Source organism: Microtus pennsylvanicus, chromosome 2, assembly GCF_037038515.1.
Source record: "Microtus pennsylvanicus isolate mMicPen1 chromosome 2, mMicPen1.hap1, whole genome shotgun sequence".
Taxonomy (NCBI): Eukaryota; Metazoa; Chordata; class Mammalia; order Rodentia; family Cricetidae; genus Microtus; species Microtus pennsylvanicus.
The window spans coordinates 50,328,569-50,472,747 of record NC_134580.1 but is presented as its reverse complement, the minus strand read 5'-3'; the positions used below and the strand labels follow the sequence as shown (position 1 = coordinate 50,472,747).

Sequence of the window (144,179 nt, the reverse complement as noted above, 5' to 3'; positions counted from 1 at the left end):
TCCCTGATCACTAAGGAAATTGAGCATGACCTTAAGTGTCTTTTGGCCATTTGAACTTCTTTTGTTGAGAATTCTCTGTTCAGTTCAGTGCCCCATTTTTTAATTGGGTTAATTAGCATTTTAAAGTCTAGTTTCTTGAGTTCTTTATATATTTTGGAGATCAGACCTTTGTCTGCTACGGGGTTGGTGAAGATCTTCTCCCAGTCAGTAGGTTGCCTTTTTGTCTTAGTGACAGTGTCCTTTGCTTTACAGAAGCTTCTCAGTTTCAGGAGGTCCCATTTATTCAATGTTGCCCTTATTGTCTGTGCTGCTGGGGTTATACCTAGGAAGCGATCGCCTGTGCCCATGTGTTGTAGAGTACTTCCCACTTTCTCTTCTATCAGGTTCAGTGTGTTCAGACTGATATTGAGGTCTTTGATCCATTTGGACTTGAGTTTTGTGCATGGTGATAGATATGGATCTATTTTCATTCTTCTACAGGTTGATATCAAGTTGTCAAATAGATCTTTCACTTCCTTGGTTAGAGTTACTCCAAGATATTTTATGCTGTTTGTGGCTATCGTGAAAGGTGATGCTTCTCTGATTTCCCTCTCTGCTTCCATATCCTTTGTTTAATTTGATGTTAGCTGTTGGTTTGCTGTAAATAGCTTTTATTATATTTAGGTATGACCCTTGTATCCCTAATCTTTCCAAGACTTTTATCATAAAGGGATGTTGAATTTTGTCAAATGCCTTTTCAGCATCTAATGAAATGGTCATATGGTTTTTTTTCTTTCAGTTTATTTATATGATGGATTATATTGATAGATTTTCGTATGTTGAACCAGCCCTGCATCTCTGGGATGAATCCTACTTGATCATAATGAATAATTTTTCTAATGTGTTCTTGGATTCAGTTTGCCAGTATTTTGTTGAGGATTTTTGCGTCGATGTTCATGAGTGAGATTGGCCTGTAATTCTCTTTTTTGGTTGAGTCTTTGTGTGGTTTTGGTATCAGAGTGATTGTAGCTTCATAAAAGGAATTTGGCAATGATTCTTCTGTTTCTATATTGTGAAATACATTAAGGAGTATAGGTATTTGGTCTTCTTGGAAGTTCTGGTAGAATTCTGCATCGAAACCATCTGGTCCTGGGCTTTTTTTGGTTGGGAGGTTTTTGATAACAGCTTCTAATTCTTTGCAACTAACAGGTCTATTTAGATTGTTCACCTGGTCCTGGTTTAACTTTGGTATATGGCACTTATCTAAAAAAGCGTCCATTTCTTTTACATTTTCCAGTTTTGTGGCATACAGGCTTTTGTAGTAAGATCTAATGATTCTCTGAATTTCCTCTGTGTCTGTGGTTATGTCCCCCTTTTTATTTCTGATCTTATTAATTTGCATATTCTCTCTCTGCCGTTTGATTAGTTTGAATAGGGGTTTATCAATCTTGTTGATTTTCTCCATGAACCAGCTTTTTGTTTCATTGATTCTTTGGATTGTTTTCTGTGTTTCTATTTTGTTGATTTCCGCCCTCAGTTTGATTATTTCCAGTCTTCTACCCCTCCTAGGTGAGTCTGCTTCTTTTTTTTCTAGAGCTTTAAAGTGGGCTGTTAAGTCTCCAATATGTGCTTTCTCTTTTTTCTTTAAGTGGGCACTTAGTGCTATGAACTTTTAGGACTGCTTTCACAGTGTCCCATAAGTTTGAATATGTTTTTTCTTTATTTTCATTGAATTCCAGGAAGACTTTAATTTCTTTCTTTATTTCTTCCTTGACCCAGGTGTGGTTCAGTAGTTGACTGTTCAGTTTCCATGAGTTTGTAGGCTTTCTGGGGGTAGCATTGTTGTTGATTTCTAACTTTAATCCATGGTGATCTGGGAAGACACAGGTGGTTACTAATATTTTTTTGTAACTGTGGAAGTTTGCTTTGTTACCGAGTATGTGGTCAATTTTCAAGAAGGTTCCATGAGCTGCAGAGAAAAAGGTATATTTTTTTCCTATTTGGGTGGAATGTTCTATAGATGTCTGTTAAGTCCATTTGATTCATTACCTCCATTAATTCTCTTATTTCTCTGTTAGGTTTCTGTCTGATTGACCTGTCCATTGGTGAGAGAAGAGTGTTGAAGTCTCCTACTATTAGTGTGTGTGGTTTGATGGCTGCCTTGAGTTTTAGTAATGTTTCTTTTACATATGTGGGTGCTTTTATATTAGGGGCATAGATATTCAGGATTGAGACTTCATCCTGATGAATTGTTCCTGTTATGAGTATAAAATGCCCCTCTCCATCTCTTCTGATTGATTTAAGTTTGAAGTCAACTTTGTTAGAAATTAGTATGGTCACACCTGCTTGTTTCTTAGGTCCATTTGCTTGATAAGCCTTTTCCCAGCCCTTTACTTTGAGTAGGTGCCAGTCTTTGTGGTTGAGGTGTATTTCTTGTAAACAGCAGAATGTTGGATCCTGTTTTCTTATCCAATCTCTTAGCCTGTGCCTTTTTATAGGTGAGTTGAGTCCATTGACATTAAGTTATATTAATGACCAGTGGTTGTTAACTCCGGTCACTTTTTTAGTAGTAGAGTTTGTGTGTTTCCCTTCTTTGAGTTGTGCTGGTGAAGCGTCTCTCGATATCTGAGTTATAGTGGTCATTGTTGGACTCCTTGGTTTGTGATTTTCCTTCTATTACTTTCTGTAAGACTGGATTTGTGGCTATGTATTGTTTAAATTTGTTTTTATCCTGGAAAATTTTGTTTTCTCCATTTATAGTGAACGAAAGCTTGGCTGGGTATAGTAGTCTGGGCTTGCATCCAAGATCTCTTAGTTTCTGCAGTACATCTATCCAGGACCTTCTGGCTTTCATGGTTCCCATAGAGAAGTCAGGTGTAAGTCTGATAGGTTTACCTTTGTAAGTAACTTGACCTTTTTCCTTTGCAGCTCTTAATATTCTTTCTTTATTTTGCATGTTTTGTGTTTTGATTATTATATGGCAAGGAGATTTTTTTTTTGGTCCATTCTATTCGGTGTTCTGTATGCTTCTTGAACCTTCAAAGGAATATCTTTCTTTAGGTTGGGAAAGTTTTCTTCTATAATTTTATTAAATATATTTTCTGGACCGTTGAGGTGTACTTCTTCTCCTTCTTCTATCCCAATTATTCTTAGGTTTGGTCTTTTTATTGTGTCCCAGATTTCCTGAATGTTTTGTGATGAGAATTTGTTGGTTTTGCTGTTTTCTTTGATCAATGTGTTTATTTTCTCTATGGTATCTTCAGTGTCTGACATTCTTTCTTCTATCTCTTGTAATCTGTTGGTAGTACTTGTCTCTGTAGTTCCTGGTTTGTTTACCCAGATTTTCCATTTCCATCCTTCCCTGAGTTTGTGTTTTCTTCATTACTTCCATTTCATTCTTCAAGTCTTGAACCGCTTCCCTTACCTGTTTGAATGCTTTTTCTTGTTTCTCTTGGTTTTCTTGGGTATCTTTGAGTGATTTATTCATTTCCTCTACCTTTTTGTTTGTAATCTCTAATTGTTTATGGCAGTTTTTCACCTCCTCTTTAAGGTCCTCTATTATTTTCATATAATTCATTTTTGAGTCGATTTCTTCTAATTCTTCTGGAGTAGGGTGTACAATTCTTCTTATTTCGGAATCCCTGGATTCTGGTGATGTCATGTTGCCTTTCAGGTTGTTGGAGGAATTCTTGCATTGGCGCCTTCTCATCTCTTCCTTCAAATGGGGCCAGGAGCGGCCTGCTGTCTTGGTCCAGTCTTTGCTGTGACTGACTCTCTGGGTGTATCTCTTCAGTGTAGAAGCAGGAACCGTTCCCGTCCAGATGAACTCCTCAGCACCCATCCAGATGGAACTCCTCAGTGCCTAAACAGGGACGCCTGGTAGCTCAATGAGCCGGGGACAAAAGGAAGAACGTGGCAGGCAGGGCAGGGTCCAGTAGAGCCCAGGAGACCCTGGAGCACAAGCTGAAGGTGCCCGGGCTCCTTTGCGGGGGAACTTGAGGCCTGCCCAGTAGGCAGGCACTCACCGCTCTGGGTGGGTAGCCTTAGTGTAGGAGCTTAAAACTGTTCTTGAGCACAGGTCCTAGCAGACAGCAGGGCAGGCTTGTGTGTGTGTGTGTGTGGGGGGGCTGGAGGGCTGGGCCATGTGTAAGAAAAAGCCTCACATGGTATTCTTTGATTTATTCCTCTCTTCATTTACTAAGCCTCAAGAGAATCTCTGCCTCGCAGAGTGCAATATCCTGGCTAAAGATCCTAACTCTCTTTATGAACTTAAATGTATGAAGAAATAGGGAAAAATTTTGTGCAATGGATTACAAAAGAGAAAAATTGTGTCAATCACAACGTGAAAGAAATGTGTGTCAGGTTACATTTTTCAATTTCTCTTTGCCAATCTTCTATATCAGCTTTCCTTGGAAGCTTGAGTAGAAACCTACATTTCAGTCTAACTTGAAAATTCAGTGTTAGAGACATAAAAACCAAAATGGTCTTCAAGGAAGCTTGGACACTTGTTTACTAATTGTTGGTTCCTAGCTTCCTCTATTTCCTATGCAGTCAGGCCCAGTCTATAACCCATTTCTCAAATGATCGTTCACCGTGTATTCCTAATGCCTGAATTTTGTCCTTCACTATGTTTTGTTAGTTTTACTGGAAAAGGTCCAAATGTTACTTTTACCATTGATCTTTATACTATAGTGGTAGCGGTAGCACCTTTCACGCTGCCTACAGACAGCCTAATTGTTAAGACACACAGGTGCAATCATGCTATTTCCATACTGAAAATCCTCCAATGAAACCTACTGAAGAAGGAATGCAAATCTCAAGCATTCTCCATCACATTTAAATGTCCTTGGGGTGACATCTCTGTCTAGGTTACAAACAGCTTTTTGTTCAATTCCTTTGCACACTGGATCTCACCTTTCTTCTGGATGAGGTCAAATGACAGCTCTGACTTCTTACTTCACTCATGTTCCTGTTGATATTAAACTGGTCTGTCAGGAAATGGGCTGGCACTGTCAGATGCCATCTAAATATGCCTCGGCTTGTTTTCATGCAAATCTTTCCTCCCCTGGGTCTCCTCAGCCATGAAAGCACAAGGCCCTGTGAAGAAACTTCTCACCTTCATGACTGATCCATCTAAAAGGGTGGAGCATTCCTATGTAGGGAGCCTCTTTTACATGTGGGAGATAAAATTTTATGGCAACAGTTCAGAGGTAGTTTACAAATCTATTGCAAGTAGTACCATCTTACCTACATGTCACCTATCCAAGTGGCCAACTCAACACATCATATGTATGTCCTCTCCCATTTCCTTTGTACCTTCCCCTATCCCTTCAATATTAGAAGGGGTGTTATTCTTTAGTTTTGAGACAGAATCTCAATATACAGCCAGACTGACCTTGAACTCATGATCTTCTTTCCTTAGCTTCCCAACTGCTGGGCTTTCAGGATAGCAACACACTCATATCTTCTTTCTATTAATTTTTTTATCCTGAATAAATTACCCTGGTATAAGCCTTAACCTAGTCTCTGATTTCGTATAAATGTAAAAGTCTCTAGTAGCTAGGAACATATATATAATTTTATGATTGGAATTCTTGGTCAATGGAAAGAAATAAAACTTCTGTTAATTTTCGGTATGCCATTCTACATGATATGGATTGTAACGAGCTGTTGGCAGAAGAAAGGCTGGGTGATTCACTATCTCAAACATTTGAATGACATGATATTTTGGGTTTTTTGTTTGTTGTTTATTTCTTTTATTGTTTTTATTGAGCTATATATTTTTCTCCACTCCCCTCCTTTTTTCACTCCCCTTTCTACACTCTTCCTTGGTTCCCATGCTCCCAATTTACTCAGGAGATTTTGTCTTTTTCTACTTCTATGATCACTAGGCAAATATGACAATCATGACCAGCCAAGAAAGAGCATAGTCCAAAGCCATTAGAATCAAAGGTCTCAGACCTTCTTCCTAGGCAGATAGCAAAACCATACACAGCAAAGCAACATAGATCACATGAAATGGATGGTGTATTAGTCTGCTGGGGCATGTGCATCAAATGTCATAGGTAAGGTGACTTGAACAACAGAAATTTAATGCATTCAGTTCTCAAGGATGTAAAGTGCTAACATATTCACTTCTAATGAGGACATCTTCCCGGTAGGAAGATGGCTGTTTTCTCACTGTGTGTTCATGTGGCCTCTTAGTTTGTGACTGGGGAGAAAAGCAGAATGAGGAGGACAGGCATACAGAGAAAAGGAGAGGAATAGAGAGAGATTATTTCTAGCATTTTTCTTATAAGAAATCTAATCTTATCTAATCCTGACCTTATTGCCTTATTTAAATTTAATAACTCCTATGAAATTATCTCTTAATGCAATCATATTTGGAGATTACTGTTTTAACACATGAGTTTTCAGGAATGCAATCAGATGTAGGTAGTCTAAAAGTGACAGGATCATTTTTAATATTTTCTTCAGAACTAGTTATAGCAGGAAGGACAGGGGCAGTTTCACTGGCCAGCTTTAACAACTGGCTTTGAAGGGTGCTCCATATTTCGGTCTGAACAGCTTGAGCAGTATAGGAGTTGGATGATAATATTTATCTTCCACATACAGATGTCCTTGGGTCAATTGTGAGAACCATTTCAGGAACTTCCAATGGTGACCTTCAGGGCCAGCCACAGTTGTCTGTATCAGTGAGCAATTTAATAATGCCACCTTGTACTGACTTAGCCTCATTCCCTGTTTCGTTCTCTCCTGTCTATCATTTCTGCTTTCCAGGCGCATCTTTAAATAAACAGTCCTGGCTGATGAATTTGTTTCTGAAGCTTTTGATGGGGAAGTTTTTGTTAAGACATCTGTTTTAATTATCATTTTCTGCAGGATCACATCAATTAGAAGAATGACTAACACATTGTGTAGGCCAACAATTATTCATGCTGTAAATATTGTTTTCGAGAAAGGCCATGTTATGTGGAATCCTTAGTTCTGCTGGAATTTTGTCTAGGGATTTTCTTCTGTCCCAAGAAGCATCAACAGATTTAACAGCTGTAAAATCTCTGCTCGTTTTCTCACTTATTTTTAACTCCACTGAGTAAGCTCCTCCATGTTCCTGAAGAGAACAATGAAATCCAAACAGCCAACAGTTTGATTTCTGTGACTACAGGAAGAATACATTTCTCAGTTACCATTTGATACAGTGAGGACAATAGCTGACTTCCAACTGACATATATGAACAGAGGTAACTTACATGAGCCTAGAAATAAAAATGTGAGCAGCTCCCCCTATCAATGTATACACAGCTCGAAGTGGATAATTTGAAGATGAATGCTGCTAAGATATCAAGTTTTATTTTCGCTTCAGCATGGCTTAGCTTCTATGACCAATATATCCCAGAACAGAACAGGATTCTTATATGTTTCTACTGGACTCTGGACATAACATGTTAAATTAATAAATACTTAATCCCAATGGCCTAATTTCCTTTTCACCTCTTTTATTATAACTTCTTTTGACACCATATAGTGATGGCACTACCTTAAACATAAACAGTACACTAGATTTTAGAGTAAAGTTAATGCCTTACCTAGGGTTACTACCAAATTATTTTCTGGAACTAGCAGTTTATTTTAAGGAGAGCCTGGGAATGATTGACAAGAGGCAATGAAACAGTAAAGACATGTAGCTTATGCTGTAAGGTTCTAGGACAATAATGCTTGAAATTTATTGGGTTGGTGCATTTTGATTGACTGGAGAAAAGGTTGTCCCTATGAAGTTTAACCATGGAAGAATGTCAGCTCCACTTTGGGAGCTGATAAATGGTTTATCACTACAGATGTGAGTTGGTCTCAGATTTAAAGACCATTTGTCCAAATTGTTTAATTAAGTAATCAAGTTCAAGGGAGTTGAAGGACTTGCCCAAAGCATATAAACAACAGGAATCCAATTGAAATCAAATATTCTGTCTCCGACGCCAGAATTTTATCACATAAGAATGTTAGGGGAGACTGGCAGCCAGCATACCAAATGTGTACTGGATCTCAATTCAAATCAGCTTACAATTTATAAGCTTTTTTATTAACTCCCTAATTGAGTTCAAGAAATTAGCGAGGTTTTCTGATTTTTATACAAACAAGATATAATATTTTCATGAGCTAGCAAAAATAATGTAAGTTAACACTATACCTTGTACAGTTATTATTATCACATCTGGTATGATTTCAATTAAATAAAAAATAATTTATTTTCCAATTTTACTCATATTTCCCATGTAATAAATTTTACAATTTAAAAGAGGTCTATAAATTCTATGAGAAAATGCAATTGAAGACACAACTGAATTTTAGGTAGCTGTGTAAATGTGTAACACTACACTGTGTTGTTTTTTTCAAACTGAGAACTTTCTGTAAAGGCATTTCTATGTGGGTGACACCAATTCGCTGTAAAGCAGTGGGTAGAGAGGTATGGGATAGTAGTTAATGCCGGAACCCAGCTTGTGAGGATGGAAAGTCCCAGCCACTATTCCCCTCCTTAAGTTCCTGACTCCCACAGATGCCTGGAGCAGGACTTTTCATTCATGACTCCCCTGAAAGTGAGGAATTTGGTAATTGCAATGCTGTGGGGACAAGGAAGTTCTATTTTACATAATTACTAACAAATTATAATATTTTCATCACCGGGATTAAAATTGACTCTAATTTGGGGTCTGTGATGGATCAGAGCTTTGCCTGCCCTTGGGGAGACTCACTTCTGGAAACGAGGAGGCAGGATGAAAAGCCTGAGCTTCTCGGAGTCCTAGTGAGCAACTCAAGGTTTCACTAAGGCAAGACGGGTTGACAATCAATATTGTGACACACCTACAAATAAATTCCTGATTATCAATTTTAATGCCCTTGTGCTCTTGATAAAGTTAGATAAAACTCCTATGTAAATTAAGACTAATGATTCTCCCACGCACACTGAATTGTGGCAATGATTGAGAATATATGACCGGGTGTGTAATACACCACAATTGCTGGCAGGTAATATGTACTCAGCTACAATTTCATTTCCTTCCCTCTCTCCCTTCATTGATTAGCAAATCAATGTGGAGAAATTTTTATGTTCTTACTTGGAATTCTTGAGATCAAATACATACACACTTTTAGTTTCCTCCAGTGGGCAGGAAGTGCCTTTCAAACCTACATCTATGCCTTTGCCAATAATTGTCCATGGAATTTCCTCTTTGACGTTCATGCTCATAAAACCCAACAAGTGCAGACAATCATGGTGGGAAGAAGGGATGCAGACCTTCTCATAATGTGAACCCACACCTGGAAAGATGTTTGGGGAACTTGAATGGGGCCTAGTGAAGGGGCAGATATATCAGGCACAGTGTAAGTGGGGCCTGTGTGTGTGTGTGTGTGTGTGTGTGTGTGTTTTCTGCTTCACTCCTTTGGTAAATGGGTAAATCACCTTTGATGTACTCAAAGACTAACACCACTATTAAAAAACAGTGTTTTATGCTCAATGATAAAAAGCAACTCTTAGCATTACTCAGAGAATCATCTTTTCACAATGAACAGCTGTGAATTCAGAGACTTGGCAGCTACACAAGCTACTGAAAGGAAGTAATAGTTGGGGGATGAACCCTAAATAGGATATTTATATCATCCCTAAAGCCCAGGGAACACTGAGGCAGAGGGAGAGGAAAAGGTCTAAGAAGTGGAAGCTAAGCTGAGGAACGTTATCTTCTAGACTGTTCTCCTCTAAAAAGAAAATCATTGCGATCATGAGCTCACAACTACAATTACCCATATTGAATGACAGAAGACTAGACTAAGTCAGAAATGGATGGAGGAGGGGGCTCATGGGGACCTACCCCTTACTGCTAACTATTGACTATTGACAGATTCTTAGAGAGAGGAAGTCATTTGCTTCAGATTTGTTTACCCACTGTTGACCGGACCAGACTCTAATGGATATCCCTGAATATCCATACAGATGGCTCTGCTTAAACTCAGTGTGTCACCAAAAGACAGAGCGAGAGAGGGGGTGAGAGAGATTTTTAGAGCAGCGAGAGCTCAGCAGACATGGGGAGAAAGGAGATGAGAGAGGGTCAGGCTGAAAATGGTCAGTATGCATTCTGCACATGCCCAAACGCCAAAGAACATTGTTTTACAATTTCTTTGCATTGATTTATTTATTATGTGCTTTAATTAGGATTCCTACCACAGTGATGGCACAGCATGACCAAAAGCAACTTGAGGAGGAAAGGGTTTACTTCACTCAAATTTTCACATAACAATTGCTCATCCACAGCTGTATGTCATGAGCTCTTATAGGGCAGGAACCTGGAGGCAGGAATTGAAGTTTCTTGGTGCAGTAGACCATGGTTAATGCAGAAACTCACAAGTAAGGAAAGTGCAGACAGTAAGAATCCCTCAGGTGATTAACCGTAAGCACACTTATATCACTTCTTTCCCAAAAGGTTCTGGGATATTGTGGAAAAGGGGCCACAAAGCTTGTAGGAGCCAGTCTCTCTGACTGAGATTATGTTGAAGGACTTGTTAGCTTATAGATTACTCTTCCCCAAAGAGCAGTGTCTCTTTAGAATATATACATTGTTATTTATGCCTTATTATTTTATATTAATAATTATATAAGACTCTAATAGCATTTCTTATTCTGATTTATTTGTTTGTTTGTTTGTTTAGAGATAGTGTCACCTATGTAACTCTGACTGTCCTGGAGATCCCTATGTAGACCAGTGTTGTAATAAAATTGGCGGGCTGGGCTGCGTCCTGCCACCCAGCTAGCTTTACCCGAAATAATTACATGGAAACTGTATTCTTTTAAACACTGCCTGGCCCATTAGTTCCAGCCTCTTATTGGCTAGCTCTTACATATTGACCTAACCCATTTCTAATAATCTGTGTAGCCCATGAGGTGGCTTACCAGGGACGATCTTAACCTGCGGCTGTGTCGGGAGTGAGAATCATGGTGACTCCTTGACTCAGCTTCTTTCTCCCAGCATTCTGTTCTGTTTACTCCGCCTACCTAATGTTATGTCCTATTAAAGGGCCAAGGCAGTCTCTTTATTTAACCAATGAAATTAACACAAAACAGAAGACTCTTTCCCATCAGACCAGCCTGACCTCAAACTCACAGAGACCTGCCTGGCTCTGCCTCCCAAAAGTTGGGAGTGCAGGGCTATGCCACCACAATTGGCTTTCCGATTCTTGAACACACAAACCCCATATGTTTGAGTGTCTCTGCGGGATGACACAAATTGCAATCCATAGGAGAACCATGACTAAATGTGTGCCCAAAGTAACTTTATGAGATAAGTGTCATTAACTTTCTACGATGGTTACGAGTTCTATGAAAACCACCTTAGAAGAGAGTAAAGTCAGAGATGGTGAGCTTCTCTCTGAGCTACTCCTTGTTCCTAAAATGCAAAATAGTTTGCTTCCTGGCCATAGGGATGTTTCAAAGCCATTAGTATTCCAGGAGGGGACAAACCATTTCAAAAGTTGCTTCTGATCTCTGACCTCCTGTACTTGGCTTGGAATGAAACTCAGCCTGGATTTCCAACAGACTTCCTCAATTCTCTACAGACACAGAAAGAAATTGCTTCCACTGAGCCATCTTGCTGAAAGACCTTGACGAAGGGTGTCCTGAAGAAGAAATTATTCTTCACCCCTGGGGTTACTTGCTAGCTAAAACAGTCTTACTTTTCATCTGTTCTAGTTCACTGGCTTCTTTTGTGTGTGTTCTTAAAGGTATTGCCTTATTTACTTTGATGGTTTCTCAACTAATTGAGTACAGCAGTGACTTCTCTCTTCCTTGACTCTTTTGAATGTTTTTCCTACCCCAGTGGGAAGGATCCCTATCAGACATCTCAGCTCAGAGAAACTTCTTTAAAAGTTACTACTTTCTATCGGGCTGGTAAAAGTTTGCAGAGTGGCCTCAAATTTACACAATAGAATCATAAGAGCTTTGACTTGCAGAAATGTTATTTTTTTATTTTTGGATAGGAGAATAACTCCTAATAGTAAAAGAATGGATTTATCTTGTGGTTTGAGTTATAAGTCTTTGTGTATAGTAATTGAAGGGTTAGACACTTTTTTTTTTAAATTTAAGGAGCTACCTGTATATAAAGTTAAGTAAAACCTATAAAATTCAAACCAGAAGGAAACATTACAGTGTAGAAAGTAATAACTGACTTAAAACCAAACCATTCCTTTGGACCTTGGAAAGATTTGTCTCTAGCCCCATGGTTAGGAGAAAAATTCCATCTCTTTCACAGGCCTGCCCATATGTATACTCATATAGCTCCTACTCCACTGATGGGGGAGGCCTTCCGTAACCAGTTTCATAATCAATGATCTTTCATCATTCTCTTTCACCACACACATACCAGCTCAAATATGTTTGGAAATACGCTCTTGAAATTCATTTTGCCCTAGAAAGATTTCATATGCAGATGCATGGTATTCTAGGGAAGTCTTCCTCATCTGCATCGGTATCCCTGCCACCAAGTTCCCAGAGCTCAGGATTGTCCAGGCTACTATGTTTAGAATGTTGTGTCGTGAGTCATCGTGTCCACCTGTAAGTGTCCTAAACAGACGCTAGAAATACGCCTGCATAAAGTGACTCAAAACACATCTCCAATTTTAGCTTTAGTTCAAACAATATTCACAGTTCCAAGAAACTTGTGGCTTGTAACATCAGGGTGAGTGGGAGGAGAATACTGGAAAACCTAAAGCCGGTGTTCTCTGTCTGTTGGTCCAGTCGTACTGAAGGAGCCTGTGAGAAGGTGAAGTGGAGGAGGGATGACAGGAAAACCTGTTTTCCATTTGCTCTTGAAGCTGATCGTTTTAAATACGCTCCCTCCAATTTGCGTTTGGATGCTATTGCAGTGGGTGGTTCCATTCAAGCTTTTTCCTCTTCCTGGAATGTTGTTCTGTCCGTCCACACCACTGTACTTCTCTGACTGTCTAGTCTCATTCATCAGGCATGAGCCCCAGAGTCCTTTCTGAAGAAAAAAAGCAAAACAAAACAAAAACCCTTCCAGATCTCAGACCAAAAGAGTTGTTCATTATGTGGATCTGACACAAGACTGTGCTACCCACTCCTTATCATAGTACCCCACTACTCTAGGGTTTGACATTCTGTGTGTCACTTTCCCATCCTGATGTGTGAATTCAATAAGGCAGGACATTTCACTAGACATAATGTTTGTTATTTAATGCACACTGTTCATTTGAATATCTGAAGAGACAAACAATTGAACCTCGGAATCAGTCTTTCTATGTAGCTAGCCCAGTTTTGCATTGAAAGGACATCCTCAAAGGAATCAAAGGGGGCACACAACAGGGACTTATAGTTATTGTAACCCTACCAGCAATAGCCACGTAGTGTGATCAGCCTACGTACCCATTAATGAACAATATATGGTCTATTCCCGGTAGAGTGTTATTCAGCAATAAAGAACAAAATCATGTCATTTGCAGGAAAATGGATGGGATCAGAGAGAGCCATGTTTGATGAAATAACTCAACTTGTAAAGAAGTGCTGTGTTCTTTCATGCACATACTCGTCATCTTCTGCCTCCTCTGGTTTCCTTAGGAAGCAGGCACAGGGAAAAACTCGTATTTTCTTTTCTTTTTTTTTACATTCTACTTTTTTATTTTAAAACAATCTTTTCTCATTATATATCAGTCCCATTTCTTACTCTCTCCCTTCCCCACTTTCGACCTTATCTACACCCCACCCCCATCCACATCTCAGAGAGGATAAGTCTACCCCCACAGGGAGTAGCAAAGTCTGGCATATCACTTTGAGGCAGGAACAAGTCCCTCCCCTCCATTTCTAGACTGAGCAAGGTATCCCTCCAAAGATAATGGGCTTCAAAAAGCCAGTTCAAGCACTAGCGATAAGTCCTGGTCCCACTGTCAGTGGCCTCACAGTCTGCCCCAGCCACTCAACTGTCACCCACATTCAGAGGGTGTAGTTTGATCCTATGCAGGTTCCCCCACTGCCAATCCAGAGTCAGTGAGCTCCCACTAGCTCAGGTCAGGTCTTAGGGAATTGCTTAATATCCTTCTCTGTAGTAAGGAGCTGTAGCCGCTTCCCACCACCCAGCTCCCGGCCACCGCTAGCTTTACTCAAAATAATTACATGGAAACTGTATTTTTTTAAACACTGCCTGGCCCATTAGTTCTAGCCTCTTATTGGCTAATTCTCACATCTTGATTAACCCATTTCTAATAATCTGTGTAGCACCACAAGGTGGTGGCTTACCGGGAAAGATTCTAGCCTACATCTGTCTCAGGTCAAAGAATCATGGCGTCTGACTCACTTCCCTTCTTCCCAGCTGTCTACTCCACCCTCCTATATTCTGACCTATCAGGCCAAGCAGTTTCTTTATTAATTAACTAATGAAAGCAACACATAGAAAGAAGACCCACCTACATCACTTATCTATCAGGGAAATGCAAATCAAAACCACTCTGAGATACCTTCTCACACCAGTCAAAAAGGATAAGATCAAAAAGCACCAATGATAGCTTATACTGGAGAGGATGTGAAGTATGAGGAACACTACTCTATTGCTGGTAGGATTGCAAACTTGTACAACCACTTTGGAAATCAGTATGGTGGTTTCTCAGAAAATTGGGCAACTATCTACCTCAGATCCAGCAATACCACTCTTGGGCATATGACCAAAGGATATTCAATCATACCACAAGCACATTTGCTCAGTTGTGTTCATAGAAACATTATTCATGATAGCCAGAACCTGGAAACAACCTAGATGACCCTCAACCAAAGAATGGATAAAGTAAATGTACATTTACACAATGGAGAACTACTCAGTGGTGAAAAAACAACAACAAACAAACAAACACCATCCTGAATGAGGTACCCCAGAACCAGTAAGACAAATATGGTATTTATCCACTCATAAGTGGATAATAGACATAAAATAAAGGATAATCAGTCTATAATCCATGACCCCAGAGAATCCAGGTAACAACAAGAACCCTAAGAGAGAGACTGGGAAATATTTAAAATCTCCTGAGAAAATTGGGAAAGTGGAGGAAGAGAGAAGGAAGGATAGAAGTAGGGAGAAGTGGAGGGGCCAAGATGGGAGAAGGACAGAGAAGGAGAACAAGAAAAGAGATATTTTGATTGAGGGAGCCATCATGGGGCTAACAAGCAACCTTGCACTAAAGAAATTCCCAGGAATCCACAAGGATGACCCCAGCTAAGACCCTAAGCAATAGAGGAAGGATGCCTGAACTGGCCTTGCCCTGTAGTCAGATTGATGACTCTTGTAACTGTCATCATAAAACCTTCATCCAGGAACTGATGGAAGCAGATGCTGAGATCCACAGCTAAGCTCTGGGCCGAGTTCCCAGAGTCCAGGGGAAGACAGGGAGGAGCAATAAAGGGATCAAGACCATGATTGGGACACCCACAGAGACACTCGTATTTTCTAAAGAATTGAAATGGTGGTGAAAAAATAGATCAGCTACTCATTCAAGAAAACAAGTGAGGAGAGCCCAGAGAGTGGAGAAGGAAATAAGTGAGGGTAATCAGGTGGATTTGATGAAACGCCATTGTGTGCACGTATAAAAATGTCATAAGGGAGCCTATTATTTTGTTCCATTAATAGCCAATAACTTCAGAATAAGAACTGACTTTTAGAAGAAAAAAAGCAAACTTTTGATTTAAGAGACTTTGTTCATTTCTAAGAGAGTCTCTTGTAAGAGTCAAATGATGCCGCCTCTCCTCTTAGGGGTCCTGTGTGATGTATCCAGGCAGGCAGTGGTCTTCTGGACTCCAACAGTGAAGTGCTCATTTGTAGCGTGCCTAGCTTGTAGCGTGCCTCGCGCCACTTCCTCCTTTGATCCCACCCCACCAGCAACTGAAGGTCACACACCAGGGCTCTTCATCTTCTGCCTCCTCTGCTTTTCTTAGGAAGCTGGCACAGTGCCTCAGCACAGGGGAAACACTCGTATTTTCTAAAGGATTGAAATGATGGTTAAAAAAAAAAAAAGAAAAGAAAAGCGGCTATTCATTCAAGCAACATCCAAAACATATTTATTGAAACCCCAACTATTTGTGAGGTACCGTTTTGGTGCTTAGCTTTCACCCATAAATTTTCCCTTTTTTAAACTAACATTTTAGAAGTTTTAACTTTTCCAAGAACTGCAGAAATGGCTTCCAGGTTTGTTCTGTAACTGTGGTTGCTTAAGAAATGTACAGAGCTGCCTAGTACACGCTGCTGAACACTATGGGTTCAATGTGAAGGTTGTGATTAAGAGTCCAGTTCTTCTCCTTAGGGACTGGATGACCTCGTGCCTGCAAAAGCATGTTCAGTAAGGAAAACACAGATTGTAACTAAGTGAGCAGATGATTTATTTGTTTGCCTAGGGTTACCATAGGCATAAATATTTGTGTAAAGGTTCTGGTTCCCTGTGCTTTCTCACTCTGCATACCCCTGATTGTCCCAAAGGCTAATGCCTTGGACCATATTGAATCAATTTTTAAATTGTATTAAATTAAACTTAATCCCCCACAAAGTACCTAGTTCTTTTTTTAAGAAAAAAACTCACTGTTTATTATATCTAAAATTTATCTACAATGGATTTTATGCGTGTTTGTTTTTAAGCTAGAATCATTAAAATCCTATGAATCCCATGCTGTGCCATCTCTATCTTTTTAATGATGCCACTTTAGTTGATGAGTGATTAAACAGCAAGGATTTGCTCATTACCCGTCATTTTGACTTTGGCATGTAGCAATAGATGTCAATTACTATTCCCTGGCAGACGTTAGTTGTGATCCGGGAAGCAAACTTTAAAGGAATAAACCTTCAGTGTTAGTTGAAAAACCAATAAAGTTCTGAGGGATGGAATTTTATGCCTTGTGCTTTTCCAATTTTGGAAGCTGCCTCGGTTAGAATCCACAACGTTCAGCCCATTTGTACTATTTTCTGAAAAGACAGGTGGCAACTTTTTATTCTTCCAGCCCATAGTGAGGACATGGATCAAATTATTTTCAGATTTATACTGATAGGGCTAAACACTCCTTAAAGGACTCTGAAGCACTGCCAACTTCATAAGCAGGTCTTCTCTCATTCATCATAGCACGTTCCTCCCTGAAGATGAACTACAACAGCAGTTATGTGCAAGACAAGACTCTCTAATGTAGTTTAGGGGCAGGGAATGAATGTCCTCTAAAGCAAAGTAATAAGAGTGTGACGGGATTAGTTCTGATGGAGCTGATCGAGGCTGAAGGCTTTCCTCGGGAGGAAAAAGATTGGTTAGAACTCTCTCTCTCTCTCTCTCTCTCTCTCTCTCTCTCTCTCTCTCTCTCTCTCTCTCTGTGTGTGTGTGTGTGTGTGTGTGTGTGTTGTGCGAGACAGAGGACAAACTCAAGTGTCATTTCTCAAACAATGCCTCAAGACTGGAAGCCGGGCCAGTGTACCCCATGGATTTCCTGTGGGCACCTTCCCAGAGCCATAATTTAAAGCATGTGCCACCACACCCACCTTTTCTGTGTGAGTTCTGAAGATGAACTGAGGTCCTGGTGTCTGCCCAGCAAGCACTCTACTGACTGAGACATCTCCCCAATGCTAGGCTAGGCAGAATTTAGTCCTGGATGAACATGCACTTTGGTTTAGGGTGACTACTGAGCAATACCACCTTTTAGTGACTTTCAGAGAGAACAATCTGTATCAACAGGATTAAGTAGAACAAAGCCCACTTATGAACCGTCATTGCTTTCCAAATGCAGCAACTACCATGAGAAGAAACATGCATAGCTTTCCTAGTAGCAAGGTGGCTAGAATGAAATTCTGCCACTAGTTTTGAGCCTGGCTCTGACATCTACAGGCAGTCTAGTGTAGGAATGTCATTTTAACCTCTAGAGACAATGTGTTTCTAGGATGTAGCCGCCAACACTCAATCCAGACAATTTTGTGAAGGTTATAGAGGTCAAGGCCTGTAAAACACTGTGGCCAACTGAAAGACAGTATCCATATGTATTAGATCGTGTCATCATTGCCTACAAAGTTGGCTGGGGGGCTGAAGTTACCAGACCATTTCCTGGTTGATAGCTCTTCCCTAGCAATCACTGAATTCAAAATACCAAGATCTCTCTCACCTCTTCCAGGAATATCTAAATAAAATATCTTAATATTTCATAAAAAAATAGAAGCTGTAACAGCCAGGACTGCCAGGACTGGGATGGAGCTGTCACAAATAAACTAAATGTGGTACATGGAGCTGTGATGTGAATTTAACCAAGTATCCAGAATGACCCTTTTTAAATATATAGGGTCATGTAATTCTTCTATAAAACCTTTCAGGGGCATATATCCCACTTGGATTAAGGGTCTAATCTTCACATGGTCCTCAGCATCCCACATCTCCTGCTCCTCTGAGATCACACCCTGGGCCATTGCTTCTTCCCATTTCCAAGAAGATACCACCTGCTTTAGGCATCTTCCCCTTCGGGTTACTCTGCTATAAAAGACACCAGGGATTTCTTCTAGGTAACACATAATCGATACTTTAATGTTTAAAGTCTTCATTTGCTTAAATTTAAGCACCGTTTAAAGGTTACCCTGGCTACCCTATTTTACATACAAATTGCCTACTAAGTCTGCTTACTAGTCTTGCTTGCCATGATAATTGACGTGAAATTCCTACCACCTGGTTACAGTGAGCTGGGAATGTATGTGGGACATCAGACTAACAAAAGACGCTGCTTTCTGGAAAAACATTCATTCGGTTCCGGCAATAAGTATTTGTGTCTAAACAGTGCCATTTCTTTCAGAGCTCCGGGCTCGAGCTTCAATCTGCAGCATCTATTCTTTGAAGAATGTGGAAACTGACTGCAAGGTCATGCATGTGATCTTTGCTTTCCAAAGTTAAATGGAGAGAAAGTGATACTGAAGTATCTGGCAATTCAATCTCCTGAGTGGAAAATCTAAAATGTTCCAGTGTTCACCATTTGATTTCAGCCTTAACCACAGAGAGCTTTTTTTTTTTTTTAAGTTTTAGCTGCTATAGCCTCTATTTCATAATGCCTGGTTACTACTCTCTGTTGAGAATAAATAAGCACAGAAGGACACCAACACCCCAAGCGTGGATTCTGTGCTCTGTGGGCTTGTGGGGAACATTGCTGTGGTTAATTCCATTGGGCCACCCACCCCTGTGGTCCTAGGTCAAAAACTTCTTACCTGAAGCAGTTCCTGGTGTTCTTCTGGTGTGAGGGCAAGCCAGGATTGAGGAAAAGTTAAGCTTTTCATAAACCCCAGAGTGTGGACTCTGGACACAAAGTGACTAAGCATAAACCTTGGCCACATCAAAGTGTGGGTTTTGAAATTTTGCTGTGTAACCCCTAGGTATTGGGGAGGAAGAAGAAAAACATGGCATGTTCAGATGATTGCTAAGATTTGTTACTAACCATATTACTAAGAATCTCTGTCTTCATGCAGTAAATACCATCCTGACTCAACTTTGACAGACGGCAATACTGTTAGCATTAAGACGCCATCATGATTCCCTTGAAAGTCAGACTGATGGGTAGCATGGTTGGCAGTTCCTCCTCTTCTCTGCATCCTCACTTTCTCTTTTCTCTGGGGCTATGACAACACTGTTTATACCTGCCAGGAAAAGTCACTTGAATATCTCTATCCATTCCTTGAAGCCCTTGAAGACTTCTTAGAACTTGTGCCATCTATTTTTTCCCTCACAATTTAATGTGGTTGACTGGATCTTGCTTCTTCAAACTACTCCTCCCTTGTTTTTGACATTATCTGGTTGGATATCTCAATCCTTCTCATTTTACATAAATTTTTATTAAATTATGGTAGCATGATTATCTTGAACAACTGCAAAAGATAGAGGCAATCATTTGTCCATTTGCGAATAACTTCTGCTGCACTGAACATTGCCCTGTGAAGAAGCAATATAGAAGAGTTTTATCATCATGACTACTACAAACAATTTATGTGGGTTTACCTGGTGCCTGTTCAGGAAGGGATCTTCAGAGAACAGTCTCTGAAATGAAGATTAAATTGTAAGGAGTTCATAATGGAATAGCCTTTTTTAAAAAGCATTTTATTTGTTATTTAAAAGTTACATTTGTGTTTTGATCATATTCAATTGCTCCCCCACTGCCTTCAGCTCATCATGACGAGGTTTAGGAAAGGAAGTCAGTTTGCACAAAACAGTTAGCTGTGTAAACTCTGAACCAAGCCAGTCTTACTGAGTTGTCTGTAACTGAGAAGAAGAGATGAACTTTTTGAACTTTGTGGACATTCTCATCTATCAGTCATTGGTTAGAAGGCTACTCTGGGAAGGGTGGAATGGGTTTGAGTAATACGTTGTTCCCTTAATGGTACTGAGAGCTGAGGTTGCCAGGGGCTAGTATTACCAGCTCTAAAGGAATGTTTCCTGGTCCTGAAGGAGAAGAAGAATGTAACATTGCCATTATACCAGCTCTATATTCTTGAGTCTTCATGTGTTTTACTTTGTACTTATAAAATAGGAACAGTGATAGCATACTTACCACAGAAACTAGAACAAGGAAGCCCATTGGGAAGGCCACAAGCAACTAGGCAATCATGGCTTCATTGTCTAAATCTGTACCTTCATCCACTAATTCTTTGTCTTTTGAAAGCTGCTTATTATGATTTATGAGAATAAGGACCACAGTATAGCTATAATGACTATACAAAGACTTAATAAGAAAAGGTCTTATGTGTAAAGGAGCCTAGAGAAGCCATCTTCTCTGTTTTTCTTCCTTCACGGTGGAAAAATTTTGACTCACAAAAGTGAATATCCCACTAAGTTCCAATCAGAGCGCAATTCATGTGCTTTAGATTGTACAGGTCCTGAGGGTAAAGAAATAGAAATGCTTTGTATTTCTCAGGAACTTTTAATCTAGCTAAAGAAAATAACTCCATGCAGAGTGATTGAAAGTGAAGAATAAAGACTGACTATAGGATTGTTGGGTTTCCATCCCTCTAATTAAACATTATTCATGTCCTTGTTGATAAATTGGAATTCTTTACTTTTTTCAAGACAGGGTTTTCCTGTGTAACAGTCCTAGCTGTCCTGGAACTCACTCTGTAGACCAGGCTGGTCTCAAACTCACTGAGATCCACCAGCCTCTTCTCCCTAAGTGCTGGGATTAAAGACATGCACTACCACCACCAACTAGACTGGAGCTCTTTATGGATTCTTTAGTTCCAAATAGACCTATGTAAGTACATATCCAGCAATAGGGGTTGACCATGGAGCCCACTAATACAGGGCCTAAAGAAACTTGAGAATTTCTTCCATCATTAAATGTGTATTTTACATGGTAGGAATATATGCACATTCATGTTCTTTTGGTCTATACCTTTGTGGAATATGAATCCCATTTAGACAATCAGTTACTTGAAGCCACTTACTTACCTCCTTATTATAGTATAGATAATAAGCTATAAAGTGTGGGGAAGAAGAAAACCTCATAGCTGAATTCTATGTAGGTATCTTACTTGTAGTCATTTGTAATAAGGCTTTAAAAGTATATTATGTATTTGGTTATTGAGCATAATATTTTTACATCAGAAGAAATGTGTTTATATAATACAGGTTATTACTAGCTTCAATGTGTCAGAAATGATCCAGTTATTAAAAGGCACCCTAAGTGTTTTAAAACTAAATGTGAGTGTATGTGTGTGTGTTACAATATAAAATTATTTTAGAAGTTTGCAATGTGGGGGGATAAGACTCTTTCCAAAGTGACATATTATTCCTCCCATCTTATTGCAAATGTTTATCTTACCCTAGTTGTCTAGAATTATTCTTTCTTACCTATGTTAGATGCCAACTGGGGAGAATGACAAACAAGGGAGAATTCTTAATCAGTTTCTATTATTTTACATAATTATAATTTACCTTTCCATGAAAATGGAAGATTCACAGAAGGTAAACAGCTTTTCAAGTTAATATATATATTGCTAGAGATTAAGACAATAATTGCAGATGGGGCTAGAGAGATTGCTAAGTAGTTAAGAGAACTGGCTACTCTTCCAGAAGTCCTGGTCCAATTCCCAGCACCCACATGACAGGTTACAAGGATCTATATCTTCAGTTCCCGGGCATTTGGTTCCTTCTTTTAGCCCACTTAGGTACTGCATGCATGCAGTGTACAGATGTAAATACATGCAGGCAAAATACTCATACACATAAAAAAATTTAAAAATGTAAGAAAAATTTTTGGGAAGACTCTATTACAAACAACTTAGATTAATTTGGTACTTGCTGTGTAACAGATATGTGGATAAGCTCCTCACAAGCAGTTTTCCATTTCAGCCTCACAGCATAATTTACAATGTAAATACTGTATTTAAACCTCCTCCCCCATTTTATACATATTGGAATAACAAATTGTGGAGGTTGGTTCCCCACTGTTTCGAGATTAACAAGGATTTGGCATAGAGGCCTGGCATACAGAAAGAACAGTGTTGTAAGTCCATAGATCTCGCTAACTCAGCTCTTCATTGGCAAGGCATCCCTTGTCTTCATCTGCAAGGTGCAAGCTGAGATGTGAGATCCTAGAACAGGAATCATTCAGAAGTTGACAGTGAAAACAGGGTTTATAGCCTTTCCAAGCTTCGATGTTTCCATTGTGTTGACTGTGTATGAGAGTGTTCACTCTGATCCCAATTCTCTAAGAAGAGATGTGGTGACTAATTCAGAGAAGATGCTGGAAAACCGGAAGCTACCAAAAGGAAGGTAGATAATACCGAACTGGTGTGGCAGCTGGTTTGGTGCACATTTATCACAGGGCTTCTCTGAGTTCTACTGCACTAACCTTCAGAATAGGGAGTAAGAAAAGTTTCATCGGAGAAGAAAGTTGTCCTTCAATAGCCAATGTTCCTCCTGCTATTGTATTGATTTTTAAATGTCTTGTACGTTGCAGTCTCTTTAACTTTGTGGCTTCTCTTTTGCACTGTAATTATGGCCTCAAACATTAAAAGGCAATGAGAGTCCTTCCAGCTTAAGGGTTGGAAGAAAGGATCTTCTCAAGCTGCAGATGATGAGTATTTCAAGGTCATGACAGCTTTCATTCTTCATCTTTCCACTGGGGTTTGAACTGCCAGCTTATTTTGGCCTCTAGAAAGTTGCCGGAGCTTTCTATTCATTTTTTAAAAATCTCCTTTGGAGATTTAGAAAAGGCAAAAATGGCCTCTATGCGTACTTAAGGCTGTATAAAATTAATCCTAAGCTTGAGGTTTAGAAGAGAAAAAAATTGATTCTAAAACATTGGCTGCACCACTTATTAACCGAGCAGATCTAGCAGGCCTGCATTTCCATTTCTCTCTTTTTATTATTATTGTTGAAAATACATTCTTCTCTCATAACAACACATCCCAACTACAGCTTTTATACCCCCACGACTCCCAGATCCCCCCACCTCTGTTCTTCCCCTACCCCATTCATTTATCCTTAGATTTTCAAAAGACAATCAAACACTAAAAAACAATATATAATAAGACAAGGCAAAAGCCCTCAATATCAAGACTGGACAAAGCAACCCAAAAGGCTCCGTGAGAATAAAATTATTTTTCTCATGAATGTGGCACCAATTTCAAATTTAATCATACACATGAGATACTAAAATATAAATATTTTTTAATCCCAGCACTCAAAAGGCACAGGCAAGTAGATCTTTGGATGTTCGAGAGTAGCCTTGTTTACAATGCGAGTCAGAGCTGTCACACAAAGAAACCCCGTCGCAAAATAAATAAATAATAAATAAAAAATATAAGAAGTAAGTACTTAGTCCAACAGCAGAATGAATTTTAATAAATGAAAACTAATTCTTTTTTTGTGAAACAGCAAAGATTATTCTGATAGCAGAAGTAAGGAGCACACTCTTCCGTCTCTTGCTCACTGAATAAGACCACGTGAAACCCTTTCTCTTATTTTGCTTAACTAGCTGTCTCAAAGCAGCAGACTCTGTCTCCACAAGAAAACAGACTGGAGAACAATTAGTGAATGTGTTTGCGTGCATGCATGGGATTATCAGAATTGACACGGCATATGATTTGAGTTCTTCTAGAAGGAAAGCTGAGCTTAGAGTTTCATAAGGGTATTAATCGTGTTTTAGTGTATCTTCAGGAAGATCATCAGCAACCTACGGTAGTTGTGATTAGTTCTAAAAAGCGCATATGAGAGGAAAAGCTGTGACATGCTGTTGGATTAATAAGATAACATCTTAGACATGAACAGAATATTAATATGCTTGACATAAAAATGGCTGAACCAGCTGAGCTCAGATATCAAGCACATCTGTATACATGCTAATTTGTAGTGAGCAGCCCTGGATGGCTGCCAGCATATTCTGGGAAGAGGAAGCAGAAGTGCACAGATCCCATTGCAGTGCCCTTTGATGTCCAAAGAACATCCCTTCCGGAAAGACAATGATTTTCTTCTTTGACTCATCTCTGAGGATTCTCCAGCGAGGTCGTTTTGTATCTGAAGACCGCCAGAAAGTTCACTGAGGATTGGAGGGGCCATCCTTTTATGTTCAGGGTAAAGCATTTGCATTTTCCGAACGTTAGTTGACAATTACATGGTTTGGGATTTGTAGTTATAACTGTATTGCAAAAATAATAAGAGAGGAAGCAAGCAGAGGTGGTGTTAAAAGGCCCCTGGTGGCTCTCATGGCTGTGCGGTTCAGCCTTTGAAGCCCGTTCCAGCAGATTTCCTTATGAAATAAATGAAATAAAATGCTCCCATTTTGGGTTTTGCAGTGATATTATTTAAAGTACTGATGCAATTTCTTATAACTTTATTTTAGAAAGATACATTTCCCTTCTGAATAACTTCTATTTTGGAAATCAGAATTTCTCCGCTAGGCTAAGCAAATAGATGGTTAATATTACATTTCTGGGCATTTTTATTTTGTATAATAAAATTAATTCATGTACATGATTTTCAAATAGAAACAATCATAGAAAGCTGAAAGAGCCAGGGTCACAGTTGTTTCTTCCCAATGGCAACCCTTTCAAGTTTTTTCTCTGTACCTAAAAACAAAGTATAAATTTTTATAAATAGATTCACTCATATACATAATAATTTTTGTTTTGTAAAAAATAGGTTCATGGCACATGCTGGTTACTTCATTTTTTATGTATATCATATCTTGGAAATTGTAATATTATTACACATATAGCTCCTACAGTTTCCTTACACTCCTGTACCATTGTTTAGATGGACCATAATGCATCTCACCAACTTCCTGCTTTTTCCATGATGATGTTCACAAGTGTAGTCAAACATGCAATACAGGTGTAAGCCAATGAAATTGGAGTTTCCCTGGTCGTCAACATTGCTCTTCCTTTTCCGGGGCTGTGCAGCCAGTATCCTAACTTCATCGAGTCTGGTACAGTCTCACTGAGCTTCTAGTGCCCACACATCACCCTCTTGCTTGACTTCTTTGAGTTCTCTGCCACTTTGCATGATTACCTAGCCCTTTATGCTGCTGAAAAAGAGGACATGTTCACTGTGTCACAATATAAATTATTACAGAATCATGGAAGCCTTATGAATGCACCATCAAAGTTTGTTTCCTTAGGACCAGAGCCCACAATCCATAGCATCTCCTTCTCTGTTCACACTCACACGCCTTTATTATTTCCCTTGGTTTCTCTTGAACCATCACTCCAGCTAAGCAAACCTTCCTAGATGCATTGAGATTTATTCTTCCTGCTATGTTGCCTGTGCTGAATCCCGTCCCTATTCATTCTTCCAGAGTTGGTTAATTTTTGCTTACCTTGAAATAATCAACTGTAAATTGTCATGTTCAGAAAAGCCACTACTCATCAAAATTTTAAAGATGCCTAGTGTGTATTAATTATTAGGTATTCAATAAATGTTATTAGATGACTCAGCAAAAATACATTCTGCTTTTATCCAGCAGCTCTGTACTGAGCACTTACCACATGGAAAATAATTAGACAAAGTAACTCCTGTGCTTGTGTAATACATCACTTAGTAGGAAGACAGAAAGGATCTCTAGGTTTGGATTGCCATACCTATTCTAACTTGTGAGTGTTGTCAAATGCTGAGGTTAGGCAGCAATGGATGGGTTATGTGGCAGGGAGTAGGAAGCAAAGGCACTAGATGAATGATGTCTGCAGAATTTTTGATTAATACAGCCATTGTGCTTTGTTTAGGGGTGATGATTCTTATAAGCTTTGATTATGCTCCACATGATGACTTGAAGAAGTTTTGAAATGTAAAAGTTCAGATGGTCAATGTAAAAATATAAAGGACCCCCCCACAATTGTGCCTGAGATGTATGCAGAAAGCAGATAAGCTTATCACTTTCAATTCAAAAGAAAGGGTTTATTAAAGCAGATATGAATCTGGAATGTATGATGAATTTCGTTCCTGATTCTTAGCCAACCACTGTTATATTTTAATATTTCACACCTCTGAAGTTACATGGGCTTTGTAATTTCCTTTTGTCTTTCAGTCATTCTTTTCAGATGACACAGAAGAATTGAAAGAACTTCCAAAAGTCAGAAACAATAGCAAGAAACTAGAGAATGTGGCTATAAACTTCAGGTGAATCAAACATGAAATAACTAAGAGCAACCAGACAACCTCTCTTAGGGTTTCTATTGTTGTGAAGAAGTACTATGCCCACAGCAACTGTCAATAATGAAATCATTTGATTGGAGCTGGCTTACTTACATGTTCAGAGATTTAGTCCATTATCATCATGCCAGGGAACATGGAGGCATACAGGCAGAAATGATGCTTATGAGGTTGCTGAGAGTGCTACATCCAGATCAGCAGGCAGCAGGAAGAGATGGTAAACCACTGGACCTGGCTTGAGCTTCTGAAACCTCAAAGCCTGTTCCCAGTGACACACTTCCTCTATCAAGGCTACCACTCTCAACAGTGCTATTTCCTATGAACTTATGATAGCCATCGTCATTCAACTCATCACAGTATCTAACGTGACCTTTCCATATCAGAGATGCTGTTACATCATCAGTATCCACAATAAAAACACTTCTCCAAAGACAAATTAAAAGGAAAGCTTTTCTTGTCTTGTCACTAACTGCCAAGTTTATATGACATTATGTCCCTAGGTGTGCCTTTTAATATAGCTAAGCCATTTTGCTTTCTTTCCTAAGGCATTACTGCCAACAGTAATCCAGCCTCAATATCTTACTGCTTTCATATTTGATATTTATATAATATTAGTATTTTCATAATTGCCCTGTAGATTTAATATGCATGTGTGGATATGTATTTATAGCTATATATATGCATACACAAATATTCGGATACTGGATATATGGATAGCATAGAAATTCTAAATATTAATAGACAAAGTTTGATGGTTATTGTATATACACTCAATAAAGGATTCAAACACTGAAAACAGCAGAGAAAAATGATATTAAAGACTTCACAGTTAAAATTCAAATTTGATCCTTCTCTTCCCATTTCTTTTTGTGTAAGTATATGCAAAATATAAAAAATAACTATCAAAAGTATGTATTAAAATCTCACAAAAAAGTAAATACATAAATGAAAAAAATTAATTTTTCCATTTTAGAACCTAGAAACTCTGAAGGTATGGAGATACCTTTCTGAGTGTGAGAGATATGGCCCACCCTTCACCACAGATATGGGAGAGATGGCCCTGAAGCATGAATCTGAGAGAGCTGGCTCTGTCCCTTGCCTGCAGGGGGTGGTTCCAGTACTGGAGACCAACCAACTCAGCTAACACCCAGACCCACATGCGTGGCCTTGGTTTGGCCCACCCTAAAATCTACCCCATCTATGACCTGCTGGAGTGTATGAAGGGACTGGTCCTGTGGAATAATAACTGTAGGATCTCCCTGATTCAGGGCAACAGCAGGATATCTGAGAGGGCTTTGGGTGAGGGTCCAGTGATGATGATAGTGTGTCAGAGGCCTTGAACATTGCAATGGATATTTTGTAGGTAGGACTGATTGGGCAAAAGGGTATACGTTGTGACACATGGCAGCCTCTGTTGCCACAAGGATAAATGAAGAGGTATTGGAAAAATAGAGGAACAAGGTGGGAGGTTTTTGTGGATTTCTTTTTTTGCTGTTTTGTTTTGCTTCATTTTGAATTAATTTGGGAGAGGGCATGCCAGAGGGGTGATATGGAGGGACTGGGAAATGAGTGGAATTGAGGTGAATGTTCTGAAATTCCCAAAGAATCAATAAAGTATTATGATTTTTTTTAAAAATGTATTTTTTAAACAATAGTAATCCAAGTGTTCTCCTGCTGTCCCACTGTAATAACCAATGGTACCACCCTTATTCTCTCCAGAAGAAAATATGTTCTGCCTTAGAAAAAAATATGTTCATATTTTTATACTAATTCTAGCCTTCATTTTATCTTGAAGGTCAAGATATTTATTTTACTTGCAGATAAAATAAAGAATATATGGGGTTTAGGTTCTCATAAGAATGTGCACACAGAAGGTTATAAAATTTTTGCCTTTAAATGGGAGGATGGTATTCTGTGTGTGAAAATGAGCAAGATTGCATGGATAATAGGAGACCCCACCCTTCTCAGCATGTGTCTGGTGCTTTGCTGTAAGTCCAGTGAGAACTGCAGTTCTATGTTTCATCTGCTTTGTAATAAACTGTGTGAATTACTGGGGAAAATAATAAAACCGTCTTGTAACTAAGAAAGCACACCTGAGGTGTTCAGGGCCTTGAACTCAGTTCCAGCTATGCCTTGAATCCAGTTGTTCTATGTTGTTGGTCCTTATCTTTATTCAAGTTTTAAAATTAATTTTTTTGTGTGTTTGGGTGTCATGTGTATGCATGGATGTGAGCAAATGTGTACTGCTGTGTGTGCATATGGAAAACAGAAAAGGATATCAAGTGTCCTGATCCATCACTCTCCACCTTATTTCTTTGAGACAGGATCTCTCACTGAACCTGAAGTGAAGCTGGTGTCCAACAGGTTCCAGCAATCCTTTTGCCTCTACTTTTACAGTGCTGAGCTTCCAGGTGAGTGCAAGCAAGCCTTGCTTTTTGCACAATGCTGGGGCTTTGAACTCAGGTCCTGTGCAGCAAAGGCTGTTACCTGCTGAGCCATCCCACCAGCCCCAGCCCCTTGTGTCTCCTATCATCTATAAAATAAGGGGTCTTAATTAGTTTACCTGTTTCAAATCCATTCGGTAGTAACAGAATTCTTAAGGGATCTTTATGATTGTTTGTATTCCTAAGAAAATGTGTTGCATATCACCCACAAATTAGCCCCGACATCTTGATAGCACAAGCATTTTCAGGGAAATTTTCACAGGACAAGGGAGATAATCAACACATAGATTATCTGTGTCACCTCCTGAAACTTGCTTCTGGCATTAGTATAATCCCCTGACACAAACTAGACCAAACAGGATCATCTCACCATTTCAACATTCAGCAGAAGCCAATGTCACTTATGTTCTATTTTATCAACTAAATGTAAACAAAGAATCTGCCTATATACATTGACAATATATAATGCATGCCATGGGCACTGCTTTATGTACAATTACTTGAAACAGAAGGCCCATCGAGTCATGTTGACACCCGTGAACATGGAAACAATGGGATTACATTGGCTATGTCCTTGCTTGATGGCATGAATAGACCCAGTTACTTTTTTTCTAGCTTCCATTGCTGAGTTTTAATAGGAGCCTAATGGTCAATCATGTCTTGACTGCTTGCAGGGAGAGAAAACTGATATCTAGGAGAACTTTCTTGTATTACTCAATCTGCACACACAGCAAATTGGATTTCTATTTATAGAGAATGTTTTTAATTAGTGTCTGAAGTGTGCACTTAAATTGGACATCTATAAATACTTAACAGATGTGATATTTTATACCTTAAAATTCTAAACATTTTTCCTCTCATTTGATGAATTCTAACCCATAGCTCTGTTTACATGTTTGCTATTTTAGTTCTGTGTAATTCTAGAAATAACCAGTTTCAGATGGTTATGGTTTAGTGAACATGGGGAATTGCTTTAGCTAAAATTATTGTTGCTTGTGTCTGAACTCCTACAGAATAAATCTATGGTCTTTGGGAAAGCTGAAGTTATTTCCAATGACACATACTATTTGCTGAAATTTACAGTAGGGTGACTCACGCATCATTGCATTGTAGTTAGATTAAAATACTATAACTTTGGTTGAGGGGTAGATGTGTCAGAGGCTTCACTGTGGTTTAACAGTTTGTTTTGATAGGAGAGAGAAAGTTTGCTTAATTACAGGAGACTCATTATTGGTTCTGAAGAAGGAAAAATGTCATCTCAACATTGATTTATCCTGAAATGAATCATGCAGCCATACACTATTTAGCTACATGTCTGTCTCCATCTTTTTTTTTTCTGTCTCTTTTAGTTATTGTGAAGTTTGTCACCTCAAATAATGTCTGATGTCTGGATCTAGGCTATTTGTAGATTTATCCTACCCAACATGTGTCAGTCATCTTTGTTTGGGATATACACCCTTCATCCTAGCAACCTGTCCTTGTGCCTTGCTTCAGTCACATTGGTGGTGCTGTGTAGGTTATTATGGGGGCTTGTAAGAAGACCATGATTAATGCTGTGGATCCTAAGCCCCTAGACATATAGTAAATTGGAAATTCTTGACAAGAATTTATCATCCAAATAAGTATTTTCCACACTTGCTCTGCCCATATTTTAATGCTCCCAAGCTAACTCCTCCTGTGTTGCCTCTTAAAGAAACATTACAAAGTTTGAGTGTTACATGCTGTACATCTACTCTCTATGCTGAAGCTGGAAATGTCAGAAATTTTTTAAATGGGAAAAAAAGATGACACACATACCTAAATGACTGTCACCTTTATCTTAATATCTTATGATTTGTTGAAAATACGACATGTGCTTTGGTTAGTAGATAGAAGAAGGCCAAAACAAAAATGGATATCAGCATACTACTATCTAATTAGGAATCAAATAGTTTTAGCTTTCATGTAAAATGAATGTTCATGCAAAGAACTCAGCTTAAAAAGTTACGAAGCCTTGGGAAATGCAGACCTTCTGAAAACCCTTGCATGCTAGTTTATCTCTCCTAAGTAATTAAGCATTTTAACCTTCAACATTATTCAAAATTTGTCATTATCAATATTGTTGAAATAAGGACAAATTAATAAAATTGGGTACCATCTCCAAACCATTATACGCCATTCATGAGGGAGAAGACACTTTCAAACAAAAGTATGTTTGCATCCATGTGCAAGAGAAAAAAAAAGCTTGAGTGTAATAGACCCATGGTGGAAATGGGTTACCACGTTTTCTCTCTTGCCACAGAGGTAATTGATCAGGCACCAGAAGATCATGGACTCACTTCAGCTGTACAAATTTAGGGCACAACACCAAGCTGAAAGCATGGCAGCATCCAACTGTCTGAAGCCTCTTTATGTACCCAGTAAACAAGGGTAAATTACAACATATACTATGCCACATCCAGCTATTCTCCTTCCAGAAAAATTGAAGGACTCTTTGCCTTTGTTTTATTAGAGAAATTAGAGAGACTTTAAGAGATCAATTTGGGTGTTTCACTTTTTTTTTTTTTTTTTATGTTTCGAGACAGGGTTTCTCTGTAACTTTTTGGTTCCTGTCCTGGAACTAGCTGTCGTAGACCAGGCTGGCCTTGAACTCACAGAGATCCAACTGTCTCTGCCTCCTGAGTGCTGGATTAAAGGCGTGCGCCACCACCGCCCGGCTAGGGTGTTTCACTTTTATGCTCTTCATAGCAGACTATTTAATTTTGTCATCATTTAGAACTAAAACTTGTGTGTGTGTGTGTCTGTGTGTCTGTGTGTCTGTGTGTGTGTGCGCATGTTTGTGTGTGTGCATGTGTGTAACATTTTCCAAAACCCCTTTTCCATCGGTTGAAAGAATGTATTTCCTCTCTGGAAAATGCTTATGTGCAAATATAAGCTATTTCATTCTGTCTACTATCTCAGAAGTATTTTTTCTATTATAAAGCCTTTCAATTCCTCATGTTACTGTAAAAAAAAGGAACTAAAAACTAATAGGATGAAACAAATGTTTTGAGTGTTATTTTCAAGGGTGTCATATCAATTACTGTAAAAAAACTAATTAATAAAACCACAACTTTCAGCAATAATAAAAACAAATGAAGTTTCAGCTGCCTTATTTTGTTTAGTGAGCCTAATAAAATAAGCTTTTCTCATGGATATTATAAAATTGATTTTTTTTTATTTTATTGAGCTATACATTTATCTCTGCTTCTCTTCCTACCTCTCCCCTCCCATTCAACCCTCTCTCATGGTCCCCATGCTCCCAATTTACTCAGGAGATCTTGTCTTTTTCTATTTCCCATGTAGATTAGATCCATGTCTGCCTCTCTTAGAGTCTTTATTATTGTTTAGGTTCTCTGGGATTGTGATTTGTAAGCTGCTTTTTTTTTGCTTTGTGTTTCAAAACAACTTATGAGTACATATGATAATTGTCTTTCTGGGTCTGGGTTACCTCACTTAATATGATGGTTTCTAGCTCTATCCATTTGCCTGCAAATTTCAAGATGTCATTATTGTTTTCTGCTGTGTAGTACTCCATTGTGTAAATGTACCACGCTTTCCTTATCCATTCTTTGGTCAAGGGGCATTTAGGTTGTTTCCAGGATCTGGCTATGACAAATAATGCTGCTATGAACATAATTGAGCACATGTCCTTGTGGTACGACTGAGCACCGGACGAAGGAGAACAAGCTGTAGAAGAGTATACCCCTGACCTTTTCTTCTTTAATTGTTTCTTCTGCCTTATAGCCATTAAGTAAGTACTCTTCCTCTACGTGCTGTTTCTGCCTTGCCACAGGCCTAAAACAATGGAACTGTCCAGTAGTGGAAACCACAATGTAACTCCAGCTGTGGAAGCAACAATGGAACTGGCCAGCTGTGAACTGACTTCTGAAACTGTGAGCCAATATAAATCTTTCCTCTTGAAGTTGATTCACCCAGGTTGTTTTCTCGCATTGACAAAGCATGACTTAAAAAGCACTGATAATCCCTGAGAAAACTCCCACCATCTGCGAGAGATTGAATGGATGGTTCTGACAAAAATATATGTCCCCTCAGGTATGGTTTCTCTCACCCCCAGGCTATCTCTGTCTTGATCAAAGACTTCAATCATCTAAAAGCTCAACTTTCCTCCCTTTTCACTTAATACAGTATTTCTCTTTCCAAATTAGTCACTGCAAGAAGGGCCAATAAGGCTTTGAGTTTGAAACTTCAGCTACAATGCTGACCATGCTTAGAAGGCATAAAATGCAGGTCAGAGACCCTTATCCAAGACAGGTAATAAATAACTTTGAAAAAATTATTTTTTTATGCTGGGCAGTGGTGGTGCATGCCTTTAATCCCAATACTTGTGAGACAGAGGCAGGTGGATCTCTGTGAGTTTGAGCCAGCCTGGTCTGGTCTACAGAGCGAGTTCCAGGACAGCTAGGGCTGTTACACAATGAAACCCTCTCTCTCAAAACAAACAAAAAATATTACTTTGTTCCTTTATGTTTCTCTCTCTATATATGTGTGTGTGTGTATATACATATATATACACATGTATATACATATATATGAAACAATTTTTGTGTAAATGAATATGGAAATATTAACAGGCTGACTTTCTGACTATATAGCTTTCATGTTGTTTCAGACAATGGAATAACATGGAAAACGGTGACTAAACCCTCAGCAGCTATTGGCAGAACATGCATAAAGAGGATCACACTGATTCTTGGTAGAGACCGATACCCTGAATCCTACATCTGTACTTTGACCTCTGACAGAAACTGGCAAGCTGCTTAAGCACTCTGTGCCTCAGTTTATTCATGGGACAGTTACCTGAGTGTTTCATTGTGATTCAATAAGCATCAGAAGAAACAACTGAGGCTCTCCAAAAATCAAGCAACATTTCTGAGGTGGTAAGTGCAAAACCTCTTGCTAATGTGGTTCTGTAGCATCCCATAGCCCTTGCTGTGCAATGTCTTATGTGCCATATATAGGTGCCATATATATAAATGCACCAAACATTTTATTTGTGTCTTTTATAGGAGGTCAAATGCTACCCACATTTTAAAGAACAGTAGCTGGGCCACATCTTTGTATATACTGTCCTCTCACAAGGACAAGATTAATGCTAGTGACAGTGTCTCTTGGTAAAAATGAATTGCAAGTTCTGTCTGTGGGACAAGTATTTAAAGCTTAAAAATCATGGCAGCCTCTTTCATTATCCCAAGATTTCACTCATCTATTTTCTAAAATCGTCACTGCTCTCATTGCTGACCTAATTCTGAAGACCACAATTCAATTTCTGGTTATGGACTTTATTGGTTATACAAATTTAGCTATGCCCTTTATAGTGCCCAAGTCTCCATTTGTTTATGGAGCAAATGAAAGTCTCAGGTGAAAGCAATCCCAGAGGGATAAAGCATACACAGAAAAGCAAGACAGTTTTGCCTCCCATGCTTAGTTTTTGTTTGTGATTTTGTGTTGTTCTATCTTTTAGGAGAGGCAAAAAAAAAAAAAATGGGTATTATCACCTTTTAATTCGAAGATATGTTCATGGTAAAATGTTAATGTTAGGGTAAGAGGTTTTTGAATCTGAAGTTATTAGGCAAAATTAATAGAAGTCAAAAGGAAGAAAACTTACGTCTTTGTGAAAACAAACAGAACAGCAATGTCATAGCTGCTTTGATTGCTCAGGAGAGAGAGACAGTGCAGAGATCTGTCGGTCAAGAGGAGTGAGGAAGAGGATAAATTCTAAAGTAAAAGTGGGGAGAGAAAACTTGTGAGAAGATGAACATCAGAAGCTCCCAACTTGGGAACTTTGCAGGTGGGAGGGTCAAAACCTCAGTTTTATGTATTTAGATATGATCTCAAATCATCCCTTTCTGCTATTCCCAGCGCCTCGGTGAAAGAAGAAAGCGGGTTATATTTAACTTCCCAGTATGGGAGATGTTGAGAAAATGTAGACAAGGTGTGAGCTCTACCTGAGAGCAACTGGGAGAGCCAAAAAGAACTGCAGGAAGACAGAGTAGAGCAGCATTCTCAACCTGTGGGTTGTGACCCTTTCACAGGGGTAGCCTAAAAACATCTGCATATCATATATTACATTGCTATTCATAACAGTAGCAAAATTATGAATAGCAATGAAAATAACTTTATGGTTTGAGGTTACTAAAACCTTGAGTAACTGTTAAAAAGTCACAGCATTAGGAAAGTTGAGAACCACTGGACAAGAGGCTTGAAACAAGGCACAGCAGAAAGCAATTAGGTTGATCACCAGACCGACAATCCTCAGGACAACAGGCACGGGGCTAGTCATGTTCGAGCCAGGAAGTCTCAAAACAACTTTAGTGAGGCACGCACAAGCATGCAAGCATGGCGGTTCGACAAAGAGGAAATCTCAAAACGTGAGACCCCATCTGCATCAGCCATCTGTATCGTGAAGAGCTTTGTTGAAGGTGGTAGGCAATTGCTCTGAACAGGTGCTATGCAACATAGAAGTGAGTGCTAATCCAGGGGTTCCCCTTCTCCTGGAGCAGTAAGGAAGTTACTGCACCCTTGTAAAGTCAGTTCCCCACCTGTAAAAGGCAGATAACACCTGCCTGGCAGGATTGCAGGCCATAAAAATGGAAACAAAGGCCCCTAGTATGATGGCTTGCACACAGCAGAATTTACCAAGTGACACCTAGGCTTTCTGCGGAAAACTAATTAATTTAATTGAAAGGATTTATTTCAAGGGTGCAACTTGTGGATGTCATTGCTCACCAGGGAGACTATTCCATGTCAGCAAGTTGCACACAGGGCAAGCAAGATGCTCTGTTTTTTGACGGTGAGAACCGAGGGTGTTTGTGCAGCAAGGGTGGGACAGAGTTACTTAGCAAGACAGCATGCATCTCTCTGGGATCCATTCGAAGAATGGAACCCAAAATCCAAACTGAGTTCAACTCAGTGTGATAATCCTAAAATATAGGTCTGCATAGCACCGCTCAGGGTCTTTGCTTAGTGTTCCTAGTTACTAGCTTCTGTTTTTTCTTGGGCTATATTCTTTCTTTGGAAGTTGGCATGTATAAAAGGTATTAAAAATACTTTTGTAGCCAGGTCAGGTAACTCAGCTGTCCTCCCACTGATTTAGGAGGCTGAAGCAGGAAGATTTCAAGTACAAATTCACCTGGGTAGTGAATTTATGTCCAGTTTGGGGAAATGAGTTGAGTTTCTATCTCCCAAAAATTAAAACATAGCACAGAAGGGAGGGGTCTCAGGATACGTACGTAATACTTGCCTATTGTGTGTGAGTCTCTGGGTTCAATCTTCAATCCTGAAAATAAACAAAAAAATAAGTCTTTTGCAACAAAATGCTCAATTTTAAAATAAAATCAGCCCTTTGGTATTAAAAAAAATAATTGCAATATGCCCTTGAAAGATTTTAGGTCATTTGAAACATTTGAGCAAAAGATACTGGTGTCTAGGCCTGTTGTGAAGTCAAATTTCAGTCATTTGTGGGAACTTGGAAACTGAAGAATGCTTTCTTGATAAGTAAATTCCAATCTTCTTGAAAATATTTCACAAAAAAATACATTTTGAGAGTTATATATAATGAAATATACTCTAATTTGTGATGTGAAGTCTCCAAAAAATAAACAGACCATTAGAAAAAGAAACATCATTTATTAAAAGCATGCTTCCCAGAAGAGCTGAGATAAATATTTATCTCCTTAACACAGAAAATATTTTCCCAGGAATCAGTTATACTCTGCATTTTATCAGCTCAAACAAATGCATCATGGCCTCTTTACTCCACTGTGTTGAATATCAAACAGAGCGTGGCAGCCTCGCACTGTCTGGAATGCGTGGAAGTCCAACTGTCTGTTGCTTTTCAGAAACAATACGAAAAGAGAGTATAACAACTACTGTCTGGAAGGACACTTATCCCTGACCCCATGCACAGCTAGTAAAAAGGCAAAGGTACTCATTAGCATTTAGCTTTTGTCTGCCCATTTGTCCTGAGTCTAGCACAAAGAACCTTTGTTTCTACTCTCAGTAGGGAGAGCATGGTCCTCAGTCTTTATATTTATAAGCAGGATGGAAAGATAAGATGTAGAATAAGTAAATAACCATCCAAGAATGTCAGGGGCCATGAGAATTACAGCAGGTGACAACTAGTAGTCAAATGTCAACCCACCAGAGGAATGGTTACCTGACGGAGGTTAATTCTGTCCAGACAAGGTCTGTAGGACCATCGACTTTGGAAAATGTTACTCGCTTTTGCTAAAGCAGCTTGGTGTCTCCCCAATACCTGCACTGTAGTGTGTAATCTCATGTGATGTGCATATGTAATCTCATGATTACATATTAATCTTGTGGGCACACATATCTGTGGGTGGTAAGGAAGGTGACTTTTTATTTTGCTATATAGTTTGACATATAGAATATATACTGGGACATGCTTCGTAACTGGATCTATTTGTCCTATGAGGACTGTAGACATTTAAAAGCCTGCTTTGTTATTTTGTTCATACAAACTGCACACAATTAGCTCACTTTTACCTCATAGAAAGTCCAAAGTACACTAAAGCGTTTTTGCAAATAGTTAGAAACCTTACTGCTATGGACAAGGTCAGAGGCACAGATGTCCAACCAAGGTTGGAAGCATGCCAATTCTTTGCTTGCCAGTCTGTTAACAAAAGACCTCTGTCTCTAAACTTATCTCACTGTACCTCCTTTCCCCTCTCTCCCTGGCCCTCTGGTCATGGTCTCATTTTTGCAACCTTGGACCCTTGTGTTGCCATGGCAATGGCTCAACTCCCTATTGTTTGCCCTAGTAATGTGCTCTTGACCAATGGGAAACAACTCTTGTAATTTCTTTATCACTTCAAGGCTCCTGAAGAATAAAAGGAGAAGCTTGAAAAAGAGGTTAGGAAGAATTAGAAGTAGGACAGGAAAATAATGATTGAACAATAACCATCCAAGAATCAAACTTTGTAACCGAATTGAAAACTAGGCCCAGGCCTCTGTAATGTCATCACATCTACTGTTAAACATAGTTTCTTTTAAACACATTCAATTTAATCATCTTTTTGTCCTGGAGAGTAAAAAGTAATTTAGAAGTTACCATGGACTGAAGCTGAGAACAAAGAATAAAAAAAAAAGTATTCAAAGATGTGAAAAATAAAACCTGTTGTAAAGCATCAATTTGCTCTTCATGTTGCCCAAAGCATCAAAGAATTTCCAGTTATAAAATATGGACTTGGTTCCTTGATTTCCTGGTGCTAGAAAGTGTCATGCATGCTACCAAAGGATAAACGTCATCCTGAGTCTTACTCAGCTGTGAATGCTGTGAGCTCCAATAATGACCCACCTGGCAAGACAAGCACACTGGTGTAGTAATATCATGGATGCCATGAAAGTAAGCAACCACTTTCTGAATGGATCTGAGCCCCATCCCACAAGCTGAAACCCATACATGGAACATCACCAATGCCAAGAACCTATGGTCAAAGTTCAAAGGTGCCAGAGAAGAAGTTTCTAATATTACTCTGATAAATGGCACAGTATCGAACCAACTTCTAAGGTCTTACCTTTATGTACACACATTAATTCATCTCTCAACCATCAGAGAGTCTTCCTTTTGCAGGAGATGATGATCAATACAGAGACCCACAACTCATAAAGGCACAGAGAATGAGAATGAGAGACTGTGGGATGTTCCATCCTAAACAGGACATCTAACTCATACCCTATCCTCTTGAGATTCAGGGATCTACAGTAAAAAAGGGGATGGAAAGTTTTTGTCGTTTTCTGTTTGTTTGTTTGTTTGTTTTGTTGTTTTTCAAGACATGATTTCTCTGTGTAGCTTTGGCACCTGTCCTGGAACTACTTCTTGTAGACCAGGCTATCCTTGAACTCACAGAGATCCGCCTACCTCTGCCTCCCAAGTTCTGAGATTAAAGGTGTGCACCACCACCCAGCAGGGTAGAAAGATTTTAAGAGTCAGAAGTGGTTAATGACTATAGGAAACCTTGCTTCCCAGACCCAGTAGGGCAATTGCACAAATGAACTCACAGCATTTGTGACAGCATGTCCAAGACTGGAACAAGCTTAAGGCAAACACAATCCCAGCATGGAAAAGGGAGGTGTACATGAAATCTCAGACCCATTCCTAGCAAGGAGCTACTGGGAGCTGTTAGAAAGGGCACAATCAGTTTTCTTCAAGGGCATGATCCTTAGTTATTTGACCATGCTCCTGTGGAAAGCCAAACATCCCAGACTGTATGGGAATCACACATCACACTTCTAATTAAAACAACAAAAGAGAATGCAAAGTTGAGTGGATAGAGAAATGGGGATGGATTTAGAAGGAACTGATGTTGGGGTGAATATTATCAAAATCCATTATACACAATTCTCAAAGGACTAATAAAATCTGAGGGAAAGGCAAATAATACTAAACATAAGCAAATAAAATACCTCTAAGTTCATCAACCCACCTAGGCATACCTTCTAAGTATCCTTTCTTTCTTTGTGGTGCTAGAGACCTAAGTAGAGGCTTTGGGTATATGAAGCAATTGCTCTACACCAAACTCTAACTAGCTCCACCTCTGGTCCATCATTCACAATCTCCATTTCGCTTCTAACAGTGACATTTTTTGTCTTAAAATATTGCGCAGGTTTCCTTTGCTCTTAAGACACTCTGAATCCTTAGCATCATGGACAGCACCCTCCAGCATCTTCTCCTGACTTGGACCTTGTACCCATTGACCCTATCAAGTTCTCAACTCTAGCTTTAATGAAGTATCACCAGTTACCCCATACTCTTTCTATCCCACAACTAAGACAACACATGTTCCTTTCATCTTCCCTTTATTTCCCCCATGATATGAGCATCCCCATCATTCTTTTATCATTGCTTCTATATTGCATTTATCTCTGGGTGTGCAATAAGATGAAGATAAATCTCTAATGGAAAGAACTCCTTCATTCACTGTTGTAAATAAAATCCACATAACTTATCATGGTACCTAATAAGTAATATTATGTGGATGGATGAAGGCATTATCGTTACAAATAACTATCATTCAAAATCAAACTCTCATTATGTGTCCATATAATAATGTATGCTAATTTAACCAATATATGTCAAAATAGTGCTATGTAATTAATCACTATACAACAGTAATTAAAATCAATGACTTACCTCCAACTTCATCAGCATCAGAAGAAGATATTGATCCCTTTGTAAGTAAATCTGGCTGGGATTCCTATGATCATTAATATAATTAATTTGTAATTAATATCATAATTAAATATAAATCACAAATTTTGAGTTGCGAGTTAATGTTTGCCTTTTATCTATTTCATATCAATTTGCTTGACAGCAAAATTCTTTATAGACAAGTTTTGGGTAAACTGAATCAGGTCTTAGGGAACTGAAAACAAATTTAAGGTTCTTTACTACTAACTTTACCAGGACATTTCACAAAAGTAGGGAGTTGTCTAGTTGACTGATTGTGGGCTAATAAGCCCTATTAGAAGCTCACAATCATTCCAACAGAATTAAATGCAATCTTCATGACAATTATTTTACAGTTTTATCATGGTATGAATTATACATTTTACAATTAACTGATTTTCAGTGAAGAGTTTGATTTTAGTACATTTATATAGTTGTGTATGCATTGCAGTAATCCAGTTTTATGATAGAGCCCTCAACTCTAAAAGTTGTGTTCGTCGATCAACTCCTGCTCCCTCTCTAGATTCAAGGCAGTCATACACCCTTACTTTTCAAACAAATTTCATCTTTAAAGAAATCATATAAGGTCTACTTGTGTCGTTCCTTACATAGCAGGTTGGAGAGTTATCATCCTTGTTTGTAGTCATTACTAACCAGCCTACATAACTGTTCATCCACATTCTACTGTAAAGAAATTGCACATTTTTAATCTACTCACTGATTGATGTATCTTTGCAATACTGACCAAGTATTATTATTATTAATGCTATCAGGAACATTTATCAACAAGAACAAGTGTGGTCATGTAGCTTTCTTTCTCTTAAGTAGATTGTTAGTAGCTGAATTGCTTGGATCGGTGTGTGTAGTTAACATTTACCTTTCTTAAAAAGCTAACTAATGGTGTTGCGGGACATCCTCCCGTTCCTCCAGCCTATATCTTTGATCTTCTCAGGCCTCAGTGTTTCACATCCTCCAGCAAGGCCTCCCATTCCACCAATCCTATAACCCCATCACCAACTGTGGACCAGATACTCAAACACATGAGTCTGGGAATGCTTTCCATTCAAGTCACAGAAGGTATTTCACAAACAAGTAATTAATTTTTAACATGAGTGTTTATTTCCATACTTATAAGTTGCTTATGAAAACCACGGTTCTGTTTTCAAACCATACTTTATCTTGAGTTTATTCTGCAGAAAAAAAAAATTCTGTACATTCCGGCCATCTCTGCTCATTGAACCCCAACTGAGATGCTCACAGTGGTTGACTTCCTTTATACAAAAAGGCTTTAAACAACACTTTTCTTGGAAAAAGAAAAAGAAAAAATGCAGCACTGTTCTTACACAAATCTGTGTCAGCTTTGCAAGAATGAATACAAACAAGCCTGCCTCTCTAGCCAGTGTGTACAGCCCTGAGATGATTGTTTTTTATAATGTCATGTAGTGTTGTGGATGCTTGTGGTAAGAATGTTCTGAACACTTTACATAGCCATTGTTGGAATGTTCTCCCTGGTTCTGATTTTTATGGGGAAAAATATGTTGTTTAACCTCATTTCAGAACACTTTCCCACAGGAGTTCCGTCAAATTATATCACAAAGTAATTTTGGAACATCTGTGTCCATATGGCAGATTGAATCTACATGTTTATTCCCTGCTCCCTGCAGAATGTCCCCAAAATAGCATCATAGAATAAAACATTCCTCAATGACAAAAAGCAAAAAAGGAGAGAGACATTGAGAAAGGGACTATGTTGTTTTGAAAATACAATCTAAACAGACCAGTGAGATATGAAAATTACCTGTCACCAAGAGTGACAGAAAGATCTAAGTTAGCAACACAACAGTTATCCAGAAGGCTCTGATATTGAAGCTACAAGATGCATTTTTTTTTATTTTTCTGGCAAAATGGGGCTAAATTAGAAGATATGGGAAGTCTTTAAAAGGTAATTTCTGCTCTGGGCTTCATAGCCCATTCTAAATGTTTAGAAAGATGCTCGTCATAAACTTGAGCTTAGCACTAACATTCTGTTATACAGAGAGACTGAACTAGAGAGTCTGTGTTAAGGAACATTGGGGATAACTAAAGTGAGCCACAGAAGACCAAGAGAAAGTTAAACTGAACCTAGAGAGATGTAAACCCTACCCATAATCAAATGCAGTTATGGAGGTGTGTGTCACACTGGGCAAAAGAACAGAGTACCCTAAATGAATTGTCTAGGTCAGGAAAAAGATCTAAAAATGATGAGGACAGACAGCTCTTTTTAAGTTAGGGCATTACTATTATTTTTCCCTACATTACTGTAGTTACAGTCTGTTAGTATCCTGGTTTCAATTCTTTTGGTGTGATAAAATACCTTGCTAAGAGGCAACTTACAGTAGAAAGGTCTAGCTTACATTTCCAGTTACAGTTTAACATGAATGTTAAAGCAGCAAGAATTTAAAACAGCTGGTTGTGTCATATTTATAGCCAAAAGCAGAATGGATAAATGCATACATGCTTACCACTCAGAACATTTTTCCCCCTCTTGTAAAGCCCAGGACACAAACCCAGGGAATGGTGCCACCCACAGTTGGATAAGCATTCCTATCTCAATAAACATAAGCCATTCCCTGCAGACATGCCCATATGCTAACCTAGTCTAGACAATCCCTCACTAACACTCTATTCTCAGGTGATTATAATTGCATTGACAATTAAAACTAATCATCCCAATCCTGTCAGCTAAGTCTACTGATAGACATAGAGCTTCCTCAGAACATTTAATAGCTATGAATAATTATGAATGGATTAGTGTGGAGTAACTAGACATTTTAACAAAAAAAGTGATAAGAAATACATAAATTAAAACAAACATAAATTAAGAAATTTGTACTAAATACGAATAGGCACAATTTAAGGAACAGAAAAAATATTTATCTGAAGACTGAAGAAAGCTAAGGTGATAGATTCTTGAAACAAAGACGGGCGTAATGCCCAACACTAGTGGCACAAACCTGAAATCCTTGTAATTTAAGAGACTAAGGCATGAGGATCACAAATTTAAGGTCTGTCTGAGTTACAGAAAAAGCTCAAGATTAGCCAGAGAAACTGAGTGGCATATTCTCTCAAAGGAACAGGTAAAAAGAAGGCTGGGGATATAGCTCAGTGAAGGAATAGTTCCCTGGTATTCATAAGACTCTGTTATCAATCACTTATACAGGAAAAAGTAGGACCTACTACGAAGTAAAAAAAAAATGGCATGACTGATATGTAGTAAGTACTCAAGTACACAATAAACATTTACTGAATAAATTAAATCCTTTAAATGCCATAAGATTAAAAGGTAGAGGTTGAGAACTATTAATTAGAGTATGTTTAACGTATTAAATATATTTATGAAAGTATGGAAAGATGAAAAATAAATATTGAAAATATTGAGTTGACTGACAAAGAAGGCAAGAAATTTGTTCAAAAGAAGCACTAGAAAGCTTGTGACACTAATAAACAGTTATTTCAAGACTCAATAGACTACAGATAACCTTATAAAGGAAACGCAAAGGCAAACATCAAGGTCACTTTGCTAACTTTACAGAATATGCAATATAAAAAGAAACTCTTAAAAACTTTCAAAGAAGAGAACAGAATACTCTCTACAAAATATAGAGAACACGAATGACACTGAATTTATTAATTGCAAGACCAAAGCAATGTCTTTACACAACAGGGTAAAGGTTATTTTCATCCTGGGAGTCTATACCCAGCAAAACTGATACATGGTGTAAAATTGTTATATCTTCAGAAATATATTGTTTCTAAATTTAATTTACAGCTTGCTTTGTCCCAGCAAGCAACTATTCAGCATATTGCACAAAAGTGAGTGATGAAATATAGAGAAAAATATGTGCATATCAGAAAAGGGGCAGATCCCTCGACAATGACAAAGAGAAATTGCAGCTTAACTGATCTGTAACACGCATGCCAGCCTAAATAAAGCAATAAGTCAAAGGATTCCAGAGGAATTATATCTAAGAAGAACAGTAAAAACTAATTGAAAATCTTACATTTCCATAGAAGTGATAAATCCGAAAGATTTCATGTGTTTCTTAGGACTGGTACATACAAATCTATGCATAAAAAGCTCAAAAAATTGTACAAGAAACAAAATGCTATTGCAATGCATTTGTGACTTGATTAAGAGTAATTTTCATGGAGTTATCATAGCATAAGCATTGAATATTGTTCCAACTTATACTATTATTAAATTATAAAGATAAAATAGCAGAAATATGTGTAGGGCTGATGGAGGGCAAAAGAGGAAAAGAATTTTTTATCTTCCATATTAAGAAACCAATAAGTATCTACATTTTTAAAAATATCACAATTATCTATTTGTTACTTAAAATGCAGAGAAGATAAATCAACAAACACTAAAACTGTTAGAATAGCTTCCTTGTGGGACTAATAATCAAGAGTGGAAAGCAAGGAGCAGTAAGCTTCTGCTTTTCTTTCCTGAGGCTGCCAACACCATTTGAATTTTAAAATTATGCTTTCATCCGTACTTAACTTGAAATGTAAAAAGTAAAATAATGATGGGTATATTTGCACGATGTCTTCTCAATATGCACTGGAAAAGCCATTCTACTGAATTCCATTGCTTCCAAACTACATCAAATTTAATCAACCCACAAGGGAAAATCCACATCCAATAAGGCATTTACAAGATTGGACAGAACCAAGAGTCCAAAACTCCAATGTCAAGTTCTATCAATGTGTTAGGAACACCTTGGAGAGAGAAGGTGGTTGTTCCACTTGTTTTTGCTGGTCAAACACTTCTGCCTTAGGATATATTTGCTCATTTCATACCTTGGATTTGCTTTTCCCTCCAGATACCATCGAAGCTGGATGCGTGATGACTAAAATGCACAAGAACAGATGTTTCTAGGTCTCTGTCAGGCACGGAGCAAATGTTTTCATGTGTCATCTCTTCCAGTAACTATGCACGGCAATCGCAAGAATGATGTTTCAGATTCCTAGGACTGCTGTAACAAATTAAAGCAAACTAGGTGGCCTGAAACAGCAGGAACTTATTACCTCATGTTTCTTAAGGCCAAAGATCCAAGCTCAAGGTGTCAGCAAGGCTGAGCTCACTCTCAGCTCATGGGAGACTCACAGCCTTTTACGTCTTCTCGTAGATGCAAGGCTAATGCTTAGCTTATGGTTGCCTAATTCCAGGCCCTGCTTCTGTCTTCGCATGTGTTTCTGCTCTTGTATTTGTCTCTGTGTTTGGATGTCTCCTAAAGGGACTCCTGCCACTGGACTTAAAGCCAATCCAGATAATCCATGATCTCATTTTAAAACGTCTTGCTTTATTATATCTGTGAAACACTTCTGCTTGCTAAGGTCCAACTCACAGATTTAGGGTCAGGAAACAGATACAGCTCTAGGAAGCTGCCCCTCACACTCAACCCATTAAAAATGAGTAGGAGAATAACAGGAAGAAAAGTCATGTGCTATCCACTTTAGTAATATGCTATACTTGGGCACTGCTAAGGTTGAAATGTGTTGTCCCAGAGAATGGAACAAGATCGGAGTCAAGAAAATGTGGAATTTTGGAGACAGATTTGAAAGCCAGCCATGAATTCTTCTCTTTGGGGATTTAACTTTAACAATCTTCCAATTTGATTGTAGCTATAAACTTGTTGGGCTTGTTGTCTGTTTCACCACATTGTTCTGACTAACCAATGTTGACTTGAATTTCTCAGTTGCTTCGGTTTGAGGAATAAATGAAAGTGAAGTCTTAGAAATGCCAGCCGAAGTCTCCCTGGGCAGCAGGACCTATTTTTAGCACACTAAAGGAAACAAATTTAACATAATTTGACAATTTCAAAATTTTCCTGTTCTAAAAGCTCTGTCATCCCATATTTATTGAAACATCAAGGAGTTTGGGTAAGGCTTTTGCATAACGTTGGCACCATGCCTATAATTTTAAATGTACGTACCTGCTGCCTTAAATGAGTCACATGAGGACTCCTATCAACACTTTCTAGTATTAATTTTTTTATTCATCAATCAATTTGTTAAGAAATTAGTGCTGATCCCATTGACTAGTTTGTCGTGTTGCTTAGGTTTAACTGTGTTTTTATTTAAACACTGCCAAGAAGAAATAATCCTTGGTTTCTAGATGGTGAGAGTAGGTAATTAAGTTAACGAGACTTGGGAACCTTCAAAGACGTCCACCTTTGTTCATTTGTGCTCTAAATAACATTTCTTACCAATTTTCTTTTGTTTTAAAATATTGTGATATTTGTGTGTGATCTGTATGTGTATGTATGCACACATATATGTATATACTTTGCTTTCCTTAAAAAAATAGTGTTAAACATTAGATTATTCATTCCTTAAGTTATCACAGTTCCAGGCATATGACAAAATTCAGTAATAATAAGTGTTCTAATTATTAGTTTCGTTACCATCATCAGTGATTAATAATGACTTTCCCAGGCCTAGGGTGTTCTCTGCCACTTCTCTTGTCTAAATCATTCCACTTATTGATCTACTACATTTATAAGTTATCTTAGTAAATTTCTGACTCCTAAGTCCCATAGCTTCTGCTCAGCCTCATCTCATGCTTCTAGGATTTGGTTGGCATGGAGGGTATGTCTAAAACGCTCTTGTCTTTTGGTTCCCACTTCAGATTGTTATTTCACTAAGAAACTATGCTGAGTAAAGATACCAAGGACTAACCTTTCCTTCAGATTGCTAACCAGTGCTTCCCTATGTATAAATTTAACAAGTCTACTTCTGCTGGGTTCCTGGGAATCCTTGAAAAGAAACAAACGAAGTGAAATAGATTCAGATTAATCCAAATAATTTAAAGGGCATCGATTTCCAAAGAGCATTAGATCTGAAGTCAAAGCCGACTTTATGTGCTGCATGGCAATTGAAATTGAGTCATTTTCGCTGCTGTGTATCTCCTAGTGACAGATGTGGAATTCGAAGCTTATAGCATCACTGTGGTTGCCCTCACTATCTTCCCGTCACTGTCAACCTGATAACTACATCCACTCTGGACATCCTAAGTGACTGAAAATCAATGCATCTTCAAAACTCGTGAGCATCCACCTTTATGGAAAGCAAATTGTATTTTAAGACCAAGGATTTGGGGAAGTAAAAAGTTTGATCTTTTGTGTTTGGCTTCTTCAATGGTTGCTTTTGGACAGACTGCTTAGCCTTTCTGAGCATTAGCTGCTTTGTCTGCAAAATGGATTGCTTACTCTCTGTTCCACAGGGCAGACCTGAGACTAAAACAAGGTTAACATTGAGATTAGTCATCCCTTGTATATGATGATGCTTCCATCAATGTCAGTTTCCTTCCTTCCGCATCTCCGTATTCTGTGAACAGTTAACTCAATCTATAAGCCTGTTGTTACTGAGAAGAATTGTTCGCCTCTCACCCAGAAAGTATGTCAATACAAATTTCTGTTACTTAAGCCCTCAATTTTACGTGCTTTGTTATGCCAGCACTACAAAATTAGCATACGTACATTATTTTTAGATTGGTCTTTACTTGTAATGAAATCTCTGAAGAATTAATTTGTAGTCACACCTATAAGCAGACTTTCACTTTCAAACTGAAAAAGAATGGTTGGAAATGTCTTTCAGCCAACTCTAGATAGCATATCTCACAATATAATAGTTCAATAATAAAGAATATAAGGGTCTGGGAAGGTAAATCAGTTGGTAAAATGCTTGCCACACAAACATGGGGACCTGATTTTCATACACAACATCCATACATAGAAGCCAAGCACAGTGGCCTACATTTGAAACCCAGTGCCCTGGAGTGGAAAGAAGAGTATCCTGGAAGTTACCCGAGCAAAATTGGCAAGTTTGGGAACAGGGAGAAACATCATCTCAAAAAACAGGTGGAGAACAAATGCTTTTGTAGTATGATTGGGTAATAGCCAGGACCTGGAAACGACCTATATGCCCCTCAATGGAAGAATGGATAAAGAAAGTGTGGCACATATATACTTTAGAGTTTTACTCAGTGGTACAAAAACAATGACATCTTAAATTTTGCATGCAAAAGGATGGAAATAGAAAACACTATCCTGAGTGAGATAATCCAGACCCAAAAAGACGAATAGGGAATGTTCTCACTCATTAGTGGACTCCAGCCATAAATAAAGGACACTGAGCCTATAGTTCATGATCCTAGAGAAGCTAAATAATAAGATGAACCCAAAGAAAAACATATATAGATCCTCCTGGAAATTGGAAGCAGACAAGATTGCTGGGCAAAAGTTGGGAGCATGGGGGTGGGGGTAGGAGTTGGAGGAAGAGGAGAGAGGGAGAGAGAAGGGAGAAGGGAAAGATTAGGGAGATTTTGGGAGAGTGGGATGGTTGAGATGGAGGAAGGGCGGATATGGCAGTAGGGAAGAAGATATGTTAATTAAGGGAGCCATTTTAGGGTTGGCAAGAGACTTGGCCCTAGAGGGGTTCCCAGGTGTCCATGAGGATGTCCTCAGCTAGGTCCTTGGGCAGTAGAGGAGAGGGTACCTGAACTGGCCTGGTCCCATAGTCACACTGATGAATATCTTGCATATCACCATAGAACTTTCATCCAGCAATGGATGGAGATAGAGACAGAGACCCACATCAGAGCACTGGACTGAGCTCTCAAGGTACAGTTGCAGAGCAGAAGGAGGAAGAAGATGAGCAAGGAAGTCAGGACTGGGAGGGGTTGGTCCACCCACTGAGAAAGGGTGCCTGATCTAATGGGAGCTCACCAAAGCCAGCTGAACTGGGACTGAACGAGCATGTGATCAAACCAGTCTCTCTCAATGTGGTTGACAATGAGGGCTGACTGAGAAGCCAATGATAATGGCACTGGGATTTGTTTCTACTGCATGTACTGGCTTTTTGGGACCCTAGACTGTTTGGATGCACACCTTCCTAGGCCTGGATGGAGTGGGTGAGGGAGTTGGACTTCCCACAGGGCAGGGTACCCTACCCTCTCTTAAGACTAGAGGGGGAGAGAGGAGGGTGAGTGGGGGAGTGGGAGGGAAATGGGTGGAGGGGAGGAAGTGGAAATTTTGAATGGTATTATTTATAAAGCAATAAAAATTTAAAAAAAAAGAAAATAAATGCTGCTATAGACATATAATTCCAATGTGAAAAAAAAAGTCACCCAGGTGGTAACAGTTATGAAGGCATAAAAGGGGTCACGGAGAGCAGTTGAGGCGTGGTACTATGGGAGGCCAGGAAAGGTCACTGATGAAGGTGCAGCCTCAGTGACAACTGAAGGTCCAGGACTAAAGGGGTCATAGAAATAAGTTGAGGCTTGGCACCATGAAGAGAGCCTATGAAAGCGCAGCCCAGATGCAGCAAGGGATCCAAGCATATGGAGATGCCAGCATCACGCAAAGACCACCAAGAACAATAGCAGCAATGGAGCTGAACCAGATGGTGCCTGGAAGACAAGCTGTGTGTGCTTCAGAGGGCAGAGCCAGAGAAGTGACCCAAGTGCTTTAGAGGAGTCCAGAAGATTGAGAATGGATCCCAGATATTGGATGGGTGGAATTTTGTTTTGCTTTCATTGTGACTGTGCCCTGGGTTTTCCCTCTTGAAGTGAGAAAGTATTTTACTGGAGTCCATAGTTGAGAGACTTGAATTGTAAAAGACTTTGGGTTTTTAAAGAAACTGACTATTTTTAAGGAACTGATAGTTTAATGTGTTTGAACTTGTAAAGGCTGTGGGACTTTTAACGTTATTTAAGATTGTGGGGATGAATAAGAAAGGAAGGGTTGTGGCTTAATAGTGATGTGTTTATGTGTCAACTTGACACGTGATAGAGAATCATCAGGGGAGGAGCCTCAGCCGAGGGCTTCTTGAGATCCAGCTGTAAGGCATTTTCTCATTTAGTGATCCATGGGGGAGGGTCCAGCCCATAGAGGGAAGTGTCATCCCTGAGCTGCTGACCCTGGGTTCTGTAAGCAGATGGGCTAAGCAAGCCAGGGGAAACAAACCAGTCAGCAGCTCCCCTTCATGGCCTCTGCATCAGTTCCTATCTCCAGGATCCTGCCCTGTTTCCAGAGTTCCTATCCTGACTTCCTTCAGTGATAAACAGCAATGCTTAAATGTAAGCCAAATAAACCCCTTCCTCCCCACCCCTCAAAAAAAAAGAAATCTGTGAGGGATTTGGGACACTTTTCTCATTAACATATGTTCTATATTTTATGAAATATTAATATTTGTAAAATATTTCTATATTTCATTAAAATAAAATATCAAAATGTTAAAAAGATAAAAATAAATAAAAAAGGTGGAGAGCAATTGACACCTAATGCTGACCCCTGGTCTTCACACACACACATACACACAGAGAAAGACAGAGTCAGAGATACAGAGACAGGGAGCAAATAAAAGAGAATATTAGGAGTCCAGTGTAAATGACTTATATTCTAATTTTCCAATAAATGTATAGTTAAGTCTAGACTGTTCATAGTGAAATAGACAGCGAGCTGAGAATAAAGATACCAGAGAAATACAGAGACCTCAGTCCCTACAATACTGTCCACATGCCTATATCAAATCAATACAGTCTATAGAAAAATCTTGTCTTTTAAGAGCTATAATTGGATTCTTTCTCCCCTATTAAGTAAAGAAGTTACAACAAAAATCATACCCACACATTTCTCTTTCACCTAAATTTGTCAACTACTACTGTGTGGATAGGCAAAGCATCTCCCTTCCCATTTTGTTACATTTTTCAAATAAAGCTATCTTCACATTATTTCCTTGAGATTGTGTGCTAGAAGGGCAATTACCAAGTCCAAATTGTCATATTTTTAATAGCTTTCATATTTATTACCACATTGATTTTCAGAAAATCTGGTTATTCATTCACTGGGGGCTTACTCCCAAGGTAATCTTTGGTCTCAAGAGAAAGAGCTGTGTCTTAGGGAATATTGAGAGCATCTGTGATCAACTGCCACATTCAATATTGTCCATCACATTGTGAAGAGCTCAAAGGCAGGCTGGGCGCTTGCAAAATGTGCAGGAGTCTCAGATCTCAACCTCCTCCACCCCTGGAATGTGGTGTTTAAGCTCAGTGCAAACGAAGAAGCCAGCTGGAGGGCTAAGCGGCAATCATCTCTAGTCTCTGCACTCATGGGGAGGGTTCCAGTGACCTGCACACCCGAGTGTTTAGTTTAGAGATAATTTTCAATAAACTGTTGTCACTTGAAAAGAAACAGTCTGGACAACGTATGGCCCATTTGGGATCCTGAGAAAATAAACAACCAAGGGAATGCCCCCCCCCCCCCCCCGCGCTCCTGTTTGCCTTTGCAGCCATTTCTGGAATGTACTTTCTTTCCAGTTACTTCTTTTTTTTCTCTCTGTGGCAGGTTTTATTTAAAAATAATGCTGTTTATTTAGCATGTCTTGGAGACCCTCTTTTGAAGAAACCGCAGTCATGAATGGCTTTAACGTCCTGCTTCGCAGCAACCAATTCATCCTGCTGCTGCTATTGCTCCTGCAGGTTCAGAGTCTGGGTCTGGATATTGATAGTCGACCTGCTGCAGAAGTCTGTGCCACTCACGCCATTTCACCAGGACCCAAAGGTGAGGAAGAAACCTCAGATTTCATGTAATACTATTTATAATCTCTTTCCCTCACCTCAAATCCTCCCTAGCTGCTTGGTGACTTCACTCCCTCTCCTCCCTAGTTTCCTTTGCCTTCCTGTCTATTTTGGAGACCAGTTGACTTTTAACTACTTATGCAGGCTTCCCTAGGTGGAAGGTAAGAGGAGGTGAGAAGGGGGTGGAACACTGGGATGTGAGTCTGATGGTAATCACCGAGGGCTGTGAGAATCCCTTCCACTGTACCCAACGGGAGATGAGGATCATGGTAACTGATTAAACACCTCCCTTCATTTTAGAGCTACTTTTCTTCCTCCCTTTCCCCCCCTCAGACTGATTCAAAAGAGAAATTTGTCTAGGAGGTCAAAGATAAGAGTGTATTCTGAAGTGTTTCCTTTGTAATTAATGGGCCCCTGTGTTCCAGTGAGGAAGATTATGTTTTAATTAAGGACCAAAAGTAGTGTATAAAGGAGGATTTCTTTATTTGAAAGTGGGGTCTCTGAGGTCAACTGCCTTCAGCTGGAGAATGGTCGAATATTGCTCCCCTTCTCCCCCCAAAGAGAGTCGAGGTTTAAGGTTTGGATTTGCTTTTGGCACTGGTTGGGTTTTGTTGTTGTTGTTGTTTTGTTTGTTTTTAATAAATCCATTTTCCTGGTTTCAGTTCTTCCCCTTTTGTTCTGAAAGTGGTCACTGCACTGCAGGCTGCTTCTATTAGTAATTCATGCTGTGCTTCCCCGGGGCTATTGTGTGGAAGAATGGGAGCTGCTTAAAATCTCAAGCAGAAAAAAAAAAAAAAAGAATTAAAAAAAGAAGAGAAAGAAAGAAAAGAAACATGACTTAATTCTTGTCAGCTATTTAAATTTGTATTGCTTAAAGTGCATTTTTCTTAATCAGTGAATTAATTTTCTCCTACGATCGCAATCCAGATTCTAACCTTTGATACCATAAAATAAATGCGGGCTGTTACAGGCAGACCTTGGGGCTTCCAAATAATTTCTTGGGTGAATAAATAAATAATGTAAGGACAAATATTCAGAAAAGAAAGTTTGGATTAGAAATAAAGTATTTACTTAAATCCATTACTGGACTCTTCACGGACTACAAGGAAACTGTGTTTTCCCTGTGGTGTCAGAAAGACTGAATATTGAAGGCTTCCTTTGTTGGGCAACTGAGAGAATCTACTCAAGAAAAACACTGCTACGTTTTTCTTCCCCTAGAAGAAAAAGTGACAGTTTTCACAATGGAATAAGAACACACAAGAAACTTAATTAAATGCTCTAAACATAACACATCTCCATCAAACAACCATGTCTCCTGCAATTCAGCTAGTGAACATTAATTGTTTCCTGTTAGGCCCTGTTTAGGCACAACAGTACACTAAATAAAATGTTAGTGTCATAAACAATAAAGAGATAAATTGTTTTGCGTAGATTTTCTGAGATGGCATGACTCTGTAGAACAAATGAGGACAGCATTTGTGTAAACAAGAGCAAGCCCACAGGAGAAGCTTGAGAAAAGCACTCATCAAAGGCTGAATGCAATATGTAATCAAATCTTAAATCTTTTCAAAATCAGTCAGGTACCACAGCATTCAGGAGGTTGAACAAGTTCAGGGTCACCCTTGTCTACTGTAGACATAGAATTAAGGAAAAAAAAAAGAAAGAAAGAAAGTAGAAAGTCTTTAGAAGGAAAAACAAGACACCTACCTTTTAAAAACTTAAACCACATTATTTCATTTTATCACTTTGATCTATACAAAGTGTTTATTGAAAACCAGCAGTGCCCACATGTCTCCTTTAGTCATTTCTCCCCCTAGTACAAAACTTGAGTCTTGTCTCTACAAACTCAGGTACTGTTTCCATCTGTTGATGCTTAACTCTCTTCCTCAGCCCAGGGAGAATTGGAGCAGGTCATAAGCTAATGTGGAGAAATGGGGTTGCACCTTGAAGGAGAAACTGAGAGAGGAGCTGTGGAACACTGTGTCTCAGAACTTCTCATCTTCAAGATACGGATAAGAGTTTCTCATCTGAGACATATGGTCTTTGCACCAAAGGCTTTGTAAGCCACTTCTCAGTAATGAGTTTCTATGACTCTGGAAGGTACCATACTTCCCAAGTCCAGGCACCATGTCAAACGACTTGGGTTGGAAGCTAAGATAAGGAACCCATCTTAGGACTTGTCTCTAAGTAGCAAGCTTGGGATTCAAGTTCTGAGGCTGAACTCTCCCTTGATCTGAATCTTCATGACCTGCCTTCACACTGCAGCAGCCTTAGCAAGGTTACTGCTGTCTTTCTTCCTTTCCAGGCAGAGTATTAGAGATGGATGCACAAGAAATGCATGGGACCTTCTCTTGAATGTAAACTACATCTCTTTCCTTGTAAGAATTACAAAAGCTCCTCCCCGACTCCAAAGAAAGCAGGCCTGGATACTGGGTTCCTCACAAGGAAAACAAAAAATTTTGATGGCCAAGTAGGCATTTTAAAGAGCCAAATTATAGTTTTTTTTTCTTCCATATCTTTTCTGTTACAATCAAACCAGAGCGTGGTGCTTTTTCCCATGGCTAATCATCTCATTTCTGTGTTTACCAGCACAGCAGTACTCTGCTCAGAAATTTCCAGATACTCTGAGAAACAGACAATTAAAGGAACTTAACTCTAAATTCGTTTGGGAGAGAGGAAACTAAATAAATTATTCAGGCTTGCAGATGAAACGCCAATAATATTATCCAGTTATAGAATATGCTGTACAGCAGACAGACCCACTTGTCAGCATCCTTTCCAAAGCACAACCTAACAGCAGAAAAACAGGAGATTCTATTGGATCTACTTACGCCTCAGCTTCTTTATGTGAAAAATGGACATTCATCATACATACTTCTTATTTTTAATATGAAATAAATCACCATAAATTAATATTGAACAGACATCATTAATTATATTTAACAAATTTTGCTTCTCTTTCTTTTGCCTGCTTCTCAGCTGCATCAAGTAACAGTTTTGGGGTTAAGAATCCTAGTTACTCCAGATGTCTTTACTGGAAGTCCCCATTATATTTCTTTCTGTCCTTGAAATGTTTGTTTTCAACTTCTTAGCAGGAAATGTTCCCTTTTCGTTTTTATCCCTACCATGGCAGTTTCTTTCAGCAACTTATGTGAAATTCTGACCTCTGGTGGTTTTAGTTGAAAACAACATGGATGAGAAAAAATAAAGACTTTTAACATCCGGATGGGATATTTGGAGAAGGCTTGACAAACTGTGAGAAACGTTGAGTACATCACCTTGTTTAATTTTCACAGCATCCATATCTATTATCAAGAACCTAAGCATTTGCATGAGGAAATAAACTTAGAAAGGCCAAGTGGGCTTCCCAACTCAGTCAGAGCCACAGTTAGTTAGTCTTGAAAGTGGCCTCCTGCTCTCTTGTCCGTGTCCACTCGTTCCATGTCATACACCAGTTTGCATTAGTCATATACTATGCTTAAAAACGCAGCCACTAGCTACCTTCTGGTGACAACCGGCTGTTCATTATCTCAGGACATTGAACTCATGCCCACTCAGCTCATTGGTTGTATTGGACACTAAAGTATGCTAAAATGATGCATACTACTAAAACTGGTGTTTCATGCACTATGTTACTCTAGTCTAACACATGTTAAATAAAATATTGCCACTTGCACCTATGGAAGGAATTTTCCACCACTTTGCACTTTAATTATTGCAATAAACTTTGCCAAATATATATAATTTCCATCTGCCATATAAGGAAACTGAGGTTCGTAGCTAGAGTGTCACTAGCCGAGTGCCACTGAGTTGGAAAGAACCAATTGGACTTGGGTTCAACACAGTTCCATTCACATACTCTGTTGCAGGTAGTCTGCTGGATGCTCTCCTTAGGGCCATGGGGAGTGTGGCATAGTATTGTGCAGAGCAGGAAATTAGCTGCTTTGGGTTTTGCTTGAAAACTCCATTGGTCCCCATAGAAGTAATTCATGGGGAAACACAGGCAGGCATCAGAGCACAAAGCAACAGGAGTATGTGTGTCACTGTTCTTTTAAAGTAAGAGAGGTCATTCTGTGAGGGAAGACTGGAGGAGATCACCCCTACTGGGAGGAAAAAGCTTTTCTCCGGAAAGCTTTATTAACCATAAGAAAAGGGACATATATTTGGTCATCTTCTTTATTATTTGGCATGGTTTGATATTGCAGAACTGACACGATTCTCCAAATAATTCTCAGTGTCCAAAAAGACGAATGCATCTGTGATGTCCTCATAAGTAAATCTGGATACGCCCTGAAGGTATCAGAATCCCTCACATTCAAATTTAAGGGCGTATCACTTGCCAGGTAACTCTCAATGATCTTTGGTTTGTGAATTTGATGTCTGGTGAGGTACAATATTGGCACGCCAGTCTCATGGGCTTTAGTGGCCAAGTTACAAGTAGAAAAGGTTTAGCAAGAGCTGGAGGAGAATGAGCCTGGTTCTTACAGTTTTGATTCTTTTTTGCTTCTTTAAGAAACACACAAGCCGGGCGGTGGTGGTGCACGCCTTTAATCCCAGCCCTCGGGAGGCAGAGGCAGGTGGATCTCTGTGAGTTCGAGGCCAGCCTAGTCTATAAGAGCTAGTTCCAGGACAGGAACCAAAATGCTATGGAGAAACTCTGTCTCGAAAATCAAAAAAAAAAAAAGGAAAGAAAAAAAGAAAGAAAGACACACATTATCTCTCATCTATCCTAGGCAACACATTCTGTTGACCTCCAGTTGTTGGGAGATATAAGCCAAAGAACAACTTATCCATCTTTTACTCTTCTTAGTTTAGCCTATAAAACCCTATTTGTATAACCTGGGAACTCTATTAAAATGCCTTCATCAATCCTCATAGCTCGTGCCATTTTATTCCTAACAAGCCTACCTGCTTTTATGTATCAATTGTTTGATCTGCAGTCTCCTGCCATTGCATAAACATCTGTTAAGTTATATTTTATTGTTATCTTCACTCTTTTAAGGATAAATTGTAAATAGATGCAGTAAAATTCTGGACTGCAGATATTCAAGTGAAATGGCATCTAAATAATTTAATATTTCAGTGTTATTTACTGTGATTGTGCTTGATTCGAGAACTCTATAAGCATCATTTTATGTCTCTTGAGGCTTCTTGGCAATACTTGTATCTTTTTAGCAAATTACACGCACATCACTTTAGAGTTTATAAAAGGCTCATTCATTACTTCATTTTTAGCTCTGTTGACATGAATAGGGTTCAATTCCCATTTTTGGAAAAGAAGAAAATTTAGACACACTGCTCTCGCTTATGGTTCTCCATGAACGACTACTCAACACAGTGACCCATTTTGCTCATGTAACCATCACTGATACCTTAGACCAACTAGGTATTAACCAAATCATTTTTACATCACAAGAACTAGCCCTTCCTTAAGAAGGAAGAGTAGATGGACCACTGGTTCCAATGTCTTTGAAGAAGTTATATGTACTGTGCTTTGCACTCAAGATCCATAATATTTGATGGAGTGAAACTGTATTTTCAATAATGGTGTTTTGACCGTCCTAAGATGAACAAGTATCTAGGGGAAACAAGGCCGTATGGAGACAAAAACTGAAACAAAGTCATTTCTGTGTCCTTGAACCATGTGCTGGGTCATCAGGTGACAAAGCAATGGAAGATAGGAGACTCATAAATCTACGCCAAGTTATAAGATGGAATGAGGTGGACGTAGCAATATGTCCAAACTGAAAGTCCCCTCAGAAAAGAGACTTCTGGAACTATTAATTCATCAGTGTCAGCTTTTTACTGAGGTCATCCTCAAGGAACAAGACAGACAGACTTGGAGGAACTGTGCAGCAAAATCAGTGCAAGACACACACACCAAATCACTGGCAGGAAGCTAGCAACTATATGTGTCTTTTCTGGTCTTGGTTACCTCACTCAGGATGACTCTTTTCTAGTTTCATCCATTTACCTACAAATTTCACAATTTCATTTTTTTTATCATCTGAGTAATATTCCATTGTGAAAAAGTACCACATGTTTACTTACCCTTCTTTTGTTAAAGGACATCTAGCTTGTTTCCAAATTCTGGTTATTATGCATAAAGCAGCAATTGACATGCTGAGCAAGTGTCTCTGTAGTAGGATGAAGCATACTTTGGGCTTGTGCCAAAAGTATTGTGACTGGGTCTTGAGGTAGATTGATTTCCATCTTTCTGAGGAACTGCCACACTGATTTCCATAGTGGTGGTAAGTTTGCACTTCCACGAACAATGGATGATGAATTTTATTCTAAATCCTCATCAGCATGATTTGTCTTTGATTTTATTTAACTTGGTCATTCTGATTGGTATACAGTAATTTCTGAAAAGATTTTGGTTTACATTTCTCTGATGGCTAAGGATGCTAAACCTTTCTTTAGGTGTACTTCAGCCATTAGTGTTTCCTCTTTTGAGAACTCTCTGTTTATATCTGTACCCCATTTTGAATTGGATTATTTGTTTCTTGGTGTCCAGTTTTGGGTTTCTTTATATATTTGGGGTATTAGCCTTCTACCAGATGTGAAGTTGATAAAAATCTTCTTCCATACTACAGGCTGCTGCTTTGTCTAAATGATGATCTCCTTTGCTTTATGGAAACTTTCCAGTTTCATGAGGTACTCACATTCATCAATTGCTAAAATTAGTACCTGTGCTAAAGTTGTTCTATTCAGAATGTCTTTTCCTATGTCAATCAGTTCAAGGCTACTTTCTACTTTCTCTTCTATCAATTTAGTGTATATGGTTTTATGTTAAGGTCTTTGATCCATTTGGACTTGAGTTTTGTGCAGGGTGATGAGTATAGATCTATTTGGATGTTCTTTCATGTAGCCATCTAGTTTGACCAGCACCATTTGTTGAAGTTTGTTTTCCAATGTGTATTTCTGGCTTCTTTATCAAAAATCAGGTGACCGTAGGTGTGTGGATTTATGTATGGGTCTTAAATTCTATTCCACTGATCAACATGCCTGTTCTTGTGCCGGTACCATGCTGTTTCTATTACTATTGTATAGTTCTGTAGTACAACTTAAAATCAGGGATGGTAGGACCTCCAGCAATTCTTTTATTTCTCAGTTTGATCTTGCTTTTTTTCATGTCATCTACTCCTTTTGGGTATACCTTCATCTTTTTGCTCTATAGCATTTACGTGTGCTGTTAATTTACTAGTAAGAGATCTCTCCAGTAGTTTTATGTAGGTACTTTGTGATATGAACTCTTAGAGCCTTTTAGAACTTCCTTCGTTGCAGCCCATAAATTTGGGTATATTGTATATGTGTTTATTTTTATTCAATTCTAGACAGTTTTCCATTTCTTTCTTCATTTCTGTCTTGACCCATTTTTCACTGAGTAGAGAGGTGTTCAATTTCCATGAGTCTGTAAGATTTCTATTGTTGTGGATATCCAGCTTTATTCTGTGGTGGTCAGATGGGATGCAGGGAGTTATTTCCATTTTCTCATATATGTTGAGACTTGCTTTGTGTATGTGGTCAATTTTAGAGAAAGTTCCACGAGATCCTGAAAAGAAGACAAATTGTTTTGTATTGGGGTGAACTCTTCTATAAATACTTGCTAATTCCCTTTAGTTCATAGCATCAGTTAGCTCCAGAATTTCTGTTTAGTTTTTGCCTGATTGGCCTGTCTGTAGGCTAGAATGGGGTATTGAAGTCTCCCACTATCAGTATGTGGGTCAATATGTGATTGAAGGAGCAGGGGCGGAAGGGAATCTGGTTTAGGAGGGGAAGTTCTATGTGATCCATTGCATACGGGGCAAGCTGGGAGGCAGGAAGGCTGCGGCAGGTGCTCTGCTCGAGGAGAGCTGCTGGAGAAACTGGGGTACTGGTTTGGAAGGAGCTGAAGCAGAACTGAAGAGCTGCAGCTAGATTACCCACTTCCCTTGCTAGAGCAGCTACTTTGTTTTTTCAGGAGAAACAAAATGTCTGTGGATTTAGAGGGGTGGAAAAACGGAAAGGGTCCAGGAGGAGTTAAGGAAGGAGAAATTGTAATCAGAATGTATTATATGGAAAAATTATTTTTCAATAAAATAAAATGGACAAAAAAAGATGAACTCTTAGTTTGATCATTTTTATAGCATTTTTCTTACCTTTTTATTATCAGGTGAGAAATTCTGATATTATTGTCCCTACTGCACTAGCATGTAACTTTCTGTTGCCATTTATTCTGATTATCTAATTATTAATAATAATTAATCCTGAACACATGAGTATATACACAACTAACGTACAGCATTCACAGACTCTCTGTGTCTGTCTACATGTCTTTATTTACTGGAGCTGAGTCGCTCCAAATTCATCCTATCATTGCATATTCTCCAATGTCCTCTTGTTTTATACTCTAGGAGTATGGCAAGAAATATGAGTGTAGGGTGAGGGGTGAACTTGGAAAGGAGATCAACTACACTGAACTCAAAAAAAAAAAGAAGTATCTTACCTCCAGGGTCTTTGATCTTTGCAATGGTTCACTTGTTAAACAGCATTGCCAGACATTGTTCAGAGGTCTTTCACCAATGTCTCAGGCACAGTTCTAGTTTTGTTTAAGACAATGTTCAATTTCTTAGGGCCTAACACAGTATTTTATATCCAAGTAAGCAGAAATGAAAGAGATATTTGTTCAATGAATCTGAAAGCAAAATTGAGGCTGTGAATGACACTTGATATCCAAGTGTTTCACAGAAATAGTCTAGTCAAATTAAGTAGTTGACATTAATATGAAGTAAATTACAAGTGCATTACTTAAATAAAATGTCAAAGCAGCAATTAGAGAGTAGTAACAAGGAACCAGATGGTGACTTACCACGGAAACAATGCTATCAACAAACTTGGATAATGTAGGAATTAACTTAAGACAGAATATATAGGTAGGATTTACACAGGAAGAGAAAGGGTTTAGATTTTTTTACATTATTTTTTGGCATATTTTTCAAATTGTGAGAGCATTTCAAAGTGATGATGTATAAGAAAAGCTAATGATTTTTTATTTTACAGGTATCTTCTATTTCTGGAACCATTTCACTCACTGAGGTTTTCCTAGGTATTCATTCTATTTATCTTCTTTATTCTAAATATTGCCATACTACACTCCCCAGGAGACGTGCTACACACACTCAAAGACAGATCACTCTCTCTAGTCCATCATTGTTACTTTCAGCATAAAACTGTGTTGTATTTAAAATCATTCATTGCCATTTGGCAAAGGAAGTTTCCCAAGTTCTTTGTATATTATGACAATTGTTTGTTTCTGATGTCTAATATTCACTTTTCCTTTTGCCATTTATTTCTTTATAAACCTTGTAAATTTATGTATATTTGCTTAAATTTTCATCAGGTCAATATGTTTGGCCTATCTTTTCCAGCTTTTGGGTTCCTCTTAATGTGGACAAATTTCACATAAAAAAATATATGTGCCATTTAATGATAGCAAGAGTTGAAGGGTATTTGATGACCAGGGAACAAACAACTTGGACAAGATTATACAGGTCAAGACCAGAAAATAACATGGGAAAGTTCTATTGATGTCAGCACAAAAGGCCATCTACTAGACTAAACAGATGTTTGTGGCATTAGCATCTGAACAAATAACTTTTTGGAGCATTTTGGATGAGGCAGTCATAGTAAAAAATGTGGTTTTCAGGATTCCCTTGTAAGATGATTTGATAAGGCAAAATTTAGATTGATGTAAACCATATTTCCACTGTTTGTTGAACAGAAACTATTGTAATTGTGCTTGATGCATCAATTAATTAAGCACCATGAAGACCAAATAAGAATCACCTATTTGGTGATCTGGGGCATGAAGAAGGGATAAGTAAGACAGGGGTAACAGGAACAAGAAAAAAAACTAAGGTAGAAAATCAGAAAAAGCAAGACTCCCCATGGGTCTGAGAAAGGGTAAATTTTAAAATGGGCTTGACTATTGAACCCGGGAAATTTGAGCATGATGGAAATATTGGGAGAGAAAATAAACCAGAAGAAGAAAGAAAGATGCTGCAGGGCAGTAGCAAGGCCGGTGTTTTGTGTGTGTTCCTGGGCTGCCTTATTGCTTTATAGGCTGTTACTACAGACTGAGGCCAATTCATTAATCAGACAGTATTGAGAATGACATTTCAATCCATCACAAATTCATTTGACTGCATTGTCATTAAGCTCACATTTATCCATCTTGTCTTTCGGGATGTTACTTCTTTTATTTCAAGATCATTTATTGAGCAGCACCTACTGCAGCTCGGACTTGGTACCAGTGCCAGGAATACAAGGAAGACAGAATGTTGTTTCAGATCTATGCAATCCTGGGTGACACCTTATGGCAGGAAGCTATAAAGTGCTAGAGGAACACCCTGCAGGGAGCACCATTAATTCTCTCTGCGGAAGTGCAGTACACCTGATCTCGGAATGCCTGTACCTAGATGACTCTTGACCTAGATCTGTGAAGAACATATCGCCCAAATGAACATAAAAACTCACAAGTTTTTATTCATGAGAACGTTTTAGCACATGCTGGTGCTTAATATACTGACAAATTTGTCTTCTAGTTCATTTCGGTCTTAGATGTAAATCTATTCTGTTGAAGTTCTCTCGGAGGTGCTCCTATTTCCTAACGAAGAGAAGGAAGAGCTGATGTGGGCAGACGGAGGCAGGTGGTTCTTCTCTGCTCCTGTAACAGATTCTTTTAGCATTTGTTATAGTAATTATTGGCTTCCTGCAGCTCTGCCCTTGCCATGGAGAAGGGTGTTGCTGTCTTAATCATCATCTAGCAATTACATTATTAGGAAACTTGTATTAGCAAGTGAAAGAGTCTAACACAAGCCAAAACAGCAAACAGAGGGGAGAAAGCTAATTTACAGACTCGAGTATCAGGAAAGAATTGAGCCAGGCTAGAGCCACACACATGAGCACCTTTTTCTAGATTCACTCTTCTTGTCTGGGTATGATTCTTCCCGTTAATTACTTCAGTGTAAAGTCTGTTCTTCCTCAGGCTGTGAGGTTATATTCAGAATCTCTGCATCCCCTAAAGACAGATTGATCCCCCTCTCATTTTTGAAAGTTCTAATTAAGAATCCTTACACTGAGACGCTTGGTTTCTTAGTGGGTCACGTCCCAATTTGCTCTCCAAACCATATCCTAATGAGAGTGTGTTTTTCTACAGAACATTATGAAGCTGTTCCCAAAATTACAGGATAAAAGCATACAAAAAAAGTAAAATCAGTGAATGCCCATTCCCAATGTACACAATCCATACAAATGGAGCACATTTGAGTCAAGGACTCCGCTGTGAATGTTAGCACCCACAATCTCATATAATTTTCAAGTAGCTCCATAAGAAAGGCACTATCATCTTTTTCAATGAAAAACTTTGAGAAGTAAATTCTTTAGTATAAGATTTCATTTAACTTGAAACAATTGATTAAAGAACTTGACAAGTCATTTATTAGCATTATGATTCAATTATTTATTAAATGCAATGATTTGATGAAGTGGAAGCATACATTATTTAACATATGGTTAACTAGCCGTTATTTGGGAAATTCAAGATTTGAGCCTGTCTGTATATGTACATATAATATATGAATATCCAAAGTGTATATACATATATGTACATTAATATGTATAGATTTTAATCTTACCCAGCACTTAATAAATATGTTCTTCCCAATACTGGAACCCTTAGAAAATTATATCATTTTAATATGGATATGATTATTTTGCACATAGAAAATTAAAATTGGTTAAATATGCAGTTTTACAAAACACCAAGCATCTTCAATGGATCATCAATCTAATTATAGAGGAGAACAAAGCCAAGGCAAGAGGACTGATTTCATAACAAGTTGCACAAGTGTGTGTCACTAACATGGTTCTAGTCTTCTCTGATACCTAAGTCAGTAAATTGACATTTTTCAGAGCTCATCAATATCTTTAATTTGTCATTGCCCATGCCAAGGCCATAGCTTTTCATGAATTGGTAGTGCTAAGTCACATCTTTTTGAAGTGTTGCTATTTATCTTATAAAATTCTCCCTGGAACAGCCTTTCTAATTAGGGGCAAGCGTCCCAGTTAGTTAAGATGAGGTTGGTTCTTTTGTTCTGTAGGCCTAGAAGAATCATTATTTTTGGACCACTTTAGCTGTGTTAGGAAAACTCTTCAGGAATGGGTCCACATGAGTAGAACCATGCATCCATGCACATTCAGTACGATGATGTAACTGCAAGTTAGACGAGACTCTTGTGAAAATTCCCAGACATCTCCTGCCCCACCGCCAGGTAAACTGTGGTTCTGTTTCTGGGCAACACATTGTTGTTTGTTGTTCTTAAGTAACCAAGGCTTGGCTTCCCCTTTCCTACACTGTATTTTCTATAGTATTTCTGCCATGCAGAGATACTGAGAGCAGACATCTAACCCCTGCAATGCACGCTTTCTTTATTGATCTAGCTGCTTTCCTTTTAGAATTTGCTGAAGTCAAATGTTAGGACAACTTCCCCTCGGTGTGTCATGCTAGACAGAACTGTGATAAAAATGTCACCATGGTCCCATAATCACCACAGAGTAACCCACTGCTCCCTCTGGAGGACAGAAAAATCCCCGTTTCCTGGTTTTAAGATCTACTTTACATTACACATCGCCTTATTATCTTGACTCCCATTAACTAAATGATGGTGCGCTGCTAAAGTGCATGGCTATTTAGACAGCTGATGGAGCCCTCCTGGAGACAATCAGTGGTAGCAATGCAGAAAGGACAGCCCTTACTCCCCACTACATTCAGCCATAAGTAGAAGACTGATTGACTGGTTTCTTCCTCTGCTGCCAATTTCCATCCCAGAGCTATTCAAAGTTATTGAAGGAGTGATATGTTGTGGATGAAGGAAATTGCCCTCAGTATGGAAAAGTCTAACATGGGTAGATACTCTAGCAATTTAAATTACCAATGGGCAAAAAACAAAGACATTGGAAAGTTAAGTAGCACACATAAGCTGAAAAAAATCTGAGTATTAGTCAACTTTTCATAACCATAACAAAGGTTTGCTTTAATGTTCAGCTTTAGAGCCAAACCATTACTTTCAGGTCACGAGTGGTGACATACACAATGGCAGAGTCCATGGAAGGGCACATTTCTTAGTTCATAAACAAGAAGCGAAAGAAGGAGGAGGAGCTAGAGTCCTAAATTTCATGCGAGAGAAAGTCCTCAAAGACTAAATAACTTCATACCAGGCCCCACCTGCTAATGGCTTCACCACCTCCCAAGTCTTTAAGACAAGGACTGCCGGAGATCACTCTCCATCCAAATTATCGCAGCTGGTAATTGATATGATGAGACCTTGAACTTGTGATGTGTAAGATTAGAGCCTATGGACTCCCTCAGTTTATACTCAACCTCCTAAGGACTATTTCTGTCTATAACTAACCAGTAGGAATTTGTCTTCCCGCAAGCCTCCTTTGGTTTATTAGCAACTCTTTCAGCAGAAAAAAAAAATGGCCTTGTTCGTGATTTGTTCTCAAACGAGTTAAGTTCACACCTGTGAACTTTGGCTTCTTACTAATCTAGTAAGAAGGAGAAATAAACGGTTAGAAGTTCGTTTCTCCTTCTAACTAGATTAGACTTCAAGAGCATAACAATACAGACTCAGGATAACGGAGTATTCACAGTATTCTATGAGGCTGATCTGAACAAGTACTTGCACAAAAAGCAATATTGTTGTAATAGGGATGTGTTTACACAGGAGGCTGTTCCTACTTTTTAGAAACATTTGTTGAAGTGTTTAAGGAGAATATATAGTCATGTCTGTAATTGTCTTTTTCTAATCAGAAAAAAAAATAGCTGAAGCAGAAGCATCAAGTTAGTGGTCATGTCTCAGTGCTGGCGTATCTGTCTTTCATCTTCCAGTGAAAATTTTTATCGTGAAAACAAAAAGACCATGTAATCAAGCAAAATGTAATAAAGATTACAGGGTACTGGCTGGGGCCGTAAATACATAGGGATGATCACTTTTACTTCTTATTAAACCACCAACAGAGGAGCACACCAAATGAGTAGCAAATACTCTTCAACCAACTGGCTCTGATACCTTTCACTTGAAACCATCTTATGGGGTAGGCCTGATTTTTCTCAGTTTTACATATAAGAACACTAAGACTCAGAGAGTTGAAACAACTTTCAACAATCCTGTGCGGTCCCTCTGCCTTAGGGAGAGCTGTGTAGAAGGGACTGAATTGAAACAACAGCAGACGGGGGTGGGGAGCAAATTAAAGCACTAAGGGAATGGTAAACAGACAAAGGTGAGCAAGGAGAAAAGCTTCAGGTCTCACGAAGGTGTAAGTATTTCAGCCAAATGCCTGGAGAAGGAACAGTGCGGGTCCATTATGACAGCCTTATTCCGGGAGGCGCAAGAAGCACCGCAGAATAATCAGTCCCTCCACTGAAAGCCACAAAGCAGGAGACAGAGCTGGCAAATTTGAAAACAGAATGCAAGGCATGACAAGAAGGTTGCTTTAGGACTGAACGCAGCTTTGGGAGGCTCGGGCTGCGTGGACCACTCAATTTGAACAGTGATCAGATTTCTGACGCCTCTCCTGCCGCTCAGATTACTCTAACCATGGGAAGGACACAGTTTCCAGTGACTTTATTTAGCGTTTCCAAACTGAATGTAAGAATTTTTTTTCATACTTAACTCCACGTGCATTCATGGTTCAGACTTGAGTTCCGCTGTTTAATTTCAAATAAATTTCTACCTAAGGAAATATGGTTAACTGTCTGCTCTAGTGAAATTCTGCTGGAAAGATTACTACAGCATGCTGATGGCCTGGAGGAGCAAACAAATGAGTTCTAGAAACTCTGAATCAGTTTATTACAGCTTGGCTTTTCCTCGGATTTTTACATGCAAGTAATTTTTTTTTAATGAAAGAGTGGTGGTCTAAATATGCCCGGCAATCCAGTGAAATATTTTCAAGAGGCTAAAAGACAACAGTGAGATGTGGGAGTCCTTCCTAGTGCTTGTTTTTATGTCTCCCTCTGTTTTCATTAATTAAATAAGCAGGACCCAAATGTAAGGCAAAAGCACAAGCTGTTTACTTCGGCTCTAGCAGGACGGCTGGGTACAGTCATACAGATCACAAGAACCATAGCCCGGTTTCTGCTCTCCAGGATCTCCCATCAGGAGCCACCAGGGAGCAGCACATGACTAAGTCACTCACTTTGCCTCCTCCAGTGAGACAGTTGCATTGAACTGAATAGGAAAGACAGGGAGGGAAACAGGGAAAAGAAACAATAACGGCACCAATATTCACATCCATGTGGCTTTACAATCTTGCCCTTTACTTAGCAAGCTGTGTCTCTTTAGTCCCTTTGGATCAGCGATCCAGGCACAAGAGTGGGAGAAGACTTCACCCAAAATCACCGCCCTTGGGAACATGGGATTTGAAGAAAGAAACCCATTAAAATGGTAAATTTTTCATCCCAAGTTACCATTTACACACACTTCAGCCATGCAGATGTTACATGACCTCGAATTGACCTTGTTCCCTCATCCGTAAATTGGAGCTGAGAACAGCATCCTTCTGAAAGGTTGTCATGGGAATCAAATGATAGAGTACATGCCAACTAGTATGGACACTTTGGCTCATAATATTTAATAACACTATCATAACATTTGTAAAGTGTCATATGCTTTAGACAAAGTATAGAAAATTCCATTACATTTCAAGTATCAGGCAATGCTAAATTCTCTATGTATAAGCAAAAAAAAAATGTTTAGGATGGCAGCCTATCCCTTAACTCAAAGAAGACTGAATTTCTAAACAGAAACGAGCTGACACATTGAATATAAAGAGGTATTTTAAACAACAAAGCTAATCAAAAGAATTTAACTCAACCTGGCAATGTTAGAGAAGGCACTGTTTTCTATACAATGTCACTTAAGGGGCAGGAATGATGGAAGAAAGAAAGGAAGAGATAAAGGAACAAAAATAATCTCCTGGAAAACACATACGCTGTAAGAAGGCCGCTTGTTTGTTTCCCGGCTGCCCAGCAGCTCAGACCTGAAATAATCACACAGAAACTATATTATTTAAATCACTACTTGGCCCATTAGCTCTAGCTTCTTAATGGCTAACTTTTACATCTTAATTAACCCATCTCCATTAATCTGTGCATCACCAAGAGGTCGTGGTCCACCAGCAAAGTTTCAGCACATCTCTCTCTGGCTTCTCCCTGACTCTGCCCTTCTTTTTTAGCATTTGGTTTCGTTTCCCCCACCTAGCTCTGTTCTACCCTACCAGGCAAAGCCAGTTTCTTTATTAATTAACCAAACACATTCACAGCATACAGAGGGGAAATCCCCCATCACACATACATGCACACAAATAAAAAATTCTTTATCCATTTTATCACTGAGTAAAACAATACTCAGAAAGATAAAGGGGTTTCCAGGAGGTGGAATCCATCAACTAGTAGTGAGTCCCAAGTCTCAACAAATCTACCTCAAAGATACATTCTATATGAATCAAGTCATTGCGATACTAATATAATTCCTACTATCTTTCTTGTTTAGAAGGTAATCCTAATTGTCAAATTATTTTCCTTGTAACTTCACTTTTCTCTCTGAAAACTTTGACAAAGTGCCAACTTTCCTAAACTCCACCATCTGCTAGAAGTCACAAATGACTACAATGTATGTGCCAAGTTTACATTAGGAGGGCAGAAATAGACATGGGAGAATCCTCGCTGGAATACGCAGAAGTTCTATGATCATTCAAAGTACTTAACGACACAGGATCTTAGTGGGGGTTGTCTTGTTTTTTTGTTTTTGTTTTTACTTATGAAATAGAGCAAGAATAGTTTCTATCTCCTGAAATCGTGACAATTCCATGTCAAAATCGACTGCACAACACATATTAACCTCGCTAAATAAACATCCACTGGAAAACACACTCCAGTCTACCTTAACTCCTCCAGTCTGACCAGAGATCTTCTAAGCATCGCCGTAAAAGCCAGCTTCAGAAGGATCCTGTAGATACTCTTGTAAAAGAGCCAGATGCTTGGATAACTTCACAGCCTGGAATCTAATTTTCCCATCATTCCTCAAGCTTCCGCGGTCCTGAGATGGCCGTAGTGATAATGTGGGTATCTAGTCACAACATGGCATGTGTTTTCTCTTTATTTCCAAAGCACATTCACATTCTTACCTTGTTGATTCTAAAACAACTGGTCAAGTCAGGGAGGACAGGTAATATCGCACAAGAAGGAAGAGGGAACACAGAATGTAGGAGAGAATAACGTTAGCCACTATCATTACATACCAGTTGTGCCCCCAAGCTTCTGTGTATATTAGCCTCTGTAAACTTCTTAGGAGTCCATTCAAGTAGGTGTTACTATTTAATTTTCAGGAAAAAAATGCGAGACTCAGGAAATATGTTCACATTCCTCTAGATATGTAGTGCAGGGGCTGGGACTCAAGTCTGCACCTCTCTTCCTCCAAAATCAAAAATCCCTATCACTGACTTATCGAAGAATTTCTCAAACTATTAGCCCCTAACACCATATTATAATCTACAACTTCTAACTCATAGTCCAAGATGCCTCTCCACCTCCACCTCTCATTAAGCCTTTCTTTCAACCAGTTAGAATGGTTCAAGGTGCTGACACTACACTCATCTGTAGCTCAGAGTCCCCACCACATACAGCTGCTTGTCAGCTCACTACTACCCCTAGGCTCCTATTCTTAGCTTTCCAGTCCATGTCTCAAATGTAGGGTTCCTCTAATGCTGATAGGAGAAAAGTAAAAGGATAAAATAGACTGCACCCTTGTCTTTTATTAATTAATTAATTTGACAACTTCATAGGTAGATTACATGATGACTCCTCTAATATCCTACCATCTCTTAACTCTCTCCCACCCCATCTACCTCTCTTCTTCCACAAAACAAAAACTATTTCTTATATCCATATCTATTTCTTGTGTTCTGTGACCCACTGAGTCTAACCAATGCCTTCCCTGGAGCCATGATTTGGAACTCTCTTCTAGGTGACCATGAGTTTGGGACTATCTATTAAAGTCTTGTGGGATCAATAGTGGGTTCAAAGGTAAAGAAAATGAGCCACTCCCAGCATCTACCAATAGCCAAGAGTTCAGCAATTAGGGACAGGGACCCATGAGCCCTTCTCCCATCCTTGACAAATTGCGACAGTTGGTCTTGTGAGCTCTCAGTGCAGGAAACTGCAGCAACACGGATGACTGCAACTGAAGTCCTTTTTTTGCAGTTGTGCAACCCCTGGGGCCTAAGTATATCCTCACATCCAAGCTGCAACGGCATTTGAGCATCATCTCCTTCTGTGGGGACAATGTGCTTAGTCCTTATTTGAGATGATCTACAATTCTCTCTTGTCTTGTTTTAAAAGGAAAAGATGGTGAAAAAGGAGACACAGGAGAAGAAGGCAAGGATGGCAAAGTGGGACGCAGGGGACCAAAAGGTAGGCTAACCTGTCTGAAATGGCCATTCTAATGTGCAAACATTCTTTTTCCCCAGGCCCTTGTCTTGGAAATTAGCAGTTTCACAATATTCTCCATCCCAGATATATATATATAATGTGCTTCGGATGTGAGTTCCATGACCAGCCCACGCACCTATGAGCTTGCCTGATGGCTAGACTTTGTCATATTTCTCAAGCTGTATCATTAAGGCTGATCTGAGCAGTTCAGACTCTGTGGTTCAGGGAATATCAGTCTCTGGGAAAAGATAGGATGGTGAGTTATTAAAAACTTACCTGTGTTTGTAGAAAGGGCTGCTTGGTCCTTTGAAGTGCTCATCTTTTCCCAATCTCTGTATTTCTTTGCTTCTATTTCCTTATAACAAAAAAAGAAAAACAAAACAAACAAACAAAAACAATGTAACCGGGCAATAGCGGGTCCTGGAGGGAGTGGAAGCAAAGCAGACAAGTGTAACACAAAAACTATTTGGATGTTCTTAGAAACAAAACTAAAAGTAAACCTTACTAAAGCTAAATAAAGAAAGAAAAGGCTCCTGGGTCGCCGCCATGTATTGTCTAAACACCTGAATTGCTCCACCCCTCACCGAATGGTTCCCATGGATCGCACATTTTAAATTTTTGAATAATTTAAAGAGCTAAAAAGACCCTGAAACCCTTAGACCCTCAATCTGAGAAAGACTGACTTAAGTCTTATGTCAGTTGCTAAGTTATTATCAAAAAACCAATTTGTAACTTGTAAATGGTTTTATATTATCATTTTTTCTTACTTATTAGTTCGTGAGGGTTTTGTTTTGTTTTGTTTTACTTTTTTTTTTTAATGAGAGGTCTCTGTGTAGCATTGACTGGTTTGAAATCTGCTGTGTTGACTAGGCTGGCCTTTAACTCATAGAGATCTGTCTGTCTGCCTCTGTCTCCTGAGTACTGGCATTAAATGTGTGTGCCACCATACCCATTTTTAAATCATATTTTCATTACTTTCATTTTCTAAGGCAAGAAATGACTTTAGAATATTGTAGGGGTCTCTGACTATAAGTCTTAGGATTACAAGATCAGCAGCAAAGGGAACTGTGGTTTATCACATCTGCAGTCTTAGCATCCATGAGGCTTGAGACGGAACTGCTGTATTTGAGGTCAGACTGGCACTCATGGGGAACTCCAAGACCATCTGGGCTACAGGGTGAGATGCTGTCTCAAAAGACAAAAACCAGCAACAGAACTTCAGCAAGACAATTTCGGGGATCTCATTCATCACCGGATTTTATGGCTCCACATTCTCTTTCCTCTTTTGAAGTAGCTAAAACTGTCAAATCTTGTTTGAGAGCAGAGAGAGAGAGAATCAATCCTAGAGCAAAGCCAGAAATGCACCTAGAAGCTAACACATCTAAAACAAACCCCGCCGCTTACCTACCCTTTATTTTACGACCCCTCCTGCTATGGGCATTTGAGAAGATTGCTGGAGTAAATATTTTAATACCAACAAACTCGGGATTTTCAGAATCCCTAACATTTCAATTAATAGGTACCATCTAAGTCTGTTTAAATATAACACACATAGCGCAGGATACAAGTTAGTGTCTTGCTTTCACTTCCTGGTACTGGGATTGAATACTCTGAAGGGAAAGAGCAACTTGAAGGGGGAAGAGCTTTGGGTGCAGTGTTACAGTCCACCCTAGGCAGGAAGCGATAGCAGCTGATGCTTGGGGGGAGGGGTCCTTAGACATTGCAACCGTAGTCAGGAACAGAAAGCAAAGAGTGCTAGTGTTTTTATGCCTGGCTCCTTCTTTTCCTTATGTGTGTTTATAGTCTAAGAACCAAACCCAGGAAATACTGCCACCCACAATGAGTGGGTCTTCCCAACTCGGTGAACAGAGCCAAGACAACCCCACACAGATATGCACACAGGTCAGCCTAGGTGTTGAAAAGACTAACCACCACTATGAGGTATCTTAGGTAGAATATGAATATACATATATATATATACACATACTGTTTTCTTGAATTAAATATCATGTTAGTCACATCCTTAAAGGAAAGACCTCATGCTCTAAGAATGAATTGCTTTCGTTTTCAGGAGTTAAAGGAGACCTGGGTGATATGGGACCCCAGGGCAATATTGGCAAGTCTGGCCCCATTGGCAAGAAAGGTAAGTCCATGCTACTTTTCAGTGCAAATTAAAGCAAGGGAGCACACGGTGAGCACATTTTAAACATTTTATGTCATGACAATGGTGGCTTTTCTTTCTTTTAAGCAGCGTCTGTTCTGTCTCCCTAACTTGAGTCCTGTATAAGTAAACTCTCATAGCTCAGACAAAAATATATGAAGCAAAATTAAACAAGACTTCAAAACAGAATCAAGCATGAACTTCCGGTAGGATCTGTATTGAACTCTCTCCCTAGATCTATTGTTAGCTATGAACTCTTGCTAAGGCCCAAGGATACCATGATTTAAATACTGTCATCATTTTTCCCAAAACACAGTGTATAAATGAGTATAAAGGAGAGAAATGAATAATACTGTCTCCATAATCTATTAGCAAGATAGGAAACGGAAGTATATACAAAAATGCGTGCCTCTTCAGACATCTTCTGCTCTAGGTGCAGCCTCAATATTAGAAAAGAGATAGTGACTTTTTATTACCTAATCTCTCCTTCCCTGCACTCTTTCTCATAAATCCTTACAATGGTAACAAGTCCCAATTGTTCTCCTGTTCAGTAACTCATATGCAGGCATTGTTCCACTTGCTTGGGAATACAAAGCTGAAGGAGAATCAACATGCATTGCCAGCAGGTCGGAGATCGCTCAGAAAGATAAGATTGTCTCAAGAAGAATTCTAATCCTGAACAGCATGCACACTAGAGTCTCCAAATGAGAAAAGAAAACAAGATGGAGGTGGGGAAAAGCTGAAATGGGTCTTAAGGAATGGCCATATGTTTATATGCACCGGGAAAAGACATTTGAGAGAAAATGGAAGAAATAATTCTACAAAGGCTCGGATCGGAAGAAGCTCAGTGCCATGAATATTATGACAGTGCATCCCCTATGTGTTCCCCATCATTCATAAACACTTGAGCCCTTGAAGAATTTAGCAAGTGCCTCATTGTGCTCAGCGCTGGATTCTTCAAGGCAGGTTGCCCAAGTGGCATCTGAGCTGAGGCTGTGGCCTTTGGTCTCACCTGGAGGCTCTGTACTTCCTCTTGTCTCTCTCACCTCAGTTTTCCACACTTGATTCCTTAAGGAACTTCCTTCAGCTGCCTTTGAAGACATGGACGGGAGTGTCTCTTATACATTCACCACTGGCTGGCATCCTCAGCGCTGGAGAAAGCTACCTTAGTTCCATGGTTTTATCAAACACTGAGAGGGGTTGGCTTCAGAATTCTTCATTTGAGCAGGCCTTTCCCCAAACCTTGAAAGGAGGCCTAGCATAGGTTTACATGACCATATGTCTTGGCAAAAAAAAAAAAACAAAATAGAAAAATTGTAAATTAAGACATTTTATCTGTCAGACATATCTGAAATAGTGATACCCTATTTTTAAAATTTTCAAATGAATGCCTCTCCAATAAGTATAACCTATATAAATATGTACATTACTTGCTTATATTTATATAAATATATGTATATTTATATATAAATATAAATGGGTTTACATATTATGTATTTATATATAAAATATTTAATAATATCATATGTGTGTTATATATACATATATATGCTTTTTTTCAACCCCTAAGGCATTTGCATTCCTGAAGTGATTGATATGTTATCACTGACAGAGCATGGGTTAAGACTGCTGTCTCCAGCTCTAATTCCCCTCTATCTAATTTCCTTCTTGTATTGGATAGTTTGGGAGTGGACACAAGTATTCAGGGAGTGAACTAAGGCTTAAGTGAAGAAAAACATTTAGTTTGGACCTAAGGTCATACGTTTATGTAGTTTGAAGTTACTTCCATAATCAGCTAAGTTATTACTAACAAGTACAATGTAGGGATGGCCTCCAAGAATACTCCAGCCCCCTACTGCGCAAGCCAATACAAGTCATGAAACAAAAGTACTGACTGTGCCCAGAGACATCCAGCACAAGAAATGTGGAGACACAGACTAGGAAAAAAAAAATGTTTGACAGACATAGGGGCAGAGATATTTGGGAGTATTCCAAACCAGACATCTCAGATACACAAGACAAAGGATTTACCCGATTGTGTTCTCAAACTTGCTGATAATCTGAACATGCGTATCTTGGCAATAACAAGTTGCAAGGATAGAAGCACACTAATATAATTAATAATGAAACAAAAATCCTGGGCAAAACTTTACAACATGCATCAGGTTACATTCTGAAAATTATAACTGACTAGATTTAAAAAATAAACAAACACACATTTGAAGGTGAGAAAAAAAAACTGCCCAAATTAATAGGAGCATGACAGCCATGCTCTAGAGCAGAAGGGGTCCCACTAAGGTTAAGTTGAGCATCCTGTACGACTTTCTTCCTAGGGTATTTGCCAGTTCAAATACAGTGCCCTATGTCCAGGGGAAAGAAGCGCCAAGAGTCTGATGTGTAAATAGAGAGTTGCTCAGAATCGGTTGTTTCTGAAGGATTGCTAAAGAATGGAAGGAAGTCCAGGAAAATGTTCCATATTTTTAATTAAAACTCCAGAAAATATGAAAAAACATTTAATTAGACATTTACCAATTTGTCCTTTTTTAACATAGCAAACCAAGAATATAAGAAAATACTTTGGTCAAAAAGACAATATCAATAAGAAAAAAATTACTTAAAAATGTTCAATAATAAAAAAATGAAAATGTCTCTCTTGAGATTGGTAGCAAGATTAGTATAGGCCCCTATCATCAACTCTAACCAACATTTCTCTTGAGCTTCTAGCAAGAGTACAAAGTCAAGAAAAAGAGCCAGGAAACACATGAGGAGAACACAGACTGAGATTCACTCTATGTAGATGATTTATTGTATAACCAGAAAATTTTAATAAGCTGAAAATAAGTTATTTGTATAGATAAGATTTTTAGAAAGACAAATAAAAAGCAATTTAATTTCTGTATGATAAATGATGAAATTAAAATAATACCATTTATCATAGTATCAAAGTTATTGTGTACTTAGGAATAAATCTAGTAAAACTTATATAAACTCTTCATAGCAAACACAATGCAATGGTAATGAAATTAAAGGTTACCTGAGGAAATGGAAGCAAAATCACAGATTACAAAACTCTATATTATTTATGTGTTAGTGTCTAGAGATATGATATTTGTATTCAATAGCCTTTTGATCAAAATCTCAGAAATATTCTTTTGAAAACCAGTAAACCAATGCAAAATGTATGCATAAATGAAAAGTATTAAGAATATTCAAGACAGTCTTATAATAAAAAAAAGTGTTTTAAGATACAAATCACTAAATTAAAATACTTACTGGAAAATTATAGTGTTGATATAATATTAAAATAAAGAAATCAATGGAAATGAATAGAATCCAAAAACATCCAAATGGTTTATGCAAGGTTGATACAGATTTTCAATGGAAAACCTGAAACCTAACACTAAATAGTACTGGGTTAGTTGGATATTTATGTTTTAAAAGTAATAATTGAGCCACTGAATTGGCTCGTGTGTAAAGGCGCTTGCTGTTTTGCATAAATATACAGTACAAATGGTGGAATTATGTCTAGAGTCATTTCAAGAATTGTTGAGAATTTTGCCCAAATTCCAAGCCAAGCTTCACTTAATGATATTTTGTGAAACTCGAGTCAACAATTCAAACATTAATTTTAAATATCAAACCTTCTAACACTATACAAGCAAAAGCAATACTAAGTTAATATTTCGTTGCTAAGGAATGACAATAGAAAAATGTGCTCTTTGTTTTCCACACCTGAAACATTATGTTTATATAACTTTTTATTTACAATAAAAACACTGAAACCCATAACATGAAGTCCTTTTGAGTCTGAAGCAAGGTATGTCAGAATATGACAACACACTGTGCAGAGTGTACCTTCTGTGTGCTCAGAATCAAGGCTGCAGTGACGTCACGGGGTGCAATATGGGTGAGCACGGCCACAAACACATCAGATTCTTTATATGACGGAAGTAGCTTTTGCTTTTGGCGTTTTCGGAAACCTTTTTCTCTTGTCAAGTTTTGTACGACACCTACATTTACTCATGTCACCCCAAATGTGTTCACCACCCACGATTTAAGAAACCCAGCTGTAATCGACAGCGAGAAAAAAAAAAGTGACGGATCTTCAGTATGGTTATGCCCCAAAGAGGATGGACTTCCAGAAATGTTTGATGATCAAGTTCGGAAATGATGTGCTAATGAAGCTTTCCTTCAGACCAATTCCCCTTCACCCTCAGGTCTGCAGTGTTCAGCTTGCATCTCCATCATTTCACTCACTCCCAGGCCACATCTTCTTATTCGCCCCCGAGAATTGCTTTTTGGGACTAAAACATGAATACTTACTGGGTCTTTTGACTCAAAGCATATAGACAAGATACTGGAAAGACAACATACTAGGTAATACCACTTGCTGGAGAAGCCCAGGACCAGGGATCAAATCCTAAAGTTCAATTTTCAAAGACGGTGTCATGACGAGAAGAGAAAGTGGAAACAGGAGGATTTCTGGGGCTTGCTGGTCACCGTAAGGCTCCAAGTCTAGTGAGGAATTCCCAGTCTGAAAGGAAGAACACAGCAAAGAATGATAGAACAGGACACACAATGTCCTTTTCTGGCTTCTGAAAGCACACACATACACAGACATGTACACCCACACAAACAGGCATATGTGCACCATACTCACACACATAAATACACATACACCCACAAAGTTTCTCTGTGTGTGTACATCTATAAATCAACTGAGGACTAGAATTTTACATTTATGTCTACAACATAGTAAAAACTTTCTAGTAATTTGTTTTATCAAAAATACAGAAAACTGGGCTGTGGATGTAGCTCAAAGATAGCAAGCTTGCCTAGTAAACACAAAGTCTGGGTTTCAGACCCAGAAATACACACTTTTACCCACACTTAGGTATTCACAGATATACATAGAAATGGGTAAAAACCATTAGAATGATACAACATACCATTTCCTACAGGGTAGCCTTATCTTTCTACTCTATTCCCTTAAGTACCACTTTTCTACACAAGCAGTTCCACCACTGACTGCTGAGATTTTCTTTCCCTATAGAGACGTGCCATCAAAATTTATGAGCAAGTCTTAAGAAAAATGGAGACACAGTGTTTTGGCTCACCTGGGTTAAGTTCATTTTCAATCAGCACTTGGAAATGTATTATCCTCATTTGGCCATGGCCCTGCGAAGTTTTTCATTGACTTGGATTAATGTCAACTTTCTTTCTAGGCTGACCTTAATGCTGTCACCTGCATGGTTAAGGTAGCTTTCCAGATGTCAATATTTCATTTTCGGAATAAGAAATAAGAATGATTTAGTGTAGGTAAATCCAATCTCATGGCAAAATAAATGTTTTTACTTAAGACCAATAATCCTTTCCCACTGAAAGCATTCTGATTTCTTTTGTTCCTCTGAATGTGACCTCCAATTCTTTACTCAAGACACTTGTTATAGACATATTCCCATTCACAGGCCCAAATAAAGTTTTGTGGGTGACTTGAAATCACAATTAGTTTTGGAAAGATAGATATTCTAAACCCAAATCCTCTGTAAGCGAGCTAAGGACACAGCTTGCAGCATTTTGCTGACCTGTGGCTTAGGTTGGCTCAGCATCCTCTGAATGGAAGCCAGTGTGGATTCCGTTATAAAACGGGATGGCTTCATTTACTCCCCTAATGACTTCATCATATTAGGTACCACTATTCCTGTTTAGGAGATGAAGAAATGCAGACTTAAGGAAATTCAAGAGCCTTGGACTTCCAGTGCTTTGTCTCTCAATTTGTCACAAAAGGAAAGGACTTCATGTTGAAACACCAAAGAAGCAGTCACAGGGCTACAGTTTCCTAAAAGAAAAGACACATATCCACTTAAGAAGCCATTTCCACTTTTTGGGTCTGGCTTACCTCACTCAGGATAGTGTTTTCTATTTCCATCCATTTGTATGCAAAATTCATGAAGTCCTTGTTTTTTATTGCTGAGTAGTACTCTAATATGTATAAATTCCATACTTTCTTCATCCATTCTTCCATTGAAGGGCATCTAGGTTGTTTCCAGGTTCTGGCTATCACAAACAATGCTGCTATGAACATTGTAGAGCATATACTTTTGTTGTATGATAAGGCCTCTCTTGGGTATATTCCCAAGAGTGGTATTGCTGGGTCCAGGGGTAAGTTGATCCCGAATTTCCTGAGAAACCGCCATACTGCCTTCCAAAGTGGTTGCACAAGTTTGCATTCCCACCAGCAATGGATGAGTGTACCCCTTTCTCCACAACCTCTCCAACAAAGGCTATCATTGGTGTTTTTGATTTTAGCCATTCTGACAGGTGTAAGATGGTATCTTAAAGTTGTCTTGATTTGCATTTCCCTGATTGCTAAGGAAGTTGAGCATGACCTTAAGTGTCTTTTGGCCATTTGAAGTTCTTCTGTTGAGAATTCTCTGTTCAGCTCAATGCCCCATTTTATAACTGGGTTCTCACTCATATTTGGTTTCTAGCCATAAACCAAGGACATTGAGCTTATAATTAGTGATCCTAGAGAAGCTAAATAAGGAGAACCCAAAGAAAAACATATAGGCATCCTCCTGAATATTAACCTTCAGCAAGCGATGAAAGGAGACAGAGACAGAGACCCAAATTGGAGCACAGGACTGAAATCTCAAGGTCCAAATCAGGAGCAGAAGGAGAGAGAGCACGAGCATGGAACTCAGGACCGCGAGGGGTGCACCCACACACTGAGACAATGGGGATGTTCTATTGGGAACTCACCAAGGCCAACTGGCCTGGGTCTGGAAAAGCCTGGGATAAAACCGGACTCTCTGAACATAGAGGACAATGAGGACTACTGAGAACTCAAGAACAATGGCAATGGGTTTCTGATCCTACTGCACGCACTGGCTTTGTGGGAGCCTAGGCAGGTTGGATGCTCAACTTACTAGACCTGGATGGAGGTGGGGGTTCCTTGGACTTCCCACAGGACAGGGAACCCTGATTGCTTTTCGGGCTGGGGGGAGACTTAATTGGGGGAGGGGGAGGGAAATGGGAGGCGGTGGCGGGGAAGAGACAGAAATCTTTAATAAATAAATAAATTAATAAAAAAAATTAAAAAAAAAGAAGCCATTTCCACATGACGATCAGGCCAGATGGGTGCTTCCACACTGTCTTTACTGCTGCAATCCACAGGGGTATTTCCTGTTCTGACCACCTACTAGGCTTATTTAGTTTATTTTGAAATGTTAGTACATCACAGTGCATGCCTTTTTGTTCTCTGTTCTGTTTTTATTTCCTTTAAAGCCCATCACTCTTCTTCCTGACAGAAACAGCCAAGATTTGCAATGGACGCTGAAGCTGCAAATAATAACTCAGAACCTTTATTTACTATGAATTTGTCCCCAACTCATACATTCTTACGATGGAATTTAATATATAAATCACGTAAAATAATAAGAGATTAGCAACAGTAATTTAATTGGGAAAGATGGTTGCAATATTTTATGAGAAAGTTTGTGTGAATGTTGGGTCTATTTTTTTCTCAAAATATTTCTAATCTCCAAAATATCTAAAATTTATCTCAAATGGTTTTTATCTAAAAAATATCGCACTGGAAGGGGGTCCTTCTTGTGGGGATATAAGAAGATGTGTTGCCACACATGAGCTAAGAGAGACAAATACACAGGCATTGTAACAAAGGATCATAATGCTTAAATAAGCATCATTCAAAAATATTTTAATGTGGCATTCCGTCTGATTACTGAGGTAACAATTAGCTAATGGTTGGGTAGTATATACAGAGTGGATATAATGTAACTGCAAGATTCATTCTGGAAAATAAAATGAAATTATTTTATGCTACTCAGAATGGTGTATAATTTAAAACTCATGAATTGTTTATTTCTGGAGTTTCCATTTAATAATTTGGGGCTTTGACTGATCTCGGGGAACTATGGAAATCAAAACAGCCAATTAGAGGAGATTGTTGTTCTCTGTATTTATTTTATGTCTGCTATAAGACTTACTCAGGAGAGGCACTATAACAGAATTAGAATCCACGTTTAATCCATATCAATTTGAAAAAGATTTAAGTGCAAACAAAGTATTAATTGTAAGACATTGAAGTATTAAATGCACATTCTTAGAAGTATTGTGCTAACTGATGTACCTTTGAATCTCATAAATACATATTCATGATCTTTTAACTGAATATATTTATGAGAAAGACTGCTATTGTCTTTCTGAATTTTTTTTTGTTTTATTTTTACCTGCCATTATACAGAATTAAGGGGTGTGATATGATACTTTGATACATATGCACATAACATGTCTGTCACCTCCAACCCTTACTGTTTCTTTTGTGGTGAAACAGTCAAGATCTCCTCTAGCCATTTGGAAGGAGAGAACACATTACTAACAACAATCAGCTGGTCGTGCAACAGAACACCAGGGCTTGTTCCTACTAATGCTAACTTCATCCTCCTGGACCAGCCTTCCCTCTCCAGCAGCTGCTAATCACTATCCAACTGTCTACGTCTACAAGCCTGACTTTTTTCAGTCTCTTATTATAAGTGAGATCATGACAAGCCTGACTTCAGTTTCTTCTATAAGTGAGATCACGGGGTCTTTTTCTTTCGGTACCTCGCTTCCTTCACTTTGATAACATTTTCACTTTCCTATATCAAAACATGGGCCAACTTACCTGTGAGGCGTTATGAACTGGGGAGTCAGAAATAGTTGGATTGGGATATCAACACTGCCATTCAAACCGCTGAGCATTTCATTTAGCTCTATGAACCCCAGTTCCTTCAGCTGCAAAACAGAAGCAATCAGTACACCCACCTTGTGGGATTTAATATAATACCAACGAAGTATGCAGAATGGTGGGCAACTTATTTATGTTTAGTAAATGCATGCTCCCATTCTTCTGCTAACATAGTCTCCTCTCTAAGTGATTTTCAAGGAAATAATAGAATCTTTAGAAAACAGCTAAGATGTGAGCAAGCTTCCTCACAAGGCAGTTGATATCTTCTCACACCGGTTCCTCACACGCTCTTTGTTGCCCAAGCTCTTTTCCCTACAGCTGCTGAAGCTACTGAAGGCTTACCCCCACAGGACTCCATCTTTCCTACTCCTACTGCCCTATCTGTTCTCACTCCCTCTTAACTATGTTATCTTTGTTTGAGGTATCTCTCCCAGACTTATCATGCTATGTGATCACAGAGTTCAGCACCATCCACATCAGGTTCTGAGACTTCTGCTTTCACACTTAAACAGCACTCGGGAGGTCAAGAGCCTCTTTTCTTTCTGTTAGGCAAGCACCCCGATGTCTGATATCACTGTGAAGAACATGTCTGCACAGATCAGTTTAGAAAGGCTTGGAAAAACCGTGGGATCCTAATGTACATACTTTCTTCAACATATAAGAAGCTCTTAGTGAGAAGCATCCAACAGCCTGTGGTGAGAATAATGGGTGACACCCTGGGAGCGAGTGACATAAGCTTTAGAGTGGCCCTGTGAAGGATGACATCAAGCAGAATGTCATTGTCTTTTACTTTGCTCTATTGGATCGTACACCCAGCCTCCTGCCTTCCCTTACTTTTTATCCATGTAGGACTTCTACTCCTTGAGCCTGGGTGACCTTCAGCCTGTGTTTATCCTTCATAATTTTTTTTCTTATACGGCCAGATCACCACTGAAGCATGAAACTTTATTTCACTCCTCTCAATGTCTTCTCTTTTCATCCTCAAGAACCTCAGCCAAACATTTTCTCTCGTAAATCAAAAGCTTTTTCCTGTCAATTACAGCGTCTGATGTGGACTTCAGGAGTTATTTTGAAGTTTAAAGAAAGCATTTGTTTTTTGTTTCTTTCTCTCTGTTTCAAAAAGCCTTCTTCTTTGAGAATTATTTTTGGAAGCCTCTGAATGAATAAGATAATGGTCCCCTGGGAAGAAGAACAGAAAGAAAAATTACCAGGGTTGACATTTCAGTCTAATGCGAAATGACTTTGCAGGGCAGATACTTGCATGTGTCGCTTCTTGACTAAAAACTGCAAATGCTTTGAAGTCGGTGGTTTAATCTTGTCCTTCTGTGCATTTTCTCCAAGTGCCTAGCCATTAGTCTTGCACAAAGTAAACGACAAATATTTGTGGAATTTATCTGAAAAAAAATCTGTGCTTTTTCTTTTTAAACCAAGGTCAAAGTCACATAGAATGGCTTGAAAAATAGTAACTACAGACGGCTCAATGTGGTAACTCGTGAATACAGATTTGCAAGGCAATTGTATTTTCAAAGTTAAAATTAGGCTGCGCATTGTATTGGCCTTGTTGCTAAGGCAAAGGCCATATTAGCGGTGAGACGGGCACCACAAACTCAAAGGTTCTTTACATATCCTGCAAGAATTTCAGTGATCAATCTTAGTAAATTGTGGCTCACCTGATTGTCTGTGCCTATGAACAACCCAAAGCAAATCAGTTACAAAAAGCCAACGGATATCAGTTGGAGATGATGAAAATGACACACTGGAGGCCATTTCCTTTGGGTTTAGAGACCCGGGGTGTTTCATCAGCTTCAAACTCCTCATTGTTTATTTATTGTGTTTTTTTTTTTTTTTTGCTGTTTTTCTTTAGGTGACAAAGGGGAAAAGGGTCTGCTCGGCATTCCTGGAGAAAAAGGCAAGGCAGGTAAGAATGGCATGCTCATTTTGGTTTGTTGTTGTTGTTGTTGATTTATGACACCACTCCAAATGTACCCAGCTCAAAACTACCCTGTTTTTTAAAGATAACAGAACCCTTTTCCATGCATTCATCCGTGTTTCTATGGGATAGAGGATTTGGAGAATGAGAACTCTCCTGTCTTCTCACTGGTGACTTTCCAAACCCCAGGGAAGGAAATGAGGTCACACATTCTATCTCCATCATGCTCATGGTGAGAGGCAAGCCCAGCATAACAGGGAGTAGGGCTCAGTGTCTGTGACCAAGGAAAAAGTTCACGCTGGAAGCTGCATCAGCAGTCATGCCTTGTGTCCCGAGAATCTGAACCAAACACTAGTTTGTGAGTTGCCTCTTATGCTTCTCCTTTAGGCTACCTAGATACAGAGCCTGCCCTGAGTGAGCTAGGACAGAACTCAGTTTGTCATGTTTGATATGAGGAAGTAAAGCAGGTTGCTTGGGGAAAATTCCAGTTGTGTCTATTTACAATGAGCTAGTGAAGACCCAGAGAATTGTTTTATATTTCTTGTGTTTATCTGCATACATGGATCAATTAAAGAACGAGCTATTTCTCCACTTGGCTAATAAGATTAGTTTAACTTCTCATACTGCCAAGAAATAAAGAAATGGAAAACTACACATTGTACCCGTTAAACAGAAATAAAAGAGAGAGTCATCTGAGTTGACCACCATTTTCTTGGACTCTGTTCCTCCTCGCTCAAGCACAACGTAGTTATAACACTGGTTGAATAAATGTAGCTACATAACACGTTAAAATAATAGTTACCGCGTAAACTAGACAGTTGAAACTGCATCTCTTCACAGTATTTAGACGTAGCCTTTGAAACCTGACAGCTTTACTTTACGTGGATAATCAGAGTTAACATGTGTTTGAATCATGAAAAGTTTCTTCTATCTTGGGAGAGCTGTGAGCTCGTGAATAATGCAGTAGCAGGCGAGAGGACTGGCTGCAAATATCTTCTAAGGACACTGCAAAAAATTCTTCTGAAGTTGAGCCGACCATTTCTGTACTCAACAAAAATGGCAAATGGCCCGTTGTGTGTGCACAGCGCACAGAGGCTGGTCTCATTCATTCCTTGTGGAACTCTCGTTTAAAGTTGGTTTTTTTCTTAACTCATTTCAAATATTTTTGAGATACTTTATGAATTCTTAAAGATACGGAGGAAACCCTGTTTTAAATGAAAAGTTAAACATTTGGTGGCTTATAAAGAGATGCAATCGAACTAGAAAATTCTAGAGAACGTTGAGAAGAGAGGAAAAGTTCTCTCCAGTGGGTCTTCATGTGATTCAGTGTGAATTCCCAGCTCTTGTCATTCACAAGGCACCATCTGCGACTGTGGGAGATACCGGAAAGTGGTCGGACAACTAGATATTAGTGTCGCTCGTCTCAAGACATCTATGAAGTTCATCAAGAATGGTAAACACAGTTATCTCTTTGCTCTGTTTCCTATTTTTCAATCTGGTCTTTCAACACTGCATTCCTTAGCAGGAAATACCTGACTCAAGCAAGTACCACAATTCAAAAGCCTCTCAAAATATTGATTATCCTCTCAAATTCCAGGACTTTTCACTTCACTGCACAGATTCAATGTTGTGTGTGTGTTATATTGGTGGGGAAAGGATCTTTGTTAAAAGAGGCTGTCAATCGCATCAAACAAGAGTAAAGACCATTCCTTAACTTTTTTGGTCAAAATAAACAAGTTTAATTTTTCTCACAGGAACTATCTTCATAAAATGGGGTTTGAGAAAATTGCATCAAACATAGGAAAAAGTAGGGCTTCTATAGCCTTAAAACTCCAAAGCTTAAAACTCCAAGGTTTTTGTTGTTCTTGTTTTGTTTTGTTTTTTGTTTGTTTGCTTTTTTTTTTAGCTATGTAGAACAACATTTAAATGGTGGCAGAACATCGTATCTTATCAGAGTGGAGATTAGGGTATAGGGTGCTGAATACATTAAATTTTGGAAAATGGGTCAAGACCTGGTCAAATCCAAGTTTTATATATATATATAAAAAAACAAGAATGAACTTATTCTGACCTTGTAACAAGATGGCTTCTTAAAATGAAGTCAGGCTGGTCCACCAAGGAAAAGGAGAAAAGAGCAGAATTGGGCAATTTGTGCCAAAAGAATAAAGAGACACTTTTGTAGTGTTATCAAAGAGTTCCACAATAGTCTGAAATGGAGTATAACGAAGGTTTATTTACTTGGGGATAAACTCACCGTAAGGGTAGCGGTCCACAGTCCTTTGAATGTGCTAGGAACTGGAACCAAATCCAGCCAAAAAAAAAAAGCCCACACATGTTTTTCATCTGCACTTATAGTACATGAGACCATGCCCAAAGTGGTCCAGTATTTTATAGGCTATTGGTTGAAGGAGTTTCCACATCACTTCCCCCTTTTATCTAAATAAGAGAGTTCTAAACCTAATATGAAACTATATACAATAAGAACAAATATACAGGGAAAAGAATAGGCAAAAAATACATAAAAGTTAGAATTATAACCACAATGAACAACATCAAGCAAGAAATTATGCTAAATGTTTCAATAGTTATCTTAACCTAAGGAATTTAAGTCTTATATTGCAAGTGGCTTGACTATGTCATGAGAAGAAAGTAACTATGACTATCTAGTCTTTAACCACATCAAAGACCTGAGAAGGGAAATAATATTACCTAAGTAAACAAGAAGTGCATTCAAACAACTTCCAAAAGGCACAAGAAATTACAGAGACAACTGGCTACTTGAGCAATCCCCCAAAGTCTTATTTGCAATGTGGGGGCAATCAACTTTGGCTAAGGCCTATAGTATCTGACAGACCGTTTTCAAAGGCAGGAAAATTTGAAAATCTGTCTTACCTTGTCTTGGCAAAGTTTGGCTTTTGCTTGTATCCTGTTTATCCAGTTTGGACACCATGGATTTTGTCAGTAGCTGAGGCAGGAACAGTTCTTTGCCCAAAGGCCAGTTTTGTCAAGAAGAAACAAGTTCCAAGTGGAATGAATATCTTCAGTGCCCAACATTCTCCCAGGAATAGATGGGTGCTGCCAGAAGCAATTGTGTCTCATGTCAACAGAATCCTAAGTTACTTAAATGCCATATTCTACAGTTCTTTGACATGTTTGAAGATTACCTGTCTATGCAGAATACAATCTCTATACATCTAAAGAACATGACCAGTCTAAGTATGACAAACATTGGCACTATTGACCTGTAATTCTTAATACCTCTAGATCTTAAAGACTAAGGCTTCAAATGAAAAAAAAAATTAAACAATCTTTAAAAGAATATGCAGAAAATGAGGACAATAGACACAAAATGCAAATAATATATATATATATATATCTTGATCAGAGATAAAAATTTATAGTACAATATGATTCATATATCCTAAAATTGCATCAATAGGAGACAAGAGCCAAAGAGAAACAGCATCTCAGAAAAGATAAACAACATCAATAGCTACTTCCTAGAGTCCTTGAAATAGCACATAACCACTGGAAATATAGCATTTAGTATTTTTTATGATTGTGTTGCAAGTGTTGTGAGGCAACCAAAGCTGGGAGAATTCCATGCATATGAATACTGGTAGCAGAGAAGGGTTTTCTTGACTCCTCTTCCAATAATACATTCAGTACAAGTCCTATGTGTCTCTATAAATTTTTCAACTAAGCCATTTTTCTTGTCCCTTGTCCATTTTTTTCCACTTTAAAAAGCAGTAAAGTCTTCAACTTGGAAAGGCCTTTGCTGAGACAGATTTATTGAAGAAACTGAGGCAAAGACTACTGTGACTGATTTCAGCTGGCTGGACTTTCACTTAGTGTAATCTAGATGAATGTGTTGTACATTAACAGAAGCACACAAATGCCATCGTGTGTTCAAAGGCAACATGACAGAGGTCTAGGAAATACTAAAGCTTAACTACGCAACTTAATTGGTTTTAAGTTCTAGTTGTAAACCACACAAAAGATTCTGTATCTTTGGGCTGGAGAGACGGCTCAGGGGTTATACTGTTCTTTCAGAGGATCCAATTTCAGTACCTAGCCCTCAGGTCAAACAGTTCACAACTGCCTGTAACTCTACTTCCAGAGAATCTGACACCGTCTTCTGATTTCCATGGGCACCTACACAAAGCATGGCCTGTACACGCGCGCACACACACACACACACACACACACACACGCAAATTTAAAAATAAAATTCTATATCTTATATAACTCAGACTGTCAGAAGTATCTTGAACACATCAGAACCAACATTTCAGTGGCCACAGATTTCGTGGCGAAGTTAAAGATCGCAAAATGAAGCCAAAAGCACAAATATCATATTATGAGTTGAAGATGATTTTCAATACCTGATTGTATCTTGAAACTCAGTCAGTAGCTAAGTTTCACTTACAGCTGTGTGGATAATCTCAGTCATTGTGTGTGTCCATATCCTAGAAACTTGACCTAAAGTGGAAAAAACTTTATCATTCCTAGATTGTACATTGAATTTACTTTTAATAAGCATTTGTCATTTCTTAGACCGTTCTAGGCACTGGATTGAAGAGTATCAGACATGGGCACTGACCTCAAGACATCCACAGTTCAAGGGAAGATATAGACAAGCAAGCAGAGTAGAATGTTCTGAGTTGTATAAAAGAGATGAGATTGGAAGGGACAATGGGAACATAGAAGACTCCATGTCCAGCAGGGGGCATTGAAAAAACTTTATCTAGGAAAATTCATTTTCTCTGAGATCTAAATGATCATCAGGGTCTTCCCAGACATGAAAAGATGTGGATGTAGAAGAAAGGGGGACAAAATATACCTGAAACATAAACTAGGTTGAAAAAAAAACGTGAGATGCTCCAGGTATTAACTCATGTTAATTGAACTTTGTTACCAGAGTTGCTATTGGACAGAGATGTGTGGGAAGCTAAGGAGAAAGGAAACAGAGGACAAAATGGTAGACTTGTTTTCATTTGATAAACAGAAAGGCACAGAAGAAATGAACTAAGTGACTACCTCATTATGACCTTGCAAAAACAGCTCTTGAAGCTGAGCAAGTGCATTTAAGATCTGACATTAGATAGGTACTCGCTTCTTCTTATCTTGATTATGATATTCTTCCTCTCCTCCCTTCAGTTATAGCAGGGATCCGAGAAACTGAGGAGAAATTTTACTACATCGTGCAGGAGGAGAAGAACTACAGGGAATCCCTGACCCACTGCAGGATCCGGGGAGGGATGCTAGCCATGCCTAAGGACGAGGCTGTTAACACACTTATTGCAGACTATGTCGCCAAGAGTGGCTTCTTCCGAGTGTTCATTGGAGTGAATGACCTTGAGAGGGAGGGACAGCACGTGTTCACGGACAACAGCCCACTGCAGAACTACAGCAACTGGAAGGAAGGGGAGCCTAGTGACCCCTATGGCCATGAGGACTGTGTGGAGATGCTGAGCTCGGGCAGGTGGAATGACACCGAGTGTCATCTTACTATGTATTTTGTCTGTGAGTTTGTCAAGAAGAAAAGATAACTTCCCTCACATTACACAGTCACTCTTTTCCTAGACTTCCCAGCAGTTCTATCCATCTCTGCCTCCCTAACTACACTGCCTTGCTAAGATGACCTAAGAATCCCTTATCCACTAGCAGCTTCTTCTGTGTCAATTGTGACAATTCTGTAGATAATGTTTGTTTGGGACATTGTTGGGGATCTTTATCTCTTTCTTCTCTTTAGCCCTCCAATTTAATGAAGGAAGACTCTAGAACTCCAAAGGGGAAAGGGAGTGTTATTCCTAAAGAGCATGTGTTAGATAGTCCTTTTGTGAAATTGCCCCCTTGCTATTAATGGCTTCATCTTTTTTTATAAATGTATTCAAGGAGACATTTCTCACCTTCAGCAAAGAGAATAGGGGTTGGGGGAAGCCTTCAGAAAACTATAAAAGTGTTAAAGTGTGACTCTCTCCAAGGCCCCTCCCCTTCCAATGAATATGTCACTCCTGGAGAGATTTCACGGGAGGCCTTTCACGCTCTGTAAGTTAACATTGCTGGGGACGCCCTTCCTGCTATTTTGACATCACAGGGCTATGCCAGGCACAGCATTTGGAATGTGTACAGACTCCTCAGTTACCGAGTTGGCAGCATGCTATCTCGAGCTGCAGATCAAACCCCGAAGCCGTTCTCGTCTGGCATTTGAAAATAAACAGTTGAACAAATCTCCAGCTTATCTCCTTCTAAACTGATGCTCCACTCACAGGTTGTGACACACGACGCAATTGTTTAAAATGCTGGCAAAGCTATTAGTGAGCTAAGAGAAGCAGATTGGTGGCATATGTTCTCCTCAAGCCATCTGCTCATGACGTCACCCGTGACTAACTGCATGAGAGATGGGATTTACTGACATTCGTTTGGTGAATTCACCAAGAGTCACAAGCCCATGTCCTACCGAGTCCAGAGAGACGGCATAAATAGATGAACCTGAAGGGCCGAGGCCCGGTAGCCATTAAGCACAGCCTGCCCTTTGAAGGAACCAGCCCCTCATTAGCTACCGCTGTTGCTGCCATGCAGGACCCAGCACCACTGCCAGCCAGTGTTCTGACATTTGAACAGAAGTCAGACAGCTGCAACTTTATAACTCTGTATTCTTAAGTGTTGACAATTAATCAATATCTAACCTGGATTTTTTTTTTTTAGACCTACAAACGTCTGCTAGCCAAATTGTTAACTTTCGATTTCCATCTCTGGGGAAAGTTCTAATTGTGCCAGGTGTCCTTAGGAAATGATGACATCAAAGTCAGGTCTCTCATGGATGCCTTATTCAGTTCAGCTCAACAGAAGAAATTTGTTAAACCTTTGACATTTACCAGGTTATTAAACTAGTTAGAGTCCTTTTGGAGGATGTGACATAGTGTATTTGGAAAGCTGATCAGTTTGATACAGTTACAAACCAGGGCACTATGCCAAATGCCAGCCAAGATCTCAGAGAATGGGAACACCCAGAAACACACAGAGGAAAAGAAAGAGCTGAAGAAATGACTGAGAGATGAGAGAGGCAGCCAAGAGCAAACACAGCCTACGGCGGCTCCTGTTGGATCCATGTTCACAATTGCTCTGTGTCCCTGAAGTCTGAATATTTTGAACATATGGCAAATGCTATCTTTTCTATTACAAATGTTATAATGCTAACAGTTCTCTCAATAACTCATTTTAGTTTGGAAAACACTTCTAAGAGTCGATGACAGCTTCAACGAATAGAACCCATCCTGAAACCTTGCCTGGAAGAACCTCCTAAGACATTACATATTTGATCATAATTATATGAACATATATACCTTTTACTTTTTTTCAAGTTAAAGCATCAGTATATAACCCAGGCTGTCCTTGAACTCTCAGTCTTCCTGGCTCAGCCTCCTGGGTGCTGGGTAACAGGTGTGCATCACCATACCCAGCTGAAAATGTACCATTGGGATGTGTTTTCTGTTTTGTAAAAGCCTTTTCACTTCCTTGTTTGATCCTTAAAATATGAGACTTAAAAAAGGCAAGAAGTTTTACTGCCATTTTTTCCCAGTAAAAATACTGCAGCTCAAGAAATCAAAGACATTAATAAAGTCAGTGCTCTTGAGAGAAAAGAAAGCTACTATTCTGCCAGACCAAGCTGATAGATCCCTAGACGGCATGCTTGCAAGGGGACAGGGTGTGTATTGGGGCAGGGAGAAATTAAGTGAGCAGTGTCACTCACAGTATAGTCTACAGAGGGACTGCATTTTTGCAGGTGTTGTCGCTGCTGATAAGGTGGCAGTGTGGTTTCATTTAGGGTGACAGGTGTGTGACAACGTTGCTCAAAATTTCAAACTCGAGATCTGGCATCATGACCACCTAAATGTCGACCCTTCCTAGCCGCACTATGGGGATAATTTAAATATTCTTTATCTCTGTGTCCTTATCATTTTCTCTCGTAGAGAACCATGACAACTAAAGAGGAATTATGGTGAGGTATTTAGAAAAGTACTATCTAGACACACTATATGCATGCCACAAGACTTGGACATTACTGTTAGCTACATGCACTATGAGATACATGAGCAAGACAAAGAATATTTTGAGAGATATATTATAAATAGAGAATCTATATTGCATTACATAGAATATGAGTTTTAAAAGATAGAAGTAAAATCACTGGGATCTGAAGAGATAGCTCAGTGGCTAAGACCCCATGCAGCTAAGTTCCCAGCACCTATAATGTGTGGCTAACAATTTGCCTGTAACTCACACTCTAAGTAGTCTGACACCTTTATTTGGACTCCTTGGGCACCCACTCTCACCTGTTCACAGTCCCACACACTGATACACATACATGCACATAACTTTAAAAGTAAAAAAAATGTTTTTAAAGGTAAAACTATTCGTTGTATTGCCTTCCTATTATTATGCCTTCATACTACAGCATAATCCTTTCATATATGAGGGAAAGCATCTATTATATAATTTTGAATGGTGATTGAAGAATAGCCATTTTCCATTGGTCCTGTATACATAGACCTTTATATAACATAAGGATGTGTTTCACTGTAACTCTAACAGATGACAGTCTGTATTTGAATGTTTGAGTAATTTAATAAGCTCTTATAGAAAATTAAAATACGTTTCATCTAATTTGCACCCACTGCCCTTGTTCTATGTTTCGATGCTTATAATTGAGAAGTCAAATCCTGAGATCAGCTGGGGAATCAATAGCAAGCCCTTAAGGGAAAGAGATGCCAGAGAAAGAACTGGCCTTGCCATGACAAACATCATCAAAATGATGTCCGGTATCACAACAGTCTCAAATCCTAAAAACTGTGCAACATGACCAATTAATTTAAGTTGTGTTCATGAGTCACAAGAGCAGAGATGGAAAGCATGTGTAGTAATCAACATCTCAATCATTGTGACATCTCAATCATGGGTAGTTTATTCATGGATGGAGTGAGTATGTTACATGGGTTTAGCATCTTGGCTTGTAAAGCCCACAGGAAGGGTCAAGGACAGGTGTCTGGGAGCAGTGGGATAATGAAGTCAAAATCAAAATCCTTGTGCAGGAAACCTTGAAGCTTCCATGAAGAACAGCTGTGTTTAGGATAACAGCAGGATTCATTAAATTCAGCCTCTATCATACATACCATATTCTAATATGTTTCGGGTGGTATCGTGTTGAGGTGAGAACTGGAAACGACATGGAGAAGACATGGAAGCTCAGATTTCCAGCCTCATGAACAAAACTGACTTCAGATCCTTTGTACATCAAGCCTATGATAATGAGGTTCAAGACTGAAGGAACTGCCAAGATTATATAAAGCATGCTGCCTTTGCATCGTGTTGTTATAATATAATATCTCTTCTTCAGTACACTGAAATAAATTGGCTGAAGAATTTTTGTAGGAGGATTTACATCACCCTTTCTCAAAGAGTAACAATGATACATTTGTTCGAATATATTAATTCATCTATTTCGGCTCACTCATTTTCATGTGAACACGAAGTTCCCATGTCATTGTATACATCCACCCACACTATTTCCTTACAAGATAGACTATCCTTGTGTTAGTACATGAACGAATATTGACAGGGGCCAAGTATTCATTCTGCTGACGTGAAGGGTCTCTAGCCAGCATGGGCCTGGCAAACATACCTCTGGCAGGTCTTTCTCTTCTACCTGATTCCTTCTGCCTTGCTGAAGAACCATTAGATTACATTTCTGAAGCTAGCCACCAAGGTCTGTTCTCTTATTTGACCACTTTCTCCTCCTGAGACTGACTATCAAGGTCCAGCCATCAAAGTATTGAAGTTCAGAAATCAAAAGCCCCCTTTGGTTCACCTAATTAGCTTGCCTAATTAAAGTTAAACACCTTATCTGAACACAGGGTTTACCCTTTTACCTTTATGGGGTTTATATATTTCCCTATGTGCCATGTCTATTTCCTCTCTATCCATAAACAGTCCTTTATCTCCCTGGGACAAATGCCTCTTACCCCTCTCCTTTGTCCCTTTCCTTTCCTCTCCCTTGGTCCCTTCCCTTTCTCTATCTTCCTCTATCTGCTGCCTTTATTCCTTATCCCTGCCCTCTGTCCCTCTGTGGCAAAAAAAGTCTCCTCTGTGCTGAGAACTTTGGGGGTCCTAAGCTAATAGGATTCCTTTCATGACCTATACCATGCAGTTGGTAAAACTCTGATTTGCTGCAGACAGTCCATTTTCTAGTGCAACATGAAGTGGGGAGAGAGGCGATACCATCATTTTACAATTGACTAAACTGTGATTGTAGCTAACCAAATCTATTATTAGCAATTCGTTTGGGAAATAAAGAAGATTCCTATACATCAGTACAATTTAAAATTATGTAACACTTGGGCATGTGTGTTGTTCTTGTGGATCTTAACTGAATTTATCAATAGTTAATTGCTGTTTTTTGTGTGTATCTGGTCAGTATGCCTCCAGGAGCTGGGTTGAAGATGGGGACTGGTCACAGTCCACCCTTTTTTATGTATTGGGAAAATTCTAGTCATGGAAAGAATACTCAAAATTTCAACCACAGTGAGTAAAATATCCAAGATTATAGTGATATTTTATTTGTGTTTTAATAAATAAAGTTTGCCTCAAGATCAGAAGTGAAAAACTAAGCCACTAGAAGAGGTATGCTGACACACACCTCTGATTCCAGGATTTGGGAGGCAGAGGCAGATGGATCTCTGTGAGTTCAAGATCACCCTGTGCCATACAAGATCGATGCCGAAACAAATCCAGGTGGTGGTGCCCCAAACCTTTAATCTCAGTACTAGGGAGTCATACACTTTTAATCCCAATACTAGAGGGAATATAAAATGGGAGGGGAGAGCAACTCTGTCAGCTTAGTCTGCTTAGCCTGCAGTTGCCCAGTCTTGGAAGAGGTAAGACTTCTTTAGTGGCTTGGCTGCTTTGCATTTCTGGTTTTCAGATTGAACCCCAATATCTGTCTCTGGGTTTTTACCATTCATGTTACACAAGAAGTCACAGGAGCATAGCCAAGTCTTGAGAAAATAAAGAAGCATTCACTTTCAATTCAATAAAGTGATTGTAAATATTAAAGTAAGAAGCATAGTCTGTGTGGTATGAAATCAAGGGATGAGAGGCTCTTTCCTGGCTGCCCACAACTTTACACAGTTATTACTGAACCACTGCACATAATGGAACCCTAGAGAAAGTGAGACAGCAGAAATGATATGTTTTGGAAATGGACAATTTCTAGAAATGTTAATGTTTAAAAACTTTATCCTCGAATTTCTTCTGATAGTTTATCCTTGACTTTTCTAGTTTTTTCAAGCATGCACTTCCTTAGATGTTGAGGGATTATTCTACTGCACACATCCAAGGGTATAGACAAAGACTGTATTTCATTTCCTGGCTGCTCAGAAAAGTCTCACAGAAACTATATTAATTACAACACTGTTTGATCAATATCTCAGGTGGCTTTCTAGCTAGTTCTTACATCTTAAATTAACCCATTTCTATTCTTCTATGTATTGCCATGTGGCTGTGGTATTACCTCATTTACATCATTTTCTACATGTCTTCTTTCCTGTCCCTGACTCTGCCTTCTTCCCTCCCCTATCTCTGTTTGGATTTCCTGCCTTGCTATATTCTGCCCTGCCATAGCCCAAAGCAGCTTTTTTATTAATCCAATGGTAATAAAACATATTCACAGCATATAGAGGGGCAACCCACATCATTTCCCCTTTTGTCTAAAATAAAAAAGAAGGCTATAACTAATATAATATAATATAATCTATATACAATAAGTGCAATAACTACATACAATATACACAGGCAATAAACACATCAACAATGTCTAGTCCATTTGCGTTTGACAAATTCAGATAAAATACTCCATATCTATCCTATCTTGTGTCTGTTTATGGTCACCTGAGCTTGTAGCACTGATAAACTTTGGTTCTGCAGGATGAACTTTATTGCAATTGAACTTTGGTTCGTGTCTGGGACAAGAGCAGGAGGAAGTAAGAGGTTACTCAGCCTCCCACCATCACCTGGAGCTAAAAATTCTTGTAGCAATCAGTAAATCAAAAGGGGCTGTGTGTCAAACTGATACTTACGTAGGTGATAGGATCATGGGCCTATTAGATATTTTAAATGGAGACGTAGTTGGCCAAACACGAAGTTTCTGAACAAATTTCCAAGAACAATCAGACTATGATACAGAAAAGGATCAAATTTAGTAAAATCTTAAAGATATGATTTTCTAAGACTTCTAACACCCCATGGGTGCCCGAGGGCATCGGCCATCTACTACTGCATGGAGTAGTTTCCCTGCCACTCTTCCTTACACCCAGAAGCTTCAGCCATGCTCTTCCAGGAGGAGTTTGACAAAGGTGTCTGAAAAGGAAGTGAGATGTGATTTCTTCCCAAACAAACAACTCCCCAAACACAAACACTTGCTAAAGTACCTGCTATCCAGGTTTGGGTGAACCAATTAAGGTAGACTTTATTGAAATTGTGGTGAAGGAGATTCATTAGTTCAAAAGCTTAAAATAAAGTCCTTTAACACACAAAGCTATACACTAAGTGAGGAAGGAGGAGGCAACTTCCAAAGGCCTTAGCAGGCATGCGCTTTATTCTTTTTCACAATTGGTAACAAGGAAAGAGGTTGCCTCAAGATTAAAGGAACTAAATGCCTATTATCCCAACAGGTTCATGCTTATTACACTCAGAACAGTGTGGCTGAGAGTGTCCAAGAATTAATGAAAAGTTATGATCAAAGCAAGAATGCTTCAGAACACCAAGCTCACAAAATACTCAGGAATGCAAAGAATTTGGCTACAAAGACTGCCAGAGGTTTCGAATAGCAGGAACTAGACACACAGTGGTTTCTCTCCACTCAGAACTGAGGTCTTGCTTACAGAGGACACAGGCCTTGCTTTCTGAATATCTCTGTGCAAATATTATCTTGATAATTTGTGGTGTGGGAATTGGTAAAGTCCAAATATTAGTAAAAACCTAATTCTTTTTGTTTTTCTTTTTCTTCTGGCTTTTGAGACAGGACTTCTCTTCATAGCAATGGCTGTCCTGGAACTTGGCTCTGTAGGCCAGGCTGGGCTCAGACTTAGAGGGATCTGCCTGCTTCTGCCTCCCGAGTGCTGGCATTTGCCATCCCTGCCCAGCCAAATCAAATTCTTGAATTTTATAAAATGTAAGAAAAGCCCTTTTGGAGATTCCCTAGTAGTTTAAAGCCCAACCCTGCCCCAATGACACTGATAATCTGGGGGAAAGGGGTCCTATTCATTTTTTTGTTTGTATTTTTAAAAATTCTCAATGTGCAGGGGTAGAGTTAGCAAATTAGAAATATTTTCACTCATTCGGAAACTGGTGCTTGGGTGTGTGGGTGTGTGTGTGTGTGTGTGCGCGCGCGCGCATGCACAGGGGTGGGGTGGGGTTGAGGGAGGGCACATGCATATGGAAATCAGAGGACAATCTTTGGTATGGTTCCTCAGAAGCCAAACACATCGGTTTTTGAGACAAGTTCTCTCTAAAAGGCTTTAAACTGGCCAGTAGGCTAAGCAGGATGGCTAACAATCTCCATGGGTTTGCCTGTCTCTGCCTCTCCAGTGCCAGGGTTATTAAGGTATACCACAAAGCCTGTTTTTTTTCATGTGGGTTTTGGTGATTGATGGACCCAGCTGATCTAATAGAGATGGTGACATTTTGGCTCAGAGAACAATTCTGTATGGCACTGGCGGACTTGAAGAAACCAAGGCCTCTGCTTTCACTTTCTTGAAGCCTTATCTCTGGGTTCAAATTGTCCTTTTCAACTATTCCATAGCAGTTGGCAGTAGTACGTTTCTGATCCACCTTTGAGGAACAACAAGACAGGTTCTCTTTTTCTTCATTAATGGAATATGCCCAATAAGTCTTGGACTCAGCTCCCACGGTGCCACTCTGACCCAGAGGGCATGCTACCCTTGTTTCCTTTCATCTCCAATCAACTATCAGATTATTCTTACCATCCAGCCCATATGCTAAGAATGTCTTAGATCTAGATCAAAGGAGTAAGGGGATGACTTAAAGTGTGGGAGAAATAAAACGTGTGCATATTTGATTAATTAATCAAGAGTGATAGCTACCAAATTATACATCTGAGCAAGTCTCCTATCTACTACTCATTAGGATTCACTCATGTCAATGGTGCTCAGCAAACTCACATAAGACAAGACACACATTATGGTGGAAAGGCCCTGGGCGATCAATTTTCCTCTTCAAAAGGCTTTGTCAGAAACGACTTATGTTACCGAATAAGACTTTGATTTTGCTTCTTAGTAGCAATGTCACGTACACCTAAAGACCACATTCTAAAGCTTCACACGTTTTTAGTGTCAACTTTGCAATCTTGTATTATCTGAGCTTGGGCCATAAACCTAGATGGTTTCCACTTACATTCTTTTTGGTACTTTCCACGGACAAGTTTGGCTATCGAGTACTGTCTAAACCATGCACATAGATTAGGACTTCATGGGACAGTGGGATTGCTTAAAGGATAGATGCTGAATTTTAAAATTCGGTTGAGATCCAATGTATTTAAATATGCTTATTAGTTCTCTGAGACTTTCATACCATGGGTTTTGATGATAATCCCATCTCCCTAACTCTTTTCAGACACACCTCTTTCTTATTCACCCAACTCTGTGTCTTCCTTTTAATTCTTCAAGACCAGAGTGTATTGCTGAAATATTCTTGGATATGTGGTCTCCCACTGGAGAATAGTTGACTTACCAGGGGCTGCACTCTTGGAGAAGAATGTCTCTTACCCTCCTAATAGCTAACAGTCTCAATAGTTCTGTGACTAAGGATGGAGCCGTGTCCCTAACTTCTTTCCCCGTGCTGGGATTTGCTCTGGTTTGTACTTCACAAGTCTTGTGTGTGCTGTCAAAACGGCTTTGAGTTCAGATCTACTCAGAAACAGTCAGATGCCCCAATCCAAAGATAATACACAACCCAAATTATATCACACACATCCCCCATCACACACATCCACAAATGCAATTTCTTGTCCGTGCGTTTATCCTGCACTACTTAGTTTAGGGTACAGCCACGAAAGCAGTATTAGTATTACAGTTTCATGGACAGAAGAACGATGCTTGCCAAAGCTACCTCAGCTACAACATTTTTCTTATTGAGTACAGAGACTTCACCTTTTTCCATAAAGGCAGTAACTTACACTTTCTTTTTATTGTATCCAAATTTCCTGTCTCCATGTTCTCGTGATTTGGAGCTCTTATTAAGGGAGACAAGAGTTACGAGAACACAAGCAGTGATAGCTAGACAGCCAAGAAAGCTTCCAAGCGGCCAATGGACAGACAATGTATAGTATGCATACACTCTACAGAGAGATTATTTATGCCCTGGGTTGGGGAGGGAGAGAACACACAAGATTTCATCACGCTGCTCAGAACGGTAAACTGTTTTAAATTATTAGCTACTTATTTTGGGGATTTTCCATCCAAAATTTGTGAATCATATCAAGCCCAAGCATATGAAATGATAGGAAGTGAACCAACAAATGAGGGTGGGTTACTGTAATGATTTCTATAATGTGAAAATGATTCTAAGTATTTTATACGCAATTTTCATTTTTATTATTGTTTACCATTTTATATAGGGAGAGTTGAGTCACAAAGACTAAGCAACACCATATGGTTACTTTGTTAAAATTTCGGTGAACCGTGTCACCTCAGTAGGCCCTAGGAACCATATGAGATGAAATCAGAGGGCTATGCTGAGCTGGCCACGCCCTTAGCTAGGCCTGTGAAAGCTGGCCTTGCTCCTCACTGAACACTATAACAAGATAGCTGGCCCCTGCACGCTGGAGAGATTGGCCCTCACTGCCACCGCAGGCTGGGGTGAACCGACCCTGAGAACATGTGTGTAGGGAAGCTGACTCCGCCCACTCGCCCAAGGTGGATGCCCCAGGAGCCTGGCCCGACCAGTTTGGTTACTATGACAACTGGGCCTTGGATTGACCCACCCTAGCATCCACCCCATCTAGGACCAGCAGGAGCTGAAGAAACTGGTTCTGTGGAATGATACCCGCAAGATCCCAAGACTCGTGGCAGCCACAGGATGTCCCAGAGGAGTTCCGGTCATGATTCAGTGATGATGATGGTGTACCAGAAACCAGAGACCTTAAATCAGACCAGTGACTCAATGCAATGAACATTTTACAGTAAAACTGATGAGACAGCAAAGAATACTATATTCACACTGGAACCTCCATTGCCAGCAGGCCAAATGAAGAGGTGCTGGAGAAACTGGAAAGAAGGAGAAGCAGAAAGATTTTTGTTGTTGTTGTTGTGGATTTTGTTTTGTTTTTGTTGTGGGTATTTTTGTTTGTTTGTTTTGGGGTTTTGTGATTTTTTTGTTTTTGTTCACTTGATTGATTACTTAGATTTATTTCCTTATGTTGGGGGGGCATGGCAGGGATGAGGGGAGGAAGGGGGGACCTGGAGGTGAACGGAATTGGGGTGTATGATGTGAAACTCCCAAAGAGTCAGTAAGGAAGTTATATAAAAAAGACTTGGTGCAGCCACTTCAAACAATTGTACTATTCTGTCTCACCCAATACTCTCATGTGAATTTATACTATGGCTTTGCAACTCGTGTTCTGTGTGATTTCTCTCAGTTCCTTCTAAGCCTGTTATTTGCATGTATAGCACATATATTCGTGGATATACGGGGGAAGAAAAACTGCGGGAAAACATTTCTACTTCGCGACATTTCCATCAGTCACAGGAAGGCTTGAAACATCAAGATATTTCATCTCTTTCTCAAAAGGAACAAATAGATATTTCAAAAAATTCTGCAGGTTATTCTTTTCCCTGTCCCTCAAAAGGCAAGTTAAAATACAGCCTCACATAAAGGAATTGATTTTAATAGAGATAGAGTGTTCTAAGGGGACATGGTTGAAAACACTTAAAGTCAGACATGATAAAGTTTCCAAAAAGAACTTGAGAGGCGACTGCTCAGATAGAAGAGGGAAGAGAGGGAAGATGATGTATTGGGGTCCCCTGGGCAATGACAATAGGATACTGGAGTGGAGTATGACAGAAAGATGGAGAGCGAGGGCCCTCTTAAAGGGCATTGTGAGTGCTACTGGAGAGAAGCAGACTTAGGGGTACGCAGCAGTAAAGACATGAGATCCTTTCTTTGGGATTCTAGACTTGATCTTACCCAAAAGGCTGAAGAGTGATCTTTTGTTGGGAATTCTAAAGCATCTAAGTCCTTTACTGTAGAAATAGAATCCTAGAATTGAAAATGCCCTTGTCAGTCTAAAGTATCATCAGTCTCTCTCTTTCTCTCTTACTAAGATGATGTATGTACCAGGCTGTGTTGGTTCCATTTAATATATGAAGTAGCATTTAATTTATCCATGACAATCATTTTCTCACTGTTATATAGCCCTACAAAATAAAGCTATGAACTCTAAATAGCTGCAAAACTTGCATATTGATGAATAAATGAGTGGATAAATAAACAAATATACATTCTTTATAACATAACCTCTGCCTATAATATTATCCCCATCATTTGCCATTCCTTGCTATGTGCACATATCCAAACCTATATACCAGTTAGAGTAGTTTTCATGGTATAGTCATCTCCCTGATTTATACTAATTAACTTAGTGTATCAATTGTCCATTCCCTATTATCTACTCACTTAGTTCACTAGGGTTGCTATAACAAAATGCTGTAAGTTATGTGGCTTACAGTCAGACCAAGCAGCAAATGACTTTAATCCCAGTACTTGGGAGACAGGGGCAAGACCTCTGAGTTTGAGGCCAGCTTGATCTACAGAGTGAGTTCCAGGACAGTCGGGGCTATGCAGAGAAACCCTGTCCCAAAAAAGAAAAAAAAAGAGAAGTTATACGGTTTGGAAACAACAGACAATTTCTAGAGGCTGGGAAGTCTAAATTCAAGGCGCTGCAGATTTGTGTCTGTTGGGAGCTAAATTCCGAGTTCTTAGATGGATAGCTTCTCATGATGCCACATTCATCTTTGTAGCATAAAAGTCAAAGCAAAGTGTCCAGGATAAAGCAAGTAATCATGTTTATCCAATCATTGCTTTATGAATGGCAAAGCTGGGAACAGAATGTAAGATCATTTGGTACCTCTGGGTTCCACTTTGGGTAAAACGCTGTTGTGGAAACTTTGAGAAATGTGGTCCATGTAGACAAGGTAGTCTGGTGAGTACTTATGATGATTTGCTTACAGAGGTCTTAAGGAAATCTTCACTGGATAATGAAGACCTCGAGAAGTCACAGCCTGGGCAGCCAGGGGACAACTTACAGACACTGAGAGAGACTCACACAGAGTTAGCTGACAGGAACTGCCTGTAATGTAAGGAGATATCGTCTAGTCAGGGAGGGAAGCCAATGGCTCACCAACTATCCTGAACCTCCTGTTCTGTTCCCTGGGATGTGCTTCATATTGACCAACTCAAATAATAAGCCAGAGGGCAATTAATCCATTTATTGTATAAAATTCAGCTTCTGGAACCAGACAGACAAAATTAAAAGGACAAATAAAATGCTCAAAACGGTAAACTCCAAATTTGCTTTTTTTAGCCTCTTCTTCTTCTTCTTCTTCTTCTTCTTCTTCTTCTTCTTCTTCTTCTTCTTCTTCTTCTTCTTCTTCCTTCCTTCCTTCCTTCCTTCCTTCCTTCCTTCCTTCCTTCTTCCTTCTGTAATTCAGTCCTACCAGTGTAAGTCTTATCTGGCTACAAAACATAGCCAGTTCATGCTCCATATTCCCCATCACTAGGAGATCTCACTAGGGTCACCCTCATAGATTCCAGGAAGTTTCCACTGCAGTGCGTCTACCCCTTCCCAATGCTCCCCAATTCCAACTGTCTCATTCTACCTTCTGCTCCTCCATCCCTCTTGCTCTCACTCACCTTATCCTTCCCACTCTCACCCCTGCCTATGCCCAGTTCACTTGTAAAATTTTTTTAAAGTGCCCATTCCCAGTGAGGTCCATGCATCCCCTCTAGAGCCCTTTGTTGATCTTTTTTTTTTCAGTTTTCAGAGAAATTATATCTATAAATTCAGACTCTCATTCTTCTATTTATCAACACAGAGAAAATACAGTGAATCCTATAGGATGATGTAATGACCTGTGGCTATCCCCAGATGCTTGGTCTTGACCTTACATCCATCCTTGTCTCCACTCTAGAGGAGGCAGAACCTAGGAGAATGAAGACATTTAATGAGGCAGACTAAAGTCTCATGCAGCAGCCGACTTTATTCAGTGCATTGGCGCGCACCACGTCCCCGGTCTACACTTTATGCGCTAGACCCCAGTTCGCGAGCTTCGGGCAAGGGGCCGGAGGTTGAAAACACAGACACAGAGACAGACTAACACGCAAACCCTTTAACACTGATACCGAAGCTCCTCTTTATTAGCACCGTGTAGGCTTAAATACACTGCAGTCAATGGCCAACAGGTGAAAATCCCATCCTCTGATCCTCTAAGCTAGGCACAGCTTCTAGTAACTTCAATTAGAAGATTCTAGGAGGGAAGAGCAGCTGAAGGCCAGGACTCATTAGTCCCAACAGCGCATCAGGCAACTTATGCTGTGAGGGTTAAGAAGAGTCACCTGAGTAAAGTGTACAATCCCAAGGACAAACTGCACACGGAGGAGAAGCTGCATACAGCAGACAAGCCCCATGTGGCAAAAACATATTTTTGCACGGAGACATATAAACAAATTGTAACAATAGCCAGTGGTGATGAATGATATGAAGCAAACTCCCACTCCTATCCACTACGTGAAAACACACTCCAAGAAACATCCTGTGTTCCTGAAGACACCGAGATCACTAGAGTCTTGTCTTGCTCTGGATTTTCTCACAAGCTCTCAGAATTCTCCTCACATGACTCCGTTCTTGGACTGCGTTCTGACACATCATCATGACAAGTCTGAAGGTAATAAGGATTTGATGGAGGATTTCATTAGCTTGTAGAGCTAATGTATTTCTGTGTCTCTCTTCATATCTATAGATCTATCTGTCTGTCTGTCTGTCTGTCTGTCTGTCTGTCTGTCTAGAGACAGACACATTAGTCCCCATATGAAGTATTAGTATTTGTTCTGTATTGACTTAAATTTAATTGAAGATCTAAAGAGGAGGGAGGTAAATATGTGAAATTCAGTTCACTGGCATATGTATACTATGACTTCATCATTGTAGTTACTCAGCGTTTTCCACCTTAAAAGTCCTGTTTCCATCTCGTTCTTCTACTCTGTTCTAAGCTCAGTGGGACTTTATATATAACTATCACAAGGCATCGTTAGCTATCTTGTTAAACTGTAGAGCGCCTCCTACACTCCCTCTTTCCTTCTGTTCCCTCTCACCCCCACCCCAGTTCTCAGTTACCTTGTTCCTGCCAAGTGATTCCACCCAGGGAGGTTGTCAGATCGCACAGCTGTAAGCATGAATTCATTTGCAGTTACGTGTCTCAACTCAAGGCTCCTTCGGAAAGATTTGATCTATGACTCCACAGTGCAGGGCATTTATTTTAGTGTAAAATAATGAGTCCACTCAGCCTTAAAATAAAGCTGGTAGTAAAGAAATATGGGCAGCATTTCCCTTTGCCCTTCTCCTCCTTGGCGACACTGGTTTGAACCTCAATCCAGCCAGCAAGACAATGCTTATTATATACACAGAAAACAAACATGAATAAGCCCATAAGGATGTAACTGCTGGCCAGAAGTCAATCTTATAATGCAACGATCGCTTTCAAATTCACTGAAATTTTAGTTTCTCTGGGTGTTTTAACAGTTCCTGGAAGTCTTCCAGGTGGGGAGCTAGCCATTACAATTTTCCGCAGAGCAAGCATGCAAGCTCTGTGAGGTATTTCAGATTGTTACAAAGCCCATCATTATCTTATTGCCTATTTACACGTATTTCAAGCTGACATTTCAGGGATGAGACAGGGTTTGTTTCTGTTACTTAAAGCAGCGATCTTGCTATTAAGATGACTCGTATCTGGAAACTTGACAATATGGTCAATTTGAGAACTTGAGCATGGTCTGGGAAATAGAAGAAGTGCATAGATGTGTTTTCACTTTGCTGGCGCCATCACTGGGGCTCCTCGCTGAGAAGAGAGAATGCCTTCGAGCAATGGTTTCTGCTAGTCATTGTTCTGGGACAGGGACATCCTCCTTGTCAATCCCCCCCCCCCCCCCCCCCCCCCGCCGCCGCTTTGTACTTTGACTGTGACAGTCTTTGAAGCTTGACACTTTTTTTTTTCAAAAGTTTTGGGATCTAGGGATACTTTGAGGTTTCATACAATCAAAGGCTTTTTAAAGACAAGGATTGTGGTTTCCTTAGCAATGTACCCCCTCAGAAGTTACTAGGTTTCTGGTTCTGGTCTGCTTGCTTTTTGGCCCTGTGTGCAAGCACCAAGTTCTTTGGCAGGAAGTGTTCTCAAACTCTCTCTCTCTCTCTCTCTCTCTCTCTCTCTCTCTATATATATATATATATATATATATATATATATATATATACACAGAGCTATAGACATATAGATATATCCTTGTACAGTACCCATATCACCACCCACCCTGTCACCACATTCTCATTTAAGCCAATGTCTTTTTTTTCTTGGAGAATCTCTGAAACCATAGGAATCAAGTCTATCCTCCTAATGTTTGCTATATTAGAACCTTCTTCCATTACTTGTGCCTTCTCAATATCATGGTTTTGCATCTTCATACATGGCAAGAGTCCAATTTCTTCACTCTGCTTCTCTCAGTTTGCTTTTGGGCTGGCCAGTTCCTTTTCTAGATATGTATTTATAATCACCTTGCCAAGGCAGCCAATAATGACCAGACACACAAACGTTCTTGTCCTCTCCAGTCATTTCCAAAGCCACAAGTTAAAGGCAACTATTAGGCTATAGTTACTAGTGGCAACAGTCTTTCTGGTTATACATCAAAGGACAAAAGACCTGGCTTCACATATATCCCAGTATGTGATATAGACCTCCTTGTTGCCAACAGTGAAGGCAAGTCCATTCTATAGGTTTCCTTTACAAGCTTGGCTCCGAATACCATTTTGTTTCCTCATCAGGACCTGACATGTGATATCTACGAAAATGTGTCCCACAATAACTGTGTGACACAAAGTTCATTTTTACATTCAAGCTTTACAGTTGAGGGAAGGCTAAGCACTCTTTTCCATCTCATAAGAATCCAATATGACACCTTTAACTTCCTAGGTTGCCACAGAAAATGAAGGTAAAGTTAGAGGGCTTCACCGAGTGTCTGCATAGGCCAGTGCTAGAAGCGTGTGTTAGGACCATTGCTTCTGTTCCTCCACACAGGATTTCATTATTGGGCCCAATAGAAGAATATTTCTTTGAGAAAATCAGATTAGGCCCCTATGGATTATCAAGGTGATACTTCTTCATTTTTTAATTAAAATATAATTGCATTATTCTCTCTCTTCCTTTTCCTTCCTCCAAGCTTTCCCATGTACCCTCCCATCCTTGATTCCTCTCACATTCATGGCCTCTTTTTCTTTTCTTTTCTTTCTTTCTTTCTTTCTTTCTCTCTCTCTCTCTCTCTCTCTCTCACACACACACACACATACACACACACAAACACACACACATTCTATGAGACTTTTTAAGATGAAAATGTTTATTCCTATTAGTTGAAACAAAATAGTGTTGTTGAAATGACCTATTATGCCCAGCAACTGAAAGAACTTTTATTAATGTATTTTCCCACCGAAGACATTTCAATCTAAAATGAATCATGTGGGCAGATGGTGGTGCACACCTTTAACCCCTGGACTGGGTAGGCAGATGCAGATGGATCTCTGTGAGTTTGAGGCCACCCCAGTGAATTCTAGGTCATCTAAGGTTATACAGCAAGACACTGTCTCTAAGTAACTAAGTAAAATAGAACAAATCACATGAGCTTTAAATGAGAAAAATTAAATGTTCTCAGTGTAGGATGACCTAAGGAAGGTGGCCCTCTTGTGAACTCTGGAAGGGCAAGTGTGCCAAACATGTGGCATGTGGTACTGAAAAGCCTAGGCTAAGGGTACAGACAGGGAATCACTCAATGTCTGTGCTTCAGGTCCCTTCCCTTAAAATGCAAATACTGAAGGACTTGCCACACTAGATGGCCATAGGTCTTATTCACATAGAGTAAAAAGAGAAGTAAGCATGTCTGTAGTAAGTGGTTTTCAAAGCGTCACATCCTTTTGGCTCAGTCGGTAAAATGTTTGCCATGTAAGTGCAAGTACCCAATTCGGATATCAGGAAGATGTATACAGTGATTTATATGTAGTGGCGAGTGACTGAAATCCCAAGGCTTTTGTGCTAAAATGGGATGCTGTGGAAGGAGAATCCCTGAGCCCCTGGAGCTTGTGGGCCAACTATTCCATACAGTGATGAGCAACAAGAGATCCTGCCTCACATGACATGGGCGGTGAAGGCTGACTCCTGAGTTCATCCTTTAGCCTCCCACATTCATGATGAGGACATGTACTTATATGTGAACCCGTCCATGCATATGCAGACACACACACAGAGATCATTTTAAGTGCTACACAAAAATGTTGAAAGAGTAGTACACAGGACATCAGATAATTGGCAAATACAGTGTTTTCTGATAGATTACAGAGTCAGATAAGGATATACATATGTATATAGGTAAACATGACCCATGTGGTTCTAATGCCAAAATAACATGCCCTTTCATGACTCATTATTTTAACACATTTATATTTGCATGCCTTAATTGATTTCAATTCTGTTGATATGAAGAGACATGAATAAAACTTTCCTATATGACCTAATCTTCTGTGCCTTACAAATATTACTCCTAAATCTCATGGAGAAGTTATTTGGTCAGTGACTGGTGACTTTATCAGGGCATACATCTGAGAAAAATATTGCCTTTAATCATAAATTAAGCTATTGTTTTACCAAATTTTAAAAAAGTACCAGTAATGAGTGCTTATTAAATTTGGTGTCAGACGCTGAATTAAATAAAGCTATAAATAATGCATTCTCCCCTGTGGCAGCAGGAACAGAACGTGTGCCTGTGAAGAACTCATTAACCATATTCTTATGAATATGAAATCGGAGTTTGAAAAGGTTCCTTTAATGCTTTGCTTTCTTCTATCAGCATAGGAAATGATGAAGCCAAATTTGCCACCAGGGTTGACTGGTAGGGACATGTTTTTTTACCTCTCTCCATGTCCACTGTTTGTCACAGTGCTGGGATAAAACAACAAGGACACTCACAAAGAGGAAGGGATGGATGATAAAACATAGGCAAAGCACGGGCAAACACAGAGATGAAAAATGGAGCAGTGTTGGCACCTTTACACCGGCAAGGAACTGGGAGGGTGTGGTCACCAGCAATAGACGGCTGTGTGTCAGCAAGTGGGAACTTTGGCCCAGGGGACTAGTGGGACTAAGAAAAACGCTGCAAGGAGGAGAATAAACACTCGACACCTCCCTTTACCCCTTCCCAGGGTTCTCCTTGGCCAAAATATGTGGAAGCCACAGACAGCAAGGGAATCTGTTAAGTATTTAAGTAGTTTTCCTAGTTCAGCTGCCTAGATTCCAGGAGAGGATGAGACCAGACGAGTTAACTTGGGGAAGCATCATCAGAAATGGTTTAAGCTCTCTCTCCTTTTGCTCCTGATTTGGACCTTGAGATTTCTGTCCAGTGCTCCAATTTGGGTCTCTGTCTCTGTCTCTGTCTCCTTTCATCGCCTGATGAAGGTTAATATTCAGGAGGATGCCTGTGTGTTTTTCTTTGGGTTCTCCTTCTTATTTAGCTTCTCTAGGATCACAAATTATAGGCTCAATGTCCTTTATTTAAAGCTAGAAACCAAATATGAGTGAGTACATCCCATGTTCCTCTTTTTAGGTCTGGCTTACCTCACTCAGGATAGTGTTTTCTATTTCCATCCATTTGCATGCAAAATTCAAGAAGTCCTTGTTTTTTACTGCTGAGTAGTACTCTAATATGTATATATTCCATACTTTCTTCATCCATTTTTCCATTGAAGGGCATCTAGGTTGTTTCCAGGTTCTGGCTATTACAACGAGGAACTCAGGACTGCGAGGGGTGCACCCACACACTGAGACAATGGGGATGTTCTATCGGGAACTCACCAAGGCCAGCTGGCCTGGGTCTGAAAAAGCCTAGGATAAAACCGGACTCGCTGAACATAGCAGACAATGAGGACTACTGAGAACTCAAGAACAATGGCAATGGGTTTTTGATCCTATGCACATACTGGCTTTGTGGGAGTCTAGGCAGTTTGGATGATCACCTTACTAGACCTGGATGGAGGTGGGTGGTCCTTGGACTTCCCACAGGGCAGGGAACCCTGATTGCTCTTTGGGCTGACAAGGGAGGGGGACTTGATTGGGGGAAGGGGAGAGAAATGGGAGGCGGCAGCAGGGAAGAGACAGAAATCTTTAATAAATAAATAAATTTTTTTAAAAAAGAAATGGTTTAAGCTAAGATGGAGTGGACCGACTCTGAGGAGATACTGAAGAAACACCCTCAGTGCAACAAGTTTTGTAATAGACTCACCTTAAATTTTCTCAGGAATGAATATCTTTTTAGGTCAGTATTACTCACACTTATTCAATTATTTTATTTTTACTACAGTCACAAGTGAATTGGCATAAGCAGCTTCTAGAATAAAGCACATGTGAGTCAACACCCACGTCCGTGGTTACTAACTGAAGCATGCAGGTCGAACACAAAAGCCTACCTCTGGGGGGATTTCTGACGTCACTGGAAAGAGTCCCTGTGATTTGGCAGGTGACAAAGCTAGTCAGTAAAACCAGTCAATCAGATTTGGAGGTCAGGGAAAGGAGCAAGTATGTCACTGAGTTTTATGCGGAGCATGGGACTATCTTTGCTGGGTACTAAAAATGAAGAATCATTCGTCTGGCTAAGGTGTTTTCGGTCATTTTTCCTAATCTTTTCTTCCTGGCGGCATCACCACTTTCAGTTTTTTATGGAAGCTGTCAGTGTTGCTTGGCATCTGGGTGGGCTCTTGTCTGAACTCTCCACAGACCGACATCTTCCCCACCAGAGATGTGGTCCAGTCTAAAAGACCAGGTCTGCAGTGATTAATTGATTTTGTGTAGTGAACCAGCCGCTTGCTTGGTGTTTCTGACTTGGGTGCTGTAAAACTCATTACTGGTACCTACCGAAGCCTTTCTAACGGATTTAAAATAGATTTCACTACGCTTACGTGGTTCCACTCTTAGGCAATCTTGACTTGCATGTTCCTTGTTTATGTGTCATTATTTGTCACTGTTAGGCAATGTTAGGCACTATCAATAGACTGATATATATATTTATGCTTTTTCCAAAGTCAATCTATATTCAGGGTGGCAATTTATCATGTACAATTTAGAAAACAAAGAGACTTAGTATGAAGTTTCATGCTTACACCATGGACTTTAGACACAAGGAAGTTTTTCTTTTTTCTTTTTCCTTTCTTTCTTTCTTTCTTTTCCTTTCTTTCTTGATACGCTTTCTCTGTAGTTTTGGAGTCTGTCATGGAACTCGCTCTTGTAGACCAGGCTGACCTCGAACTCAGAGATCCACTTGCCTCTGCCTTCTGAGTGCTGGGATTAAAGGCATGCGCCACCACTGCCTGGCAGGCCTATCAAAGTTGAATTATGTATTATAATGAAACTAGAGGGCTCAGGTTGTCACCTGAGGATGAAACATTTGGTTAGAGAATAGATGACGAATGAACAAGCAAACAAATAGACAAATGAACAACACCGATACTTAAATAATGCCCTCTGGTCCACTTTATAATAAACACTGTTACTTATTATATCTGCTTCCCTGTGGTCCTGAGGTATTTGGTAATTAACTGACTCATTCATGGCCAGGTTAATGTTCCAGGCTGGTCAGTCAGATCAACTGCTTTTCCCAACCACTGTGATTGGGTCCCAAAAGGTCTTCTGACCCAAATACAAGGCCAATTTCCTTATTCTCATGAGTTAATAATATATAGATTCCCAACATGAGAGAGACTATATATCTTCTTTCCTCTGGCATTACTAACAAATAAGGAGGTGGAGCAGTCATGGTCAACTGTCCTGAGAAAGTAGGAGCTATTTAGAGTAGGAGCTCATGAGAATAACTCACAATAGTCATGTTCATCCTATGGGAGAAGCTTTCATTGCCACACCTTTCTCTGATGAATGTCTGGCTGTCCCTAAGATTTACATATGTAAATTTAACTTTAGCCATTGGAGCTTTTGACATCTCTGAGTAGAGAAATTTCAGAGAATCCCATAGAGGAAGAGAGTTGAGGTAAGTGGAGGAAGGAGATGAACATGAACGTCAGCAGAGAAAAGGATTTTAAGTTTGAAGAAAATGAAAACTGTAAGCTTTTATTGGTGTGGGGGGTTCTTCTTTCTACGTGTTGCTTGTATTGGTTAATGAATAAAACATTTCCTTGGCCTTTTGGTAGGGCAGATCTTAGAACGGAATGCTGGGATGAATAAGGGTGGAGTCAGAGAAGCCATGGATCTTCTGCCTCAGATGGACGCCAGTTAGAATCTTGCAGGTAAACCACAGCCTCATGGCGGTACACAAATTAATAGAAATGGGTTAAATTAAGATGTAAGAATTAGCTAATAAGAAACTACAGCTAATGGGCCAAACAAGTGTTTTAATTAGTACAATTTCCATGTGGTTATTTCTGGGATAATCTAGCTGGGCAGCCGGGATGAAAAAGCAGCCCTCTCCCTTGCAACATTTAATTTTTAATTTTTTTTTTAAAAAAGCAAAGATGTGTTTGCTCTCATGAGTTTAGTAGAAATTTCAGTCCAAGGTCAAATTTGGATGTAAGATGAAGTAGAATATCAGAGAAAAAGGAATATGAAAAGCCACTAAATCTAGATTGAAAACCCATTTTTTACCCAAATCAATGTTTGTCGAAAAAAATTAAAATAGATCAGAAGTGAACGTAGATTGTTTTAAGAAATTATGAAGGCCTGTGTTTTGAGTTCCATGATTCTAGCAGTGATGACATAAATTCCATGAAATGTTCTCCATTGGCATTCAGAGAAGAGGATACATTAACAAAAATGCTATAGATAAATAGAAGAAATCCTGCGCTGAAAGACTACCATGGTACACAGGTACTAGCAACCATGGGATGGCTCTGAAATTATGTTTATTATAGTAAGAACTTTCAAGGAATTTGTGACTATAGATGACAAAGTGTATTAAGCTTAAAGAGATGCCCCTTACCTAACCAGCAATTCTTTTATTAAGACCTTAAAAGTCGTGTTTTTAAGGAAATCTTATTATTAACAGGTGGCAGGTTAAATGGAAGCTCCAGAGAGAAACAAATACAAATAATTAGATCTTAGTAAAAGTGAATGATCGTTTTACTTAATCAAAGTTGTAGAAAATAAACCAGTAAGTGCCTGGACTGGTCTAGCCTCATTAGTGAATCAATCCTTAATGTTAAATATTTGGAAAAAATTATGCTCTTGATTGTTATATTTTTTAAAAAGTTTGTGAGAAAGAAAAATATATTTGACAATTGACGCACTTATTATAAATTATAAAGCGGGAAAGAGATGGGAACCTACAGAGTTTCTCACGGATCATAGATATCTGTGCTTTCAGAATTTTGATGTCTGAACTTTAATTTTTAATTTCCCTTCCTACTGAGTTATGACATTTCTCATACAATTGCCTGAGCACTTTAGGCTGTTAATAACCAATCGCTATTACTCTAGAGACTTTATTTGCTAAAGAACACAAATTGCAAATAGATTGGAATTAAGGGATGAAAGCTTAAAAACACCCTGCAATGAAGTTCATTGGCTCTCTGAGCTGTGGCATTTGCTAGTGTATCTTGTTATAACCTTAATACAAAGATAGCTTAGTGTTTGGTGTTAGAGTATACAATGACGAGCCATACAGGTACATATGTATATGCAAGGTGATGTACAACTTCCCTGCCACTGTTACCAACACCTAAGAAAAAATTTTGAAAAGCAAAGATGTGTTTGCTCTTATGATTCCAGCAGAAATTTCAGTACAGGTCAGTTTTGGGTGTAAGATAAAGTAGAATATCACAGAAATAAGAATATATGCTGCATGGTGGCCAGAAAGAGAGAAAAGAGGCAGAGAGACAGAGAAGTAAAGAGAAAGAAAGAGGAACCCAGGACAAGATGCAGTGACTGAAGACACGCCCACATTATCTACTTCCTTCCCAGGACCTCCCAAAACAGTATCATCAGGTTAAGAATAAATTCAACAGTGTGGGTCTCTGTCTCTATTTCCATCCATCGCCAGATGAAGGTTCTATGGTGATATGCAAGATATTCATTAGTATGGCTATAGGATAGGGGATGGAAATAGAGACAGAGACCCACACTGGAGCACCAGACTGAGCTCCCAAGGTCCCAATGAGGAGCAGAAGGAGGAGGAACATGAGCAAAGAAGTCAGGACCACGAGGGGTGCACCCACCCATTGAGACAGTGGGGCTGATCTATTGGGAGCTCACCAAGGGCAGCTGGTCTGTGACTGAAAAAGCAAGGGATAAAACCGGACTCTCTGAACATGGTGGACAATGAGGGCTGATGAGAAGCCAAGGACAATGGCATGGAGTTTTGATCCTACTTCATGTTGTGGCTTTGTGGGAGCCTGGCCAGTTTGGATGTTCACCTTCCTGGACCTGGATGGAGCGGGGAGGACCTTGGATTTTCCACATTGCAGGGAATCCTGACTGCTCTTCGGACTGGAGAGGGAGGAGGAGAAAAGTGGGGGGAGAAGGAGAGGGGCGGGAGGAGGGGGAGGGAAATGGGAGGCTGGGAGGAGGCGGAAATTTTTTTTTCAATTAAAAAAAAAAAGAATAAATTCAACATATGAGCCTGTGCACAGCACACATTCAGATAATAATGCAGGTACACAGTATACATGCACAAGTTAGAAAGCATACAGGCTGTCATGCAAAGGGTAGCATGTTAGTTTATTACTTAAAAATAGACAAGTATAATTATATTTATATACTTGAAGATGTAGCAAATGAAAATGAAATAAATCAAGACAAAAACTTCAATTCAGAAATTATAGCTTTTTAACTGAAATGATAATATTGACTTTTAAATTCCAACCATAAAAGAATCAATATGTAAAACCAGGCATGGTAGTACATACCTTTAATTCCAGGACACAGGAGGCAGAAGCAGGTGGATATCTCTGACTTCAAGATTAGACTGGACTATAGAGCCAGTTTCAGTTCCAGGACAGCTAGGGCTACAAAGAGAAAGCCTGTCTCAAGAAAACATACAAGCAAACAAAAAAAATTGAATATGTAAATTGTTTTCATTGCTTTATGAACTATTCTTCCCAGACTATATTTATAGTTTTTCCAAGTCGTGAGAACTAAGAAATTCAGTCATGCAAATTCAGCATCTTTGAGTCATTGAATGACTCAGGCATTTTATAATATCTAGAGAGTTGCATTGAGGTCATGAGCATGAATCACTGAGCCCAGGGACCACCCTGACAAGTCTAGCATTGCACACTGTGGGTCATCCAAAATAAGCTTTTAATGGTGGCTGCCAACCTTGCAGAAATTCAAATGATAGCTGGACACCGAGCTGAACAGATAAATAAAGGTATGGTTACACAGACAAATAGAAAAAGTCTTTTCTGAGTTATCCAATGAATGAAGAAAACCCAAACCATTTACCAAGTCTTGAGTAAAATCAGTAAGAGAATCTATGCCCAGAAGAGCATTGTAGTATCTTTGAAGAATGCAGTATAGATAATATTTGAACATTGTTTATTTCTGTAGTATTTGGAGGCACAACTAGATAAACTGTCAAAACTGAAGTTTAAAAGTAATTTAAACAGACCCATAACTCCAACGAGATAAAAGCAGTCATGAAAAGTCTTCTAATCATAAAAAAGCCATGGCCAGATGGTTTCAGCACATATTTCTACCAAGCTTTCAAAGAATAATGTCGATACTCCTCAAATTATTCCACAAAATAAAAACCAAAGGAACCTTGCCCAATTCATTTCATGAGAACACAGTTACCCTGATACTCAACCATATAAAAGCTCAACAGAGAAAGAGAATTACATACCAATAATCCACATGAGCATAGATGTAAAATCATCAGTAAAATACTTGCACAGAGAATCTAAGAATACATCAAAAAGATCACGCACCGTGATCAAGTAGACTTCATTCCAGAAATGCAAGGACGGTAAGCATATGAGAATCTGTTAATGTAATCCACCATATAAGCAAATTGAAAGAAAAAACACGAATTGCTGTGGAATAATCCTTCTGTAACACTGTGGAGGAGGGCTATTCTCGTTGTTAATAAAAAATTGATTGGCTGATAGCTTGGCAGGATTTTCAAGGAAGAGAAAACACTGGGAATAAGAAGGAAGGAGTCTGAGCCAGAAGTAAAATGGGAAGTATGTCGATAAGATAAACAAACCTCAGGGAACCACACAGATTAACAGAAATGGGGTAAACTTTAAAAGCGAGCTAAAAACAAGCTTAAGCTTTCGGCAGAACATTTATAATTAAGTCTCTGTGAAGTTATTTGGGAGTGGGCTGGTAGGACAGAAAAGTCTGCCTACACATGACCATCTCATTAGATTCAGAAAAGGTCTTTGACAAAATTCAACACCTTTTCATAATAAACATCCCAGAGAGACTAGAGATACAAAAGACATGCCTAAAACATAATAAAATCAGTTTACAACCAGCCTACTGCCAACATCGAATTAAATGGAAACTCAAAGAAATTCTACTGAAATCAAGAACAAGATAAGGTTGCCTATTCTCTCCACACATATTTAATTTAGCCCTGGAAGCGTTAGCTAGAGCAAAGAAAATACTGAAGTCAACCTGAGCTGCCGTGTAGTCATGATTGCGGTGACCCTGCCATGTCCAGAGGACATGGTTACAAGGTGCTCTTCCCTGACCTCTAGTTTTTCTGCCTCTTCTTTTAGGTGGTTCCTTGGCCTTGGGAGTAGGGGGTGTGATACAAATGTCCCGTTTGTGGTTAGGCACTCCACAGTCTCTGATCAGTTGTGGGAGAAACAGGGGGCAGCTTATCTCTCCGAGATTTTGAGAGCAACACTCATCTATGAGTATACAGCTACCTATTTAGAAAACATTTTGATACTTTGTCATTTAACAATTATTTTGCAGCAAGGCTTACCTAAATTACCCAAGGTGTCCTTGAACCCTATATGTATCGCAGTCCTATGAATTTGCAGTCCTTTTGCCTCAGCCTTGTGAGTAATTAGGATGATTCCAGGCCTGCACCACCAGGGCCTGATTTTGTCCATTTCTAAAGCTTACATGGCAGAGCTGTATTAGCAACTATTTGTCTTGTATGGCATCAAAAAAAGTGTCTGGTACCTCAGTGGTACAGGTGGACCAAAACTGAACAAGAGAACCAGTCACAAGCCTTCCAACTATCTGTTAAAAAATATGCAATCTGTTGAATGCAAAGGATTAAAACTACAACAAAGAAGATTTAATTGCAATCTGTGACAATATTTCTACATGTTGTCTTGTATGCACAAATGGTAATATCAAAGTATATACACATGTTCATTTCCCTTTGACATGTTTTTTATATGTACACATATCCATTGCAATGCCATATTTGCAACACCATAGAGTTTTAGTGCTGACAATGTCAAGCATTAATGGGAATAGTAAAATTATATACACAAGCAGTTACTGAGTTTTTACGATGTATTGTTGTGTTAGCCACTTTCTTCCTATGACTGTGACAAAATATCTGAGATAACACCACTTATTAGAGAAAAGATTCAGTTAGACTCACAGTTTGGTGGCTTTGGTCCATGATTGGTTGACCCTGTGGGTTGGTGCTTTAGCGAAGCAGAACATAAGTCAGGAATCCGTGGTAGAACAAGTGGCTCACCTCATGTCAACAGGAAGTAAATTCAGTAAGAAGGGGGCCAGGTTCCCCAAACCCCCTTTGCACCTCCAAGAGACCTAACTTCCTACCACTAGAATCCATGCATTGACTCACCTGCCATATTGTTGTATTGAAACATATTGTCATAGGCTAAAGAGCTAGTCTTAAGCATGTGGATTTGAGGGAACATTGAAGATCCAATGCAGTCAGGAGTTGTCTGTTTAGCATGTGTTAACTCACACACCTGTTATACTGCACATCAATTTACAGACTAGGAAACCTTTCCGTTTCTGCAGATACTAGGAAGTCAATGGAAAGTGATGTTATCTTTCAGTTTGAACAGCTTCTCAGGAGAGGAGGAGGGGAAGAAGAAAAAATAAAACATGGAAGAGGAGGCAAGGCAAGAAAGGAAAGAAGGGGGGAGGGAAGGAGGAAGGGAGGGAGGGAGGGAGGAAGGGAGGGAGGGAGGGAGGGAGCCAGAGAGGAAGTCAGGAAGTCATCGAGCAAGAGAGGGAGAGAGAGGGACAATGATTGAAAGAGAAGGAGAAGAGGGAGACAGAGACAGAGAGACAAGAGAAACTGTTCTTGACCAGAACTTGTTGCACATCATCACGAATTGTTCAGAAATTAGGCGACATAGCCTGTCACAGGAGGGAAAGATTTTGATTGGGTGTGGCTCTATGGCACACAGACTGAGGCGTATTTCACCCTTGGTTCATTCTTCCAAACATCACATTTGCGTTATGTGTCACGCTGGGTAAAGTGATGTAACTCAGTAAACAGAACAGAGCGAACTACACTAACTTCTACAATAATTTCAGATATCTAAGAATTCAGGGAAAGCAGGTAGCAAATAAAAGGTACTGTCACAGAAAAAAAGGTCAAGGTTGTGGCGTTGTCCATAGACCTTTATCAAAACAAACTCAATTAAAGATAACTAACATATAAGCTAAACGAGTGTTGTTAGTCAGAAGAACTGGCAGCTGGTAACTAAGAGGATGGTTAGGGAAAAGCACTTAACGGGTGAGTCTGAGCACCTGAGCTTGAGCCCTACAAACCACAGCAGAGGCAATGAACTGACTCCTGCAAGATAGCCTGCTATGCCAGGTCTGTACACACATGCCATGGTATGTATACCCCAACATACACATAATGTAGACATGCTTAAAGTAATAACAGTCAATAAAAACAAAAATCAAAGATAACAGCTTCATATTCCAGCTTGAGAATAGAGAAATATTTATATAGCACACCACAAACACACACACATGTATAAGAGAGAGTCAGTGTTATAACATATAGATGAGTGTATATGTGTATGTGTATGATTATATATATGCTTAATATGTTTATGTAAAATAATTCCATATAGTTAGTTGAAGTCCCCAAACAAAGCAGACACCATTTACTGAATCCTCTGAGTTCCCAAAGCACCTTAGTGTTAAGTATTATCATTTCCTCATTGCACAAATGAGGAAATAGAAGTTAATAACTTGCCCAAGGTTACACATTGTAAACAGAGAGCGTCATCTAATGTGTGGCCTGCCTTGTACCCACAGTCCTACTGCTCTTTATCCTACCCCAAAGCCAACTTGCATTTGATAATGAAACACTGGCAGTGAGCTCACCTGCAAACACAATGAAGGTCAAGATGTGGGCAGACTATTGACTGTGGGGTGTGGACCAGTATGAGACCCCAAGGCAGCTGCTTGGTCACAGCGCTTCAGTTGAGCATGACCTCTTGAATAATGGCTACAGTGGGAAGCAAGGGGAATTGTTAGTGCGTAATAAGCAAGAATGTGTGCTAAGATTTGGGGAGGCTATTCCTTAATTATTTCTAGCACTGAAATGTTGAGTTTGAGATACCTGATACTCTGCTGAAGATGCCCCCTAAGAGCAAAGAGGCAGGAATGGAGCTCAGAGAGAATGATACTGGGAGTTGTAGCTTGGGATACCGAAGGGGAAATGTTCAAGGTGAGGGAGTGCACAGAGAGTCCAAGTGTGGTCAAAAGCTGAGCACTTAGGTGGGGAATTGAGCTGGTGGCACCTTCAGGGAAGGAGGCTGCAATAGTCACCAAGAATGCTGAACTGAAGGCCAGAAAGGGAAATCTGCCTACCTTTGTTCCCTAGCACTGGGTTTTACAGGCATCCAATGCCGTGGTAAACTTGCATGTGGATACTGGAATTCCAAACTCAGATCTTCATGTTGACATACCGGGCGCTTTAACCACTGATCTCCTCAGCTCTCTGTTTCCCTTTTAATAATTCACCTTTTTAAAATTATTATAAAGACCATGAAATATGATCTTATTTATTATCCTCATAATCCATGTTATTGTGTCATGAGTTTTATTCTAGAGTATGTGTCAAACACTGAAAAGACAACGGTGAGGATTTTCATCTAGAACCTACAGAGGGAGGACAGTCACCACCACCTAGATGTTCCAGACATTTGAGTTTTAAACTGGAAGCTAATAAGTTGATATTGAGTTAGATCACTGAATTTTTTGTGTGCTGTGTTACAGGAGCAGTTGGACCCTGATATGTTTTCTCTACCATCTTCAGCACTGACTTATTCTCATAATATGTTGGCACACATAACATACTAAAATCTTTCCAAACTCAGTCCAAATGGGCATGTTAATTTTTATTAGCTTAATTAATTATAAGTCCCAATTACAAGGTGCCTTGAGGCAGAAATATTTTTTTAAATGGATTATTCTTTAAAAAGTAGGATGGGGAAAAATATGTGTTTGTATGTGTATTGGAAAGTACTAAGATCAATTATTAGCAAGTATAATTTATCCTGTTAATGAACATCTTTAATGGATATAATTTCAAATAATCAGAAAATACCTGTGGTGGTTTGAATAGTTATGGTCCATAGAGACATGTGTGTGAATTCCTGGTCCATAGGCAGTAGCACTATTAAAAGGTGTAGCCTTGTTGGAGTAGGTGTTGACTTGTTGGAGGAATTGTGCCATTGTGGGGTTAGGCTTTGAGTCTCATATGCTCACACTATTCCCAGTGTGGAATACAATTCACTTTCTTTTGCCTGTGGATCCAGATGTAGAACTCTCAGCTCCTTCTCCAGCATGATGCCTGCCTTCATATCATGCTTCTCACCATGATAATAACGGACAAAATCTCTGAACTCTAAGGCAACTGCAATTAAATGTTTTTCTTTATAAAAGTTGGAATGGTAATGGTATCTCTTCACAGCAATAGAAACCCTAACTAAGATGAAAATACCTATTATCGTTCAATTTTTTTAAGAATTAGGTTATAATTGACATTGTGAGACAGTTGCTGTGTTATCTCAACCACTCTTCAGACAAATCTAAGCCATATCAGGTGCCTTCTTCCCACTTATACAAAACACCCATCCCAGTCCCTCCATGTTAGACTCTAATATTTATCGGGGCACCTGCTTGAAGCTGTCCCTGCTCTGAAAATATCTGAAAGGTATCCCAGTGACATTTCTCTATTGCTACTCTTCAGAACTTACACTGACCTTTTTTTTTTTCACTAGTTGTTGACATCTTCATTCAGTCAGCCTCATGGATAAAAATGAATTTGAAGGAAGGAATTTTCTAGTCTTTGGTTCCCAATGGCATGGGGAGTGGTAAAGCACATGAACATGATCCAATACTACTTTATATACGTTGGATATGTTTACTTCCTTGTATCAAGCATAGGGAATGCTTGAGCAAGGATGCAGGCTAACTGGTTTGATGAGTTTTGTGTACTTTATAAAATGTAATGGAAAGAAACTCAACGCAAATGTTTTCTTTAATTTTGGTTTTATGACAGTCTACATGTCAGGTGCTTCTGTTAAAAATTAAAAACATATTAAATAGCAATTCTTTCATTTGGAAAAATAAAGGGAAATTTATGGTCTTAAAGTAGGACTTTATTGTGATAATACAAACCCTCATCTAACTACACAAATATTTTTATTAGCCAGATATTTCATTTGGCTCATATAGCTTTCTGTAGCAGCTTAGTCTTGGAGCTTAAATTTTCTCACACATTTGTATTCCAAGAATATTGTATAAGGTTATATTACAGTGATTTTTCCATTTTCATGTAAATTTGAGAACCTGGTATACAAAGAAAGGAAATTCTTTTTGGCATGATTATTGCTGCCTTTCTTAATTTTCTTGATAAATCCCTGCCCTGTGTGGCCAATATATATGGAGGGCCTATTATATTCACTTTCCTGAGTTAGAAGTCATATAAAAAGCGTAAATCACCATCACTATTCACCTTGAAACTTATTAAAAAGAAACTGTTAGAGATTGCTGAACGTTCATTTTTTATGATCTCAGAATTAGCGTATTTCATTTGTTTAGTTTCCTCTAATTATTGAGACATGATCATGATCTGTTACCAAGGGCACCTGGGCTCCAATGTGTCGCCTTTCTGCCTTTGACTTCAGCATGGGCGTTTCAATTACTAAGAGTTTAATTACTTTATTTATGCATTCATTCTTTCAGTTTTGCTTGTTTGATGGTGATAGGGATATGTGCACATCAGTGTAGTGCCTATAAAGGCCAAAAGAGGACACTAGATCTCCTGGTGGTAGAATTGCAGGCTCTATGAGCCGCACAATCTGAATTTGGGGATCTGAACTCAAGTCCTCTGCAAGAGAGTACAGATTCTATGATGGCTATTCTTGATTGTCAATGTGACTACAACTGCATTAACTAAAACTCACATGTCTAGGCACACTTTTTGAGAGATTTTTTTTCTTAATTAAACCATTTGAAGTGGGAAGACCCACTTCTAACCTAGATTGTTTAGGTGGGAAGATCCACATTTAACTCACTTTTTGCTGGCAGCCTATATAAAGGACATGGAAGATGGAAGCTTGCGCCCTCGTTGCTTGTTTGTTCTCACTGTTGCTACCAAGCCTATTCCTTCACTGATAATAGAGTCTACTTCTTAGATATTCTGCTGTATACTGGAGATTAACTGAAACATCCAGCCTTGTGAACTGAACAACTACTGAATCCTTGGACCTTCTGTTGATAGACAGCTATTGTTGGATTAGATGGACCACAGCCTGTAAGCCATTCTAGTAAGTCACACACACACACACACACACACACACACACACATGCAATATACACATGTATGTGTGCATATATCTGTGTATGTATACATATATTCATTCTGTAAGTTCTTTACTTCTAGAGAATCCTGAGTAATATAGGTTCTTAACTGCAGAACCATCTCTGCAGCTGGATAATCAATTTTAAATGATTCTCTTTCTTTCTTTCTTTCTTTCTTTTTCTTTTTCTTTTTTTAGAGACTCACTTTGTAGCACAGTCTGACTTTGAATTCATTGTCCTCCTGCCATGGCCTTACTAAATCTTGGAATTACAGGTATGTGGCACCTCACCCAGCTCAATTTTTAAGTGACTTGTAGGGATACTTATGCATTTTAGTACTTTCAAAACAATAATCCTCCCCACAGTTAAAGACCATAGTTAAATCAGACTCACTTTAGGCAAGGGAAAATCTTATCCACTTTTGGCCAAAGCCATGTTAGTATAAGTCCAAATTTGTCATCCCCAAATCACATTCAATACTATACAATCTGGAACAGATGTTCACCCTTCTTTCACATGGCCAGAATCCCTGTAAGTTTAATTTTAAATGTACTTAGTGGGTTTCTCACATAGTTGACACTCTGTTAGGAATCATCAGTATTAACCGGGAAGCAATCTGCTCTCAAACCAAGAGCTCAGTCTTGTGACCGAACACAGTTACCATTTGCCAATGAATAGATAGTTCGCATAGCTTACTAGTACATTTTCCTTTTATTTATCACTTGTTTTGAAAACGCAAGAAAAAAAGCTAATGCTGTATAAAATCCAAATGATGACCTTCAAATAGATCTTGTTCTCAGGAACAATCCCTCAACAGTCACCATGACCTTGCTGCCACCACTGTTTATTCTAACCACACTGGGCGTAAGCTGAACACAGCAACTTACAGTCACTGAGGGAATTACAGCTCTGAATTATTTCCCATTAGGTCTTGCACCTCCGTTTTTAAGCCACCCTGTGAGCTCATGTCTATTTTATAAGAATTTGGATTAAATGTTTAGGATGGCAAAGAGAGGCATTAAATGCCAATGACTTTATCAGTTTGACTGCTATGGAAGTTATTCGGAACCTGATACAAATGCATTAGCTAGATCCAAGTACAGCACTGAATCTGTGAGGAAATACATAGCTAAAAGAGAATCTTCCAGTGTTTGAATAGTAACTGATAATGACCCATGAAGAATTATCAAGGATACTCCAAGGAAAATAGTTCCACCTGCTAATTTTACTAAGAAGGTTTTAACTAAGAACATCTCTACAGCCTCTGCTGAGAATGCAGTATCTTGGTTTTCCCACAGGAATCTCAAATTTGGCATGTTCTAAGAAAAACTGCTTCCAGGTTACTTTTTCACACTTCTGCCCCTCTCTTCATTTACCTGATTAGCAAACCATAGCAATCCAAATGTCTGAATCAGTTGAGGCTCAAATATTCTTGTTCTGTTCTTACACACACACACTGCCAGCAACTCCTTTATCGTGATTATATTTCATCTCCAAGTCCTGATAATACTCTCTATCTATCTATCTATCTATCTATCTATCTATCTATCTATCTATCTATCTATCTTTCTATCTATCTATCTATCTCTTTCTCTGTGTGTGTTTGTGTGTGTGTGTATTTCTTCTAAAATAATCTGCTGCATCTAATGGTGCCTCTTTGAGCCACCAGTGATTTTCTCTCCTTGCAGCCATGGCTTTTAATAATTTCCAGTTCCTTTTCTTTAGGACAAACCAAACAATATTTAAGACCTTGCACGGATTAGTCCAGTGTTATGGCTCACTCCTCCCGTGCCATTGTCTTCTCAATCTTGTATTTCCCTGAGGTCCTTCAACATACTCTGCTCTACTGTCTTTAAGGACTTTTCTTCTGCTGTGCCTCAGGGTAGTGAGTCCCTCTCTGATGAACTTGTCCCTGCTCTCTCTCTGTTCCTTGGAATCAAGGCTCTCATACCTTCATATCATAATCCCCTGCATTGTACTTGCACATCACAAAAATTAAAAAAATATTGTTCATTGACTTTTCAGATTAACTCCTGATCCACACTTTGGACAAGATGCTACTGAATCCTGGTATGAACTGGGGGTGATGGGAAAGGACTAAGCTCCCAAACATTCACACCAGTCAGTTTCATTCTAAGAAGACAGATGAAAACGGCAAGTTACCTACCACCTACTTGTCAACAGAGGCCTGGTAAAACTTGCTATGCAGCTAAATACTGTCAAAATTCTCCATTTCTTCTCTGTTGAAATGTGGTAGCTAGGCAACTTCATTAACATTTGGAGCCCAACCCACACAAATCTCATTCCAAGACAAAGTGCCAAAACCAGATGGTTTCCATTGAGAGACACCCACCTCGAGGCCGGGAAGATGGGGTTGATGCTAGTGAGAAAAATTCTTCTAACAACCTGTGTACACTAAACACTCACAGCTCTGGTGTGGCACCGCTATTGCTCTGTGACTGGAGAGAGTGTCCCTTTTGATAGGTGAAAGGCTTTCCTACATGAAGATGAGGTTAGTTATAAAGGTTATTAGGCTGAAAATATGAAGTGTATTTGGAAAGTTGACTGCCAGTTTCACCATGGCAAATGAGGCAAAACCAACAGCTATAATGAGAGGACTTCTGAAAGCACGGCAATCTCGCTCTTCGATGAGTCCAGTAAACAACTCCAAAGTGACGTTATGAATCAAAGGTGTGCTCACACAGACTGAACTGAGCAGCCCAAGGAAACAACCCTGCACACAGTGAGTGGATATTGGAAGCAGCTGCTAAGACAAGGCTATTCAGACAAGCTTTTCTTTACCTTAATAGAGCACACCCTTTAAAGAATTCTCTAAGCACCACTAAAATCATCATGATTGTATGCTAAATTTTAGACTTTGGTGGCTGCTGAATGCTGCCCTTCAACATTCTTTGGTATGCGTGCTTTGCTTTATTATTATTTGGGGCTTATAAATATGCATATGAAACCATCTAGAAAAAATGCTAACTCTAGCCATTTCCTCATTCAAGTAGGTTCTTATGCATAACTAAAACTTCCCAGTTGAGAAAGATGGGTCGGTATATTGAAATTGAATGGCTAAAAACAATTCCTTGTTTTCTAGCTATTTATTCAGCATACTAGGCAACAATATATTTTATTGTTTCTCCATTTTATTCCTTTATGACCTTCAGAAACCATTCTAACTTTCTCCATTATTGAGTAATGCAGAAGAATATATTTCTGACAAGGTTGAATGCATTTTGTTTTTTCCCAAATTATCCAAAATTAAAACAAAAGTACTTTATTGTACCATATAATTATATTTGCTTTCTAGTAGATTTTAGGCCTAGGATTTTCTCAACAATGAAGACATAATTATAAAATTAATAACTATATATTTCATATATTATATAATGATAATTTCTAAAAATGAGATAAAATACCAAACACTTAAATATTGGCTCGATATTTTAAATGCCCTTTCTGTCTTTTTCATGCAAAATGAAACTCAATGCTTCTATTCTGGCATATATATATATTCCAGCTGGCTGTAAAATAAACAAATTTTGATGGATAGTTTGAGCAAACAACAGTAGCTAGTTTACCAGTCATTGAGGGATGTCTGTCACTTACCTGACAGCAGGATAAGATCCAAGAAAAGCTTCATGCTAATTAATTGAGAAACTGACTGAATTACATTGGGCTTTGATTTCTAAACAATTTTCAAGAAGTTCAACCCAGGGCCAATTATGCAGCATCATGTCTGGAAAGCCAGGAAGTGCCTGAAGAAGGTTTGCTACCGACATTTACAGGGCATCTCAGACAACTCATTCAAGGACAGACAAGGTGTTCTGCTGTGAAGCAACTGTGGCATAGTGGAAAGGAAAATAATCACAAGAATGGTATTCAGACCCTGGCTTCCTGATATAGTCCTCCCATAGAACCTGAGCAAGTTATTTAATGTCCCTACCAAAACTGGATAAGCCTTAAAAGAATACTCTACTAATACCAGTTTCGCAGGATTGTAATTAATAAGTGTGTGTGTGTGTGTGTGTGTGTGTGTGTGTGTGTGTGTGTGTATTAAGAAGTGGGAAGTGCTTTCAATTCTAAAGCATCTTTCTGATCCAAGACATGGTGGCCATTCTTTTCCATATAGCTATTCTTTTTTTTTTTTTTTTTTTTTTTTTTTTTTTTTGGTTTTTCGAGACAGGGTTTCTCTGTGGCTTTGGAGCCTGTCCTGGAGCTAGCTCTGTAGACCAGGCTGGTCTCAAACTCACAGAGATCCACCTGCGTCTGCCTCCCGAGTGCTGGGATTAAAGGCGTGCGTCACCATCGCCCGGCTTATAGCTATTCTTGCTATAGTGTCAGTGAATGCATGATCTCAGATGATGCATTTCAACACCAAACCCAAAGAGTCCATAACCTTTGACTGTAAGTATGAGTAAACAGAGACCATCTGAGAACTGACAAAATAATAGAGAAAATATTTCACCTCTGACGTAAGATAGTCTTGTATCCAACCCTTGAATTCTTAAATATCATGAACAGCATGCTGAACTTCCCAAGATTAAAGATGCCTTTGGAAACTTATTTGCATTTATTAGTTTGTCTTTCTTTATACAAGATATTTTCTGAAATAATACAGATAAATAGACTCGTCTTTAGCTATAGTGGAAGGAGGGCACTCTTGATTAAAGAAATGCTGTGGCAGTTCATGTTTTATAGAGTAAAGGAGTCCTTCAGTGTTAAAAGTCTATAATTTGAAATTTCACACTACCAGTACTCTAAAAATAGAAATTTAGCTTAACTCGTGTTGATAGAAGTTTCTGTCCCACCAAGTCCCTCAGTCCCAAAGAAATACACAGAGGTCTACATTAATTATAAACTGGTTGGCCTACTAGTTCAGGCTTCTTATTAACTCTTATAACTTATATTAGCCCACAATTCTTATCTCAGTTAGCCACATGGCTTGGTACCTTTTTCAGCAAGGCAGTCACATCTTGTGTCCTCTGCAGCTGGGTGAGGACTGCAGACTGACCTTTCCTCTATATATCACCCGGTATATCAACATTCTTTTCTGCAGATAGAGTAAGGATCACCCATTCACTCAGTGCTGGGCTCTATAGAGCATCAACACCAGAACATCTCCATCTGTGTTACAAGTACCCCTCCTGCCTTAACTATTTCATTGCTAAGTTGAATCTACTTTCCGTTGAAGACCTGCCTGCTTGGCTAGTATTGTCTATATGCTTGTGTTTTGTTTGGGGTTTTCATGACAGTGTCTCTCTATGTAATCCTCACTGTCCCAGAAATCACTATATAGACCAGGCTGGCCTCAAACTCATGGAAATCTTCCTGCTTCTGCCTACCAAGTTCTGGTAATAAAGGTGTGTGCCACTATGCCTGTCAGGGTTTGATATTTTTGATGCTGACTGGCTGCCTTTCAATGGTCAACAGTTTCATTTGGGCATTCTTCTAGTTCCCAACTTCTTTATTGTCCTTAATCTGAGTTATGAGTGAAGTCAGGCAAGGACAATAGCCATACCTGAGTCGCCTCCAACTTCAGGACCTTCTCTCCAGACAGATACAAATGCCTGCCATAGGGTTTATGGAATCTTGGCTTTTTAAAGAGGTGTTTCCTACTCAACCTTCTTTCTAGTTGAAAGTAACAGCAAGCCAAACATAAACTAGATGAGGCAAAGGGAAAAACTATTAATTGATTGGAATACGCATAACAACAGAAAGAGCAAGTGCCAGCCAGGCTCCAACTTTGGGAGGAAACGAAATGTACTCTAAACACATTGCATGTTTTTTTTCTACATGCTGAGTTCACTTTCTTACAAAAGATTTTCCCAAAAAGAGGACCCATGATCTCTTCAATCATTCTGTGTCATCACCAGAATATAACTGACCTCCATTGTCTCTTTCTATGAATTAAAATCCCATGACAGGATTTCCGCTATGGCTGGGTTGAATGAAGAATTCCTTTCTAATCACCTAAGGTCAGGCAGCAATGTCACCTTAGATTTCTTTGTTCACATTCTTAACGTATTGACTATGGAAAAATAATCATTTCCTGGAAAGAGAGACTGGGATTCCAGAACCTATTTTTATAAGAAGGAAGTGGAAACTCCAGGCAGACAAGGAAATATTTATATCATGGCATAGATCTCTAATGGGCATCTTACCATTGATATGTCAACCTTTCTCTTTAACCTTTTAGATCCTGTTTTTGTTTGTGTCAGAGTTTATTTAATACCATGGTGACCAGTGGGAAAAATAAGAAACAAGTAAACCTGAAAGAAGTTTTGTGGGGGAATCAAGACTATGCAAAGACTAGCCAATTTTCAGATATTTCTTCTATAATTATTTATTTCCTCCCCTAAATTACTCTGAAGTGAGAGACACCCATTCCAGTTAAGCAAATGACTATTCATGAATAATATAAAGTAGGCCAAAAATGATGCAACTAGTAAGAACTGAATTAGAATTGAGAACCCGTTTATATTCACTTGGAAAGGGAACGATGAAGAAGCAGACAGGATTTGTGAGGACGACTATGAGGAACTAGCCTATGGTGTCCAGAGCTCATCTTTACCCTTCTACTGAACAAAAGAGATTGATTGCCTTACAAGAATCAAGTGTAAGAAACTCAGACCATATTACTGAATTTTTAGAGTAAGGATAAAGAAAATAAATGTTCTCCTTTCTTTCCTTTGGGCCAGTTTTATTCACTATTCCGTGTTAAGATGGAAAGTTGAGATTACAGTGCAGATCTAAAGAAATGAGGCCAAGGAGGCCAGCCATCGTGCTGAGCTTAGTACATCCTGACAGTGCTCTGATAGCATCGAGTGCTATGACGACACTCTAGGGATTAAGTGGGAAATCTTTTAGAAATGAACAGAATGATTTTTTCCAAGATAAGTCTTTTGATATAATGCTTTTTTTTAATCCATCGAGATGTATCCAGAGAGAGAAGGATTCCAGGATCCTGGTTCCTTGTCAAATGCCATTGCATTTGAATAACAGCTGCCCAGAAATGGTCCCACACAGAGAAGAAATATGACACAGTCCTCACTTGGACCCACGAATACTGTTGCAATCCTTCTTTATATCTTCTTACATTTATGACCCATCAACTATCATCACCTTCCACTTGGTTTCAAGCACACAAGTTCCTATCTTTCTTACAAACTAAGGGTAGACACTAACTTTGATGTATTACTCAGTTCAAAACTTTATCAGTTCTCAAGATAATTTTGCTATCTAAGTGACAGCCGTGATGAACACTGAGAATAGATTGCAAGTCAGCCCTGAACAATAATCCTGCAAAGTAGCGAAGAGCACACTGCTGTCTGCAGATCCTCAATGCAGGGTTTAAGTTCATCTGTAGAATTCGGAGCTCACACATGTTTTCTGTGTTTCCACACTCACGTGCTAGAATTCCACATGGAAGAGACGTGTCTTTCCTTGCTGGTGTCCAGCATCAGATGAAGACAGGGTCTGAAGATGGATGGATGAAAGAGTGGGGACCAGAGGAATCAAACATGGGACACTTCTTAGTTTCATTTTAGGAGATATGGACAGAGAGGAAGAACACCTCCGATGGAGACACAGGTCCCAGCCGGGGATGTAAGGAATAGGGAGGGAGGAACTGCACCAGGCCATGGTTGTTCGGAGAATCTTGCAGCCTGACTGACTAATAGCCAGACTGCTTCTTTATTTATAGAGAATTTACTAAGTAGGGATATATTCATGTTCTTTCAAAACATTGATCATATCATTTTTGCTTTTGGACATGTGTTTTACTTCCTCTTGCTCATCTTTTGGTCACCATTAATAAACTATGACAGAATAGCTGTATCATTTCCAATCATTTTCCCTCAAGTTCTGACATCATTGATAAACAATTCCCTTTTATAATCATTCTTATTCATCAACCTCATAACCCAATTTTTAAGAATCTAGAGGCAGTCGATAGCCTGTTCTCAGGCTGGTAGCTTTTGTGACTTCAAGGACACTAGACCCAAACAAAATCCCCAAGCTAGTCTGGGCATATTGCCATATCCCAAGCAGTGTATTATTAACTCTTAATTGTCACAGTGCCCAAGAAATATCCTCAGGCCCAAACTGCCACAGTTATTATTCAAATTATGCTGTAACACAATGTTTCCAACTTTTATCTTTATCGAATTTTTCTATTTGTCTATTCCTGGAATTCTGTTGTTCCTTGGTCACATTGATACCACAGTGGCTCTGCATATGCTAAATTTTCTAAGAAAGAAGGTCCTGACATCTCATTCTTTTTATCATCTTTGCACTCCATACTTTACTCATCAGTATAAGTCTCTGTGTAGGGCAGAGGTAACTCCAGCCAATCTAACTTTGTTGCCATATGTGCCACGTAATTGCCTAAGTGCATAGTGGGAAGAGGCTTGCAATCTGATCTGTGGCCAACTCTTCTAGCCCACCGAATTTTGTTGACCTTTCAAATTTTTCTTTGTCTTGATTATCTTGTTTCCCGTGTAAGTCCAGGGACAGGATGTTTGAAGAAAGTCACATAGTCTCATAAAGAGACCTCTGGCTTCTTCATGTGTATCACAACCTCTAAGGTGTAAGGAAGACCCTCAGCTAGATAAGACTATCTCCCTAAAGCATGGGGAAGAGCGCACTCAGAACTGTCCTAAGGAAGCTTAGATGCAGCATTCCTGGGAAAAGGCATACATGTTTTATAAGAAATTTTCCACAATCTAATATTCCTAAATTGTACAAATATTAAAAGTCTTTCAAGTATGCAGCAGGTGGAGATGAAAACCAGAGGTGGTGTGATGGCCATTATGTGGCTCAGCTTTGCTGGATCATTGCCAAGTAGCTGTGCTGGTTTTATGACTTCTGCTGCTCCCCTCAGATATAGCTGTGCCATTTCCTTCTCCTTTTCTTTCCTTACACAATTTGCTGGGACCTGAATCATAAAGGGGGATGTGCTCACTGATCCAGGTACTGACACTCCAAAGAATAAATCTGATTTGGACACTAATACTAATTTAAACGTATGCTTAATTTATGGTAAGTTGTAAAAGAATATGGTCTGGAAAATACAATGGAATTAGAAACATTTTCACTATCTGTTCATATTTCCAAAACCCAGAATGCTGTTCAGATTTAATTATAAATTTGGTCACTAAAAGAATTCTCTGAATAGCAGTGGGCAAAGAAATTGGCTCTGTATAACAAACTAACCTGCTGTTATTTTTAAACATGGGTACATTATATTTTAACCAAGGACTCAAATTATTCTGACCAATATTATATTGACCAATTTTTTTCATTTATTTACCAAGCATTTTATTATATATTTCTGACTTCTGAATACCATTTAGTCATGCAAAATGACAACCAAAACCAATATTTCTTTAATTGAAGTCCAAAACACACATACAAGCACTCACAACAACATTTACTTGCTTTAACTAATCTATCTGCCTTATATAAATCTTCTTCAGAAATCTTTGAAACAATTTTGGCCAGTTCTATTATCATTATTATCATGCAGATGATCAAGTGAGGATTAAGGTAGTTGATTCAGCTATTCCAGAAGAACTAATTTCTGAATGTTGACAAAGAGATTGAATTGAGAAGGCAATGTTTCCTGACTTTTCAAAGACTTAGTAATGTTACTGTCACTTGTCCTTCATTTATTCTTAGTAAGAATATTCCTTTGCCCTCTGCATAAACTCTTTGCAATATTTTCAACAGTTCAGGATTAGCTTCTCTTAGTTACTTTTCTACCCCTGTGACAAAGCACCATGACCAAGGCAAGTTATAGAAGAAACAGTTCTGGAAGGCTTACAGCTTCATAGGTAAGGTAAGCCCATGGCTATAGGAGCAGGAAGCACAGCAACAGGCAGGCAGGAATGGTGCTGGAGCAGGGATTAAGAAGTTACAGGCATGAAGCTGAAAGACAGACAGACAGACGGACAAACAGAGGAGAGCAAGTGAGCAATGGCTGGAGAGAATGGTGTGGGTTTTACAAACCTCAACGTTCACCCCCAGTGACACACTGCCTTCAAGGTCATAATTCCTAAGCCTTGTCAAAGACTACCATCCAAGCCTATGCGGGTTATTCTCATTCAAATCACCACATACATAGACATTCATTTACTAAGAAGATTCCTGTCTTATGAACAGTATTGTGGCAGGCAGTACTGTGGACAGTAATTAACTAAGCCTTGACCTTGTGTGGTTTAAACTTTAGTCTGCGAATGGGTTTCTCTTCATTTTCAAGGCGTAGAAAGAGTTATGAAAAATGTAATACTACAGTCTACCAGGAATAATCCCGGCAGAACAATCCTAAAACCATCTCTTTGTTATTATTCTTAATGCCGTGTCAGAAAACTGTAAACATCTTAAATAAGGAAAGGTTTATCTTGGCTGACTGTCTCAGGAATTTTTCGTCATAGAAGGGAAGGCACAGTGGCATAGTGGCAGACAGAAGGCCTTCTCTTCAAATTATTCCAACCAGGAAGAAGGCAAAACCTACAACGCTTGCTCTTAGAGACCCATTTCTGCATGTCAGAACCTACCTCTAAAAGCTCTCACAGCCTTCAAAACAGTGTCAGAAGGTGGGTTCAGAACATGAACCTTTGGGGAACAGTCAAGATTCGACCTGAATCTGGGATGATAGCGCACACCTTTAACTCAGCTCTCATGAGGGGTAAGGCAGGAGGATCTCTATGAATTTGAGGCCAGACTGATCTACATGAGTTCCAGGACAGCTGGAGCAACATAATGAGACAGTCATGAAAAACAAACAAGCAAAAAGATTCAAACTGTAGCAAGTTTGAAGGAAGTAAAGGATGAACGAGATATTGGAGCTTGGGATAGTTTGGGCAGGACTACCTAAAGGGAATTGTAAAGTTTGCTGAAGTGAAGCTCTGCTGGTCTGTAACAACCTCTTGGGGGAGCCTTGACCTCAATTCTCCTACTTTCCATCTTTTCTTGGTGTTCAGCCAATAGCACAGTGTGGCAAAGAAAGGGGAAAAGGAGATCAGCCTCCAATGCAGAGTAGAGTTAAGAAAAGAGGAAAACATGCTTGGATGAGAAAATATCCAGCCCTGGAAATAAACTAAATCCTGAGCTCAGCTGCTTTTGATTATTGATATCATTCCACTGGAAATAAAGTAGAGAGGATATCTCTGTTGCTCTACGTTGAGTTCCCCGCCCTCAATACAGTGCCTACTGCATGGAAAACGCTCCGTTATCACATGTTAAATGGTCAAACTTGACCCACGTTGACAGAATAGCTACGCAATAAATATTTACAAAACTCACTCATTCGAGTGAATTGATGAGTGCGGAAAACTGTCGACTGTTGATACAATCAAATCCTGGCAGAATGCTCAGAAACAGCCCTTTCTGCTTTTGATCCACTCCAGAAGAACACATTGAAAAGCAGAAACAATCAGTATCTTTAGTTATTTGCAGCGACGACCAGTGTGTCTTGTGAATAGTTTCCTTTCTGCAATGACCGCTCTTGGATGAGTAGAATCGAAAGATCCATTTAGCTTGTATAGTGGCACTCATTTTGGAATTGGGGATGAAGAGTGTTCTTTCTCATCTGTCTTATTTCTGGAGTAATAGGTGAGGAAATTGCAAATGGGCGTTGCAATGAGAGCCTGAACATGGCTGATACGTTCAATAATTAAAAAGGATATTACTCTGTGGTGTGAGATAAGATAAAGCATCTCACCTTTAGTGTCTTTTATTCACTGCTTTTATTCTCTTGGTATTTAGAAGCTCTGCAAAATGCACAAGAATAATCATTTTAGAACTGTATGTCAAATGTTTACAGTGAGAAATGGACCGGCATCACACATACTATCTCAGAAGACTAAGCCTTCAGCTCCCATTATAAATTACCTTTAATTCTCTAAGACTAAGCCCAAGTTACAAATAAGAATCTTAAACATCCACCAACTTTATATTTTTTAAATGTTGTCTATTGTATTTGGACCCAAATATTTGATTTGTTAAAGTGATAGTTTCAGAAAATTGTGTATAATGTAAAATTCTTAAAGCCACATGTAATAAGACAACATTTTAATATGCTAAGTGTATTAATTATAGGCATTTTAATTTGTTCAAAAGTGCTATAATTTTAGATTTACTTTTGTGTTTTCTTGGCCTGCATGTAAGTAAGTGAACCATGTGTGTGTTTAGTTCCTGGAGAAGTCAAAAGGTGACAGATGGAACTGGAGTTACAGATAGTTGTGAGCCACCATTTGGGTGCTGGAAACAAAATCTGAGTCATCAGAAAGAGCAATGAGTGACAGTAACTACTGAGCAATCCTGTCATTTTATTTTAAACAAGTTCATTCTCTTGGCTTCTTGTTTTCTAACTGTCTAAATTTATCAGTCTTGTAAAATGCTTGTCCTCTGATAAGAAGTTTTAGCTCCAACCTCTGTAGAAATCCAAAGTTATTATCATCAGAACTGTCTTTCCACAAGGCTGGTATGGATTTCAATATATTAAGTTCCTAGCATGGCTCAGAAACTTCAATCCCAACAAGGACAGGCAGACACAAGTAGCTTCTAATTCAACCTGTTCTGCCATGCTTCTATCTGGACTGTGTCTCTCTGAGGCCAGGCATGGTGGAGTTCAGAGGCACTACACTGAGTTTGAATACGGTTATCTCCACTAGCAAAAAATCTGACCCAAGGAAGCTTCTTAAATTCTGTCTCTTGGTTTCCTGGTCATTAAAATGAAAATTAAAAACTAGCATCTACCTGTGGGAGTCATGACACAATAAATGGGCTAACTCTAGTCAAGTCCTTTCTGATATACGACACGTATTCCTTTTCCTTTTTTCGTAACTCTGGCATTATTTTTGATCCAGGTGTGGCTGTTACATTCACAGGGCATGAAGTTAGAGGGAAAGTGGCTTTTAGCTGTGATAATTCCTCGACATTTTGTCTGCCTCATTTCTCTCATTAGGTAAGGGGGCAATTTGCAAAGTGGGATGTAAAATAGTATTAATAGGAGGTGGGAAATAAAGCGGAAAGAGAAAAACACTGCAGAGAGTACTTCCAAGCATCAAGAGAGAGCACTGTTTGCCACTGGAAACTGTCCTTGTTTACTTGGCTTCAGGTCGATGTTAACTCTGGTCAGTGAAAGAACTCATTCTTTAGATCACCGTAGGAAGGATGTCAATTTAGTTAGCACGCAGCAGCCACGAGAAAAGCCACGGGGCAATAACGAAAGAATGGCCAGCGTCTGGCTAGAGTCTGAGAGGTTACTGCTTCCATATAGATGAGTCTACCATGGCTGAGCCGCTCTGCCATGTCATTTCCCAGCATGCAATTTCTCCCATGTAAAACAGGTTGGTTCCAATTGGTTGATGTTTGGTCCTGCATGGTCAGGATAAACACAGGTGTATGCAATTAGTTATTCAATTCCAAACGTGGAAATGAGAGAAACTCTGTGGAACAGAGTGGTAGCTAATTTGTTTAGCAGCAGCGTTCTGTTATTCGTTGTTATTGTTGTCTGGACTTTGAAAGACCCATTTCCTTTCTTGCCTCTAAATTACTGCGTTCCCTACAGAGAGGCGACCGTTGAGGTTACACCGTAGACTCAGATTAACTTTTTAAACGTTCACCCACCATGTTAAGGCCTATGGATTTCATCCTCAGGGCACTGAGCCTGCGAAGACAGAGATGTACAAGGAGTGAAAGAAATAACGAAGGGAGTGAGAGGGTTACACATCGACTTTAGATCAACCTGTCTAGGGAAAAGTTACCATGGCGCTCCAAATAATATTATCTAAGTAGAAATAGGACTTTGCAAACAGCTTCCGTCTGACTCTCTTTCCTCTATGCTTGCTAGCACACATATGTACACACTTCCTATAGGACTGTGTCTTCGCCTATCAGCAATCCGACGATGAAATGAGGTCAAGGCAAAGTTGGAAGACTTTTTCAAAACACTAAGTTTACATCAAAATGGAATGCAGTCTTGAAGGGAATTCCCATGTGGAAGCTGCATCTAGAAGCACCTAGAAGTTAAACATGTCAGCTCCTGGGGCAAATGTCTGGCATCTCTGTCCGTATGAGTCCTTCTCAAACCACAGCCCTTCAACTATTTTCATTTCTTTCTCACTCCCAGTCCAACTACAAGTAAATATGGAAGACAGTGTCGAAAGGTAGAAGGTAGAACAATTCTGCACAGGACACCTGCTCCAAAGCACGCTGGGCATGCACTGCTATTGTTTCTATATTCATCATGATCCTTACGAAATAAGATAGGTAAAAGTCCCATTTTATACAAAGACATTGAGCCTCCCCTTCCTCTATGCCAAGCACAGGGCTGAGCCCCAGAAAGCTGTCTTGGGTCACAGTGAGTGGTTCAGGAGGGATCTGAGGACAAATTCTTTGCTCGTGCCTTTCCAACTACGTCATAAACGGGCCTTGGTGGGTGTTATCGAGGTCTTTTGTTCTCGGGGCAGTGCTCATGCAGTTTGCCCAGTTTCTGGTTCCCCAGCTGTCCCTGCTTTTCCGTCCCGATGGCACTCTGAGTTGATGGCTGCCTGCCCAGTCAAGCTTTGGAGTCAACTCCTCTTCTTACTCTGCCCTTGGGTGTTTGTAACCTCCTGATTCCTGACTGCCCACCAGGGTACACTTCCTCTTTGATTTGTGGCCAGCTCAAAGCAGCTCACCTGGATTCAATATTTTAATTTTATTTTGTCCCTCCCTGCAAAAAACTCTGTCTGCCAATTACCACCCAGATGGAAACCCTGACACTTTCCAGTCTCCAGATCCCCCACCCCCAGTCGAAGACCTGTCAATCATCCTCAGACCCTCCAACAGGAGAGACCTTTACAGCATGCTCTGTTTTCTCCCCCTCTGCCACTGAGCATTCTAAAACAAATTCCAAATTAAATCGCACGGAGCCCGGTGATGAAGCATTAATGCTTTCTGTTTTTATTAAAGTTGCAGTATCCAATTAAGTCCAACTGTTTCTTGCAAATTGAATAGGCACAGTAAAATTGAGCTTATGGGTAAATTTCAGTCAGTAAATACAGGCAGAGAATTACAAGCCTGCGCTTCCTGAAAGCCCATTTACCTTGCCTTTTCTCTGCAAACACGAACATAATTAAAATAGGCAGACAGTGGAGAGGGAGGAACGGAGGGAGGGAGGGAGAGAGGGAGAGAGAAAAAAAGACATGCAGAGACAGAAAAATTTCATGGTACATGATATTCTTTTAAGCTTTAGGAGATCATCTATTTAAACTCTCATTCACCTAGGGCCGTTCACACTAATTATCATATGCAAAAAAAGCATCTCAACATTCATGAATAGTTTTTATAATGGGAGGGGGGTCTTTCCTGAACAAGGTGCTTAATTTGAAAAAAAGAAAAAAGAACTTCTATGTAGTACAGCCCCACCTGCACTACACAGTTTGAGTTTGGTATTTTCTTTTAATATGGATAGCTGGCTAACTAATCATAACGTGTTTCCTGGTTCAAGACAAGATGTGAATGATCAAATCTCATGTTTCAGGCTACAAAGTAATTACTGCAGAGAACTGAGTTCCATTGCCAATTATGAAAGAGAGGGAGAGTGTTAGGGAGAGAGATGGGAGAGAGAGAGGGAGAGGGGGAGGGGGAGGGGGAGAGGGAGAGAAGAAGAAGAAGAAGAAGAAGAAGAAGAAGAAGAAGAAGAAGAAGAAGAAGAAGAAGAAGAAGAAGAAGAAGAAGAAGAAGAAGAAGAAGAAGAAGACAAAAGAGAGCTCAGGTTGAAAGCTAAAAAACATGGTATGTGGAAAAGTGAAGGTTAACCTTCAGGCTTGTGTGTTGAAGGCGGTTTGCTTGCTTTGTTTTCTGAACAGGATTTTTCTATGTAGCCCTGACTGCTCTGGAACTTTCTATGTAGATCAGGGTGGACTCAAATCACAGAGATGCACCTGCATCTACAGTGTTGAGATTAAAAGCATGAGTCACTAAATGCCTGGCTTATCTTCAGTCTTGATAGCACTACCTTTTAAATGATAAGGGAAGAAGAGATAAAGAACAAATATTCTGTCTTTGAATTTAGTTCACAATCTAGGAGCAACTGTTATGTGCTGGTAGAGAATACATTTCTCAGAGATCTCTCAACCTGTTTAACAGTGAAGATCCATTCATCACTGTGAGATTCTGTCCCTGTCTATCTGTCTCTCTGTCTCTGTCTCTCTCTCTCTCTCTGTCTCTCTCTCTCTCTCTGTGTGTGTGTGTGTGTACATGTACACATGTGTATTGGGTCAGGAAAGAGCATCCTCAATGAGTTCCTGTGCCATGAATTCTAACTAGTCTTAGTAATAAAAATTCAGAGTCAGATATCAGGGAGTGAGAGCTGAAGGACCAGAGAAACAGAGCAGCCAGCCACTAGAGTTCTTACCTCTACCAATGCGCAGAGCAAAGGGGCGATCCTGTCCTCGGACTGCACTGCTCCTCAGACTACACTGAGCTCTTCCTGCCTTATACACCTCTCTGCCCAGACATATCACTCCTGTCTCCACCTCCCTAGTGCTGGAATTAAAGGAGTGTGATCTCAAGTACCAGGATCAGGTTTGTGTGGGCTCTGTTTCTCTTTTAGACTGATCAATCTCATGTAGACCAGCATGGTCTTGAACTAACAGAGCTCTCTCTCTGCCTCTGTCTCCTAAGTCTTGGAATTAAAGGTGTGTGCCACCATTCCCTAGCCTCTAGTAGCTTAGCTCTGCACTCTGATCTTCAGGAGAACTTTATCTGTTAAAATACAAACAAAATATCACTATAAGTTCCTCACTAAGAAAAAAGTGACAGTTCTCACAAAAAAAATTAATAGTCTTGGTGCATGCCTTTAATCCAACACTCAGGAGGCAGAGGCAGGTGGATCTCTGAGTTCAAGGCCAGCCAGAGCTGCTACATCGAGAAACCCTGTCGGAGTTAAGGGGAAGACAACATTCTCAAGCTGCTTTTACAGAGTTTATAATAATGACTGTAAACTCAGCTGTACAAAGTCCAGATGGTTAACAAAAAGAAGCCAAAGTTTATTGAACATATATATGCAGGCTCTGGGCTGAACAATTTCATAAATGTATTGAACTTTCAGGGAAGCCTTAGAAGATAGACATTCTTAACATTCTTAATTCTGATTTATAGAAATAACATCAAGGCACCTGAAGTCATAAAAATTCACCAGAAATATGAAATTAGAAAGTAGGTAGGGACAAGATTTAGAGCCAGGCAGGATGGCCAGGCAGGGCTTTGCCCACATTACCTTTCTGCAACTCGATATAAACAAGGAAATGGACTTTTCAGGCCCCAGGGTCAATACAAAAAGCATAAGACCATTCTGAAGGAGAGAAGACAGTCATTGCAAATGTCCCGCCATTCCTGCTTTGGAAGAACATGAACCTTTTGTTCCAGAACTTCCAAATTTTTCTTAAAAAGAGAAGCTAAACTCTAAATCATTTTACTATTGTATTTTACGTCTATAGGTGTTTTGTCTGCATATATGTCTGTATGGCACAGACATACCTGATGCCCAAAAAGATCAGAAGAGGGAATTGGAACCCCGGAACTTGGGTTATTTATAGATAGTTGGCAAACACCACGTGGGCACTGGGAATGGAAGCTAGGTTCTCTGGAAGAGCATGAGTGAGTTTTACCCCTGAAGCAACTTTTCGGTCTTTTTATTACCAATTTTAAGCACTGGCAACTTACTTTAATAGTTTAAACATTGCATTTGGGATATAGCTGCATTGACAGGATGTTTATACAAAGTCCTGAAGACATAACATTCCTAAACACTAAATAAATTGTGTGTGGTGTGGCATACCCATTGTCCTAGCACCCAAGAGAGGGATGCTGGAGGATCAGAAGTTCAAGGTTATCCTTCACTGCAGAGGAAACTTGAAGCTAGCCTGAAGAGATCCTGTATTAAAGAAGGAAAAAGAAGAACTTCAGTATTACCTGGACAATCTGTCTTCAAAAGGAACTATAGGCTGTTAATAGTTTAGAGGTGGGGTGCTTGTCTTACATATGTGAAGGCCTGGATTCAAAAATGATAATAGAGAATCACAATAAAAATGAGAGAAGGAGGAATGAGGAAGCAAAGAAGGAAGGAGGGAAGGGGAAGGAGGAAAAATTACGTTTTTAAAAAGATAAAGAATGCTTAGTCAGGAAACAATCCAACAATTATACATCAGGAAGAAAAGATGGTAGAAACCCCCAATGCAGAGGAGACCTGAGAAGGTCTTTTAGGACAATAAAGAAAATTCTGACTCCTGGAGACGTGGAGGGAGGTGTCATTCCTCAGCAAAGGTCCATAGAAAATGGAAAAGTAAAGCTGCTGCCACAAAACCCACATCTCCCTGACACTGAGAATATTGTATCCAGTGGGACATTCAAAATAAGAAGCAAATCCACACCTCACAAGGTTGCTTCATGAAAAGGCCAGAACATAGAGTTGGGGAGCTGATCTCCAAACGGTTTATGAATGGAAGTGAAGACCGGCCAGGTTCCTCTGTGTTCTTACCTGAAGGCAGACAGGTAACGTGCATAAACTAAGACTGGGGAGTTATGACTCCTTAGAAGATGCAAGGCCCTGTTTCCAGTTTGTTCCAGTTCTCTGCCTGCATGCCACCGATGATAATAGACTGAACCTCTGATCTGTAAGCCACCCAATTGAATACTTGCCATTATAAAAGTTACTGTGGTCATGGTGTCTCTTTACACCAATAGAAAATGCTAACTAAGACAAGGTACAAATGCAATATTTTGGAGTTTACATGTGTCAAATGATTATGTGTTTTATCAGAAATTCAGGTTGTCTCAGATTCTGATTCATACATAGCTTGTCTAGTAGTAAACTACCTCACACATACCCCAGAGTGCCCCAGTGTGGTCTACAGAGGTAGCAGAACAGCAATCCATCACCTGCCATACATTTCTACAGGAGCTGGACCTTGATCACTTGTTCCCCCAGGTAGAGTTATATAACAACTTGTAATAACCTTTATCAAAACTCAACTACTGCATGTTCCACCCATGGTCATATAAATTGGAATGCCTAAACACATTTTTAAAAGTAAAATTAGTTGTCAGTTGTAGTTTGTTTGGGTTTTTCCTCTTAAATTTTATTTATTTTTCCACAATTTCACCCAGATATTTACAGTGATTAAGTTCATATCTATTGTTCTCCCTTATCTCTCGCCTACTCCCCACTTTTATTGTTGACTTCCTAACAGTAATGAGGTTCCCACTTTCCTGGTTAAATGCTAATAGTCACTAACTATGGATTTTACAGGAAGGAGGCACTGTGGTTTCTATTCCATGGAAAAGAAACTCTATGGCACTGTAAGGTAAAGGTATTTGCCTAAAGCCATACATCTGAAGGAACTGGAAAGCTGACTGTCATAATTTTTGCCTAGCAACTGTATGTTTTCTCTCTCTCTCTCTCTCTCTCTCTCTCTCTCTCTCTCTCTCCATATATATATATATATGTGTGTGTGTATGTGTATGTATTGCAGCAGATATAGATATGTGTATAATTGCATATATACATACATAATATATACCTTGCATGCATTTCATTAGCAAAATATATCACATAAACTATACAGCTGATAAGTTACATTGATCTAAATGCTCACTCTATATGTAAAATTTAGCACCACAATTTCACTGAAACTCCATGTTTCAGCAGTTTTTACTAGTAGATATAAAGATAACAATTATGTGAAACTGAGAATAGAGACGCACTTGCATCCCAATCATATTCAGCTGGTATTTTAATATCCACTACTGATATCAGTGGAAAAACCAGTTCCTATAAAATACCTGAGCTCTACGGTCACATGAACACAAAAGTGGGTAGAAGTGCGTCTCTGGACAACACTGGCTCCAGTGTGAAAACCTGACAAGGGAGGACAGCTCATTGATGTCCACGTGAGGATGAACTGAAGGAGTGGTTAATAAAAACTCAGCAAGGGAGGAGCCCGGAGCCTGTTTAAGGCTGTGAAACAAGTGTCATGTTTAGGAAAAAGTGAGGGCATAGCAGACTAATTGCTGTAATAGAATACGTTTAATTAAAAGGGCGTCAGCTTCCCAGTGATTGTACACACTGTAAACCAGCTGCTGACATCCCAAAGATTGTTAAAGGCAGTGAGCACAAAGGCTGCTGCAAATTTTGAGGAGGAAAAATTTATACACTTATTATAAGCATTTAAAGTTAGTACCCTAGCAATATTAGTCAGTTACTATAAGAGCGTTGATAGCCAAGTTTATACTTATTTCTCTATTACACATAGCCAGAGTTTCCAAGAGACTAATGAAAGAGAAGAATTAATCACCCAGCTTAATCCTTCTCCAGTCTAGAATGGTTTTGTTTTGTTTTATCAAATAGGTCTTCAGATACCCTCTTCCTGCCACTACCAAAATAACAGTTTTTGATAATATAAAACCTGATGTCGACCTACACTTGTAAGAGAGGAGCATTAGATTTTTTCCACCCTCCCTCCGGTACCATGTGCTTCAAGAAAGATGGTTTTAAAAAAAAAAGTCTGACAGGCTGGAAAATGGTTTAGCCACTAAGAGTGCTGGGCTATTCTTCCAAAGGAGATGGCTCATGACAATCTGTGACTCCAGTTCCAGAGACTCTAACGCCTCCTCTGAATCATACATGCACAAGGTGCTTGTACATTTATGTGGTGAACATGCACAGACATATAATGATAAAGCCATTCTTTATGGTTTATTTAACTTTATTTTATGTGCATTGGTGTGAAGGTGTCAGATCCCCTGCAACTGGATCTTCAGACAGTTGTGAGCTGCCATGTGGGTGCTGGGAATTGAACCCGGGTCCTCTGGAAGAGCAGTCAGTGCTCTTAACCACTGAGCCATTTCTCCAGCCCCGATAAAGCCATTCTTAAAAGTATGTATGACATATGCTATGTATTTATCATTTTACCAAACTTTTCAGTAAATTATTCTTCTTGCTTCTCAGACAGTATTCTAAGTTTATGTTTTTATAATAAACTGTAAGCTAGACAATAAAATATTATTCAGTACTAGAAATAAATGTTATTAAACGATGGAAGGATGTAAAGAAAACTTAAAAGTACACTCCTCTTAGAAGGAGGTCAGTCTAGAAAATTTGTGTACTACGTGATATTCTAGAAAAGGCGAAATTTTAGCAACAGAAGATGAATGGTTGCTAAAGGCTTGGAGGGAGGAAGGATGCCCAGGCGGCATGTGGATATTTTGCTGGGCAGCAGAGCTCCTCTGCATGATACTACAGTGGAGAGTATTAATCATCAATCCACAGGACATATAACTGTGAGGGTGAGTTCTGAAGTTCACCATGGAATTAGGGTGATAACGATGTGTGGAAGCCTATGGATATGTGAGAAATCTCTGTCCACTCAGTCTGCTTTGAATCTCAAACTGTTCTAATAGAATCCCAGTCTTCCATCCTCAGAAGCTGCTGCTCTCCGCTAAGATCTGCCTAGAGGCTGTACTTAAAACATAATTGGGAGAGAATTAGCCTAATAGTCCATATCTATCACAGAATCATTTCCTAGCAAGGTAGAATCTGGTTCTTCCTAAGTCTTAAGGAACACTGATAGTACGAATCCGTAGGGAAATCTTTCTGTTTTTTGGTGGGGCTGGGGCAGAGTGCTCAGTATAAACTTGGCCATTTGAAATGGCTTTTCTTCAGTTAAACTCCTGGCAACACCAGGACTTGTATACAGATTTTGTGTAAACATCAATCCATCTCCTTCTTTCACGCACACATACGACAATCATTGTCTATCGGGTAAAACTGGGGAAGTGCCAAGACACAAAACTAATGTTACATACTTTCACGGATGATTTCTATGATGTGTGTGCTATTATTAAGGATGCTGAGCACATAACAGATGCTCACCATGTGTACTGAGCCTTCCCCTCTACCAGGCCCTATGCAAAATAGCACTGCCTCCCTACAGAGATGTGCCACAGAACATAAAGACCAGAGGCACATGGGAATGAATGGGCTCTTTGGAATATGCGACTAGACTTTCCCCCTACAGTTTGCTGTTTTCATCTTCTGTCATGCTTAGTAAAATAAAAGAGCCATCGCTAAATACTTATTACATCTTATTTGTGAGTTTTCTATTAATTCAAATTTTGTCTTCTGTTTCATTTTGCCTGACTATCACCTCAAAGCAGGATAAAATGGGGGTCTATTTTGTGGATAAGACATTACCCTCAGGAAATTAAAATATTTAAACTGAGTAGGTCTGCTCCCTCCAAAGTTTGCAAACGTCCACTCTCAATGCTTTCAGTATAGTGACTTCGACATTCGAGTGACAATTTCTTCTTCACGTGGCACTTTGAATTGTGGCTTTACAGTGTGTGTACGTTGTGTGCGCTCTCTTTAACTCTCAGACTGCCCTTAAAGGGTTCTTAAGTTACAACTGATGATTGTATATATTAGAAATGGAAGGTCCGTGGTCATCACATAAAGAACATCTGCCTTTTTCTTCTTGGCAGCTCAGAACACAAACCAAGTGTTTATCCTCCAGTTTTCCAAAGTGTAAGCTACACTGAGCCATGGCGCTATTTCTCATTATGCAAGTCTGAAAGCAAAGACCATGTTCCTCATGTTGCTTTCAGCTGGACTCCAGGGACAGAAACCAGCTTT

General features: G+C 39.3%; 1 protein-coding gene across 1 annotated transcript; it reads left to right on the top strand.

Annotated features, from left to right (window-relative positions):
• Positions 1–51,695: 51,695 nt before the first annotated feature.
• Positions 51,696–91,999, top strand: Colec10 (collectin subfamily member 10). The gene is made up of 6 exons (XM_075961020.1): positions 51,696–51,929; positions 70,389–70,460; positions 72,550–72,621; positions 83,253–83,306; positions 84,676–84,771; positions 88,479–91,999. Exons 1-6 carry the CDS (start codon positions 51,746–51,748, stop codon positions 88,868–88,870), a joined length of 870 nt encoding a protein of 289 aa, XP_075817135.1. The 5' UTR covers positions 51,696–51,745; the 3' UTR covers positions 88,871–91,999.
• Positions 92,000–144,179: the final 52,180 nt, after the last annotated feature.

Excerpts from the sequence above, each read along its gene's own strand:
- Colec10 (XM_075961020.1), top strand. The coding sequence starts at position 51,746 with ATGTCTTGGAGACCCTCTTTTGAAGAAACCGCAGTCATGAATGGCTTT. Across the intron at positions 72,622-83,252 it reads TGGCCCCATTGGCAAGAAAG|GTGACAAAGGGGAAAAGGGT; the intron begins GTAAGTCCATGC and ends GTTTTTCTTTAG. Across the intron at positions 83,307-84,675 it reads TGGAGAAAAAGGCAAGGCAG|GCACCATCTGCGACTGTGGG; the intron begins GTAAGAATGGCA and ends GTCATTCACAAG.